This window comes from Nelumbo lutea, chromosome 2, assembly GCF_056320005.1.
Source record: "Nelumbo lutea isolate HS-2025 chromosome 2, American lotus-T2T, whole genome shotgun sequence".
Lineage (NCBI taxonomy): Eukaryota > Viridiplantae > Streptophyta > Magnoliopsida > Proteales > Nelumbonaceae > Nelumbo > Nelumbo lutea.
The window spans coordinates 20,047,037-20,190,356 of record NC_142685.1 but is presented as its reverse complement, the minus strand read 5'-3'; the positions used below and the strand labels follow the sequence as shown (position 1 = coordinate 20,190,356).

Below are 143,320 nucleotides of genomic sequence, written 5' to 3'. Positions count from 1 at the left end.
AGGGGGAGGTCGGTCGACACATTAGGCATGTCGCTAACCGAAGTCGGGTCAGAAGGGTGGAAGCAGGTTGCCTCTTATGCCAACTTGAGGCCTTGCCTGACTATTCACAGTTTAGCCTACCGCAGTGGTGCTGAGGTCATTAGGGTGGTTGTGAAGTGTCAAAAGTGCTCATGGGGTCTGCTTACGTGGTGCCGAGATGTCACTCTACTATTCTGCAATGTCACTTGTCGTGATATCATTGGAGGACCAAATTACCCATCTTCAATACCATTTGTTTTTAAAACAATCATAGGTGTCATGGATCCATTTGACTTTGATTCTTGAAGGACATAAACGTACTTTACAAATACATACAAAATAATATAAAATAAAAGATTTTGCGCTCTATATATTTACATCTGTACTTCTTTCAAATGGAGCATAAGGATTGGTTTGGAAGAAGTACAAAAACAAATATATCGAGTGCAAAACCTTATATTTTATATTGTTTTATATGTATTTACACTCTACATATTTATATTTGTACTCCTTCCAAACTAAGCATAAGGCTCAAAAGGGTAGAAATACAAATATGCGCAAATATTACACTCTATATGTTTGAAGTTATACTCCTTCCAGACTGCGCCTAAACCTTTCCAAATGGATCCCGAAACACTAAGTGTGTGACCACTAAAAAAATGGGACGTTTAAAAGTCCGAAACCCAGTCCAACATCCAATCTAATTATTTTCAGATTCAAGATGATATGCCTGCATAATTGAAGTGGATTCGGGTTTATAATATGCATCTGACTAATATTCGAGTTCAGTTGCAAATCTAATCCCAAATGTCATTCAATATTTATATAAATTTATTATACATGTCAAAAGTATTAATTTTTTATAACGATTTTTGTTATCTTAACGAAATATAGAGTGGACTTTGATTAAATTAAAATCTGATTCAAGATCCCTATATTCGATTGGATCCGAATTTCAATGTTCAATAATCAAACCAAATCATATTTGGATGTGGTTGGGTCCCATCATCCCATTTGAATTTCCAATTACAGCCCTACTTATGATATATTTATGCATGTATACAGGTAGGATTCGATTATGATGAGACTTGGAATCCAAATAATTTATAACAAATCAATTGGTATCACCAAAAGCAGTGACCAATTGTGTGGTATTCACGGAGGGGGTTGATTGGTTAAGGCACTTTTAGTATCATAGCTTTCTAACATCATAGATTTATGCATGTTAATACATCAAATCAAATTTATATGTGGCTACGTTCTCTTAGAATCCCAACCAAATTATTGACCTACTTACGATATTTTGATTTAAAGTTATTCTAGTGCCATGCTCTTTTGGTGTGATAGAAATTGCTATATATATATATATATATATGTAAGCATAAATAAATAAAGATATAAGGATTTATTTATGTATAAAAAGGTATAGTACTGAAGATTGGCTTCGGCTGGGGCAAGTCCATGCTCACACCATTCCAATGGTCTCTTGCAATCTTGCATTGGGAATATCTCCCCATGAAATAAAGCACATGAGTAGGGAGATATTCCTAATACAGGACTGTAAAGACTGCTCGAACAGGCATTGCCCTAACGAAAGCCAAACTCATAGTACAACAAGTGTCTCATAAAAATACTGATGGCCAATCAATTGGTATCATCCAATTGTAAGGCTCTAAGTGGTATCCGATTGTTCGAACTTAATTCCATTAAGGATGTTCTGAATGGGTCAAATGTGGATTCGCCACTATCTGATTTTAATTTAAATACACATGTTCATACATACAGAAGATTTATATTGTAATTTGTATCTATTAGTAAATTGATTTGAATGTTGTGTTTTTACTAAATTTTCATAGGTTCAAGTTTCATATGAATAATTTTTAATTAATTTTGTTGATAAAATATAATATTAAAGATATTCTTAATTTATTTTATTAATATTTTAATCAAATTTAATTCAAATTATTTATACTATTCAATACAAGCTCCTGCCCATAAAAATCCTACACACGTCTGCCCACGTAACACTATAATTGTACACTTAGAACATCTTCACTATTTACATTTTACTATTTATATACAACTGCAGTGTCAATACCCGAAGTCTTCAATACACGATTGCAATTCAAATTTAATTCGAATCCAGCATAAATCCAATGGCTAAAATTCGATTTGAATATAAACGAATCAAATTTGAATGTATTTATATAACCATCCGATTCGACTCGTTTGCAGCTCAAAATGCTAACCAATCAATTTTTATTCGGATTATGGGTATCTTGGTATGGGCATGGGTATGGGCTACTCCCGTTGTGTAGCCCATGAAGCTGAAAAAAAGTAAAAAATCATAATTGGTTTACCGATATGTTCAGAACTTCAAAATGTTAGAATCCACGTGTCGTGTTAATAAAAAGCAAGACTTAACGACGGCGGTAACCGTTAACAAGGAAAGGTAGGAAAAATATTAATTTAGGGCAATTTTTATGATGCCGGAACGGTATAATACCGGAAGAACTTTAGTGAAAAGCAGATGATTGGTTACCATATTATGGTACCGCTACCGGTTGATTAGTTATCAGTTTTCCAGGTATCGTGCATCATAGTTGGAATCTAGAGTTTCACCATATTCTCCATTGAATAACACCTTCAGGGATCTAGGGCCATCCACCTACGATCCAACGGCTCAGAATGCCTTTATTCGTGCTTATCGTCGACGCGTCGCAGTAGTTAGTTCTCTCCAACGCCATCGTTTCAGAAAATTCTCACGTCCTCCTCCCATCTCTTATTCCTCGTTCGGCCTTTTTTTTCTTTCTTTTTTTTTTTTTTTAATTTCAGCGGAATCTCGATCAACTCTTCTAAATTATCACTTGGTTTTGCCCTGTCCGGTAATTTACAGGCATTTAATGAATTAGATGTTGGATTTTTTTCTTTTTTAAATCGTAGCAGAGGCATGCTTTTTGAGGATTTGGATGTTTAAATAGCAACCAGCCGTCTCAATAACTGTTTAATTGTTATCAAATTTCAATCATTTGAGCCTTTTTTTTTTCAAAAATTATTTGAAATCTAAGAATTACAGGACTTTGATTCAATCTCGTGCTGGTTTGTTCTGTTTTTACTGATGTCGTGGTTGTTTTTGTTTTTTGAAGGATCGTTTGAGTAATCTGGATGTTGCCGTTAGAATTGATGTGAAAATTTACGTAAAGGTGTGGAATTTGGCCCTTTAGGTTCGTTTGCTATTTCTGATATTAGGGCTTCTTTATTTTATTATATCTGCTTATTTTCTTTTCTTTTTTCTCCCATCATATTGGCTTGTAATTGTGTGGATTTGTATTTGTATTTGGTAGATTAAGGTTTTGAAGATGGTCACAGAGAGTCCATTAAAGATGTTCTCGAATCTAGATGCGCGGCCAACACTTGGTGAAGGTCTTAGAGGATCAAATGGTAATCTAGAAGATAGTTTAGGGAAGGAGCTTGAGTTTTTGCTGCGAGAGCAACGCAATAGAGATGTCATTGATCGAGAGAGGGACCTCAATATTTACAGGAGCGGCAGCGCTCCTCCGACGGTTGAGGGATCTTTAAGCGCAATAGGCGGCCTTTTTACTGATTTCGGTGCTGACCTTTCTGGGATTAATCGGAACTCCAATACCAACGGAGTTTTGTCAGATGAAGAGCTTCGTTCACATCCGGCATATCTGTCTTACTACTATTCCCATGACAACATCAATCCTAGACTTCCTCCTCCTCTGTTGTCGAAGGAGGATTGGCGTGTTGCACAGAGGTTTCAAGCTGGCACATCGTCGTTTGGAGGAATTGGAGATCGAAGGAAGAAGGGTTTGGTTGATGAAGGCGAGAGCAAGTCATTATTCTCTTTGCAGCCAGGTCTTCCAGTACAGAAGGGTGAAGGGGATTTCATTGAGCCGAAGAAGGTCACTCCAAGGAACCTCACTAGACAACCTTCCGCGGAATGGCTTGAAAGAGGCGCCGATGGCCTTATTGGATTGGCGGGTGTGGGGTTGGGTGCGAGGAGGAAGAGCCTTGCTGACATGCTTCAGGTGCTTAATGTATTCTGAAACTTGTTGTTTTCATACTTAAGGCTCTGTATTTTGTGCGTTCAACACTTGTTCTTTTCCTCTTTGGTTCCGTTTTTTGTTGTTAAATTTACAAACACTTTAGCATTCATTATATATTTTTCCTTGGTAGGAGGGGAGATAGGCATTTTATTTTTTAATGTTGCCTGCTGTTGGTTTATAAGAATTTTTGATAATTCATTCCATAATATTGTTGGCAGCGCCTGATCGATATGGTCTTTTTTGTTTTGTATTACTAGTTGATTACAGAAATTAATTTAAAACATTATTTTTAGTGTTTATGGTAGAATGCAACTTTGGTCGTATATTATACATTTCTTTTGGTAAACGATATACTATACATTGTTGCATGATGCATGGTTCTCCAGAGGCATAGAAAAGTTTGCACAATGCTTGGTGCGCCAGAGGTGCAGGCACCTTGTAGACCTCCATAGTGTAGGTGTGTTTGCAAAGTAAACAATGGGAACTTAGTAGAAGGCTAATAGTGTTTTTTTGGTGGTGTGATATGAGAGCCTGAAAGTATTTTCAGATGTTGGAGGATAGGTAGGAGGATCAACAAAGGGTATCTGACCCTGTTGAGGAGGAAGGAGATATCTGCATTGAATCTCTTATTGGTGTAGATGAAAGTTTTAGTATTTCCGCGTATACTCATATTGGGAATGGGATACATTGTTGCATTTCCGCGTTTACCAAAAGAATGAAAGTAGGAAGGGAACATCCAGAGGAAGAGAGAGTGGCCAAAAGGGGTGAACATTTCCCCCAAGTGGAAATGCAGGAGGTGGTGGTGCGTGTGAGGGTAAAGGATTGGCTTTGCTTTTTTTCTTTTGCTTGTGGGATTTCACGTGTATTACCAGGGGAACTTGCTTGTGGCTGTTGAGCTCTTGGGTTATCTCTAGTAAGGGAGGTCTGGCTTTGGATGCCACCACAAATTCAGAGTGGGATGTTTTCAATTTTAGGCTTCTTTTGTATATTTGAATTGTTACTTATAGCAGCCTCTAGTCAGTTCAGCATTCAGGTTGGTGTTCCCCTCCCCCCCCCCCCCCTTCTTCGCTTCCCCTTTTGTGGAGGAGATATCCTGTATGCTTCTTACTTTTTTTTATTAATATATAATATAGTAAGTGTTACTAATCAAGAGGAAAAACCTCTACTGTTTCTATTTAATGCTGAGATGTGTGGTGGGGTTTTCTTTGGTTCATTCTTTTCTTATTTTCTAGTACTGTATCCCTCTGGTTAATTCTACAGTCCACATTAAATGTACTTCCACTATGTTGGTTGTTTGCACTTCCAAATTATTTGGTAGAACGAGATGTCTATATCGGTTTTGCCTCCTATCCTTTTAAGGGTCCGTCAGCCTGGATGATTGTTACAATGTCACAACATGCAACTGGTCAAAAAAAAAAAAACTGCTACATACATGCTAATCTTTGCAAATTCATTATTGTTTAGATTTTTTTTACTGTTAGTTAGTTTGAGTAGATGTTCAATTATGTTTTTTCCTAACCAAGGTTGTGTTTGGTACCATTGCCATTTGATGTCAAAACGCCAACTCAGGTGTTTTCACATAAAACTTATTTGTTGGTACTTATGCTGACTAGGCATTGAAAAAGCGTTTTGAGCAGTATTTTTATATCCAATGATCAAATTAAAGATAAATGTTTTTGGATTTTTTTTTTTATTGATTAACATCTAGAGGCAGATCTAATGGTTCTAGAAGCACAGAACCCCAAAAAAAAGAACCTTTGTTTTGGAGGTAGGGTTTATGAGCATTCGATGGTGTATATCCATAATCCATCTTTGCTAGTATGTGATGCACCATAATGTATCTCTACACAGTCACATAGGATGCCAACTAAGAGCCAGGTCATTGAACTGTTTCTTCAAATGGGCAACTGATAGAGGAAAAACACCAATTTGACGTTTCCCCAACACCTCTGGTTTACTTTTCTAGCAGAAATGTTTTAACTCAAACAGTCTCAATGAAACAGAAAATTGATGTTTGAACTCAAAATGCCTAGGTGATGCTGATGTGGCAGCATTTTAAGTAGAAACAGCCATGGCACTAAACATCACCCAGATGGTCAGAGTGCTAGCTTTTAATTTCATAAATGTCTTTCACTCAGTGGCACCAACATCCATTTTCTGGTTCCATGCATTTAGAAAATGTTTTTCTACCTTGGATAACTCACTAGCTGACAAAAATGCATTATTTCAAGGGTTGTAGAAGCAATTTGATTTATTTGTCCCTTCGAGTTTTTTTTTTTATTGGAAACGGTAACTTCATTAAAAATTTAAAACTATGACAAAGTACATCTGTCAACTCCTAAAATGAAGTTGACCCAAGTTACATATTCATTAGAGCACTGCCCAAAAACATGTTCACCCTTAAAGTCCCTTGTTTTGCTAAGGTATCCACTAGCCCTTAGCTGACCTTCTTGTTCACTTAAAGCACACACAAATCTCCCTCGTTATATTGATTATTTCCCTTATCATCTGTCTATATTTCCATGCTCCCAAACAACCTGACTGCATTCACCCCATTAACAGCTTAGGGTCCCCTTCAATCTCCATTTGATGTAGTCCCAAATGTTTGGTATATCTTACACCCTCAAGTAAAGCCATTGTCTCTGCTCTTAACGAATCTCCTTCTCCTATTGGCCCCAAAAAATGGCAATAATTCTGCCTTCCCCATCTCTAAATACTCCCCCTATACCCGACGGGCCCAGATTACCCATAGAGCTTCCATCAAAGTTCAACTATGTTTTTTTGGGAAGTTGGTGGGGCCCACATTTCCTGTACCACAGGCTTTAGGGATGTAGTACCTGCCACCACACTCCATCTTTTGTAAATGTCATCAGCTGAGAAGTCCTTAAACAGCTCACTTGTTTTCAACCAGTGAATAACCTTAATAGTTATTCCTTCTACAATCTCCTTCTTGGATCTTTTAGTATTCTTAAAGATCCTATTATTTCTTTCTTCCCAAATTGACAAAGAACAACTGCTCTTGTAGCTCTCCACATGCTTCTACCCCGCTTCTTCGGTTGCTTGTAAAAGTTTGGGTCAAAAAGGCTTACCACATCCGGGGGAGGGGTCCACTTGCAACCAAAGAGAGAAGAGAAGCAAGACCAAATAAAGGACACAAAGGACAAGATATTAAAAGGTGTGTGATTGTCTAACCAGAACCCAAGTAGAGGCTACAAACATGGGGTGAAAGGCAAAAGTTTGGCCTTTTCCTTTGCAACAACTCCAGAGTATTGATTTTTTTGAGTGCAACCTCCCAGCTAAAAGCCCGGATTTTTGGAGGCATGACTACACCAAACCTGCTTTGTTGGAAAATTCCCTGCAAGGTCAGAGGACTGAAGGACATTATAAAAAGAAGCAAAAGTGAAGATACCAGAGGGGGAGGGTTTCCAAATTCTGCTATCCAAACAAGACTGGTCCAAATAAACCAACCCTAAGAGAGCAACAAGTTCATCCACCATCTCCATTTCCGACTCCCTTAACCCTCTCCTCAATCCCAAATCCTACGAATTATTAATGAAAATGGAAGAAATTACTATTTCTTTGTTGCCTGAAAGGGAGTAAAGGGTAGGGAACTGAAGTGGCAGTATTTTGGTTCAAACTTTTACAGTATTTCTTTCTTTCTACCCCATTCTTTCTTTGCATGCATCAATACCCTGCTTCTGCTCTGTAACAGTATTCTTAAAGATCCTATTATTGAATGTATTGATGCATGTAAAGTTTTTCTGTGTTAATGTGGTTTAGAAAGCATGATGTGCAGCAAAACCACTTAAAGTAGTTTTGGAGTTTTAGATTTTTCATTTATCCTTAATGATTTTGTATGTGGTAATTTTAAATCAACTTCGTCGCCAGGAAGGACTAAGTAGACCTAATGTATTGATGCATGGAGGTTTTTCTATGTTATTGCTGTTCAGAAAGCATGATGTGCAGTACCTGCAAAACCACTTAGGGGGTGTTTGGTACAGTGGTGTTGTGTTTCTGTTGCATACTTGCATTTTGGGTTGATCAATACAAATTTGTGAGAAATATGTATGAGTGCCATTTTCAACCAGAAAAATGCATGTGTGAGAAACATCAAATTTGACATTTTAGATAGAAATAACAGTTTGTTTTGATCAACTCAAAATGTTCTCAAAATATTTCAAGAAGAAAAATCTCTATCTCACAAATTTGTATTGATCAACCCAAAATGCAACAGCAACACAATGCCACTGTACCAAACACCTTAAAGTAGATGTTTTGGAGGTTTAGATTTTGCATTTCTCTGTAATAACATTGCTTGTGCTAATGTTAAATCAATTTCATTGCAGGAAGGACTAAGAAGGCCTAATTCTGTGTCTAGTAATCTTTCACGCCTTGTGAGCCGTAATACTTTGGATGATACTGTGGATCCAATGGGCATGTCAAATCCCCAATTGGCACAGTTACGTAATGGAGTGGAATTTGTAGATGGCTTACACTCTGGAGCAACTTCCCCTGGTTTGGGTAGAGTTCAGAGCTTTGGTTCATCTCTTTCTCAGTCTTTTGCCTCTGCTCTGGGTTCTTCTCTGTCACGAAGTACAACCCCTGATGCTCAGCTGGTTGGGAGGTTGCCTGGTCCTGGTCTCCCCCCTGTAGGGGGTAAGAAAAATGTTGTTGGTTCAAATGCCTCAAATGGTCTTCTCTCTGCTGGTGGTGATCGTGCTGATATTGCAGCTGCATTTTCTGGCTTAAACCTATCAACGAATAGACTTCTAGATGAAGATAGTTGTGTACAGCCACAGCTACAACAAGAGTTTGATAGTAAGACTGGTTTCCGGTATGATTTGCCGAATGGTCTTAATCAAGGCCTAAAGCATCAATTCATGGACAAATCTGAGGCTGAAACACTAGCTCTTCCTACCATCTACAAAGATCTAGCAAAGAATGCAACTGTAACTGACCCTAATGTTTCTAAGATGGGTTTTAATGGACACGACAACTTGCCAAAAAGAACATCCTCTTCTGCTAGTTTGCACAAAAAATTGCATTCTTCAGGATCTGCAAGCATAGAAGGATCCAGTGTTCATTATCAGAATAAAGATTTGCCCAATAATGATTTTGTTGGATATATCCCTCATGGCTATTCCATCAGTCAAAGGATGAACTCAGTGACGTACGATCATTTTGATGCAGGTAATTTGTTTCTTTCTTGATAATTTCTTTTGCTTTCTTTCTTTCATCGATAGCTTTGTTCCATACAGGATCTTGGTTGAATAACATATTCCTGATATGTGTTTTGGATCCAGGTGCACCTTTAGCTGGAGATGTAGAAGGACCAAGTCTGAATAGAAGTAGGAATCAACTAGGATCTGGCAATCAGTTGCCAGCCATGGACCCACTCTACTTACAATACTTGCAAAGAACTACTGATCTTGCAGCACAAACTGCAAGTGCATTGAATGATGCTTCTTTGGGAAGGAATTTCTTGGGCACTTCTCAGGCAGACTTGCTTGGATTTCAGAAAGCATATCTTGAGGCACTGATTGCTCAACAGAAACAACAGTATGGCATTCCATTCTTGGGTAAATCTGGTGGTTTAAATCATGGGTACTATGGGAATCCTGGGTTTGGTCTTGGGTTGCCATATTCAGGAAATCCATTGGTTGGTGTTGGACTTAGTTCACTTGGAGCCGGAAGTCCTATCCGGCAGAATGAGCGTATGTCACATTTGCCCTCCATGACAAGAAGTTCAGTAGGGGGGTCTATAGGATCTTGGCATTCAGATGATGGTAGAAATGTGGAGGAAAGTTCTGCATCATCCCTCTTGGAAGAGTTTAAGAACAACAAGACCAGGTCTTTTGAACTTTCAGAAATTGTTGGTCATGTTGTTGAATTCAGGTATGAATTGATGATTTACTATTCTCATGTTTCTGTGAGCATAAGACTGATTCATCTCTTTCTTTCAATGTAGTGCTGATCAGTATGGTAGCCGCTTTATTCAGCAGAAACTAGAAACTGCTTCAGAGGAAGAAAAGAACAAGATATTTCCAGAGATCATTCCTCAAGCTCGCAACTTGATGACGGATGTCTTTGGAAATTATGTCATACAGAAGGTATATAATTTGTCATCTGTGAAATCAATCATATTTGCTACCAAACAATTTCAATTTGTCTCTTACGTTGTTTTGTTTGAAATTGCAGTTTTTTGAACATGGTACAGAGAGTCAGAGAAAAGAGTTAGCTAGTCAGCTTACTGGTCATGTTTTGCCTCTTAGTCTTCAAATGTATGGATGTAGGGTGATTCAGAAGGTACTTCTTTAAGCTTTGGCTTTCTTTATGTGCTTTCACATTTTACCTGAAGTCACTGTCTTTGCTCCATAATCTGCTTTCTTGAAGTTTACACAATCTTCATATCAAAACATTATCTTGTATTTTGGGAACTCTGTGCTACAGCATCTGTATTTGTAGCGATTTGTTGCCAATCTTTTAACTTTCTTCTACTGTTACAGTATTGTTTCTTTTGAAAATCAGTAATAATGTTGCACTGATTTTCCATGATCATCATCTATGCTGTGTCCCAAGTATATGAGGTTGGCTGCATGAATCCTGTTTGACCGTTCTGTTCTGTTCAATGGCATATCCATTGTTAAATTATTAGCCTTTCCTACTACAGGTCACTTCTTACTGTTTCTGTTAATGATGTTCTTTGCATGTGATCAAACCATCTTACTCTCCCTCATTTTATCACCTATGGAGCTATTTTTGGGTTTGTTTGAATAAGTTCATTTTTTAGTTTTCCTACTCATCCAGATCAATATTTGCATTTCTGCCACATCTACTTTTTGAACATATGTTACTTTTCTGATGCCTAACATATTTTTTTTGATCAGTAACGAAAGAGCCAGAATAAGACCCGATCAATAAAGAAGCCTAAAACAAATGCTCCTTCAAGACTCCTTGTTTGGCAAGTGAGTCAGCCATCCCATTTGCAGATCTGTTAATCCATCTAAAAGATGCCTTTACTCCCTTGCTAACACCCTAATCTCTCTCAAAATCTGCCTGTGTGTCCAGATCCCTTGGCTATTATTATTTGTCCATCCCACCACCAACATGGAATCTCCTTCAACCTCCACATGCCTTAAATTTAGTTGCTTGGAGGCTTGGCCAGTCTTAATTCTTGCAGTATAGCTGGGATTTCTGCTCGAAGAGAGTCTCCATATCCTATAAGGCTTGAGAAAAGAGCCACCACCGTCCCATGTTCATCCATAGAGACTCCCCTAATGCTTGAAGGCCCTGGATTGCCAAGTGAGCTGCCATCAAAACTCATCTTGATTCTGTTGCTTCTTGAGGGAACCCATGGCTCTTGAATCCTAGTCTTCAAAATGGAAGAGGCTGCCACGTGCCACCACTCCCCATCTCACCATGTCATCCACTGCCAACATTTTGCTCCATACAATATTGTTGGCTTTACAACTGTTTATAAAATTTTTCTTGATTCTGTTGCTTCTTGAGGGAATCCATGGCTCTTGAATCCTAGTCTTCAAAATGGAAGAGGCTGCCACGTGCCACCACTCCCCATCTCACCATGTCATCCACTGCCAACATTTTGCTCCATACAATATTGTTGGCTTTACAACTGTTTATAAAATTTTTCCTTTAGCTTAAGTAGTATATTCTCCTATCACATAAGACTACATATGTGCCATTCCATTTTTACCATCCTGCTCTAATTCTATAGGCAACACCTTCCTCAATCCCTTGTTATGGATTATAGAACCAAAGTAACACGGAGTTATATCGAGTTATCTATTGGTCTTCAATTGTAAGTATACCATAATTTCTTCTCCTATTATTATTATTATTATTATTAAATTTACAATGCATATATTCTATACTATTCCTACGTAATTTAAATTCTCTTGTTTTTGAGGTACTTCTCCATTAATGTAACTTTACATTTAACCATGTATGGTTCATTGCTTTAGGTCTCATTCTTTTAATTCTTTCTCATTCAGGTCAAGAATGAGCAAGAATGAATAACATTAGAGTGTTTGGTTACAAAATTCTTGCCATGGGCCACATTCTTTTTATAATGGAAAATCAGCCCATAGCACAAAAAATGAGGTAGCTTGTAGCATGAAAAATAACCATGCCCCATCTTGCTTATTTTCATTCTTTGAGGAAACTCTGCCTACAAAACTACTACCATAGATGTTTACTACTAGCGTACTACCGTGGAAACTCACCTTGACAGACATTGGCCGCTGGTAAGGGTGTCAATGGACCGGTTTTGGATTGGATCGAATCCGATCCAAACCTTATCAAGTTGGATTTGAACGGTCCGTTATAATTATTGGATTGGGCCAATCGAAAATAAATTGATCCATTCGAAAATAAATTGATCCATATTCTTATCGGTTTGAATCGGACCTAAACCAAATTCCCAATAATCCGATCATGAGGCCAAATCCTTGTCCAATTTGAAACCGGTCAAAATTGAAGCCGGCATAAAAGCACTTTTATGAAAGTACTTTAATGAAAGCACTTTTATGAAAGTACTTTTATGAAAGCACTTTTATAAAAGTAATTTTATGAAAAGTACTTTTACGAAAGTAATTTTTTGGAAAGTACTTTTATGAAAGCACTTCAATAAAAGTACTTTTACAAAAGTACTTTGTATAAAAGCACTTTTATTCATTCACTAGTTAGTTCACTAGTTACCAATTTACATTGATTCCATAATGTAAATTTAACATTATGATTCCCCGTACTTAGTATGGGGTCATTCACTAGTTAGTTCAGAAAATTGCATACTTGAATTTTAAAATAAATTAAATGTTTTAAAAAGTCTATTGGCTCACATTGAAATACATAAACATAACATATAAAACATATTCTGAGTGAAAATGTAGAAATGAAATCAAACATAACATGTATAAATATTCAAGCACTCAATGGTTGAATATGTGAAACCTTTAATCTGTTTATTTCTCTCCCAATTGCATTACTTTAGGTAGGTAATGTAATGTTAAACATCTTGCATTCTTAATTTTATGATTGTGGTTTTGGATAGGACCATAGATATGGGTATGGGCTTGGGCTTGGGCATGCATGTATGCCAGTTGGCCCTTTACTTCTTTTTAGACCTGCAGCCTTTTGACTCCATTGACTGCTAATTTCAGTGATGGTGGATAAAATCTTTGTCAGACATTACTGCCAATGGTTTCAAGTATTCTACAGAGTTGCATTTGATATTCTCTTTATGTGATTTACTAATAAAAATCCATTTCCTGCAAGTTCATAGTGTTCTTCTGTTTTTGCTTTGCATATGTTGTTTAAGTGCTGGTATAATTTTACAGGCATTAGAGGTCATTGATGTGGATCAACAGACTCAGATGGTGCAAGAACTTGATGGTTCAGTCATGAAATGTGTCCGTGATCAAAATGGTAACCATGTTATTCAGAAGTGTATTGAATGTGTCCCTCAAGATAGGATTCAGTTTATTATCTCAGCCTTCTATGGACAAGTTGTGGCTCTCTCTACCCATCCATATGGTTGTCGTGTCATTCAGGTATAATGTCGTATACATTTCCTATTCTTTTAAAGTAGATCTTTTTATTTCATTCTCTGAAGATATTCCCTTTGTGCTTGTAGAGGGTCCTTGAGCACTGTGATGATGCTGATACACAACGGATCATAATGGAAGAAATCCTGCAATCTGTTTGTACACTGGCACAAGATCAATATGGGAATTATGTTGTTCAGGTCTGTATATTTCTTACCAAACTTTATGCTTTTCATGGGTATACTAGAATAGCTTCGACCAATTGATGAATACCAGTTGATTAGTTACCATGACACCAGTCGGTTGAGTTAATAGTTTGTTTGGTATCATGTCCTGGTATCATGGTTGAACCTACTTTTTCATGTCCACTGGTCAATGAGACTTTAAGCAATGGAGAAGTTAAATTTGATGCTCTGGTTGTGACCTTTACATGTTTTTTAAAACTCTTTGTTCATAATTTGTCATGTTGGTGACTTGGTGTGTTAGCTCAATTTCTTTCCCTTGAATAATGTCAAATTATTAGGCTGTAAACTATATCTAAATGGGCAGCCCATGCAAGAGGCTCCAGCCAATGTGGGGTCTGGGGAGGAAAATGTACACAGCCTTACCCATGATGCGCAGAGAGGCTGTTTCCAAGATTTGAACCCTGGTCACATGGGTCTTAGTGGAGCAACCTAACCATTACACTGAGGCCCACTCTCATGCATGGTTCAAAGTATTGATACACCTCTTTGTATCAGCAGAGGTGTATCGGTACTTTAACTGATGGACCTTTTTTTTTCAATTTCATTTTTAAGTATAATTGTATATATTATTTAATAAAAAAAGGAGTTCCTGAAAACACATATAAACAGGTGTGTCGGCACCCAAAGATGCAACATCCTGTATCAGGCGTATTGTCACCACTTTTTGTAATTGGATCAATATGTAATATGGTTCAACCCCTATCTGACCGGATCTGGTCCGATTTAAATGCATATGCTTAAAATTTATTTGTATTTATCAGTGAAGTTGGTTTGAATATTGTCTTTTTCCTAAATTCACTTCTCAATAATTGTAAATGGAGTGGTTCATGATTTTCTTTGAAGCTTATATAGGTCTAGTGCCAAGGGGATCCATTGTTTCTGTTTCTCCAGAATGAATAGAATGCAAATGATCAAAGGTTGGAGAGTGGGAAGGAACATTGTCATGGTCACTCACAGTTTACGAATGGTATTATCATTTTTGGGGACAGTGATAATGATCTGGGGCTGAATAGCTTGAGAATGGTGGTTGAGCTTTTTGAAAAACTCTTAAATTTGAAGGTAAATTTGGAGGAAAAGTGTGGTAGTGAGAGTACTCATGGAGAAGGAAGAAATTGACTTAATTGATGAATTCTTGGGGTGTGTTCAACGTCTTGGCCAATGAATTGTTTAGCCTCCCTTTAGGTGCCAATCCTTGGTCTAATATGTTTTGGGAAGCGGTGTTGGAAAGGTTTGCTAAGAGGCTGGTGGTCTTAAGAGAAAGGGTTCGACTATGATACCGGAAAGACATGATACCTGAAAAACTTATAGCTAAACAACTGGTATCATAGAAGAGGTGATCAATGAGGTGGTATTCATTAAAATTCACGGGGGTGCTTTGGTTGGTCAAAGTTCTTCTGGTACCATGCCTTTCCAGTGTCAGAGATTTTCCCAAAGAGAAAGTACATCTCATTGGGTGGAAGGGTAACTCTTATAATGTGATGCTAGGTAATCTTCCAGTTTACTAAATGTCAGTGTTTAAAATGCCTCAATCGGTAGTGAAAAGAATAGAAAAGGTAACAGGGGGTTTTCTATGGACTCAAGGGAGAGTAAAAGAGATCACTTGATTAAGTGGGAAAAGGTGTGCAGTAGGAAGGAACGAGGTCGATTGGGGATCGAGAATGCGGACAATAAGAATGTGGATTTGCTAGGGAAATGACTATGGAAACTGCTAATTGAGAAAGCAAACTTGTGTCACAAAGTGGTGGTAAGCATTCATGAGATAAAGAAAATTGGATGGGATGCTGGACTCCCGCTCAAAACTACAAATCTATTCATGGTATCCTTATATTCTCTACTCTTTTAAGATATGATGTTTGTTCTAGGAATAAATTTAAAATTTGGGAGGATTTGTGGGCGGGGGAGTTACTAGGCTGAATGAAGGTTCAAAACTGTCATGTGTTGGCCAATATGTATTGTATCAATGGGTCACTGATACATAAAATAAGGGTTGTTTTGGGGTTTTGGCCTATTTCAAGGGGTAGACAGGCCTAAGACCTGCCCGCTGACATGTTTTTGAAAAAAAAACTAAAAAAGATAAGTGGCGCAAGGTTCAAACTGTCGATTCACCCCTTGCGCCATTGGGGTGTATTGATACTTTGAACCTTGGGCTGAATTGTAATATATGTATTAGGGGAGAGAGCTGGTGCTCTGCTCCATTGGATTATCTTCAAAGTTGTATATTCTTGTAAATCATAATCAATGAAATGTTTCTGTTACTGATAACAAAAAGGAGTCATAGAATCTAGTTTCAAACAAGTTATTTTCAAATCAATTTTTTCATGACATACAATATCAAAGTTATTTTTAGTCATAGGTTCCAGGTTTGATCATTTTGAGTTTAATTTATTAATACTATTCAATATCCAAGTGCAATCCAAATTTGACTAGAATCTGATGGATAAGATTTTATTTGAATCTGAATATAAATGAATCAAATTTGGATCTACTTGCCAAAAAAAAACATTTGGATCTACTTATATCCAATTCAATCCTATATGTTTGCAGCCCTAAATTATATATGAAAATGGGGAATGAAATAAAAGGGAAAGATATATTGTCAAGTGTATCTTACTCCATTTGGGTGTTCACCCACTGCAAAAATGATGTTTATGCAAAATTAGTCTTCATTATCAGGTGTATCTTATTCCTTAATTTCTAAAGACGTTGCTCATTTTGTCTCCATTGTCTTGATATGATAATCCTTCTCTTTGTTTTATTTCCCACCATACAATTCTCTTGTGTTCCCTGATGTTGCTATTGTTTGCTTTTTCAGCATGTGCTGCAACATGGTAAACCACATGAACGATCTGCTATAATTAGCAAGCTTGCAGGGCAGATAGTAAAGATGAGTCAGCAGAAATTTGCTTCCAATGTTGTGGAGAAGTGCTTGACTTTTGGTGGTCCTGAAGAACGTCAACTTCTAGTGAATGAGATGCTTGGTTCAACAGATGAGAATGAACCTTTGCAGGTTTGTATTACAAAACTTGTGCATTTTAGATTCCAAGTTTGTTGACAAGTTTGGTGATGAATCTACATACATTTTGATACCTAGAAGCCTATTACATTTTAACTTTTCAAAAAATAAAAAAGATATGTATTAACAAAGTCCCAAGTACTGGGATTTGCGAAAATACACATGTGACAGCGAAGAAACACTCAGGATGGTAAATAATGCTATCTGTGTGTGTGAATGCCTCTTCCATCCTCTCATCCCATATGTGAATGCCTCTTCCAATCCCCTACCCTAATTTCTTGAGCACCACACAACTCATCCATGAAATGAATTTGGGTTACTCTGCAATGCCCAAATATTAATTTGATCACATTTTATGTTCTTTTATCTGCCTCCTCAGACTTCAGGTCAGTCTAGCAGTTCTTAGTGATGGCTTTTATTACAGCATATGAAAATTTAACTAGTGAATTTGCATTTTTTCCATACGTCCACCTATTTTTCAATTCTGGATAATGGAGACTGAAAATGGAAACTGGCAGGCCATGATGAAAGATCCATTTGCAAACTACGTTGTCCAGAAGGTCCTTGAGACCTGTGATGACCAGAGCCGCGAGTTGATTCTCTCTCGTATTAAGGTCCATTTGAATGCCCTGAAGCGATACACATATGGTAAACATATCGTTGCCCGTGTTGAAAAGCTTATAACAGCTGGAGGTAAGAATCACGTTGTACCTTTGAATTGTTACTCAGTGATTATTTCATATACTGTTTATGCACCACACTGTTGCTTGCAGAAAGACGCATGGGGGTCTCAACTTCTTGATTCTCTATTGGAGAAGGAAAAAGAACACCTTTGTAGTTTGTACAGCTAACAAGGCCAATGGTCATGATGGGATTCATGAACCTGAGTTTTTTATCTTCTGCAGAGCGGAGTATCAGAGGCGTAGCACATTTAAATTACTAGGCTATAAATGTGTAAATAAAAATAATCTAGGGCTGCTGAAATAAGATTTTTTGCTTCTTGTTACCCTCTCTTCCCCCCAGTTGTATATTCCGCACACTGTAATTTGACAATGACGAAGAGAGGATTGTTAGGTTCCATGTTTTTAGGATATGGAGGTCAAAGGTGGGTGATCAATGGATGATCTGCCTTTGTAAGAAATGACTGTACAAAGAAAATCAGTGTAATGGTAAATGGAATTGTAAAGAAAGGGAGCAGAGTAGATGCAGTCAGTTATCAGGTCTGAGACTGCGACTCTGTCAAGTTTTTACTTCTATTAAATATAAATAAACATTTTCTTATCTTCCTGTAATGTTGAGAAATTATTTGTGCATAAAACATATTACATACCTCACTTTTCTGTCTTTCATCTTATTTGTTATTTCATCAGAAAACGCTGGTCTTCGTTAAATTCTGGTAACTGATCCACAGAAGCAACAACCTTTTAGCTTCCCGATAACTGGAAATTTCTTCAAAACCTAGGTCCCAGATTGGGTTGATTGCCCAGGATCTCATGAGAATCAGAAACTGAGCTGTCCCAATTTATAGCAGAACTAAATGATTCTGGAAAAGATTCTTCAAGGGATTCAGAGCTGCACCAAGGATCTTTCCAGAATAGAACCTTTTAGGGCTTTCCCAACCTCACCTTTAAAAACAATTTTTTGAATTTCATTACCCCATTCCACGCGCTAATGCCATACGATTTCGAACGGGTAGCTATTGCCCATTCAGAGTCATCATTGCCATATTTGTTCCACCACTTGCGTAGGAGTCTTACTCAAATCCATTAGGTTACTAGTTCTTGTACCACCATACTCCTTCGGGGAATAGACTTGATTGAGAGTAAAATTCTTGTAGATAAAGGCATCTAACTTCAGCCTATAGAAGTTGGGTTTCCATTAGGCTATAGAAGTTACGATTTCTACGTAGCCTCTTAAAGTGATAAATAGAAACCCTACTGATTACTTCTTCACCTTCCATTACTTGGGCTTAGTTTGGAAAGAGTGCAAAACCTTATATTTTATATTATTTTTATGTTTTTATACTGTACGTATTTGTATTTGGATTTTTTCTAAATTGAGCCTTATTCTCCACTGTTTTTAAAACCGGATCAGACCAGATGGTTGGACTGGAAAAACTGGGAACCGGTCACCTGATCGATTCTGTTTTCCTCCAAAACCGCTTTTTCCCCCAAAACCGTTGATTTTGGTCAGCAGACTGCTGAACCGGCTGGTTAACTGTTTAAACGATTTTGACCGTTTTTCAAATTTTAATTTTTTTTTATTTTTTCATCAGAACGGGCCTGCCATTCGGGTTGAAAGGTCGGACTGTTTGAACCGGTAACCAGACCCCTGACTGGTTTGGTCGCTGATTCGTTTTTAAAAACCATGTTATTCTCCCACTTGAATTTTAAAAATTTTGTTATATCTCCTTGCGTTGGCTATTTTGTGGGAAAAAGTTGTGTTTTTATCACCCTCTTTAGCCATTGCACCATTGATTTTTGCCACCAAGAATCTCTTCCATTCTAGTCAGCCTAGAGACCTCATATTTGGCCTTATCCCAACCCAGCCTCTCTTAATGAGTGAGAGTTGTTATTCCTCTTTGGCGCCCAGTTTTTTATGGCTCCAACATTTTGTCTTTTATGTGATAGATCCAACCCACCTCATTCTACTTTTGAAATACAAGTTTTCAACTGTTACAGCTTGTTTTCAAATCTCTCCATTCGTGCCCCCAAAGCTTCAGACTATTGCCACCATTCAGCTATCTTCTCCTTGAAGTTAGGTAACCCGAATTTCATTAGTTTCGATATGAAAGGAGCTGGTGTCCTGCTAAAGTTACCAACCTGAATGCAAATGGGATGATGATCCGAGACTGGTCATAACCTCCTGGATAACCTCAAGGATAGTTCTTCCTATCTGTTGTCGATTAAAAACTTGTTTTGCTTAGATAGTATTGGGTGCTTTCTGAAATCGTTCCATGTAAAATCAGCTCCTTGCTTCGGTAAAACATGATTTTGAGCTTCATCAAGAGCTACTAGAAAAAGTTCCTCATCCCCTTCTGGCTCCCCTAGTTCTACCTTGTTACATCATGTAATTTGTCCTCCACCCCCAACACCACCGTTGTTGCTCCCCTCTTGTAGGGTCCATCTCAGCCTTCTTTTTCTATGTTCAACTTTAGTGCTTTGTGCATAAGGCATTTAATGCTTCATCTCCTTCACCGTTGTTACGCTTTTCAATTGCCGAGAGTTGTGCCAGAACTTCCTCTTCGTGTCCGAAAGATACACCGAAGAAGTTGATCTAATATTTGCCACCACCCAATCTGAAATGATCCTTCCACACTGTTGAGATTCACTCTCCTCCTGCTCCACCTCGTCAAGCCCAAGAGATCTGTCTGGCTTGGGCATCTTCATTCTCTGTGGGCTTCCTGCCTTCTGGTGACTTGACTGAACTCCCGTTGCCACTATAAACATTATCACTAACGGACTTCATCGTCTTCCGATTCTGATAGCTCTTTGGTCACCATCAATTCCCCGTCATGTTTAGATGTCATCATGGAGGGCTGTGTCTACCAGATGTATGTTGGCTATTACTATGTAATAGTCTTAATTTTACCAGCTGATACCCAAATGAATTAAAAAAAAAAAAACTAATTACATGCTTCCCCAATCCCCACCACTAAAAGAGGCAAGGTTTAAATCAATACTATATACTTAATTCAATCGATCAATTATAATAGAGACAGGCACGTCACATAAGTGGAGTGGCTTTGGTGCCCAAATCGTTTGTATCACGTCTTATTCAACTTGTATTGGTCGAAACTCATGGGAGCCCGAAAGGAAAACAATAATACAATCATTTAAGCTTTTAAAATTCAATAATAAATTATAAATCTACATATTTTGATGCTTAAGACGCATAGATATATTGGTTTGTTGTTGGATATATGATGCTTTTTCTTTGTATTAATAGATCATGGATTTTCCTAAAAACTGGAAAAAAAATCCTGAAGTTTTTTGTGTTCGACTTCTGAATTGCAAGCATACTTTACCAGATATAAAAGCAAAATACTTTTACCAGCTGAATGTCAAGTGAATTGAAAACCCTACTTATATGCTCCCCTTGTACCCAAAGCATGATCTAAAATACCCTTAAAAAAAGAGTAAGATTCAAAGTATCAATACAATATGCTCACTATAAATCATCCATATAATCGTAGGGATATGGTTGTTGGTTGAAATCATTCATATCGCACTGTATTTTACTTGTTTTGGTTGATATGGGTCGATACAGATCACATGTTGGCGGAATGGTTTATATTTGTTTTATTTTCTTAAGGGTTACTTACTAAAACAGCTGTAATTTCATAGGTTTATTAAAGCCTACCCTTTAACTTGAATTTTACTAAAACACACCCTATGGTTTGCAATTAATTGACCTAATGGAAGTGGAAAATAACAGTTTTGACCTTAACATCCCTTTAAACAAATTGAATCTACAGAAAAGATAAATGGAAACATCCCTCTTGTCCCTAGTAAAATGCAGGCAACAACTCAAACACTGCCACATAGGTGCCACTTCAGCAGTTTTCCTCTCTTCTCTTCTATATGCATCGAGAATGGCAAAAGTGGACTTCAGTTTTTGTGCATGCCTACCGTTTGGGGAAGTTATTGTTTAAAGCTTCCACAAACAGTCAGATGTTTTTTCACTGTTATGCCGATGTGGAGCCTAGTGGCACCTATTTGTCATAAATGGTTGTAATTATTATCTTTCTTGATTTTGCAAGAAAATAAAGTATAAACGTTGAATGAAAAAAAACGTAAACAGAACCAAACACATACTCTATTTGGTAAAATTTGTTGTCTATTTGAAGAAAGAAGACAAATTGCTGACAAAGAAACCCTAGTTGCCATTGTTCTCTCTTTTTCATTCTGCTGAAGCCAAACATTCTTTGATAGATATGAAAATCAAACCTTGTTTCTTTCTATAAGCTTGATATGTAGTTTTAAGGACACTTTTGGAATAAAAAAGCATGGACCCATGCCCTTAAACATTTTCCACTCTATTTATATGGTCACTTTACCATTTTTAAACAAAAATACAAAGGATTCTTAACAGAAGGATTAAATAAATTGGTTTCAATAAAATATAAACTATGGGTGGGTTTTAGTAAATGTAGATGACTGTTTTTTCAACATATTTCCATTCCAAGCTTCTTCATCCTGGACACATGTTAGAGTTTCTGGAAAAACACTTGTAAAAAGGAAGTTTTTCTATGATACCAGTTGATTGGCTGTAAATTTTTCTTAGTATCATGTCTTTCCAATATGATAGTCAAACCTATATAATACATACATACATGTAATTTTAGAATGGGCTCATTAACCAATCTAAGCCCATACCGGCCTGAATCCAACCTCAATGCATCAAATTACAGTGCAGGCTAGGCTTGAATTGGGAAGATCAGGCTTGACCTCAGGCTCAATCTAGGCTTGGGCCTTAGGTCCAAATCTTAGGGTTGGGCCTGAGGTCCAAATCTTAGGGTTGGGCCTGAGACCATAAACCCAGCCCATGACCTTGGCTGACTTGCACACCTATCTAATATATATATATATATATCTTATTCATGGTCGTTTCAATCTTTAATATTTTGATAAATATCCAAATCTTTCCACTGTATTATGGGTGCAAGTTGGGTGAGATTTATGATCAACCCAAGCCCAATCCTAAAATTTAGGCTTAAGGCCAAGCCCAGATTGAGCCCTGTCTTCCCACCCCGCATTGTAATTTGATGCACTCAGGTTGGACTCAGGCCTGGGCCAGGCTTGTATTGGTCAATGAACCAGCTTTAAAATTATACATGTATGCATGCATTTACATATATCATATATGTATGAATGTGTATAATTGGATTGGACTTAGGCCAGATTTGCACTAGGACTAGGCCAGGGCCCAGTCCAAGGTCTAAAAATCTGAGCCCAGCCCATGTAAAATTGGGCTGGTCGGTTTCAGGCTTGGGCTGGGCCACCCAAGTTGCGCCCTACACCGTATACATGCTTAATCAAAACGTATAGCAATCCATTTCCAACCCTTGTTAATATAAATTAGTACTTTACCAATATTTTGAATCCTAAAATGACAAGACAAAAAAAAAAAAAAAAAAAAAAAAACAGAAACCAGTTGATTTATTGACTACTACTTGTATGATTGTATCTTATCAGTCCCCACTCACACTACTAGAAAGTAGAAAGCCCACATTGTTTCATCTAAAATGCTACCGGTACAACTACCCGCCACATTGTTTCATCTCAGATGTTATGCTGCATTTAGTATGCTTTAAGGGAATTAATTCTGATAAGTTGTGAATATAAGAATCATTTTCAGTTATAAATGTATGTCTTCGGAACTTTTTTCTTTTTTTTTTTCCGTCAAAACTCATTCTGAAAAGTGATTACTCTTTATTTGGAACTAAAACAATCAACTCCAAAGAAAAAAAATGCCAAAAATTTCCACGTGGTAACAAATCTCCGATACCTCGCTCCAAAGTCCAAACCAATAAGACCATGAATAGCGAACCCGGATCTCCTAGTACCCAGCCGCACATTGGGAATATCTCCCCATTTTTATGTCAAATTCGTGGGAAGAGATATTCCCAATGTGCGGCAGCACTCCCATGTTTTCAGTGTAGAGTTCTTGCTTGACTTGAAAAGAATCCCAACGCATGAATAGCAGTCCCAAATACATATTAATTCCGATAGAAATAGGCCAGTCCGAGATCGGGCTACAAAATGTGGTTTGGCTTATTCAGCGATCTTCCATAGTATTAGTTAACATCGTTCATGATAATTGCACACAATATCTCACCAGCACAATACCAGTCCAGCCCACTGGGTTATTAGAAAAAAAAAAAAAACAATAAAACGAGATAATAAACAGGGCGAAGTCCATACTTGGGACATCAGAACTATATTTACAAGTAGAGAAAGAAATAGAATAGAAAATAATAGAACTTACAACGTGAAAAAAGAAAACAATAAACCTAAGATGCCTCGATAACCCAGCTGGGAGCGCTCTACAAAAGCCTCAGAGATTAAAAAACAAAGACAAGAAAAAACAAAAGCATTTCGCTACATCTATCGTGCTCCAGAGAGGATGGGCCCATTGACATTGACCAACGATCCTTGTTTTCCAAAAGCTGGAATGCTGAGTGAGCGTTTTCTCATTTTGGCATTGCCAGCAGCCAGTGGGCTCTTCTGGTTTTTCTCCACGAGAATAGAGTAAGAGCATGGTGGCTCTGCCGTCGCCTCAATACTGGTTTTCATGAACATATCTAAATTCTTCTTGTACTTTTCTCTTAGACTTTCTCCCTCGTCAGTTGTTAGGTCCTTGTGGGGAGGCACAAGTTCCATATTGGAATCCTCATCATCCGACCAGTATCCATTCTCCAACCCATCTCGAATGGCAAGATCCTCATATTCTTCATCAGATTTTGTTGATTCCTCATCTACTGAACCCTCCATCTGAGAAAATAATTAATAGTTAATGCCATGGTTTTGGAAACCAGACCGGACTGGATGGTCAGACCGGTTGACCCAGAAACATTCAGGCAACCGGTTTCATTTCACCTTAAAATCGTTCTTGGGCAAAAAACCGTTGACTTGATCAGCAATCTGCTGACCCAGGTGGTCAAACCATCAACCCATTGACCCTGACAATGGTTTTGGCTGTTTTTCTATTTTATTATTTTTTTAATTTTTTAAATCAGAACAGGCTGTCCAGGAACCGGTGGCCAAAACGGTTCCATGTCCGGTCCAGTTTTTAAAACCTTGGTTAATGCAATAATAAATCAGATCCAAATATTCAGCCAACATCTAGGAGCAAATTCACTCAAGCGACAAGCCTCAATCTAGAAAACCAAATCATGCCACCAAAGAGACAGCAGTTTTCTACGAAAAAAAGAAAAAGGTCCCAACAGTAACAGAAGGAAGACGAATTAATATAGTTGTATAAACCAAGGCTGCTGATGCCGATGTGCATTTGAATCAGCTGCCTTCCGTTTAAGGTCATTCAAAGATATATATCAAAACCATAAAAAAAGCTTGAAAGAGATTTAAAATGGTCTGACCTCAAACTGTTGGGATGACCAGAAAAAGGATGGCGTGTGACCCACATACAAGTAAGCTAAATTGCCTCAAGCTGAATTTGTAGTTCCAGTACCCCTCGAAAGACCCCAAATAACTGGAACCAAGTTTGGGTAATGGCTTATAGTCTTATAGACTCAAACACCTAGTCACTTACAGTAACAGAATTCGACAAGAATTCCATTTATTTATTTATTTTTCCTTTGGAAAGAAGTAAAAATGTCTGAAAGTACGGGATTAAGAATTGCAGCAAAAAAATGAAAAAAGAATTGGTACTTACAGATCATCTCAAAGCGGAGATAAAACATTAGTTTTTGAGATGCTTCCATCTTCCAAGTGAAAGTAATTCAAATATAATCCAGCATAAAACAAATAGTGACCGAGTCAAGAGAGTAGGTGATACCTCTTTGGCAGGTCCATCAGATATCCGTGGAGAGCTGCAGCATGAAGAATGATATCTGCTCCCAGTCTCATCAGCCCTTGATTCATCAACACTTCCGGTGTGACTTGTACCACCTATATCACTGGGCCAAGCACTAATTCCAAAGCTACCAAATTGAAGGTTAACTGGTTCCGCCTTATCAATCTGTAAGGGTCCATACATAGGAGTTCCTATGCCTTTCTCAGGGGACGTGATCAATTTGCCACTATCAACAATTGAATCTACAGGCCAAGCCTTCGCCACAGAGCCATCAATATTGAGAAGAGCCATTAGATGCCTAGAAGACCCTATTCTCTGGATCAGTTGAAACATCCCCTTGGAACTTAATGAGTTGGCAGCACACTGATTTCTGTACTCCTCTTGAACCACAGCAACAGTGTTTGTAGCAGAGTCATACAACTGTTCCCCTGCTTCACGTCTGCGAAGACAGCTAAAGACTGTAGCATGGATGGCTGCAACACTCCTGTCAACATTGGTATTGTTTATTTTGGGAACCAGATGCTTATCGGCACGGTTGCAGAGATACTCTTGTATTGTTCTGATATTGCGGATATATTTCACATATTTATTTTTGGCTGGGTCTAGTGTCATGTACTTTGCACGGACTGCAAATCTCTCCAAGTGTTTATCCTCATTTGTGATGTAAATCATGAATGGAATTATTGAAGGATGCTTTTTCATAAGCCCCATCTGGCAAGTCAGAAAATTAATTGCAGTCAGAACATCCAAATTATGCTACACTACTGCAGAACTCTGGAAAACTGAAATGATCTCTTTTGCCCCCCACCCCCACCCCTCACCCCTTAATTGGCTTAGTTCGGCTGAAATCAAGTCTACCAGGAGATTAAGTTAAACCATATTTAACAACCATATAATGTTGGATATAAAGCCATGCACAGAATCCATCGTTTCACAGAGGGAAGTTAGGGGAAAGAAATAATAATAATAATAAGTAACCAGGAATTTAACAGATCTTTTTTCTATTGTTCATTGTCTCCTTTCCTTTGACAATCCAAAAGAATGAAATGGATTGGTTGTCTCAATAGCAGCTCATCCTTAACTTACCCAATTTTCTAGGTGTGATTCATTGAAAGGCAGGCCGTGGTATATATTTATACAAGTACTTGCCACCGAGTATTCAAAGAACAAAAGAAGCATAGTTTTATGTTACAAAAAACAATTGCACTAAATAATATTATGTAACAATCTCCCTTTTCACCAATTAATAGAAAATTAAAAGAAGAAATTCATAATTTAATTCCAACTAAATGATCAGTCAATCACTACCATTTGATAGAAAGTTTCATCAATATAATAATAAGATTAAAAGAACAATTGGATTTATCCTATTCATCCCTCAAGAACCATTTGTTTAGGCTATGTTTGGTTTGAAGGAAAATATAGGGAAAGGAAGGGAAAGCTAGGAAAATCTATACAAAGTTTGTAAAGGTTCCCCTACATTTCCCTTCCTTTCCCTACCTTTTTCCTTTAGGGACATAAAAAACAGTAAGAAAGAGAAGGGAGTACAAAGATTATTCATTTCCAACAGAATTTACTCACCACAAAGTTGAGGCTTAAGTGAACACCCTCAACAACTACTGATTCTTTTCTTTCTTCCCATGCAGTTATCAACCGATCAAGACTGTCAATTACCATCTCACTTTGTGCTTTAAATCCACCAATCACCATTTGTTTTGTTCCAATCAGTTCAGTAGTACTGGGACCTACATCCGGTGTCCTGGTATCAGGTCCAGTTCCATTAGAGACTTCATCCTTGGACTGTGAGTAAGAAACATGTGCTAATTTCCTTGCTTTCCGTTTGCTATTTGCTACTGCAACTGCCACTGGATCCAGGAACTCCCCAGCATGATATGTAGATGCCCAGAGTAATGGGTTTTGCTTTTCATCAACAAAGCTACGCATCATGTGCCTAATTGAATCTGTAGAAATTACAGTTGTGATGCCCAACCTGCTACCCTGTGAGAAAACATGCTTAAGGCTCAAATTTCTAACTAAAAATGCATAGAAATTACATATCTACAGGCTGAATGTGTGAATTAGATGTTAAATAAAGAATGGCATACACCAAATGTAAATTTGTACGAACAAGTTCTGGGAAGGACTATTTGTCATTTTGTTGTGTTGTAAGAGTAGACATGTAATGCGAAAGAAACTATTGGGTTTAGAAGAAATATCATAGATGTTACATTCATGTTAAACTTTTTATGTTTCCAATAGGGTTGACTGATCCCAAGTATTCCTGTTTACACCTTCAGCATATCATATCCTAATTCAAATTAATTTTTTTATCAAATAAATAATTGTTAGGTTTAGCAAAAAATGAGAAGAAATAAGAAATAATAATCAACTTTCTACATTCAAATTATAGAAAAAAATGCCTCTTCAGGGAAAGTGTAGAATACCAGCAAAGCAGACAAGGTAGATTTGCCACACCCACTTGTCCCACACAACAACACAGTCACAGATTCCTTTCTTTCTCGGATTCTACAAGAAGAAAAGAGAACATTAGATGAAGACAAAGAACATGAATAAATATGATAAAAGAATACTGAATTCATATCTGGACAAAATTTTAATTGCAGGGTTGGGGGATAGAAGTTTGGAGCCAAAAAAAGTGCAATGCCCATGGATGTAAGCCATAATTCATAGATTGAAAGCCATTGATTTTCTCATTCCACAATTTAAATTTATTTCCTGATTCCAGCAATTCAGTCCCATCACTTCTATTGTAGTTTTTTCAACCTTGTACAGTTGACATAGTTACAGGTAATAATCAAAACAAGTTCAATGATTAGATTCAAGTTGATTGATGATATACTCCCATTCCATAAATTCAGTTTATTTCCTGTTTTGAGAAATTCAGTTCTATGATAGTCTCTTAAAATGTGTACGGTTGACAGTTGACACAGTTACAAGCAACACAACTTGTGGATAGCTTACATTTTCTTTTAAGATTGAATGAATATAGTGTATTTTTTTTTCAGGGAGTTGGTTTTTTCCTTATTTTTCGCTTTTTCTCTTCTTCAGCAAAAGTAAATGATAGTTTGATGTCTTTCCTTAATCTCTCTTTCCTTGCTTTATGGAAGAGTTATAATCAACAAGGCATTTTCAGAGAGAATACATAATGGCAAGTTGCTTTATTTCTATGCTATCTAAGTACTCATGAATAGATATGTAATGTGCCATCAATGTATGTGTATACTTAGATTTTTAGGCAACTTATTATGACAATTGTACAATTTTAGGAACTAACAAGTATTAGTTGGAAATGAGAGAGTCACTAATCAATTCTAGTAACTGCTTGCTTTTCCTTTTCCTTTCATTAACAACAGTGTGTTAAAATTCTTAGGATGTTCTTAATAGAAATAAGCAACTTATGCCTCACAACTCCACAACCCCTGATTCCACTCTGTATCCATATCCATGTATTGGGTTTTGACTTTTGAGAAACAAAGAATTGCATCTTCATTTCTCCTATCCACATCCATAGTTCCAAATCCATATCTAAGCATTACAGTATCTTGGTCTCACTGGTCCAGGATCTAAAATGTGCACTTCAATTCAGCATGGGTTAAGATGCTTTTGTTGTACGAAATTGACAAAAAAAAAAGTAACTGCTGATGAACTGACACAGTGCTACTTTTGTTGTATGAAAAAGGTAAGTGGAAAAGTAATTATAAATAGGTATATTCTAGACATTTTATCAGCAATTAAAATTTTCAAAAGTTATAATATATGTTATTTTCAACTCTGTATGCATCCTTTTCTCTATTTTGATAGAAAATTTAGTGTTAGTCAGGTCGTTAGTGGCTGAAGACACATATAGAACACAATAATGTGGCATCACAACCGTGGACTATTACATTTAATGCCCAAGGAATTCACTGGCATATGTGCAACAGATGCATTTATATTTGTATTCTTAATAAATGCATACTGTAATTCCATTGTTCCTATTGACAACTGTGAAATGCTTCTCCCAGGTCCAGTATTATAGTTACTGGAAAAGCTAAACCCAGATCCATAATGCAAACCCATATCCATCATGCATCAACCCATATAGATGCCTCCTCCCCCAACCCAAAAGAAATAAATAAATAAATAAAGAGAAAAAAAAAATCATAATTTTGATGTAGCATAAAGAGCCAGCCATTGAAAACACTTTACAAGTTTAACTGCCACATACAGGACTTCAAAATTAGGAAAAAAGTGAATTTACAAAGACCAAGCAAAAAGAAACAGCAGGATACATTAAGATTATAAATACCTATAAATCCATTCTAAGTTGGAGAATAGAATGTTGTTTCAAATACCAGAAGAAAAAAGGATGTTGTACCTGCACGCCAAAAGCAAGTCAGCCCTCTGATTTGGACCTACATACTTGTATAGGGCGAGAGAATCACAAACAACATTCAAGAACGTCTCTCTTTTAACAAAAAGAGTTGTCTGTCTTTTGTAGAGCTCAAATGGTTTACTATTATATCCGTCATCTTTCTCAGAAACCAAATGGTTGTCAACCGTTCCTTTATCCAAGAAACCACCTGCTCGCTGGCCATTTTCCTTCTTAGAATAACCTTCCAAAACATCTAAGCCCGCAATTTCCATCCCCACTGAAGACAAAGCATCACCAGAACATTCGCTTCTCATTACTTCAAAAACCTTCCTACTAATCTGGCAGTATCAGAATGAGGAAAATCAGAAAGAACTAAAATATTTTTTACCCTATATTAAGAAAGAAACAATAAAGAATCAAAATAAATTAAACAATAAGTTAGGAAATGCTAAACTCTCCAAGGAAAGGATAATCTCAAAAACAATCATGTAGAAGGCCGGAAAATATAAATCATGAACGCTTATAATTTCAGAGTTCGCAAAAAAAAAAAAAAAAAGTTCAAATGTGGCGAACTGGCGATAAGGTATTATAAAATATCAGAGCCCGCAAAATATAAATCATGAACGCTTATAATTTTAGAGTTTGCAAAAAAAAAAAAAAAAAGTTCAAATGGTGGCGAACTGGCGATAAGGTATTATAAAATATCAGAGCCCGCAAAATAAGTTAGGTATATTGGAAGATAAGATTCATTGCAGACACTTCTTTCCTACTTGTAATGAAATATTAAGAGAACAAGGAAAAGGCCTTGACTCTCATGAAACCTTGACCACGGCGCTCATGTACAGGGAGCTAAGGGAGGGAAAAAGGAAGGAGAACCTTAGAAACCGATTGCCAAATGGAGACAGCTATCACAGATTAGAGCCTATTTTGTTCACATAAAATTTCTTTCGGATGTTTGTAGGTCCAAATGGTATACCAATATACCACCTTGCAACTTTATTCAGGAATTATCCACACAAACGGAAATTACAGGTATGAACAGAAAGAGATCCTGGACTCAAGAATTGAGCCCGTAGGTCCCGACTCTCCAGACCAAGACTTAGCATTTAAATCAAATCAAATTGAAATTAATTATAGAGACATAGAACAGAAGACATTGTAAACAAAAACAGCAAAATTTATCGTTATTACCTTAAAGGCATGTCGAGCTTTGCATCCCATGAGCTGCAGAGTGCTCTGTAGCACGGGTCTGGTGTATCGGAAGGAGTTGTTTCCTCTTCCTTCTTTCTTCTCTCCGTCGTCCAAGACGACTATATACAACAATTTAGTCGCTTCCGGCATTCTGACGAAAAGAAATAATCCCTATAAAAAAGAGCCTGAAAATAACAGTTAAAATTAAAGAAAGCAACAGCTACCGAACATCAGCTAACAGAAAACTTTCATGCAGAACCACAAATAACTACCCCAAAAAGAAAGGAAAACGGCAGCGTTTTTCATCAGAGGTTCAAACTAATAGAATGCTTGAAGCATTAAGCTCGCCAAATTTCAAAAAGAACTTCCGGAAGAAAAAAAAAAACTCCGTAAAATCAAAACTTGAGATTAAGACGACGAAAACAGAAAAAAAAAATCGTAAAATCTAACAATGCAGACCAAAACTCCATGCAATCACAAGGCGGACGAGAGACGCAAAAAGCGAAAAACCAGCCGTACCTAGAAATCTAAATTAATCGCATTCTTGAACGATGAAGGGCGAACACCGTACGACATGTAATGTAGTTAGGGTTTTCTAGAGCTTCGATCTGCCATTTGGAGAGCTCCGAACATGCTCTCGCCATTGCCTGTCACTGATTTCAGGCATCACAGAAAACGAGGCTCCACGAGTCTCTCTCTCTCTCTCTCGCACACACCTTCTCTCTCTCTCTTCTCCTTGTCTTCGTTTCTGTCTCTTCTTCTTCCTGCCTCAGCTTCTCTCTAAATATTGTTAATTGAATTCAACACCTTTAACAAAATTTTAATTTAAAAATCCACGGTCGCACCGCTTCCTCCTATTTAGAGGTGGAAGACCCGCGAAATCGACCACCCTTGCCGCCGATTTCGGGGAATGGCATGTTATGTAATTCTTTGAAACATTGAGGTCTGTTGTACAGAGAATCTTGAGCTTTTTGGATCTCGTTATAACCGTATAAGAAGAGACCTATCACCTAGACCAAACCTTCGTCGTTCGTTCATCAAATTCCGATATGAGAGGCAGCGTAATTCAGACAAAGTTGTAGACCCAGTCAGAAAACCCAATGGATTGGAATCTATAACCAGTGATGGATCAGGCTTTGCAACCACGGTACCAAGCGTGAATTGCCAGCACATGGAACCTGGTCTATCACGTACATTGTAAGCAAAGAGTAAAGACAACTACACAAGTGAAAGAAAAGGAAGAGGAGCAATTCCGTACCGGGTTTTAAGATGCTCGTTTCGTTTGTTGGCTTCGCCGTGCGGAAGAACGTAAATTACCAAAAGTGTTGCACGGAACGGAATTATGAAGGTTGCCGTCTGATTTGCGTTGAAAACATGGTGCAACGAGAAGATTTTTATATTTATGCAACGACAGATGCTGTACTCGGTTTTTCAGTACACGATCTTTGTTTCTCTCCAAGTTGTTGGTCCCTTGGTTGCAGTTAGACATTTAACGTGGCAATCGGGTCGGGCGGGTTAAGGCCCTCTAAATATTCAGGTCAATGTTGACCACGGGTCGGATGGGTGAATGGTTCAACCACCCGGGTCAATTGGTCTTTAATTAAGTCAATGGTTTTTCTTAAAAATACATGTTTAACTGTCTGATTTAAATGATTTGAATGGTTTAACCGTCTGAATCAATATTAATTTCAAAGTATTGGTTTGAAAATAAGTGGCCCCGTGATAACTTCAGGTCAGGCCGTGTCAGTCTGCCTTCTAAGTCGGGTCAGGGACCCTAACCCGCTTTTGTGGTCGGGCTCCTGACATAATAAAGGTATATAGAGTTATGGACTTTGGGTTGTGAGGATTAGCTCGGGTTGGGCTCTTTTAACAATTTTTCATATTGGGCCTAATTTAGTAATTTTAACCCAGATTGGAAGAACATGCAAGCTCATTAGTCAAAATACTCAAAGTCTGTGGCCCAAACTTAACAAAATAAAGTAAACAAGGTAATAAAAATATGTTAAAAGTCTAAAAGATCCAAAATCTATGGATGGCGATAATTGTTGTCGGATTCGGACCGGATAGAAGGAAACCATAAAGCTGAATGGGTCATGGTCTGACCGGTTAATTGGCCAATCAGCTTGTTCAGACCGGGCGAAATGTTAAGTAACTAAGAACCGAAGGTGCGGTCTATTTCTTCTAATCAGTGTTTATAAACCCGATTCAGAGGTTTGAACCGATTTTCCATCTCAATAGACAGGGCACTGGTTCATTCCTCTTAGCCAATTGGTCAATCTATGGTGTTAAAAAAAAAAAAAAAAAAAAAAAAAAAAAAAAAAAAAAAAAAAAAAAAAAAAACTACTGAAAACCCAATATTATCAGATGGAACAGGTTCTATTTTATCTTTTGAAAAGGGAAGGAATAGGTCATTGATCCAAACTAAAACTGTAGCCGGAACATCGGGTCACTGGTCCAACCGATCACGTCAAAGGACAGGTTAAAAACACTAATATTAACCCATCAGACTCAATCCACGAGCTTGAAAATTGATGAGAGAGAGAGAGATTCTCTTTGAAGGTCAAATATCCCTATCAAGTATATTCATTCATTGGTGATAAGATGATGAATTAATAATAAAATAATGAAAGGGTTTTAATAGTTCAGTCCACCCCTAGAAATCTAGAGCTCAACTCTAGGGGTGGACTGAATCCTGACTATGCATTAATGCTAAATCTATGAACAGAATACGATTTATAAAGAGGGGCTACTAATAGACTAGGAGGGGACTGTAATATTTCAGATTTCTGAGGGAGATTGCAGTCAAAAATCCCTAAAATGAATAGTTAAACTCACTGAATTTATGCATTAAATCCAGATCTCGTCCAATCATCTGAAAGATCGACTTACTTTTATTGATTCACCGTTCACATTTTATGAAACGGACTTTTATTTAACAAAATACGAATCAAATATATCATTGATCCGCATCTTTTAATGGACAATACATGATTCACCATAGATTTTCCCTATGTCTCGCATCAAATAGGAATTGACCAATCATTTAATATGATTGTTAGAAGGAGGCGTTATGCGGTGCCTATCCGCCTGGTCCAAGAAAATGGCAATATGTGAGGGCCCTGACTAAAACAAAATCTATCTAATTTTAGAATTTTAGGAACATGGGGGCTTCATTTAAGCCAAGCTCCTAAATACGACTGTTAAATGGGCTGGATATGGGTCCAATCCGATCTCGTTCAGTATGAATTCATTGTAGATGGATCAGGTGCAATTCAATTTGATGAATACTGACAGTTTTGGACTGTTCAAACTGTTTACATTGGTTTAATGATTTTAATTTAGATTGTGTCAATGGACTGGATATGTTCAGTCCAATATAAACCCATTACAAATGCTTCAGGTTCATTCCAATCCAATATATACTTTGGATCATACATTAAATTTGGACTGGTCCAATTCAATGTCTTATTGGTCCATCCAATTCATTCAAATTATTGATTTGAACGGGCCAACTCAAACCCAGTCCACTGACACTCCTACTCTTAAGCTCAGTACTCTGTGGGTAGCCTAGGCTATAAAGTGGGCAAAAACTTCATTAATTGGCATTTGGCAATCCTAACCAAAACCTATCAGTCAGATAAAAAAACAAAATAAAATCTTTATTCAGTATAAAAGATGAAATCAAGGTTCAAAGTATCGATACGTATTGGCCGATATGTATCATTCTGGGACCCTTCCGATACGCCCCTACAGTGGGTATATTGGAGGTCTGACCGGTTCAGGGGGTAGAGGAGACCTAAACCACCCCCTGAACCGGTTGCGAAAAAAAAATAAAAAAAAAAGCCTGAAAAACTATATCGATTTGCCCGATACACCCATGCACGCACCAAAAATGCATTATAGGTGTATCAGGCATATCAATATTTTGAACCGATGTATCGGGCATATCAGGCCTAAAAAATAAAAAAGTCGATGTATCGATATTTTGAACCTTGAATGAAATGGGAAAGCTATTATAGGTGTCATTCTATAATACACACACGCACCAAAAATGCATTTACATGAACTAAAAAATCGACTTTCTAGTAAATCTATTTTTAATAGTTTCTCCAAAATGAATCAATGAATGCAGCTTAATGAAACACTATGGTTTTGAAAACTGTACCGGACCGGGCAGTCAGACTAGTTGACCTGGGAACCAGTAAGGTGACGATTCTGTTTCACCCTAAAACCGCTATTGGCCGAAAATCATTTTCAAAACCATAGTGCTCCCGGGGAACTGGCCGAAAAGCATTTAATCCGTCGACCCGGAAAACACTTTTTGATGATTTTTTATTTCATTTATTTTTTAAATCAGAACATACCATCCATTCTAACTGGACAGTTAGACCACTTGACCCAAGAATCGGTCCCGAGAATGGTTCCCGTATCCGATCTGATTTTAAAAGCTTTGATGAACACTGAAACCCTTGAAGAGGACTTTGTTATGCACGAAAATTTGCTCTTTCGTAAAGCAATCAGAGTTGGAAAGAAAAAGAGGAAGAACCCGGAAGCAATAAACACAATCCCATTTGCCTGCTTTTGTAGAGTTTGAGGGGACACATTTTTGTCCAAGCAAAGTCAAACTCAGTTTATATCTCAATATCAATCGTGGCTTCGTGAGTTATGGTCGATCGATATCCCAAAAACCCAGAAAAAAAAAAAAAAAAGTCAATTATGAAAAGCAGTCATCATAATCAAACTAGCTGTCACATTGGTTTCCTTTCGTTCTTGTCACATTGATTCCCTTGTATTGGGCGCCGTGTTCCAACCTTCCAATCCACTTGTAATGTACTTGGCGGAAAGAAATACAAATTCAGCTTTTCTTGGGTTGTGTTCGGATAAACTTCAGGATTAGACGATTAGTACTTTCAAAGGCCAAAAGCACAGGGTTTTGTGCTTGAATGTCTAAAAGTGTTTTCATTTCAGATTATCTATTCTGTATCGGAAGAGTTTTGACCAATGAATTTTCTGATATTATGTCTTCCCCGTATCATATAATCGAATCCATTTTATATAATTATTAGAGGCAAAGAAAAATAATCTGGTTATAGCCGCAAACCAAGCCAAATTTACTCCCTTACTACTAACCAGATTTTAATTCTTTGATTAGGCAGGAGTTCAAAGTAGCAAACCAAACAATCTGGTTATAGAATGACTTGGCAGAAAACACCCTACATTTATTATATGTATAGAAAGTTATTCCTTTTTTAAAGACTAATTAATTCTTTACTTTACAAACACTAAAGGGGATTCGGATTTAATATTAATCAGATTGGGTTCAGATTTGATTGGATCTGGTTTAAATTTGACGTAGGTTTACCAGAAACATTGCCATCACTTCTTTAGATAACTTTATCTCCTTAATTGCATTTTAAATTTTTTTGATTTTTTAGAGAATTAAAATGTTTTATTCATGATATTCTTTTAATTTCTTTTCCCCAAATAATATGGGCATACTTCAAAGCAACAAAATAACTTCATAAAATTGTTTCGTACACATACCTTTTCTCAAATAGTTTTGTACTAATTATGTATGTGAGCTGATCAAAACACTTGCTAGCATATATGCCGAAAAATTGTATGCTCTAGATTTTTTCACCAACCATAAATTAAGACTTTCCCTTTCACTAAATAAATAAACTACATTTTTCATAAAAACAAGAACATGCATGACTAAATAAAAACAAAAACTTGCCAGGTAACGTAGGTAATGTATGAAGCCAAGGAGTTTGATTCGTCCCACCCTACCAATAGTCGTTGAACTATGCTCTATCACCAACCCCAAATCAATGCATTCCTTTCAATAAATAAATAATTAATATTTCATATTATAATTGTCCAATAATGAGGTTATTGGCTTACATTAAACTGGATTTTTTTTGTTAAAAAGAAATCGAGAACAGGCAAGACTAAACAAACACATGAACTTACCAAGTAATGCCTAAAGCCAATGGACTTGATTCGTCTTATCCAACCAATAGTCGTTGAAATGTATCCTAACACTGGTAATGGCGCTTGATTAGTGTTAAACAACCATCAATATAAAGTAGAATAGTAAAAAATAAATAAAATTTATTTGATCCCTGTGGGCATTGCCACTCCTCTCACTGCCATCAAATTCAAACCAGAGGAACACTTTGCAGTTCATCTCTGCCAAATGCCAAAAAAACAGCAAATAATTTTTTGCTGATCCCTTCAGACCTTCTGCAGTTCTGCTATACTCAAACGAATGTTTGGGGGAAATAAGAAAGGGCAAAGAGGGAATGTTCAAAAGGAACCACCCTGTAAGGGGCGTGTTAAAAAGGGACAATCCTATAAATATAAAATGAGGATGTCTTGACCATTTCAAGCATTTCATCCATTTTCATTTTTATAAATGGGTAAGAAAATGGAGTTATGGACATCAACTTATCCCCCCCCCCCTCTCTCTCCTCATATTATTTTCCTATCGTTTTAGAATTTTTTTCTTGATTTTTAACAAATTAAATAAAATTTAAACATGGGGCTGTTTAAACTAAGGGTGTCAATTGGACTGGACCGTGTGAGTCCATTACAAATATGTAATGGACCTAGTCCAATCCGGTCCAATGAATACTTTGGACTATTTTGGACTGGTCTAGAGACTATCCAATTCGTTCAAATTCCTGTTAATTTAGATTAGTTTCAAATCAAACCTGGTCCATGACACCTATGTCCTTATCTTCTTTCAATGGATCAGATATTGACTCAATCCAATATAAATTCATTATGGACAGACCAGGTCCAGTCCAATATGTCATATTGGTTCATCCGGTTCAACGAAATTCAATTCCAAAAAGCACCCATGCTTTAAGAGTTCCGATATACTACCCACAGCCACAAGAAACTGCCCATACCCTCCCTATCCACAAGACACAGGGAACATCTCCATCTTGTATGTTGACATTCGCAAATTAATTAAGGCTCCATTTTTCTAATGTTATTTTATTTAACAAAAAATTCTATTGTTATATTACTAAACAAAAGAATTGTTAGTATACTAATGACATTGTAGTGTCATCATCAACACTAATAGATTATAATTAAGAATAATATAAGTATTTGGTTGATAAGATATTAAGGAAATGAGCAAAAATATGAAAGCTGATAAAGATATAGTATATTTTATGGGTTCCTATATACTTTGACTTGGGTCAAGCCCTCTAGCTGTCTTCTCATCTATGGTCTTATTCTTTTGCTAATCGCTCCCTTGGGGATGTTATTAACTTTGGCATATTGTTTGCTAAGCTTGTTATTGACTTTGAATGTGTCAAAAGGACTTGGCCACTTGAGAGAACAGGTTAAATACTGTTTATTTAAACACACTTAAAGATGCACTAATTTATTTAATTTTATATAAATACTGTTTTAAATTATTTAGAAAAAAAAAAAAGGTTAAGATACTTTCTAATGAGAACAGGTGAGCATTTTTTATGGTCCATACTTCTTAATAGTTGTTCTATTTCATCCACCATTCTGGTGGGCTAATGGGTAATAGCGATCGCGCATGGAAAAGAGTAACCTAATGAAACTTTTTTTTTTTTTAATCTGAAATCAAGGTTCAAAATATTGCAATATATTATATTGGAGTCAAGATTTCTTATCAACAAATTGGATTCTAATACATACCCTTCTAATATGATTTAACACCATACATCTCACCATAAGACTGTAACTCATCACCATAAAAGTAGGACCTGCCATATATGAAATGTGCAATATTAAATCGGGTGTTAAAATGTATTTTGTTGGTAGGAGATTTAGACATTATATTGTATTGTATAATATGTATCGATTTTAAGGATTATCAAAATATTAAATACTGGGAGTGGGGGCTGCTTAATCGATTTAAACATTAATACCCATCCTAACATATGTATTTATTAATCTATCAAACTTAAAAAAACTCGGTATAAGCAATTTTTATATATTGAAAGTATTGATACACCATGATCTTTATACACCTCTAACATTAGAATTTGGAACAAAGGCAATTAATCTATTTTAGAGTAAATTTAAGACCAATGTAATGCTTTATTTGATCAATAAAAGAAGTTTTGATCCAATTAGTTTGCTACTGATCATGGATCTTGTCTTGAAATTTCTATTTTTATCTTGCTAAATCATAGTCTTTAATGCCTAATTTCTGAAGGATAATCAAGGTTATTAGCGGATCGGGTCTGGGTCGAGTTTATGTAGAATCAGTCCTGAACCAATTATTAATTGGGACAAAATCACAAATCCAAAACTATCTTGCTTAATAATCGGACCCGATAGATCCAAATATACTATAAATTATATTTGTTTATTTAAATAATAACTTAAAACTTAAATTTTGATAATATAATCTCAATAAAATTGAGAAAAATACTAAACTATTTTACTAATAAACCAGACATTTTTAAATAACACTATCTTATTTATTTAAAATATAAAATGATAAAAATTAGGGTTTCTAGCATATAAGGGCAACTTTTGGAGTTTAATATCAATAAAAGTAATATATTTAAAAAAAAATCAAAAAAAGATTAACTTTTTAAAAATAATATCAATAAAGGGCAAAACATTGTCATCTTCTTCTTCTTTCCATTTGTTCACTAGAGCTGCCGCCCTCCGCCGCCGCCCACCACTGTCGTCCATTGCCCCTGCCGCCCACCTCCGTCGCCGCCTCTGGCAACGTTGCCGGAGATGGCCGGAGGCAAAGGTGGCGGCGGCGGCGCTGGTGGTCATTCCTCTGCCCGCCGCCGTTGTCACCTCTGTATCCATCCATCTCTGGCAACGTTGTCGGAGGCGAAGGCAGAGGTGGGCGGAGGTGGTGGCGTTGGACAGAGAAACCACTAGCACCGCCGTCGCCACCTTTGTTTTCGGCCACCTTTGGCAATGTTGCCGGAGGCAGAGGCGGAGGTGGGCGGAAGCGGCGACAGGTCTAGTGAATAAATGGCAAAAAGAAGAAGATGAATAGTGTTTTTGCCCTTTATTGATATTATTTTTAAAAAGTTAACATATTTTTAAATTTTTTTTAAATATATTACTTTTATTGATATTAAGCCCCAAAAGTTGCCCTTATATGCTATTAACCCTAAAAATTATAAAAAAAATAAGAAAACATTATTTATATATATAACAAAATAATTGATTTTAAATTTAAATAGATTGAAGAGAAATAAGAAACAAAATCAATCTAATTGTTAATGGGGACAAAATCCTGAAACTGTTATAATGGATTGGGATCCATTGGATAGACACAAAGTGACAACCCAGGGTAACCAAAGCAAGAAATTAGGCTTCATTTGACATGTCTTTCCATGCGATCTTTCAGCTGTTTATAAGTTGGGCAGGCCACGCCACGGTCTTTTTCTTTTTATTCATAACAGATCTATATGCTAAAAATCGATGTGTCAAAAAAAAATGAAAAACTCATCTTGGACTAATGTTCAGAAATTCTAAATAAAAATTTTCACTCTTTCTCAAATTTATTCTTGTGCGGAAAGACACGAAAAGAGGTACGATAATCAAACTACTTAAATCTTCCTAATATATCTTTTAACAATCAGAAATTTGAAAAGATCTTTCCAAACATACTTGCGAAACGGTCTGTAACACTTGACCCTTGAGTACGTGGCTTGAGTAAGCAACAAATTAATCCAGATGATTAATTAATTAATAAGTAGATGATATTGATATACATAGGGATAACTTCTTTCAAAAAAAAATATATACATAGGCATAACATAGCTGCTGGGGAATTTTGGGGGTGGGGTGGGGTGGGGACCAATCGAATGTGGTGGGTCCCAATCCGCTTCCCTTTTAGACATTCCTCGAGCTTGTTGTTTGGCTCTTCTCCCTCCTAGTATTATTAAAACCGCAGGTTTCAACATTTTCTCCATGTGCTAGGCACTAGGCAGCCTAGGCTTACAAAAACGGCAAGTAAGCCACCCCCGAAGCATTCAATAGGAAATGACCCTTGTATATAACGAAATTACGAATGAACCATTGGACCGGTCACAGTCTCCGTCTACAGTGGGGTGTGAACCCACGTGTACCAGGGAGGCTGTCCTTTGACGACACGTGCACCGTCCGATCCCATCAAATCGTCGCGGCGTTTTGGCGAATCAGTCAATTCATTCTTACAATGAGTTCGGAGTTGGACACGGTGTGTGGGCCCATTGGGTCTCTGCCGTTAACTTTTGCTGTTCGGTTAATCCATTGCAGAAATAGTCAAAGGTTGCAAAATCAAATGAAGGCAAAATGACAGGATGGTGTTCGTGTCATCATATTAAGGTGCTCCTCAATGAGAAGTCACGATTGAATAATGGAATCGGCAATTTGTTCAGAATTACGAGCACTTAAATCATTTTTATTAGAATTGCATCCTTTTTTTTCCAATTTGCCCCTATTCACTCTTGAAATTGAGTTATATCTTACATATGCAAATATAACATGATAGTTACATGGTGTATCTCACACGGCACCAATATGGTTCGAGTCATACTATCTCTGTTTGATGAGAAATCCAATTTTCTCATCACAGAGCGCACCTCATACTAACCTCACATCCCGTCATAGCAGTGAATTGGGAACATCTTCCCATGAATGAGAACATACAGGGGAGATGTTCCTGATACATGGCTGAGAGCACTATGAGGTTAGTGTAAGGCATGCTATGTGAGAAGATTAATTGGTGATGATTTAACAATCAAAAGTGATAGTAAAATTACACATACATATGAATCATATAATCAATGCTTACATGTTATATATGGTTCAAAATTGAATCATGAATAGAACAATCTCTACTAGTTGGTACTGTTCTAGAACTAAAGCACCCTTTATTCACAACTATGAACCAAATACCACCAAAACATGTCTACTACAAATTAATAAACTAATGGTAGCTTTTACTTCCACATGTAAAAGATAGCATATAGACAAGTTATATGCAAGACTCGATGCATGATGATGGCAAAGACAAAGGTGACAATGAATCTATGATAATGGAGATAGTGATAAGAGTGAAGCTTCTAGCCTTAGTCTTGTATCTTCACAATCTCACAAAACAATTATCGCAAAAATTTTGTGATTTTTTATCTTTGGATGGCCCATTCAAGGAAAACAGCAGAAAAAAGATAATAGATATAAAGTAAAACAGTAGTAATAGCAAAATTTGATTCTACCAATGTGTCTGTCTAGTCTAGGTTCATCTGATACTTCTTTTTCTTTCCTTTGTTTAGTCAAGTAGGTGAGTCTGATACCAGTAAGGAAAGTATACATTCCCAACCCACCCCATAAATTTAAAGAGAAAGAAAGAATTCTTTTCCCAACTAGAAAGAAAAAATTATGAATTAATGACATTGGAATCTTGGAGATGGTGGCAATACATGTAATGGGTATTGCTGTGCTTTCCTGGAGACCATGAAGATTTAGAGAATTCATGAAAGAAAGAATCATATATACGTAGTCTGGCTATTACATGCTTTTTAAATTGTTAATAGAGAGAGAGAGAGAGAATTAAAGTTTGAGGTTATTACTCCACCAATCCCATAGTTTCATGGATTTCCTAAAATCTATCTTATAGTTTGAATTTTATTAAAATACCCCCTTTATAGTTAGCAATTGACTTGTTTAATTAATCTTTCATTAGATGACAGTGAACATGAAATTTTTGACTCTAATGTCCATTTGAATAGATTTAATAAAAAAAATATAAATAAAAATACCATTTTTTCTCTTAATAATATATAGTCAATCACTTTTTTTGGTCAATTTTGTTTTTGATACAAAAAAAGTGTTAACGGCAATTTTGTAATAAACAATAATGGGCCCATGTCCTTGAACGTTTCCCATTCAGATCAGGTGATCATATTACTGTTTTCAGATGACAAAATAAATACTTCTTATTGAAATAAGTTACAAAATATACAAATATTTTAATAAAATGAAAACCATATGATAGGTTTCAGTAAACCCAAGGGGTGTTCTACTAAAAGACCCTTTTTATTATATGGCTAAAAGATTGATTCCAATTGTAAAGATCGATTCCAATTTCCAATATCAACAATGATTTCCGTCTTGTTAATTCGAATCTCTTTGTGCCTCCCAATTTTCTTTTCTTTTTTAAATTTCTTCTGGAATTTCTGTATGGGTGTCGGTCTAACCCTTTCAAGTTTCATTCTTTTTAGAAAGTCAAATGAGGCCCGATTTGGAATAAATACGTTGTGTCCCGTGGTATACACTTCGTAGTTTTTTTCATTGAATTGAACGGCTGGCCTACCCACGAAGGTTCCAGTTTTGGGTTCAGACTTGCAAATAAAGTACCTTTTGGATGCATCAATATTCTGTAAAGAAACCCATCATCAACATCAAGAAGAGAGAGAACATTGGACTTCACAAAAAAGTTAGAGCAGCGAATTTGAGGAAAATGATGGATGAGAAAAGCAGCAGGTCTCCTATCCTATGAATGGATTGTAAACCGTCGAATTTGCGCTACAAAGGGAATTCAATCATTCTTGCTCAAGATCAAGAAAACTCTACGCTCAATTCAATGTAGTTGTTATTGGTTGTTGTTTTGTTTCTTTGGGAAGGATTAATTTTATGGGAATACGTGGATGTGTGGGAGAGTTAAATGGATTCGAATCTGATGCCTGGTTTTACAGCTAGATGACTCTTTTTCCCGTCTAGAGTCTAGACGTTCTTTTTGAATTTGTGCGTGGGGACTAAAGTCAGGGAGTGCGGACTGGACTTCATGTAGGTAAGACATGCGCTTGATATTTAAGCCATAGATATTAATTCCTCTATTCAGTATTCTTTCATTTATTCTATAAAAAAGAGCCCTTTAACATAATTAAAATATTGGTATCTTTTATATCTTTAAGTGGGTATTGGTGTATATTGATACGTTGTTATAGATATATATTAAGGAGTTTATTCATCATTTTAAAGTTTTACTTAAAAAAACCTGTATCAATGTATTCAGCATATCTAAGTACATCAATAACATTATGATACATCTAAAACGGGATGCATCATATTAATATTTTATTCCTTGTCCATAATCATTTCATAAGGTTGGAAGATATTATCAATGGGATAAACTTTTAGGCTGCATTTGGAAGTGCAAAAATCGATGTAAAATTTACATTAGTTCAGTTTTATAAGCATTTGGAAGGAGCGTATAATTTTGATTGACGTAAAATTTTATTCCGATTTTAGATTTATTGACATTTGGATGGAGTGAAAATTTATATCATAAATCGATGTAAAACCTTATCAAACATAAAGTTTTACATCCATAATTAATGTAGAAACTACATCAATACTATTGATGTAAAACTTTACACTTGTACATTTAATGTAACTGTGTAAAACATCATCTGTGTACTTATGCACTGATGACGTTTTACAATGGATCCAAACGAAGCCTTAAGAATGCATAGAGAGAATTCAAAGTAAATTACAAGGTTGGAAGACATCATAAATGCGAGAGGAAAGACTGAGTCCAATATATTCTTGGTTTATCTTGAGGATTTTTTTATTGTGTAAAACCAAGGGCTTTGGTGAAAAGTACTGCAGATTAGTTGCATTTGATGGCTGTTTTCTGGTGCGGTATAAGGAATAATAACACCCTACATCAGCCATAATGTATTATGCCCCACAATCATTCAGTCTCTCACTAGTGGCAGTGTTTTTGAATCATTGTTGATTTAGACGGCTGGACTGTTTGGTCCAATAATCGTTAAGGCAATTAGTTTCATTTCATCCTTTAATTTGGTCTTTGGCCAAAAACCGTTGATATAATCAGTAATCTGTTGACTCGGGTGATTGAACTGTCAACTCATTCAACAGTTTTGGTCATTTTTTATTTTAATTTTATTATTTTTAAGTTGATACAAAATATCCATTCAAACCGAGCGTCAAACCATCAACCTAAAAAGTTCAGCTAATGATCAGCTCTTTGTAGGAATGACAGTGAAGCAGGGTAGGGCTGATTTTTGCCTATCCTATCTCTGCATTATACCTCATCAAGTTTGGAAATCCCAGCCCCATTCCCATCCCTGCAAGGACTGGGGATCCCTGAATTTGCCCTAACCTACCCTGTCCATTCATACTTGAAAACCTGTTTTTTTTTTTTTTTTTGAGAAAATCATTTTATACACATATTATATAATGTGTATAAAATTTATACATTAGGTAATGTAATATAAGAAGTTATATATTATGTATTATTGATTTTATATATAAAATATAAAACAATTGAAATAACATATTATATATTAGGGTGGGTTCAGGGTAGGGTGGACAACTACCACCCCGTCCTGTCCCCGGTCATTAAAGTTCCGGGTTCCATCAACAGCCACCTCAACCTGGCCACCAGTCAAAAACCCTGCACCAATCCTAGCTCTTTGGTGCAATGGAAATATGTGTATTTGTCAAGTAATGAAGGAGAACTGGGTATGAAAAATGATGAAAATGTGGCAAAGTTAGAATGAAGAATCTTGATTAATCAACAAAAGTTATGGGTGGGTCTTATGGAAAAGAAAACCCACCAAAAATACTTCCTGACATGGAAAGGTATACTGCATTACTAGTTTTAAAAGGGTGCAATTTGGGCGAGATTGGGTTAGGATTTTGTTAAAATTTGAATGGGTCTTGCCCAAAGATGAGGCAGTATAAAATGTTAGCATGCGCCAACTCAAATTGCATTCCTGATCATGTGGAAACCTTAACCCAAGGAATCGCGTGGCAGGTGGTAATGGACAACAAATCATATGAAAGCATACTATGTGAAAAACAAATCAATGAAATAAATAGATTTTAATGTGATTGATTGAGATCTAGATTTAATATGTTGCAGTATTAAGGTCCGTTTTGTTCACAGTTAGAATTAGAATGGTCTATTTCCTCCACCTGTTTGGTTCAGACTGAAAATAGAATCGGAACCAGAGCTGATTGAAATGGTTTTTCATAGAGGATTGTCATTTCACCAGGAATAGGAATCGGATTCCAATTCCACCTAACCAAATGGTTGAAATAAAATGTCGATTTCCCACAAACCAAACAAACCCTGGTAAATGCAGCGTAGTTGAACTCCTAATAGTTTCCAATTTATTGTAATTTCTAAGATGTTTTGCTTGACGATGCAGCACTGTATTGTAATGTTGCACATTGTGTACTTGCAATATTCAATATTGTGCTGTAATGTGGTATCCACCTCAAGCTGCAGCAATGCATTGTTCACTGTACGATGATAGCTCAAGGGTGCATTTTTGCACTAGGGACACTCAAAATCTTTTTCTACACAAGCCTAGGGTTACCTGGGCCCCAATTTAAATATGCAACATTTTTTTTATACGAGAAAAATGTGTTACACAAGACGGGGGAAGCACGACCCAGAAGTCACTGAATAAAATAAAGGTCCCTTAAAAGAAAAAACAGATTGAGGAGAAGACATCACCCTGTGAGTGAGCTAATCCGCTGCCTGGTTCACCTATGAACATGTGCCTGAAACATATACCTCTCTCCAACGACTCCTTCAGCTTTAAAAGGGCAGAATATGCAACATTTCACATCTCATTTGTTTAGCTTTGAGCCGATATATAATCAATCCAACCGGATACTAAATTCTACCCTACCCCCTGTTTGTTTTCTTTTTTTATTTTCACTTAAAAATAGAATTTGGAGTAGGGATAGGTTTTGGGATTTTACAACTCATTCAAGTATGGATAGGGTGTGATATTAGGGTAAAGCCGTTCATCCTAACCTGCATATTGTTAGAAGGCATATGAACTTATGTCTTAGGTATTGAATTTAAAAATATTTTGAACTTTGTGTGAATGACAATTGATGATTTATGTGATTTTTACATGTTTTGATAAAATAATTGGAAATTTTGATGTTTGATCATGTTATATTTATTTATTGTTTATATATAACATGAAAAAAATTAGATGTATTTTTTACCCAAACCATCAACTCAACCTGCCCGACCCTCAAATGTGGTGAGGGTTTTGCATTTTCATGTACAAAACGAAAGAATTTAGGTTCTGAAAATCAGAACAATTATGAGTTTTGGAAAGGATACAGTCATAAAGATTGAAAGTCTAAGAAAGACAGGAAGGGTCTAGAGGTAAAATGCTCCATCAACCCACCCAATTGCCACCCCTACTTAATTTCCATTGATTCGATGAAAATAGAATGGCCAGAGATGCTAGTCAATACTTAGGGGTGAGAAAAAAAAATGAAAAATCGAACCGACCGAAAATGAGTCGAAAAATCAGTTAACCGAACCAGTCAATTTGGTTTCGCTTTGATATTCTTAAAAAACCAAAAATTTCGGTTTGGTTTCGGTTAACCTTGTACAAAATCTAGCGGTTAACCGAACTGACTGGTGTATATATACAATAATATATTTCATAATGTATATATTATATATTATATTTTTATTTTTATTTTTTAAAATCAAATAAACCTTACCTGGCGTGCATTTGTCACTCTGTCCGCTTGGCACCTTTTCAGTTTTCCCCCTTTCCCAGTTTCCCCTTCTTGAAAACCAAAACCAGTAAATGTAATAGGCAGTAGGCTAACCCTTGGCTTTCTCACTCTCCCAGTCTCTCTTGTCTCTTTACTCTCTTCGTCTTCCCTAATCCCCAATTTTTCCTTTGGCGCCAGTCGTCCTCCGACCGATGGCCTCTCAAGTCTCACCTAGTGGCCAGTTTTCCTCTTGCTTCGGTGTTTCCCTGTGCCTCTTTCTCTCCCTGTCGCCGGTCATCTCCGTCTCTGTTGCGCCAACCATCAAACAGACAAGCACGCAACCACACAACAACATCGGTTGCCACCTCGCCAACAAGCAGCAAGCCAACTTAGCCAGCCCTAGCTACAACAACCAACCAAGACATCGGTCGTTGCCTCAATTCCACCAGGACCGCCACCTCCTAGGCTCTGTCTCTGTTTCTCTCATCTCTCATCTCTGCGGCTCCGCCACCTCTTAGGCTTTCACTTCAGGCAACAACAACCACCAACCAATCCGACACGGGTAAATCATTGGCCACCACTTCGCCCTCACCGACTTGCCCCTCTACCATGTTTGTTTAGGTATTTTTCCCTTTTTTTTCTTAATTTTGAGTGCAAAAATAAACCAAAAACCAAACCACGGTTAACCGGTCTGATTACATCGATTCGGTTTCGGTTTAGATTTTTAAAAAACTGATCAAATCAGTTCGGTTAAAAAAAACCCACAGTCGTGAGCACCCCTATCAATACTCATTCCCATAATCTTTTGAACACTGAGGTCAAGACTAAGGGTGTCAATGGACCGGTTTTGGGTTGGACCCCATCCAGTCCAAAATCAATTTGGATGGATTAGGCGGACCAACAACACATTAGATTGGACCAATCTGGTTCAAAATATTTATTAGATCGGATTGGACCTGGCTTGTCCGTAAAAAAATTATATTAGATTGGGTTGGATTAAGCCAATATCTGGTCCATTGATATAAGATAAGAATATATGTGTCAATGAACCGGGTTTGGGTCAAAACCAATCTAAACCAAAATGAATTTGAACAAATTGGACGGCCCAGACACTGAATTGGACTGGTCCAAATTGGCCCAAAACATTCATTGGATGGACCTGACTTGAACCATTTATAATGGACTCACTTTGGACTGGATCGGATTAGACCAAATCCAGTCCAATTGACACCCCTAGTCAAGACCCCAACACTGCTTTCCTACTTCTAACCCACCCACACATAGCGGGTTCCATTTTTATCGTGAGTCCCAATCTCAGGATAAGATGTACGATGTTAGATCAAATTGGTAGAGAGTTGGAAACGCGTTTTGTTGACAGAGATCTCAACTCCCTTGATTTGTAATATGGCATGCCCAGGCTTGGGATTTTGAGCTTTACATTCCACAATCAAATAAAAATAAAAAGTTCAGAAAAGTAATTGCTGACAAAAGCCAACGATATTATGAAGCCACTGATCTGTCGTACACCAAGCGTGGGGTGCTGGGATCTTAAACAACAAGGGCTTGATGTCTAGACTGCAGAGATAAAAGAAAGAAAATCTCTCTCTCACTCTCTCTCCATCTGGACACTACACAGAGCCGTACTTGGTCTGGCCCCTGGGCCGACCCTTTAGGACCAGTCCCTGCTCCTAAACTTGGGCATATGCGAGTACATATAACTGTTTATGGGCCTGTCATGCTTAAGTTGGGCCCGGTCCCAACTGCAATACCCATGTTCTGTAGCAAAGACATGTACTGTACTTTGCCAGCAATTTGAATTTATTCCTGAGTTTGCTCAATACTGCATGGCCCGGCTCTATCAAGTGTCAACCTCAGCAAGGGGCAAAGACATTGGAAACTGAGTGATCCTGCCCCAGTCTCAGGTTGAATGCCAAATCAACTAAGGATGAATGGATGATCATTTCAATTTTCAAGCTTGACCTGTAAAGCCCACAACTTTCGTGTTCAGGCCCATTATGGACCTGAATAAAGCCCACAAATTTTCAGGCGAGCTTAGGCCCAATACTTCAGGCCTATCCCCAGCGCATATAAAAACACAGGACCAGGATCCAGGCCAGGCCTGGATTGGGCCCAAGCTATAGCACTTATCATAGGTGCTAAGCCGGGCCGGTCCATGATAATTCCTATTACTGACCAAGATGGCTAGCGGCAAGTATTGAATGTTGATCATGATATTTAATATTTAATATTAAAGAAAGAAAAGGGAATCAAGAGAGAATGTTGAGCAGAAAATAAGTAACAGGATTAAATAGAAGGAATGGTGGAATAGGATTCATGTTTCCCACCCCATCCCATATAGTTGGGATAAGGCTTTGATGATGAGTTTCAACACTTCTAGTAGTTATGGCTCAAACTTTGAGAGCTTTTTGGAAGTCTTTTTAGAACTTTCAGGATTTTTAAAGATTGTTAGACCAAAAAACAGTTTTTTTTTTTTTTTTCATTTGGCAATGACACATTGGAAGCCAGAAAAAACCGTGTCCCATAAAAGCTCAGGAAAGTCCAAAATGACCAAAATATAGGAAACTTCACCTTTTTTTTTCACCTAAAATCTTTCATTTAACAGACCAATAGACCATGGTAGACATATTTATCAAAAAGTTTTGAAATTTAAAGGCAAGACCTCAAAACCTCAATACATTTTTTTGTCAAAATATCTTCCTAAAAGACCAGCCAAAGGCACCTTAATAACTCAAGAATCTTCCGCAGTAACTTGTCTTCGGCCCAAAATAATTTAACGTGTTCCTCTCTCTCTCTCTCTCTCTCTCTCTCTCTCTCTTACAATTATCTTCATCGATTTTCATTGTTATCAGAAGGTTCTCAGAACCATGTTCTAGGCAAGATACTATGATTGTTAATTTTTTTATTTCTATAAATAAATAGAGTTATTTTTAAATATCTATAAATGAAAAAGCACATTGATTGTTTACCTCTGTAAAAGATATATGAAATTCTGCCAGATGCTTTTGTGTAAGTATTTATCTCCGTAAATGAAAAACAAATAGGTTGATTTTCGTTTTTTCTCTTTTTATCTCTGTAAAATAGATTGAGTTGGGTACTAAAAGCTACACTTATTTTTTTAATATTTGTAAAACAGATCAAACAGGTAATCGTTTGTTTTGTAAGTTCTTATAAAGGGCATACCCTCTTGTTATCTCATGGTAAATGAAAACAAAAAACATGGGTAATCATTTGTCTTGTTTGATCAGAACAGGGTATAACAAATCATGTCTGTACATCTGTAAAACAGATGGTTTTATTACCTTTAATTGTAAATCTGAGACCTTTAGATCAGAATCTTGTGCATGTGCATCATGTACATGCATGCAAATCAGGAACAAAAAACCTCTTCACCAAACACCTCTTTGACTGATCTCGAACAGATGGCCCATTCTGACAAATATTTAAAAAATAAAAAAAACTAAAAACCATTGAACGAATCAAACAGATGAATAGTTCAACCACCTAAGTCAATAGGTTATTGACCAATTCAACTTAACCAAGAATGGAACCAATTACCTGAACGATTCCCAAGCTAAACAGTCCAACCATTCAGGTCAACAGCAATTCAAAAACATTGGTTTGCAGTGTAAATTTTACACTGGTGTAAATGCACAAGTGGAAAGTGAATGCGAATTTTGGTTTACTTTTAACTCAGATTTGGAGAACACATTTTTTGGCAACCTGGTTTTCATACAAAAATTCCCGCACGAATATGAAATTCCATGCCACATTCAACCAGAAGTGGCTGCCCTCAATAACCCTCAGCCTAATAATGCATGCCGCCTCTGGCTCTGACGTTTAACCAAAAAAAAAAAAAAAAAAAAGAGTGGAATTATACAGCGAGACCTTGAGGAGGTGCAGCGACGGGAGCCTTAGGCTTGGGCTTCTCCACCACGATGGCCTGAGTGGTAAGTACCATTCCAGCCACGGACGCAGAATTCTGTAGTGCACACCTCGTAACCTTAGCCGGGTCAATAACCCCTGCCTCCATCAAGTTGTCGTATTTATCTGTCATGGCATTGTATCCCACCTCCCACTCCGCTTCCTTGATCTTCTCTACAACTACTTCACCCTCCACCCCTGCATTGTGGGCTATCAAGGAAGCAGGTGCTACCAAAGCCTGCAAAACACATTCACATCAGAACCCGCCAAGGAAAGATAATTAAATCAAGCAAATGCCCGTCTCACAAGGACAATGGCATGATGGAAGTTCTTGATTTCCTACCGTCTCCAATATGTATAGTATCTAGCTTTGGGTGCCTAATGGAAAGCTCACTTAAAAGGCTTCATTTGGGAAGAGTTCAAATACAAATATCCTCGGTGCAAAACCTTGTATTTGCATTCTTCCCTTGAGGTTCTATTCCAACCCTAACAAAGCAGTTCCTCGTTAAGCAATACAGTATAGAGATGAAATCTTCTGTTCTCTGTCATATATTTACCTTCTGGACAATGTCTGCACCTAGCCGTTCATCAGCGTCTTCAATTTTGCCCTTAATTGCAGGGACATGTGTTGAGAGGTGAACCAATGCTGCGCCTCCTCCTGGTACAATCCCTTCCTCTATGGCTGCAAAAGTGGCATTCTTGGCATCCTCAATTCGAAGCTTGCGGTCTTCAAGCTCGGTCTCAGTTGCAGCTCCAACCTTTATAACAGCAACTCCACCGGACAGCTTGGCAATTCTCTCAGCCAATTTCTCAGAGTCATAAACAGAGTCTGTCTCGGCCAATTCCTTTTTTAATTGTGCAACTCTAGCTTGAATCTCATCCTTGGTTGCAGCATCAGCAATAATGGTGGTTGAGTCCTTGGTGATGGTCACCTTTCTTGCCACACCAAGTTGCTCAACAGAGGTATTCTCAACAAGTAACCCCAGATCACTAGCTTGGTACTCACCTCCTTAAGGTGGGAAAAACAAGGATTGCTAAATCAGTATTGATTATATATAAATGCATCACATTTCAACAGCCATTTAAGAAAATACCAAACTTCACTTCGTAAGTATTCACACTGGAAGAGAAACAAGTACCTGTTACGATTGCAATATCTTGAAGGAGAGCCTTACGCCTCTCACCAAAACCAGGTGCTTTAATAGCAGCTACATTAAGAATACCACGTAGCTTATTTACAACAAGAGTAGCCAAGGCTTCCCCAGTGACATCTTCAGCTATAATGAGTAGAGGAGCTCTTAGCTGTGTAGTCTTCTCCAACAGAGGAATTATGTCCTTTATTGTTGAAATCTTCTGGTCAGTCACCAAGACCTTTGCATTCTCAAATTCAACAATCATTTTCTCAGGGTTTGTGACAAACTGTGGTGAAATGTAACCACGGTCAATCTGCAGACAAGTCCAAAAAGCAACATCAAGGGTAAACCCCACATGCATCATATAATTAACAGAGACAAATGGAGCTTGGAACACGCTAAAAGATACAGACCCCCATTCCTTCTTCCACCTCTACAGTTGTCTCAAAGGATGATGAAGATTCAATGGATAAAACACCATCAGGTCCAACCTTATCAATTGCATCAGCAATCATAGTCCCAATGGTATCATCATTGCCAGCAGAGATGGAAGCAACAGCTGAAGAAATAAAAATAAATATTTGGTATAAGAATGAATCAGACAACATTAGAAAATGCAAAATAACTTGAAGAAATAAAAAATAGCAATTACCTTTAATATCATCACGCCCCTTAACAGGCCTAGCTTTCTTCTCCAACTCATCCACCAGGCCTTGTACTGTCTTGTCAATCCCTCTCTTGATTGAGACAGGGTTTGCACCAGAAGTAACACTCAATAAGCCTAGTTTGATAATTTCACGTGCAAGAACTGATGCTGTTGTTGTCCCATCACCAGCAGAGTCATTAGTTTTACTTGCAACCTTCAACCCAGAATAAACAGTATCAATACAGAGATCATCCGTAGGCTCCAAATCTCCAATAGTTATAGCATCCAACAATTTAGTTATGCCATTCAAGTTTGTTTCAACCACTACTAAAAGAAGCTCAGGATGCATCTGGATATCACCTTTAATAAAACTTAAATAACATCAAGAAAAAGGAGCATTAATACAAATTTGCATAGATAAAAGTATGAAAACAGAATTAGACACGGACTCAATGACCAAAATTCTGTTGTGAAAAGCATTTGATGACTCTTATGCTTTCCTACTTCTAAATAAATACAACTTCAACCTTAATCTTTCCATTATGGGACTGCTCTCACTGTAATGCTTCTAGGATGCCCAGGAATGACTAATACAATGTTTGTGTGGTCAATGATATTGGTACTCTCCCACCTGTAAATCAAGAATAATCAGATTTTGTTCCATTCTTATACCAACCCCTTCATTGTCCAAGTTGTCAGACTAACCAAATATCTGTTAATGTTCTTGCTTTCCTTTTTAATCGGCTTGGACCCACATGAATAGCCTGGAGAAATGAGGTGGAAATAACGGCAGAAAAACAAGGTTGTCTAATCTTCAAAAAATCAGTTTCCAGTAAATTGGACAACCTTTTCTTTACCATAAATCAATTCTCCAGGAAGAGTTGCAGAGGTGAACCCTATATCTCTTTCTTGTCTTGATAAATCCCTTTTCACTCCCTACAAATAAAACAACCTTCTAAATGACTCATTCCTTGCTGCCCCACCCACCTGTTGTACAAGCAACAGATTACAATGAACAAGGTGGTATCACATCAAAGTTTACCTCAACCTCAAGTTATCTGGGCAATCCAGTAGTTTCGAATTAGGCCGTTGTCAGGTAATGCCAATACAAAACCAACCTGCCTTAAACCAAGAAATGCCACACATTCCCAGAACCACCAAGTTGTTCACTTGACATTCTGATCCATTAACAACAGAAATATTTTAAGTTTTTAACTCCATTCAGAAACTCGACAGAATGATACGGCAGAGTATCAGACATTATATGCCACTAAAAATACATTTAAAACTATAAAATATTACATTCAGTAAAAACACAACATAACATTTTAGAAAATAAAACAGTTTCCAACTAATACGCTTGAAAATTTCCTTTCAGTAATCATCAAGTGGTATAAAAAATCAATTTTTAACTTGTCCTATTTTGATGGCTGCCACCAATGAACTTAAAAGGCAAGGTAGTGTTTATATTGTGTCTGATGAATATGAAGGAAATACATTTAAATCCTGCACAGCCCATCAGTCAATATGCATGAGATATGGACAAAACAACAGGCACACTTGGGCCAACCCCTGCCAATATTGTCTTTACATTCATTATAATAAAAAAAGTCGCTTATTACAAGTCATTGCTCAATGCAACATCTGCAAAGAAAAATAAACTGAAGAGACCATACCTCCCTTATGAGAGCGGCACCAGCATTTTCCATGGCATCCGCAAGCTCAATAGCCCGAGCAATTGTTACCCCATCATTCACTACTTTAGGGCTCCCAAACTCATCCAAGACCACATTCCTTCCTTCAAAAGTCAAAACATAACAAAAATAACAGTAGTTTAATCCAACTGCAATATCACTGTCAAATACCATAAGGCTAAATAAGAAGGGCAAGCCACCCCACCATGAACAGACATAAGAAACTCAAACTACAGAGTTACAGAAATATCCATAGTTCCATACAAGATGCCGTATACATCAATCCGCTATTAATAATAAAGATGGAACCTTACTATTGATAGTTTTATTAACCAATGCATAAACGACGAAATGCATCATCTGGAGAAAGAAGCAAAATCATGGACCTAGAATGGCAAGAACTTTCATCCGAGATAATATCATGCTTGCACATCAAACTAGCCTATCCAAATAAAAGGGAGAAAGCATCAACCCCTCCAACGGGTAATCCACTCAAGTGCACCTAGCTCAATTAGCAATATATTTACAAAGTACTATGGTATGCTAACCACCCTCGTCCCACGCCCAAAATAAATAATTTTAGGGTAAATAAGACGATGAAACAGAGATTTGAGAATAAATAAAAACAGAATATAAAAAATACCTCTAGGACCAAGAGTAACTCCCACAGCATCAGTAAGCTTATCAATACCGGCTTGAAGTGCTGTCCTTGAACTTTGATCATAAGCAACTTCCTTTGCAGCACGCACAACAAATCTACGGTTACCCGGCTTGTAATTCGACTTTAGCCCCTGATTCACCCTCCTCCTCAAGCTCTCCTGCATCAACTTAACATAAGTAAACAAAGATACATTTTTGTAAACATCAAATGACACCATGAACAATTAAACAGCATTCAAAACTCCAAAGCGAAGCAAATAGAACCACAAAAGCTACTTAAGAAGGCCAAGCGACAGGACCCATATAAATGAGAATTGAATACATCCCCAACGTTCTTTCAAGACACTAAAAATAGCCCCGAACCAAAATATCTCGTAGCTTCAACGTTTAATCAAAACCAAACATCTTAGAGGGTTTTCCATGCCAAAACTAAACTAAAGAACGACAAAATTCCTAAAAAAATTTGCAAATGTTAAGTCAGAAAGCCACAACAATTATATCCACAACTAAGGTACAGAATTCGTGCTAAATCATTTGCAGAGGGAAAGAAAAGGAGATAAACGTATTAGAGATGGAATACCTGTTTAGGAGAACCAAGAACTGATGCAGTCGAGATGGCATTTGCTGACGCCATTATCACTGAATCAATATCTCAGAAACGGGAGGAAATTAGGAAGGAGAAGGCTTATGAAGGTTTCTTCAGCTCAGGAGCTGGTGAGTTGTGTATGCTTGATAGGGAGTGTGGATAAGAAATGCAGGCTTTCGTATTAGGGCTTTTATATCGCGACGACGGAGTTTCCAGAAGATTCCTCGCCATCGATACTTCGAGAACCGTTCACCAGTCACCACACCACTACACTACCAAATCTGTGCCCTTATGTTCTCTCTTTTGCTAAACTGCGCATATGTTGTGATCTCAACTTTCAGCGCACGCCATTTACCTTGCTTGTTTTTGGTTTTTAATTAGGCTTCGTTTGGATCCGGTGTACTGATCACGTTTTACATTCAATCGTATATATAGGTGCACATGGTTTTCAAAATCGAACCGGACCAGACAGTTGGATCGGAAAATTTGGGAATCGGTCAGGTCCGTTTTATCCTATAACCGTTATTTCCCTAAAAACCGTAGATTTGATCAGCAAACCATTGATTCGGGCGGTTCGAACTGTTCAACGATTTGGTCAGCTTTTATTTTTTTAATTTTTTTTTTGTTAGAATGGGACGTCCATTCGGTTCGAACATTTGGACCATCCGACCCAAGAACTAGACCCTTGACCAGTTTGTTGTCCGATTCGGTTTTAAAAACCTTGGGTGATCATTACATTTTAAAAGCTGTGATAAAGTGTAAAGTTTTACATCAATAAAATTGATGTAGTATTTCCATTGATTATCGATGTAAAACTTTATGCTTGATGAGGTTTTAAATTCCATTACATCCAAACGCACGCAAAACTGAACTAGAGTGGAGTTTTATGTCAATCATAATCACACTCTCCTTCCAAATGCCTACAAAACCAAACCGATGTAAATTTTACATTGGTTCTTGATTTACATCGCATCCAAATGTAGCCTTAGGGGTGCACCTCGAGCCTTTTTTTTTTTATTAAATTGAACTGGTAGTATCAATTTTTGGAAAACCGGTAACCAAAGTCGAACTACAGTTGATCGGTTTCGGTTAACCATCAATTTGATTCGTCAATTTTTCAAATTTTTTATTTTCATAAATAATATAATAAATATAAAATATTATATTATAAATCTATATATCATTTATAATATATAGATAATATAAAATATATATTATACATATATAATAGAAATATATGTATATTGGTCGTTCAATTAATTGTCGATTTTTTATATTGGTTAACTAAAAGCGGATCGGTATCTTCAATTTTCAAAAATACTAAACCGATTTGTTCGATTAACTGGAATTTTCAGTTTGATCTTGTCGGTTTGATTCAATTTTTCAGTTTTACATGATCACCCCTAGACTTACTAACCCACATTGTTTAGAAATTGCCTCAAAATACTCCAAGTTTTCTAATAATTGACTAAATTCGCCCCTACCACTAGCCTTTATTAATGAAAAGATGGAGAAGACTATTTTGTGTATCGTTGTTTTTATATTTTCAAAATGAAACTTTTGAATAAACTTGCAACATTTAAATAACACCTTGTTGGTCTTGATTTAATAATAACACTTTGCTAGTCTTCTCCTAATGGAAAACTTTCTCTATTGGCAATGATTTCCAATGGATAAAAATGTCCAATGAAACCATCTACAACCCAAAAATTAGATGGAATCATCTTTCTTTTTTGTTGTTGCAAAGACCTCTGAGTGAAAATGAGGGGTTATCTCCCACCTATAAACTGGATTTTGATAATGTCATCTTAGCTCTAATTACTAGCAAGATGTACATCTGCTTCAATATTACAGGAAACGGTGGAAAAATTCCCTTCAACCGAGTAAAGGTTTAATGTTGTGTTATTGTTTTAAAGGTGAATGTTGAGTTTTATTTTGAAATTTTGAAAAATAATGGAGAGAAAAATCGACCACCACAGAGGGTAATATTGGGTTTTAAAAATTTTTGAATGGATTGTGATGGAATATTAACAAACAATAATAGTAGGGGAGGATTTAATTAATTATCATAAAACTTAAGGATACTTTAAGACAATTTCTAAATAATAGGAGTAAAGTTAGTTAATTTCCTAAAACTTAATGGTGCTTTAAAAGATTTGCCCTTTTGTTTATTCATTTCTAACAATAGGGATCAAGTTGACCTCAACTCGAATCTGGTCCAAGGTTCGAAGTGTCAATATGATGTCGAACATATCATAGTGTATCTTTAAGTCTCAAAACAATTATTATAAAGGATTTTAATATTTTGGCTTTACAACATTTTAATGTGTGGTTTTACAAGTCTCTTATCAAATTATTAAAATAATTATAATTTTATTGAGCCAAAAGTTTCAAATTTTGCATACTTTGAACCATGATTTAACTCCCAATCCTAACCCTAATGTTCTCTTTGGATTGGATTTAGCACTTTTTTTTTGTTAAGATCTTATTTCCTGGATTGAAATTTTGTAATTTGAAATTAATGCTCACTTTGCCTCATCAGGCTTCAATAAAAGAAAGAAAAACAAAATAAAATATAACTCACTTCATCATCATTACATGTAAATGAATGGCACATATTAAAGGAGAAATAAAAGTAAATAGTAAAGATGGAAAAATCTATGATACCAGAAAGACATGATATTAAAAGAGCTTTGATCAATCAAAGCATCCCATAAATTATGATGAATACCACTTGATTGGTCATCTCTTTTATGATACTAGTTAATTTTTCCCGTATCATATCTTTTTGGTATTATAAGGGGATCCAAGTAAAGATATATAGATATATAAAGATATAGTTTCAGGTGTTATAAGAGTTTATACCATATACAAGATTGGGAAGAGTGGAAATACAAATATATACCATATACAAGGTTTTGCATTATAGATGTATTTGTATTTGCATTCTGCCCAAATTGAACTTTAAGTCAAAATTGTTAATATATAAGATACATGCATTCAATTGCATATGTACCTACATACATATACATAGATATATATATATATATATATATATATATATATATATATATATATATATATATATATATCTTTATGTAATATAAAAATCATATAATTGTGCATATCTATGGGCCCCATATATGGCCTACATATCAAGTGCCATATATATATATCTTTATGTAATATAAAAATCATATAATTATGCATATCTATGGGCCCCATATATGGCCTACATATCAAGTGCCACGTATGGGCCCCATATATGGCCTACTTATTGTCGGGGTATACAGACCAGGTAAACATGTGGAACATTCCTTCTTTCCGGGAGGCCAACCCATCCTATGTATTGACTTTTGAACCCATACAAAACTTTATGTCAATTGTCAAAAAATTCAACCATCAAATTCAGATCAGTTTCAATATCGCCTTACTTATGATCTAACACCGAAATGAATTCCAATCAGTTCAGCGTCCTGTGGAATCAAAGATGAAGTTCCACGCCGGTATTAAATTTATGAGCCCCACCGTAAAAGGACTCCCGAGAAATCTACCCATATTTATCGTAGTCATATATGGAGATTATCTTATCCTCTGCATAGTATTATGCGGGGAGATGTTCCTAATTCATAGGGGTAGTGTATTGTGGGTAGGTATGGGCAAAAGATCCAGAATCTTATAGGAGATGTGAATCCCAGGTATTTAATATTAGCTTGGAATCTCATCATTGGTTACACAACTCGCTGAATAGTTAAAGCTTTTAGCTAAACCTTGCTCTTTATAGGGGTGTAAATGATTAGATTCAAGATCCGATCCTATTTGATTGAATTTGGATTACCCCTGATTGGATCTTCGAATCAGATTGGATTCAAATCACCCCTATCCAATCCAAGAAGATCTGATATGATGTATCATATATTTATAAATATAAATATATATGTTGTTTATTTATTTATAAAATATTATTTATATTGTATTTTTATAAATTTGTTATATTATTTATTTAAAAAAAAACATGTTTATATAATGAAAATAATTAAAAAATACTTATATTTTTTGTTTTTTCTTTATTTAAGTTGGCATATTTTATTTTTTCTTTTAATAATTTATTAATTAAAAAAAAACAAGTCAGATCAAATAAAATCCGATATGATTCAAATTTAGATCAAGTCCTATCAGATCTGATTGAATCTTCAGATCGGATCAGATCCAACATGAACAATATCACATCGAATTTGAACATACCATTTTTTAAATCTGATCGAATCCGTTTACATCCCTAGTGATGAGGGCGGATTTGGCCCTCCAATGATATTGTGACACATGGCACATCGGAACAACTAGGTGACACCCGGAACCACTTAGGCAACAACTTGCCTTAGCCAAACACGAACTGGCCCAAGCACGAACTGGCGGCCTGCGAGACGTGCTCGCCGACAAATTCGGCATGCATATCCAAACACTCCCACGATCCTTGAAAATTGGCCCATGTGTAGAACGATCCGGAGGGTGCTCAACGTGCATGGCAGTTACCTCAGGGAATCTCGAACCACTTAGACGACTTCTCGGAATTCTCAGATGCGGTGCGTGAAGCTCACGCCAAACTATGCCTATATAAAGGCACCAACCCCAATGGCATAGGGGGCAAGTAAGCATATTCTAGCTCTCATACTTTGTGATTTTTAGCTCACAGTCTACTATGACAGTATTGACTTAAGCATCGGAGTGACCTCGCCAGGTTAGCCACCCCGAGTCCTTTGACATTGATTCCTTTCAAGTCTCTAAAGAACTACAAAGCTCAACAATCAATCTAGCTCGCCACCAGGCAGCTCGGCCCTTTGGTCAGCTCGGCAGCTAATAGGCAGCTAGGCCCTCTGGTCAGGTCGACAACTAATAGGCAGCTCGGCTCTCTGGTCAGTTCGGCAACTAATAGGCAGCTCAGCCCTCTAGTCAACTCAGCAACTAATAGGCAACTTGGCCCTCTGGTCAGCTCGGCACCTAATAGGCAGCTCGACACTCTGGTCAGCTTGTCACCTAACCTGCCTAGATCGACCTAGTCAGCTCGTCACCTAACCTGCCTAGCTCGGCCCAGTCAGTTCGACACCTAACCTGCCCAACTCGGCCCAGTTAACTCGGCACCTAATTTGCCCCTAGTTCGGCCTAGTCAGCTTGGCATCCAGGTCCTCATCCAGCAAGAGTTCACTTCGGCCTCTGAGTCATCGACCACTTGGAAGCAGACCAAATGACGAGGTACTTAGCACAAAAAATTGATACATCACCAAAAATTGATTCATCAATTGGCGCCGTCTGTGGGAAATGCTACAAAAAGCTAAGTTCTCATCCTCCAAAAGGCTAAGTCCTCTTCTTCTAGAAAGCTAAGTTCACACCTTTTAGAAACTAAAAGCTCTCACTTTCTAGTTTCCATTTTTTATAAACTCAAAGACTATGCAGAAAGTTCGTGGCCAACATACTAAGCAACTCTACTAACTTTATTTCAACTCGGATAAAGCCTCATCAGTCCTCTTCGTGAGGTACCTTCTACAAATATGAGCTCTTTGTGGCTTCCACGGGAGTAGGCGGCCAATAGACTGCATAGACGCTATTGCCGGTCAAGCCTTCCAAGGCTCCCGTGCGAGCTGGTAACCTAAAGTCAGTAGTGCTACCCCCGTAGGTCAAGCTCCTAGTAGCTTCTTGTAGGAGTGGGTAACCGATGTCACTAACGAGGCTGATGCAACACAGCCGTAGCTCTAAGGTGCCGAGCTGATAAAAGACTTCGGCACCAAATAAGACCTAGTCGCCTCTTCGGCATGGGCAAAATCAAAGATCAAGGAGAGTGGACTACGAATCGCTCCTCGAACCTAAGGGCTAAAGTGTCAAACTGGCAAAGACTTTGGCACCACATAAGACCCAGTCGCCTCTTCGGCATGGGCAAAATCAAGGGTAAGGAGAGTGGACTACGAGTTGCTCTCAGAGCCTAAGGAATTGAATCGACGCTTACAAGCTCATCGAATTAGTCATTTTAGGCCAAAAGGAGCAATCTACTCCCTTCGCCGAGTTACTTTCAGCTCGGGAGTGGGGGGCAAATAATGAGGGCAGATTTGGCCCTCCAATGATATTGTGACACATGGCACCTTAGAACAACTAGGTGACACCTGGAACCACTTAGGCAACAACTTGGCTTAGCCAAGTTGACGGTGTCCTACCTGGCGGCCTGGCCTAGGCACTAACCTGGCGACCTGCGAGACGTGCTCGCTGACAAATTTGGCATGCATATCAAAACACTCCCACGATCCTTGGAAGTTGGCCCATGTGCTGAACGATCCGGAGGGTGGTCAACGTGCATGGCGGTTACCTCAGGGAGTCTCGAACCACTTAGACGACTTCTCGGAATTCTAGGATGCGGTGCGTGAAGCCCACACCAAACTATGCCTATATAAAGACACCAACCCCAATGGCATAGAGGGGGCAAATAAGCATATTCTAGCTCTCATACTTTGTGATTTTTAGCTTGCAGTCTACTATGACAGTACTGACTTAAGCATCAGAGCGACCTCGCCGGGTTAGCCACCCCGGGTCCTCTGACATTGATTCCTTGCAGGTCTCTAAAGAACTACGAAGCTCAACAATCAATCCAGCTCGCCACCAGGCAGCTCGGCCCTCTGGTAAGCTCGGCAACTAATAGGCAGCTAGGCCCTCTCGTCAGCTCGGCAACTAATAGGCAATTCGATACTCTGGATAGCTTGGCAACTAATAGGCAACTCGGCCTTCTGGTCAACTCGGCAACTAATAGGCAGCTCAGCCTTCTGGTCAGCTCGACACCTAATAGGCAGCTCGACACTTTGGTAAGCTCGTCACCTAACCTGCCTAGCTCAGCCCAGTCAACTCGTCATCTAACCTGCCTAGCTCGGCCTAGTCAGTTCGACACCTAACCTGCCAAGCTCAGCCCAGTTAACTCGGCACCTAATCTGCCCCCAACTCGGCCTGGTCAGCTCGGCATCCAAGTCCTCATCCAGCAAAAGTTCGGCCTCTGAGTCATCGACCACTTGGAAGCAGATCAAATGACGAGGTACTTAGCACAAAAAATTGATACACCACCAAAAATTGATTCATCACCTAGCTCGCTCAGGATACTTATGAAGCTAAAGGGCATGCCTTGAGAGCAGACTAATAGAAAGCCAAGAGGAGGAAGATAAACAGTTTTGTATACGTTATTAGACGTGTGGAGAATGGTGCAACTTGTATACACTCGGGATTTCCTACCCACTCTCTACCCACTGTGAATTGAAGCCACACGTCTCTATTATGAATTGAGAGATGTATGATTCCAATTCACTACGGGTAGAAAGTGGGTAAGAAAAGTGAATAAGAATTCTGGGCTCGCTTGTATAAATAGGAAGAATACAACCTCTTAGTCAGAGAAGATAAAACTAGAGGAAGCTTAGAAAATATTTAAATTCTATCATAAATGTGATATAATGTAAAAAGGTTTATGAATGTTTTGGCACACCGTATAGCGTACTGCATATTCAGTATTTCATGAGGGAAACGTTGGGCAGTTTCAGCTCACTCACGAGGGTATGGATGTAAACTTGTTTCAGAATATAATTTTTCGTTTTTCGTTTGATCGTTTGAATCCAAATTTGAGAAAACGGTCATGCTTTACAACAATTCTCGGATCTAATGATGCCAGTGAGTAGTAAATTTGGAAGAATCCTCAACTCTATTTGTTCTGTTTTGTTTGTAGATTCTTATAAATTTTAACTCTCTTTTTTATTATTATTATTATTTTTTTTTAAATTGACGACAAGACGATGAAGCAATATCTCATTGAACAACGTTCCCTTCAGAACTGGCCTTTTAACACCTGACTAACAAGTAACAATCATACAACCTAGACTAAAATCCTTCTTTTATTTAAGAATATCATAGCCATGCTGTACAGCAATTTCTTCTTAAAACTTGGGTAATTCATCTTTAAAAAAAAAAGTTAGATTTATTCATTAATTCATATTTGGGATACTAACGACTAGAGAAATATAGCCATTACTGTAAATAACATTGATCTAATCATCCAATCGACTATAACATTTGATACAATTATATATGGCCGAATTATAGTAAGCTATTTTTTATGACTATTAGTGGAATGGCCCGTGCAATGCATGGGATATTTGATAGTGATGGTGATGTTTGATTATGCTTTTACATCTCGGCATAGATGAAAGTTCACATACCATTCAAGTCCTAAGACAATTATATAATACATAAAAAAGACTATCCTCACAAAATGACAAAATCTGAATTTTATAATTATAAAATGTTGGTTGCAAATGCATCAGATTGAAACATTAATGCACCAAATCAATTATAAAATTACATTCAACAACATAATTAATAGATAAAGTTCATCCAAATGAAACACATAATTTATGGAGAATAAGAGATGCCATTCTTAACCGATCTCCTGTTTTGTAATAACTTAAAACCTAAGAAAATAATTACTATTTATGGTTAGAAGTAAACTAAGCTACTATGTTAATTTATTCAGTTAACTATTAAATAGCAGAAGTCATTATCTAAGATTACTAATAGATAACTTATATTTAAGCCTAAAAACATTTTCTTCTTACATTTTAACTGAAAAAGAAATAAAGAAATTAGTTGGAAGCAAAATTTATCAACCAACCACTAGAATAACATGTATGCAAACACCTTCTAAGCACGCTGATCACCTCCGCACATTTGTCCAAGAATAAAACAATCGGACGATTCATAATGTGTCACAGTGTTACATACGACTGGGGAAATGAGTTGCAGGCCCTACTTAACAACCACACATGATAACATACAGTCCCAGTGGCCAAATGCCCTTATAAGACGTGGGTCCAACTGACAAACATGTTTAGGGCCCATGGAATGATTTTTTTTTTTTGTATTTTTGTGTAATTTCTGTTTTTTTTCATCAATTTTTATGATTTTCTAATTTTTTTGTGTATTTCTTTGTTTTTTGTAATTTATATTATTTTCCTCTTTTTCTATGTTTTTTATAATTATTTTGCATTTTTTAATTTTTCTTTAATTTATCTTATTTTCTACATTTTCTATCTTTATTTGTATATTATGTATTATTTATAGTTATACTTTTCTAGAATTTATGTATCATGCGAAAATTTAATGGGTTGGGCAGGTTGGGTTGGGTTGGGTTGAACCCAAAATGGGTCATTAACGTGTTGATGGGTCAGGTGCCCACCCAATGGCTTTTTATAAAGGACAATGCTTTTTTTTTGCCAACTACTATCATGCACCCCTCATATAAAATTGGGATATGTTGGAAAAACCAAAAAACTAAAGGATAGAATTGGTATAAAAAATCAAGGTCTTTGGACCACACTAATTGAATCATTCTCATTTTTTATATATGGTAGTAGATATAAACTCTTATTTTTATTCTACAATTTTGGTTCATATTTCTGTAATTTATGGTTTTTCTTTTTTCTTTTTGTAATTTATGTTTTGTTCTTCAATTTTTATGTAAATTTCTCTATGTTTCTTTGTTTTTATGTAATTTATATTACTTTCTTCATTTTTTTTTTTTGTGTTTTTTCACAATTATTTTGCAATGACAATATATACAATGAGAAAAAATAGAAAGTTGAGGGTAAAGTTGGAAAGTAAAAATCAGGGTTTTTGACCAAACCAATTGCAACATTCTCATTTTTCGGTATGGTATAGATTTATAGTTTATGTTATTTTTCTTCAATTTTTATGATTTTGTATATATATTTTTTTGTAAATTTTCTATGTATTTCCTTGTCTTTTGTAATTTATATTATTTTTCATTTTATGTGATTTTTCATAATTATTTTGCAATGACATATATATAATGGAAAAAAATAGAAAGTTGAGGATAAAGTTGAAAAGTAAAATCAGGGTGTTTTGACCAAACCAATTGCAACATTCTCAGTTTTTTAGTATGGTACAAAAATTTCTATGAATTTTTATATTTTTTTAGTAAATTTTTTATGCATTTCTTTGTCTTTTTGTAATTTATATTATTTTCTTCATTTTTTGTTTTTCATAATTATTTTGCAATGGCAATATATAAAATGGGAAAAAATAGAAAGTTGAGGGTAAAGTTCAAAAATAAAATCAGGGTTTTTTTTACCAAGGTTTTTAAAACCAAACCAGACAATGAACCAATCAGGGGTCTTGTTCCTGGACCGAACGGTCCGATCGTTCAGACCAAAAGAACAATCCATTCTGACAAAAAAAAAAAAACCGACCAAACCATTGAATAGTTCGAACCGGTCAATTGATTTGCAATTGACCAAACTAATTGCAACATTCTCATTTTTTAGTACTAAATTAATATTAATATTAATCTAATAAGAGGTGTCTTTTGTATCCTTTTCAAGTTTTAGTGTTTAGAGGGTTTCACATGCACTATGTTAATCCTAAGTGAGGTTCATGAATTTTTTATTTTTATTTTTATTCTAAATATCTGGGTGAATTTATAAAATAATTGACAGATATATGATTTCAATAAAAACATAAATAACAATAGATTATTGGTTATGGGATCTCCAATCACCATTTAGCATTCCTTATATTTCATGTGTGTAATTGATGATAATTTATGGATGATGGCAATGAGTTAATTGAAAATAGCATGTAGCAACAAGGTCAGCACCGGAGAGTGCACGTGGCCATTTATGATAAGATCAAATACTTGAATGATCAAAAAATAACATTGGAAAACAAAAATTATTGAGGGTAAAGATGAAAAGTAAAATCAAGAAACAACCATGTTACCAGTTTGCACTTTCATTTTTTATCATTGGAAAAAGTTTGATGGACAGTGTATGACCTCATGAATCATGTACTTAAATAAATTACTGGAAAAACAAAAAGTATAAAGGGTAAAAAAGGAAAATAAAATCAGGCCTTTTTACTAAAAATTAGCATACGGCCTCAGGAATCATGATAGTTAAATATATTACTAGAAAAACAAATATCATAAAGGGTAAAAGAGGGAAAGTAAAATCAGGCTTTTTGACTAAAAATTTTACCATCCTCATTTTTATAAATGGTATATAATAGATAGAAATTATACTAAGCAATTTTTGGCTTTCAATATTATCCCATCTAGATATTCCAATGATATAAACATTTCAAGGGTGCTAAATTCAGGTTTTACAAAAGTTTATCTGTTCAGCCTCAACCAAGAGGGCCACGATTTTATTTCTAGGAATTGGAAAGAAATAATCAGATACATATTAGAAATCGAAAAGAAATTGCAATGAGCCCAGCCAAAAACAAATCGTCAGTAACTAAGATGAAAAAATAAAAGCGTGCGTCAAGCAGGGAACAAAGAACAATAATAGGTGATGAGGTAACATTCTCACAAAGGACGGGAAAAAATTGATAATTGCACTAGAAACCAGATAGATAAGAGTTTTACATTAAAAAGAATATAGAAAAAATAAAGTATAGTAGTCTACAAGGAGGTGACATGTACAAAGCAAGACAGCCAAACCGCAGAATAGTGGTCAGCAAGCAAATTAATTGTGTGCCTGATCCGTCACATTACAGAACAGTCAGACTGCATCTGCTCCAGAAAATTCACCCTGAGATAAACCGCAAGTAGTTGAATGTCAACACAGAACTGAAGCTTCTACCACAGGCAACACATAAAAGTGGAACACAGAAGAGGAGAAATTGGTCTTATCCAGAACCATCATTCATTATTGCAACTCATCAATTCATCCTAATGTTTATTTCTAAAGATCCACCACCTTTTCTTCTTCTTAGTCTCGAATACAGGCACATCTGTAACCAAATCACAAGAAAAAAAGGTGAAATATTACGACTACGAATCAAAGTAAAATGGTCTCTAATTTGACAAGTAGTTCTTGCACTCTACAGGTTCAGTGAGAACCAAACAGCAGTGGATTACGCCAATATTTTAAAACCTAACCAAACTGAAAGAAAACGGGCAAGTGAACCAGGTTCTTTAGGTTTGACCTGTTTAACTAATATTTATATCAATTATGGTATATATACTTGCCCTGTTTCTGGTTTTTTATAGCATGTTATGGTGTGTCTAATTGCATACAACACAGCATGACTTAAATAGTCAAACGAATACTAGTCACTTGGAATGTGCTGCACATACAATCAGAGAGAGTGAGCGAGAGAGTTGATTAGACACAACTTAGATCATCATTTACATTTTCTCCAGAAACCATAACCCTCAAGAGTTTAAACAAAATCATTTTCATTTACACAAGGAAAAAAAGAAAATAATATTATCTTTTTTTTTTTGTATTTTTCCTCGTATCAATGAAACAGGCCACTTTTTTAATAAAAATATCCCATTCAAACAGTTATCTGAATGTCCAGCCCCAGTTTAACCAAGTCAGACCGTCTCCTGTCTGGTCTGGGTTCTAGCTCTGGATCATTTATCATAACATATCTAAACCAAGGCACAGAACTGACAAGGGAACCAGGCCAATTTAAACTTAGTTCAATTTTTGTGTTTTCCAGATATGACACAAGCCGTCTTAGTTTGAAAGGATGATCTTTTTCCATTTCAGGAATCAAGTGTGTCAACCTATTTCAAATCCAGATTTTGGCTGCCTATGTATATTGATACGTGAGATGAATAGATGGATGGACAGTTGGGTCTTTTGGGTTAAAGAATCTAAAAGGCCCAACAATACTTCTATGTAGTTCAAATGGGACTCAATGTTCCTATAGCCTCCCTATACGCACAGTAAATTTCAGATTGAAATCCCTTGCCATATGGCCAAGATAAGCCCTTGATTGTAGTTCTTTTTTCAATTATATGGGGAAATTTGTCATAAAACAAAAAGACTATCATGAGAGGTAGAGGCAACTTTTTTTTGAGGTACTACTTTCGAGTTTCGAGTATGTTAACAGGACAGTAAATGCAATGCCTGATCCCTTAGCAAAACAAGGGGTCGCTAGGGAGAAACTATTTTGGGCCAATTTGTACTCATAAGTCTTATGTGGGTTGTCTCAGTTCATGAGCCTTGTACTATTTAATTTTCTAAGTTAATACAAGTTACTAGTAACCAATCAATAAAAAATTGGTCATAAAACCAAGGAGTGTGCATATAAAGTCATGAAACCTAAATGCCCCAGAAAAGTTATGGCTTATCAGTCCAAAGAACAAAATCTGGGTGGATAGGTCAGTTGACAGAAAATAACCCAGTTCTCTCCCATCTCTACCTCCTACAATCTGCTGACCAATCTGAGTGGAGAACTACTGGAGAACCCGAAGCAGATCCATTATTTGGTCCACTACCTGGTCGTTTAAGTGCCTTCTCAAGGTCAGGTTCCAAGAAATCACACTTTAACGAAAGCCTCCCTATTTTATGCCACCAAGAAAAGGTCAGGTATGCAACCATTAGGGCTTGCTGTCCACACCACCTATCCACCCAGAATTTGGTTCTATTTCCCTAACCCACCTTGTAATAAATTCCTTGAGAAAGGTGGGAATACACCTTTTCAATACCTTTCCAAACTAATGTTCCAAACAATCGAAAGCTTCCCACTCCATCAAATACAAAATTTACACTAAAAATTGAGTATCAGAGACGACAGAGAACTCATGTACAGGTATCTGGATATCATAGTTCCTAGTTTAAAAACTATTAATACAACCATCAACTGCACCAGCAAAATAGTTCTTTCCTTCTATACTTCTTTAGCCAAAAAATATATGTAAACTCATATAGAATATGAAGAGTGCATGGACTTTTACCTCCTTCTGGATATATGGAGTTGTAGTGCACCTCTGCCCAAAAGCTCAAGAAAATAACTGCAACAAATGCACATTATCAATAAAGTCTGTCCTAGCATCTTCTGAATAAGAGTCAGCATAGCTGTAGAGTATAGAAAACAACATAAAAAAAATGTAGCCTCCAATATGACCACGATTTGACAGAATAAGTTTTTTTGTAAAAATTTCATAGTATAATAGGTATTAGGACTATTAAAGCCCAAATTAATGGACTCTTTAAAATCAAAGATAGATCACACATCAACATTATGTGCCGAAACATATCCTGATAGAACACTAGAAGGGGCCATTCAGCCAGCCAAATCTGTAATATGCAAATAGAATAGCTCAATTTTTCTAACTAAAATGTAAGCATATATAAATAATTTTCTAGTAGTCAATATACATATATATATATATATATATATATATATATATATCAGTATAAGAATATTTTAGGGTAGATTAAAGACTGCCACACTCTACTTTAGGGGTAGTGATACATAGCCCCCCGAAGTTTCATTTGGACACACACCATGAACATTCAGATTCCGGTACTTTGTCCCTGCTGTTAGCATTCCATCAGTTAACTTCAAAAATGATTCTCATGTGACTGTCATGTGCATATTATTTCTAAATCCCCAAATTGCTCTTTTATCATTTTATGAGATCATTTTGAAAAAAAAAAAGATAAAATGCCAAAATATATGAAGATTACAGTAAATCCAATTGAAGATTACAGCAGAAGAGGAAAGAGGAGAAGAGAAGGAAGAGAGGAGAAGGATTAGAGGCAATGGAACAGTGCTGGCGGCGCCAGCTTCATTCTAATATATAGGGCAAAAAAAATAAGAAGGGAAATGACCTTTGTGCCCTACTAAGTAAAGTTACAATAACAGATTAAAATAAAAAGGCTTTAATCAGCCAACAGACCCTAACAAAATAAAATCAATTATTTCAACAAAAAGCAAGGAAACTGAGAAAATATAACAAAAATACAGAAATTTGTAAAAAAATAAACAGAGGAAATACAGAAAAAACAAACAGAAGAATACCAAAAATAACTAAAAAACAAAAAAAAACTGAAAACTGAAAAATACCAAAAATGTCAAACAAGGACCAAAATAGAGTTCATTGATTAGACAAATTCAGAGGAAACGCAAATAATTCTAAGGTTACAGACATTTTCTTCTCTCAGCCCATTAAACTTCAAATGAGCATTTTAGTAATTTTACCTTTACCACCAATCTTGTTAACCAGGTGGGAAGGGGGGGGGGGGCTGTACTGATTTATGTTTATGCTAATTTGCCCTTATTTAAAGTAAAACAACAAAAATACCATCAACAACATCTAAGCCTTGTCCCAACTATATTGGGTCTGCTATATGAATCTTGTTTTACCATACCATTCTGTTTGGTGCCATATCCATTGTTAAAACAACAAAACTAAAGAGCCAGCCTAGTGCCAATATGTGCTGTGCAGCATCAACCACCAAACAAAATGATCTTCCTGGTATATAAGCTGTGAACCTGTATCTTCCTTTGATACTGTGGTTTTATGATCACCAATGTTTGGATTAAAATGGTTCCTTGAAGCTCAATAAAGATAAATAGATCAAACTGTTGAAAGTTCATCTTTTCATCCTAATTTTAGCCAAGCAATCTCTTAGTGGTATTGATCCAACAATAATACTAATGGAAAAAATAAAACCATCCTTAAAGCAACACTATTAACAATAACTTGCAACAGAAACCTGAGCATGACCATTTCAAGATATGTTACAATCAATCACAGCTTAAAAAAATTTAAAAAAGGTCAGCAACCAACAACACAATCTTTAAAAATGACACTTGGCAAACAATCAAATTTCAACCTATTTTCCCATGGAGAAGATCAAGGTGTACCTCTTTTTGACTTCAGAATGGTTGGAAGTATCTCAATATAACATGTGTCCCTGAAGGATGTTATGACAAATATTTTAACGCCATACTGCACTAAAGCAATAGCATCGGTTACAATGCAATACAAGCTCTAAACAAGATTACTAGTTGAGCTCATGTAACATTTAACTAAACTCACAATAAAAGAAATAAAGAAAATGTTGCAATTTTTAATAGGTATACTAAAAATGCATGAAATAGTGTTACTTGGTAAGAACTCTAGTAAAGAGTCTTTTCAGAAAATTCAAACATTGTTGGAGGACAGGTTGAAGCTTATCTTACAATTCAATATATGTTCATAGTTTGAGGTTCCAAATGTAACATGAGTTTTTTCAGTGAGTTTCTATAGACAGTCATAGTGTAAAGACATTAAAGGGGCTTAGGTTACTCCCCATGATTATATCAGCTAGCATGGTTAGATCATGGTTTAAAGACACCAAGGGAGTTTGCAATTGAGTGTCCAAATTTTATTAGGATAATTTCTGCATTTTGTAACTGAATTAGCATTAATCCATTAGGAGTTCTTATGATGTTGATGTCTAAGATTACTTGGTTTTGGATATTAAAGTGAAGGAGCTGGTCTGGGTCCAGGTGGTTTTGAATTACACCCGTGAGTGCATAGAGGTTGTTCAAGACACTTTAGTAAGTTTGCTCTCACTGTCTAGCGCTGTTCACAAATTATTGTTATTAATAAACTGACATGGCTTTTGGTAAACCAGAGATCTTATCTCTGAGAAGAAAAAAAGATCCAAAAGCAGTTACTGAACTGTTAAAAACAACTTTTCTTGAGTTTTGAATCTAGTGAAGTTTGGTATTTTGAGTGCTGGAACCTCAGAAAAACGTCTATTTTACAATTTTACCCCTTGAATATATAACATAATCATATTACACTTCTAGAATAACTGGCAAAGTTGTCAAAGGATAATATTATCCACATAACCTCCAAGTAGTGTTGAAAGTGCTTAGAGGGGAGAAAACCCTGAAAATTTAGGGAGGCTTTTTCAAAATTCAGGGGTGTATTCAGATGTTTAAACCAAATGTCCACTAACCTCTGAAAGCAAAACTTTCAGAGTTCAGAGAACCGCGTTATGTCAAAAAAGGCAAGGATTGAAGAACTGCCAACAAGTCCCTGTATATCTCTATTAAAAGGCCCCTAAACTACTTTTCAATTTTTCTTATCAGCGACAAGAAAGATAATTTCATTCATTAATTAAAACAAGTACAATAAGAGGTTGTGATTACAATCAAAGAGAAAGATGTTTATAGCCTCTGCTATTCCACCTGATCCCAGATATTTTTGCATCATAGCCCAAAATAATGGTTGCCTATTGAACCCCCTCTTTGGCCAGACCATCAGCCAAATTATTGGATAATCTTGTACCCATTGAATTTCAACTTGCATATCCCTTGAAGCCATTCAAAACATCCCCCCCCCCCCCGGCCGCCCATAGCTCCATACAGCCCTTGTATCCTCCCTTAGCCAGCTGTTAACTACCTTAGAGTCACCTTCAATAACCAACCTTTCAGCTCTCATTCCTTAGAGCTTTCTGCACCCCAAAGGTTGCTGCAATGATTTCTGCCATTATTGAATTTCCTTCTCCTATTCAGTGATTTAAAAGGTGCACCTAAGCGCACAGGAAAGGTGCATTTTAGGGTATGTGCCTCACCTAGGTCCTAAGCGCAGCCTTTTCAAAAGGAACACCAGCATCTCAGTCCAAGCGTGTGCCTTTTCAAAATTTTGCGCTTTTTTGCTTTTTTTTTTTTGAACCTAGCAGCTGGACCGGGGGCTCCACTCTGATTCGCTCGCTTTGCTCACTTACCGAAGCTCCGAGAACCCCCTATTTGCTAATGTTGTTCATTCATTCATCCTAATAAAATATCTTCTTGAAATGCAATTAAAGTTATAAAATCATTATTTTTTATGTGAGAATTAAGAATTTACGACCCTAACATGGACTTGTTTGGGCTTGCCTCGAGGGGCGTGGTACAAAGGAGACTCGTAGAATCAAGAATGCAATATGTTTTACATCACATTAGCTACTTGAAGTAATGCAATTGAGGAAAAAAAAAGAGATTGTGGGTTTTAGTGTTTTACATGCTTGAAAATGCTTTATATGTTTTGATTTTATTTTTAAATTTTAATTTGAATATGCTTTACATGTTATGTTTATGTATTTTAATTTTAGATAATAGGCTTTCTAAAACATTTATTTTAAGATTTAAATTTATATTTTTCATTAATATTATGTTTAATATTTTTTTTTCATTTTTTGGCATCTTTTAAAATTTTTTTACTCTTTATGTTTAGCGTTTTTTCATAGTTTTGCATCTTGCTTCAAAAATAGGTGTGTGCCTCGCCTTGCGCCACAAGTGCAAATTGGCCCTTGTGCTTATTTTTTGCGCCTTGTGTTTTTAAGATACTGGATATTGAAGTTTCAGAAGAAACTTTATCATCATCTAATAAATGGATATATTAAAGTTTCAGAAGAAATGGCTGCAATATTTAGTTCTGTTTGCAAGACACATTAGAAAATGGTTAAATCTTGAGGCATTACTTGTTATAAGGGTAAAACCTCAGACCGGTGAGGATGAGAAGAGGGGTCCAAGTCTGGGGGCGGCTACTTTGTGCAATAAAACACCAAAGGTTAGGACCATACCCAGATCCCAAATAGTGGGAACCAACATTGCATGATGCTCCTTTTTCTGCAAGACACATAAGGCAGTGTAAAATGTTCATGGGCCAAGCCCAAAGCCCGACCTATGAATGGGTCTAGTTGCTACCTAAATAAAAAAGAAACTCACCATTCACCAGCAAAAAAGGAGATAAAAGCACTTAAATCCCTGGGCTGGAAGGCAGTAGAATGTTCAAGCCCCATCGGTTGCTTTTTCATTTTCTTTTTTTTGAGAAAGATAAAGTATATTCCATATAATCAAAAAATGTATAGCCCTTGAAAAAAGGTTGTGTATTACGGTGTTTACAAGCATCTAAAATGTCCTATGTATACTGTTCTTTGAACATATCTTCAAAAACCAAAAGAGAACCATCATCATCATAATCATCCAAGCCTTATCACAACTATATGGGATTGGCCACATATAATGTCCCAAAAGAAATTGTGTCAATGCCCAGGAGATAATTGTACATTCTGTCTTTGCGACTAATTCCTCTTCATTATATTCCTTGTTCTTGAATATGAGTGAGTTTTGTTCACTCCAAACATAACATAGAATTGCTTCGGAATGCAACTGCAGACTACCTTCCCTTTCTTGGACAATCCCTTTAAATTCCAGCACTGCAACACGGATTTCAGTTAGATAGGTAGCAATCATTCACCCTAAAGAAACAGGTGATACAACAATTCCCCTGTAATCCCACACATCACACACTGCTCAATGTCTATCCGTAAGGTTATCCCTGGTTAGGCACTTTTCTAGAATCAATGTTTCAAAAGGCATGGGAGACGTGTACCAGGCGTGGATCCCTCAAAACACCCCAAGGCATTTGCTGGACAGCTGGAGGAGCTGATACCTCTGAGGCGTAAAGCCTCATACAAAAAGAAAGAAATAAAAGAAAAGAAAGAAGAAAACAAGAACTCCTTCCCCTTCCTCTACTTATTCCTTCTCTTGTGGAGGCTTACGCCTTGTGCATTTTGATCTACACCTCCAGATAACAGAATGGCTCGTATCAGGCTTCGGCATTTTAAAATGTTGCCTAGAATACTAGTCCATACTAGGAAAGAAATCTTTGAAGTAGGGGTGATCATTCTTGGCCCAGCCTGGCCTAACCTGAAAATTTCCAGGCCCAAGCCTATGTTATTGTGTGCAGGCCCAGCCCAACCAGGCCCATACCAAGCCCGCAATATAATATAATATATTATTAAACATATAATATATAATATGCATAATATTTTTATATACACTTAACATTATATTATATTATTTTGTATTCAATATTTGATGTAATATACAAAATTTTAACATATACATATTCATGAGTTGACACATGCCAACACATGAGTCAAGTCATCAACTCAAGTATGAGAGTTGTCCTCCTAGGCAAGGCCTTCATTCCCTTTCCTGAGCAATATGGGACTTGGGACAACAATCAATAGTACGGGAATGAAGGCCTTCCATAAGTGCAAAGCCCAGCCCATGATCACCCCTACTCTGATGGGATGCGAGGAAGGCATACACTGTTACTGGGAAGTCAATAGTTGTTTGATCTGTATGGTCCATCATTTCAGTCCAATATCTATTTCCATTTAAGTTTCTTCTTAGACCCGGGTTCCACATCACTTTCTATTGCATAATTCAAAGCAATCAGCAATCATGGCATTCCTGTTTCTGACTAACAGAGTAACAGATACCCAGCAGGGAACTCTTTCATCAATAGGGAGTTGCAGCCATAAGGGCGATTTGCTTATCCAGGGTCCCAATCCACATTTCTCAGTCCATACTTGTTCACAATCACCTTCCTCCAGAAGCAGTCAGGTTGGGTATTGAATTTCCAATACCACTTACCAAGGAAGGCTATATTTACAGCTTTTAACCTTTTAATCCCCAGGCCACCCCTTTTTTGGTAAACATACTCTATAGTCCACCACATGAATTTTGATTTTTAACCTTAAAATGTCCAACCACAAGCATTGAATCATCATTCAAGGTTAACATATCTTTACATTGTCAATGTTTTAAAACGCCGAGGCGTGACACGAGGCACTCCACTACCTAGAGGCGTGAGGCGTAGTTCAGAACACAAGAGGCGTAAGCCTCCCGAACACAAGGAGGCGTAAGCCTCCTCAAGAGGAGGGGTTTAGGAGGATGATGAAGAGGAAGGGGGGATCTCATTTTTTCTTTATTTTTAATAAAAATCTTTTATGTTAAGAAGCACAAAGATGCATAACATTAGCTGAGGAGTGCGGAGTGAGGTGCCACCTTTCACATATTCAAAGTGATTACACTACAAAAGTACAAATCTATTGCAACTTAGCCCAATACAAATTATCCCTATTTTATGAGCCTAAGAAAAAGAGGGAAGAAGAATTAAAAGGAAAAAGAAGACAAAAAAAGAGAAATATGAATATATTCAGACCTTTTTTTGTAGTAGAATCCCAAATTGTTGTTTCTGGGTAGCTTTGTTAGTAGTTGTCTGCACATCTGTTGGATGTTGGTCTCTTAGGTCTTTTTGTAACAAATATTATCTTTTGGGTGTTTGTTTGAAGTTAGTTTCATTCTTAAAGAGTTGTTTGTGAAGGGGAAACATTATAGAGTCTTGTGTATAAATATTTTAATTGGCTTCTCTACCAAGCCATTGAGTCTTATAAAAGAGAAAGGGGTTTCTGTAGGGGTCTTTTTGGTTCTCTCTCTTGTTTGAGCTGTTGCTCAGCTCCAACTAGGGTTTTCAAGTATTCAGAGCTTGGGTTTTGAGGAGTTGACCTATTTTGGCACCTTCCAATGCCTCTATCACTGCATGTCCACGTGAGAGGCCAACTTGACTCCATTGTTACTGTAACGGAACTGTTACAAGAGGAGTTCTACTTCAACTTCAGGTCTGAAATCCCTAAGAATCCAACTCAATTTGTTGTATTCAGCTTGGTATTTTTATCCTTATTGTTGTACATTTAAAGTGTTGCATATATCTTGCTTTTCTGTCCACATCATCCTTGCTTAGCTAGAGTGTCTGCCATCCCATTAGCTAATCTTCTAACCCATGTCTTTACATTGAATCATTATGGACAATACAAGAATGTATATCCACAAGAGGACAAGAACAATCTCAGAGCTACCAGTTCTCAGAGCAATGAAAAACTACAGGTTGTTTTTTAAAGATAAATAACAGTTCAAACAAAGGCCCAGGCCCCTTGACAATTTAAGGCCCAAGAAAACATTAATAGACAGTTTACAAAGGAGGAAGCTTGTCATTATAAAGATGCTCTAAGAACACTCCACATTTAGCTAAGCCATCTGCTGTATGATTGTATTCCCTTGGAATCCAAACTAACTTTACATTTAGGAAGTCCAAATAGTACCTGGCCTCATGAAGATGGTGACTTAATCTCCAAGGTCCTCCCTCTGTCTCTTAACCATTTTATAGTATTGGCTGAATCACCTGCAATGGTTACAATTTGAATTCCCAAATTTTTTATTATTCTGATTCCTGTGAGGGCAGCCATAACTTCAGCCATCGTGGAATCTGCCACACCAATTGGGTCGCTGAAAGTCCAACAGATGTTTCCCCTTTCATCCCTTAAAGTTCCTCAAATACCAGCTAATCCGGGATTACCTAGAGCATTGCCATCAAAGTTTAAGACCATCACCCCTTCATTGATGGGTTCAGGAATTCTCAAGGGTTGTTGATGGAGGTAGGGAGAAATAGAAAGGGGAAAACATCTCTATTGAGGTCATTGACTGAGACTCCTTTGAACAGATCTGATTTCACCGCCCAAAGGTTACAAAGGTAAGAAATGTCTGAAATTAACTCCTCCAGGGACCCTAGTTTGTTGTCAAAAAGCCTTTTGTTTCATTCCTCCCAAGCACCCCACAGCACTACGTGTAATGCTGATTGCCAGTAAGTTTTACCCCTCTTACTTAACCCTGTTCCTTGCCACTGATGTAAAGGTCCTTGACATCCTTCGGTATAGTCCAACTGTAGCCTGCCATTTTCAGAAAATGGAACCAAATCTTTTGGGTGAAATTGCAATGAAGGAAGATGTGATCTGCTGATTCTCCTTCACTGAGGCATAAAATACAAACATGAGGGGAAATAGACAGTCTTCCCAAAAACTTTTTTTGCAAGAGATCACAAGTGTTAACTTTCTGGAGGCAAGCTTCCCAGACAAAGAAGCAAACTCGTGAGGGAATGTGGCTGCACCAGATCTTTTTAAAAGGAAAGGGAGGATGCTGATTATCAGTAATCAAAGCCTTGAACATAGACTTAGAAGAGAAATTGCCAGTGGAGTGCAGGGTCCAGATTCGGGTGTCAGACTTGGAGGGGGAGATGTAAGCTTCTTTAAGGGTCTGAATTAAAGATATTAATTCAGAAATTTCAGAATCCCTTGGGGGTCTTCTGAGTTGAAGGTTTAGGGTGTTCTCAACAGTTTGGTCTGGAAGGCAGGCAGAAATGGTGACTTCTTGGTCAAGGGTAAGGGTAAAGAATCTAGGGAAGGAGGCAGCAAGGGTAGAATCCCCCCACCAAAGGTCTTTCCAGAATTTTATTTTTGAGCAATTTCCTACTTTATATCTTATGAAAGGAAAGAAAGAAGAATAGGTGGAGATGATACCTTTCCATGGATTTGTGGATTTTGTCCTGTTCAAATGAAGATTGCTATCCCACCCGTTTGCATTTAATCCTTATTTACTTGATATGACAGCAGTCCAAAGAGCATTGGGTTCTTTAGGGAACCTCCACAACCATTTACCTAAAAGAGAAGAACTTTTCTCTTTTAAGTGTCCAATTCCCAGGCCTCCTTCCTCTTTAGGCGTACAAACTTGTTTCCAACTGACTAGATGACTCCTCTTTTCCCCACATCCTTCCCAATGAAAATTCCTTTGAATCTTCTCAATCTGATTCCTGATTTGCTAAGGAGGCCTTCAAGAGTGTAACTCTTCCCCCTTTTGAGAGATAGCATTTCTTCCAAGCTGAAAGTTTCTTCTCACATTTTTCCACCACTAGTTTCCAGAAATTGAGACTTTAGATTCCTTCCAAGATGCATCCCAAGGTATGAGATAGGAAGACTCTCCTCTTTACACCCCAATAAAGATTTGAAGCTCTCCAAGAGTTCCACTTCCACTGAATTCAGAGGAACCATAGAACTTTTGCAGAAGTTGACCCTCAAACCTGTGACCATTTAAAAGCATTCAATTATCCTTTTAGTGTTTGTGATGTTATTCAAGGAGGCATTCAAGAACAAGATTATGTCATCAGCAAACTGTAAATGCGAGATATGAACCTTGTTCCTTCCCACTTCGAAACCTTTCACCAAGTTGAGGAGTGTTGCTTTATTGAAAAGGTAGTTAAAGATATCCATTACTAAAGTGAACAGAAAGGGAGAGAGTGGGCAACATTGTCTGAGACCCCTACTAGCCTTAAAGTAGCCTTTAGCTTCCCCATTTATCAACACCGAAAACCAAGAGGAAGCAATGCAACCCTTAATCCACTTGATCCATCTGTTACCAAAACCTCTCATCTTCAGGCAATCAAGGATACAGTCCCAATCCACTTTATCATAAGCCTTTTCTGTCTTCCACACACTCGTTTGCAATTAGAATGCTGTCCACGATCTGTCTCCCTTTCACAAAGGCAATTTGATTTGGGGTAATAAGATCTTCAAGGACTTCTTTAAGTCTATTGGCCAAGACTTTTGCCAAAATTTTATAAATGCTCCCTATCAAACTTATTGGCCTAAAGTCTTTTGCTTCCAAGACTTCCCCTTTCTTTGGGATGAGACAGAGAAAGGTTGAGTTAAGGCATTTGTTAACAATGGCAGAAGAGTGGAATTCCCTGAAAAAATCCATAATATCTGACTTTACTGTTTCCCAACACTACTGGAAGAAAGAGATGGGAAAGCCATCCGGACCTGGAGCCCTATCTCCATCCATGCTGAAGACAGAATTCTTAACTTCTTCCTCTTCAAAGCTTCCTTCCAACCAATCCCTTTTTACAGCTGATAAAGCTGTGCCTTCCCATCTACTAAATGTGAATTGATTACTGCTATCCTTGGAGTAGGGGTTGTTGAAAAAGGAGAGGAAGGCTCCTTAATTTTCTCAGGATTTTCCTCTTCCCTCTGGTTCACTTTCAGCTTGGAGATGAAGTTTTTCCTGCTCCTTCCCAAGGCATAAGTGTGAAAAAATCTGGAGTTATTGTCTCCTTCTTTCAGCCATTTCACTCTTGATCTTTGTCTCCAGTAAATTTCTTCTCTTCTGATTAGTTGTTCCCATTCCTTTTTCAAATATGCTCTTCTGCTTCTGTTTAGAGCATCAAGGGTCCCGTTTTGTTCTCTTTTCTTCTCTTCTTCAACAGTTTTGAATACCTCTCTCCCCCAAACTTTCAGGTTTTTCTTTAGAGTTCATAATTTTTGAAGGAGCCTAAAGCCAGCCCAACCCTCTACTTTGCAATCTCCCCACCATTCTGCAACCTTTTTATTGAAATCTTTGTGAGATAACCAGAATTTTTACAGTCTAAAAGGTGCCTTCCTTCTAATGATTCTTTCTGTGTTTAGCAAAATAGGCCAGTGGTCTGAAGCACATCTGGGACAAAGTTCTTGGCAAAGGTTGGGGAATCTTTCCAGCCACTCCTGAGAAAGCAGAAATCTGTCAAGTCTGCAACTTATGGCAATTTCTTGCATATTTGACCAGGTGAAGAGTCCATTACTAAGGGGGAGGTCACACAAGTTATGCCTGGAGATGAATTTTGAGAAGTTCCTCATCTTGTTGGGGCTCTACCATTAGAATGTTCCAAACTGAATCTTGTGACATTGAAGTTTCCAGCTAAGCACCATGGGATATCCTCCTCCGCATGCGAGGAATCCAGTTCTTCCCAAAATCTTTCTCTATTGGAGGGAGAGTTGGGGCCATATACTCCGATAAGAATCCAGCTGAAATCATCTTTTAAGTTTGTGAACAAAAGACTGAGACTGAGAACTCACCTTTGTCTCTCTCTAAACTTGAGATTTCATCTTCCTTCCAAGCTAGGATGGTGCCCCCACTGGAACCCACTGCTGGAACAACAGTCCATTTTCTACCCCTTATTCCCCAAATTGATTTCATAAGTCTCCTATCAATGATTTCCTTTTTAGATTCCTGGAGGATAATTATATCTGAGTTTTCTCTTTTCAAAGTTTCTTTCACTTAACTTCTTTTGATCTGCCCACCCAAACCCCTGACATTCCAACTTAATATCTTCATTTGCTCACTCTACCAGAATTCCCCTTCAGCTCTTCTTTTAATTCCCAACACTTCAGCTATGTTGCCATTTCTCAAATTCACCTCAGTTTTCCTTCCACTGCTTGACGAAGCAATTGTCTGAGGATCTTTCTGCTTTGGGTGGGATGACAATACATTTGAACCTGAGAATGAAGAAGATAAAAAAAAAAAAGATGAGAATTAGCAGAAGTGACGGGGGGTTGAAATTTAGACACAGAAGAAAGAGGGGAGGAATATCTCCCTGAATGCTGATTAGGAATTTGACTGGATATGGGAGAAGGGATTGGCGATTCTCTTCCTTGCCTATGATCAGGGGAGTCTGATTCTGAGATTGTTCCATAGTTTGCATCAACCAAGTGAGTCTGTTCAAGTATCTCCACACTTTTTTTTTTGATAATTGAAATGATTTTATAAAACAGCAATAGACAATAGTACAAAGTCCTCAAGGAAAGGTACAAGTTGCAACCTCTCCGGGTTAGTTAAGTACAGAGTTCCAAATTAATAACTTACATAGAAGCACAAAAAGATCTTCCCTAGAAACCCCCTGTTTGGCTAAAGCATCAGCCAAAGAATTAGTAGACCTACTAACCCATTTTACCTCAACCCTCATATTACTGGTTAACCACTTTACTTTTTTGATGAGATCTTTGTAGCCCCAAATGGTGGTATCCAAGTTTTGAAGCCACCTGGTTACCACCTGAGAGTCCCCTTCAACTAGGAGATGCTCCACCCCAAGCTGGTTGGCGATCTGAATTCCTTGTACTGCAGCAAGGAATCTGCCTTTGTGGAATCCCCCACTCCCACCGGTCCTGAGAATAGGGAAATAATGTTGCTGTCCTTATTTCTCAGGATCCCCCCTATACATGAAGGCACGGGGTTGCCTTGGCTACTTCCATCAAAGTTCAGCTTGATGACACCTTCCAAAGGCGGAGACCCTCTCAAAAGTACTTATTAAAATATTACTCCAGCCACACAACTTTAATCAAAATTTTATCTTCAAGTTGGAGACCCTCTCAAAAGTACTTATTTAAATCTTAAGGTTCTCCACTTTGCTCAACTCAATCCCTTCACAGAAAATAACAATATCATCAGCAAACTGAAGGTGAGTTACTGGAATGCCTCTGCTCCCTATTCTCCAACCCTTTATTTGGTCCTCATCATCTACTTTGGAGATTACTAAAGGCATCAGCAACAAGTGTAAAGAGGAAAGGGGAGAGTGGATCCCCTTGTCTTAAGCCTCTATTGGCTGGAAAAAAAGTCCTTAACCACCCCATTCACCAACACTGAATAACGACGAGAGTTTAAGCATCCTCTTATCCAATTACACCATTTATCCCCAAATCCACGTCTTCTCGACATCTCCAGCAGGAAACTCTAATCCACTAAGTCATAGGCTTTCTCCAAGTCCAGTTTGCAAACAAATCCTTTCCTGCCCAATCTCCTTAACTCTTCCACACTCTCGTTTGCAATAAGGATCTAATCTGTAATTTGTCTATCCTGTATAAAGGCTCCTTGTGCTTGGCTAACGAGAGAGGGGAGAACTACTTTGATCCTCATAGATAGCACTTTTGCCAAAATCTTATAGATGCCTGTCACTAGGCTAATTGGCCAAAAATCTTTGGAGTGTCTGGCATCATTCTTTTTGGGAATTAAGGCTATAAAGGAGGCATTGATTCCAGGACTCACGAAATTTTTATCCTCAAATTCTCTAAATACTCCAATTAAGTCTTCTTTGACTATGTTCCAACAGTCTTGATAAAATGCCATTGTAAATCCGTCAAGACCCGGTGCCTTAGCCCTATCCATAGAAAAAACAGTTTGTTTAATTTCCTCTTCCTCCTCATTCATTCTTTCCATCCATCCCTTATCTGTTTGGTTCAAAGTTGGCCAATTCTCCTCCCTTACTATTAACCGATTCTCTAAGGGTCTTTGAAATATGGATTTGAAGTGATCTACAATCCTACTGGAAATCTCCTCTTGAGAGGTTATCTCCACACCATCAACCTCAAGCTTTAGAATCAAAATTTTCTTCCTTCTCCCATTAGCCAAATCATGAAAAAAATTGGTATTCCCAACCCCTTCCTTGATCCACTTATGTCTGGATTTTTGTCTCCAAGAGATCTCCTCCCTCAACAAGTCTCTTCTAACTCCTTTTTCAGTTTTCTCCTCATTTCTCTGTCTTGCTCATCCATCATTCCTTGGGATTCTTTTGCATCTAACTCCTCAATCTGAACCAATAATCTAGCTTTTACCTCCTCCACTCTTCCAAATTGAACCTTATTCCATTCATTTATTTTGCCTCTCAACCTTTTTAATTTTTTGTGGAATCTAACCCCATCCCATTTCACTTCTCTCAACTCTTCACTCCACCATTCCTCTCCAGTGGCTCTCCCAACCCTCATTAAATAGGAATTTGTCAAGCTTTGAGCAGATTGGGTTTTCTTGGAAGTTGGACCAAGTGTAGGTAGCCTGTAGTAGAGGAAGCTCCCGTAACTCACAGGAATTTATGAAGTCATTGAACTTCCTCATACTAGTTGTAATGGCCTGCCTAGGATTATTTGACTCATTTGTGAATCTTATTGCATTAAAATCACCCCCCAAACACCAAGGAACTTCCCTCAAACCTTGAATCCCATGAAGCTCCTCCAAGAACTCATTCCTCTCTCTATGATTATTTGGACCATACACATTTGTTAGCACCCAAGTAAATCCATCTTCCACCATTCTGAATTTTAGGGATACAGTGAAGTTTCCTATTAGCTCCTCTACTGGTTCTCTGAAGTCCTCCCTCCACAAAGTTACTATTCCCCCCCGAGACTCCCCACGACGCAGCTGAGCACCATCTTACCCCTCTTATTTTCTAGATCTCCCTGACCCACCTTCTATCCAGTTCAACTAATTTTGTCTCCTGCACCATCACAACATCAAGTCTTTCTCTTCTAAGTAGCTCCTTAATCGATCTCCTTTTTCTGGCACTACCCAAACCCCTTACATTCCAGCTTATAATCTTCATTACCTCTCAAAAATTTAGCCCTCCAGTAAAGTGTTCCTTCATTTAGAACCCTTCTTTCTTTCCCCTCTATCACTGAACTCGGATCTCCATTATTAGTCTCTCTACTTCAGACTGTTTCTTCTTTTTCCTACCCTTGTTTCCCACTGACTTCCAATTCTGCCCTTTATTTCCTAATTCCTGCACCAATCTATTGGTTCTTGCCTCTGATTCAGGGTTTTTTGGAGCCACCTCTATCATTCTAACTCCTCTTGTTTCCTTTCTAACAACCCAACTCTCTTCTCTGATCGAACTCCATCATTATCAATGACCACTTCCCTACTACCAGTTGGTTGGTCTAGTCGGGATTCAAGGACATCTATTACAGGCAGAGAACCCAAGTTAGTATCTAAAACCAAATGGACAGGCTTACCTGGAATTAGCATAGATGGTTGCATGTGGACTGGCTGTTGGGTATCAATTCTTGGAGTCAGGACTAGGCCCTTCAGACTCAGCTGTGGAAGCGGACTAGGTACAACCAATACTTCTTCACCCTCTACAGTCGAAGAAGCTTCACTTCTCTTTCCCTCTGCGTGAATCCTTAGGTAAGGCTCCAAGTTTGTTTCCTGTCTCTCTGGCCTGATGTCCTGACTAGGCTGCACATATGGGATGGACTCATTTATTGGCTGGGATGCACTCTGCCTTACCTCTTTCAGTGTTCCCAACTCCACCTGTCTTTTGTATAGCATACCCAATTTGGGAAAGATCTGTTCTCCGCTGCCAAGGCTCAATCTTCTTTGTGTTTTGATAGTACCAGAATCTTGCGGATCCGTCTCCTCCTCTAGGAATAATAGCTCAGTGTTTAGACTACCCTCTTCCAATATATCTCTTAACTTTTGAAGGTCGATACTTCCCAAGCTAGCGGTTTCTTCAAAATCTGAAACAGAATCAACAAGTTCTTCATTGTCAGTCAATCTTTCCGAATCAGAGTCGAAGACCTCACTGCTCTTCACACTCCTGGGGTTACGGCGATCTTGTTCCTTATGCGGCAACTTCTTCGAGGGTCTCCATTGTAACGAGCTGGAGACCTTCGCTGAACTATCTTCTTCATCTAAGTAATCATTGTCTTCAACAAGGTCTAGATCCCGTCGTTTTAAGCTTTTGGGGTTCCGCCTATCCAGGGATAAATGGTTTACCTTCTTGGTCGGAATCCATTGTAGTGACGAAGTGGTCGAATCTGCAACTGGCGCGCGGATATGAGAGGAGGAGCTAAAAGGAGAAGAAAATAGATGGTTTTTACCATCTATTTGAGGCCCCCCCTTCCCAAACACATGTAACTTAAGTGAGTCAAGTGCCCTCTTTAAGTGAGACTTGATTTGGGCCGACTTAAGTTGAGGACACGGCCCACCCTTGGTTTCTTTAACAGGCCCAACAATTTTTTAGGCCCACGCATGCTTACTTGCATTGGCACGTGAGGCTTTACCACTTCACACTCAGTGTCTAGGACACCCGGCTCAAGTTCACCCTTTTTTGGTTCGAACTGGTCTGAAACCTTTAATCTTCCTTCATAACTTGAATTTAAAACCTCCTTGCCGCCTTTAACCATCTGAGCATAAGATTTACTGCACTCCCTTCTGGTAGCTTGCACTCCACGTAGTTGGCCACCCATCTGCCCCTTCTCTTTTAAAGTCTCCAGTTTTTGCTTACCCAAATCAGTGAAAGACTGATCAACCTTTGAGATTACCAATCTCCTTGTTCCACGTAGGGCCTCTTCTTCTACCTTCTCATCCCCTTCCTTGCGAGCCTCCCTCCACAGTGTAGCTTCTATGGAGGAGGCCAGCCAAACTGAGTAGAAGCAACCTTCCACGTTTATCTCCATTTTTCTGGGTATGTCTTCTGGTTTCACTCTGTTCAATAGAAGAGCTGCTGACCGAAGGTTCCCTCAGAAGGCTCTGGCAAGATTACCACCACATAACAGTGCAACGGATGCGGCCGCTTCCTGTTTCCACAAATGAAAGGGCAGACCAAGAACTCGTACCACCACCCCGTCCTCGGTGAAGAAGTCTTTAGAGTTAGATGAAAAGTTCCAGTTAGAAATTGTAACCACACCATATTCAGATTGAAAACTGATAGCTGAGAGCTCTAAATTATCTTCAGTCAGATCAAGCACCGCTTTACTGTTCTCAAAAGGTGTTAGAATAAACATCCCTTTTAACTTCAGCTGTAATATGAGCAGGTCTGCAACTCTCCTCCAGTTGCTAACCGGATTTTTAACTTGACCCACATATTTATCTTCACACTCTTCTCTCCTGGAATAGCCAACCAGCCTGTTCTGTCCAAAGGCTAGTAGCTCTTGGACCTGGTCTTCATCTTCAGTTGAAAGTTTGATGGTTTTACCATTCTCCTTCAGTAGATCCAAATGCAAGGTTTCCAGGTGGTGGTTAAACTCTTCCAGTATTCCATTGATTTTCTTCCATCCAAGTCCCTGTCTACCTCAGGAAAGCAGACTAGTTGCCTCCTTCCTTTCCCGAAATATTCAGAAAGAGCTAAGTAACCCCATTTACTGTTTCTTCTGCATTCTACAACATACCTCTTCCCTTCTTGAGTTCTCCATTCCTTCCATTTTCTTTGTTTACCTTTGAGGCATGCTTCATTCACATAATCCCTGAACCATCTAATCACTTCCATACCTTGCAATAGCACTGTGGCCTGCTTCCCTTCCCTAATCTTCAAGCTTGCCCCTCCTTTGTTTTTCAGCTCTTCAAGCAGAAATTCCTTGGCTTCAAACTTCAGCATTCTCCTCCATTGTCCTGCAGCCACAAACCCATCCATAGTCGAAGACTCGAGGGTCTGGTTCTGCTTCTGTTGTATAAGGACTAAAATCTTCCTCTGTGTCTTCTTCTTCTTCTTTTTCTTCATTGGCAGGAGGGGAATCCCACCTTACAAAAGGAGTAGGAGCCTTGAAGACATTTCTTGAGTGTCAGCCCGAGTTGGGCTTTAGGGATGGGCTGACCAGAGGAGGGGGTTGCTGGAGGGCTTGGAGAGTTTGGGCTTAAACCTGGGCCCTGGGTTTGAGGGTAACGACCCAAGATTGTGGTTGCTGGAGGGCTTGAATAGTTTGGGTCTAAAACTGGGCCCTGGGTTGGGCCCAAGATTTCAAACCTGTTAGAAGGTTGTTTAGGTTTAGAGTGTCGGCTTTTTTTTTTTTTTTGGGGGGGGGGGGGGGTAATTTGAAAAGTTTCTTTAAAAGGGGGTGTGACTATTCATCTTCCTTGTTGCTTTTGTCTACCTCGAGAGCTATAGGTTTTATGGGGAAAGAACTCTCCTGCACTGCTGCATGGGCTCCCGCCGCGACTTTTCATTTCCCCAACTGTATCCTCTAGTCCGATCAGGTTTCTGAGCAGCAAAGTTGCCACGTGGATAGGTGCTGTTAGGACAAGTCAACTCGGAGTAAGAGAGAGGTGACCCGTTCATCTTCTCAATGTCCACTGAGAGGTAGAACCACACTTTCCCATCCAGTACTGGGATTGCTCTGGGAATGGCATGAACACCACGATTCTTTACCTTGTGTCTGGTGAAGTCTAACTCAGAGAGGTTTAGGGATCTGGTGTCTATTTCTTCAAGGCCTCCACAAAGATCTCCTATCAGCGAAAGAGTTTCCTTCGTCCAGAGGTGGAAGGGTAAACCCCACAGCCTTAGCCAGCCTCTGAAGCTCAACTGTTCTGGGACTGCATTGATCTTTGGCCACCAGCACACGATTTGAACCCAGTCACCGAAGACAAAGAAAGTTTTTATCTTGGTCCAGGCTAAAATCAGTTCTTCCGAAGGAGCAAAGCCCACTGCTTTATTTTCTTCGAAGGGCGCAATTTCAGTAGGGATTCTGAGTGAAGATTTGCAGACAGTCCTAACTCAACTTCTTCCCAATTCAACGAAGATGGTTTCGAGCAGACAAAGGCCATCTTCCAGTTATCGAATGGTTTGTCTTGGTGGGCAATAGACAGGAACGCAGAGCCACCAGTCTTAATAATCCTACTTTTGGCTTCCAACGAGAAGTGATCTTGCTTGAAGTTTTCAGGACAGGGATTCACTCTGGGATTACGGGTATAATCCAAAAACTTGATGAAAGAGTTCCAGCCTCCAGTAGCTGGTTCTTCTGGGACACAAATAGATCCAGCGTTGTCTGATTTTTCCCATCTATTGAGGCGAATGAATCTCCCCCAGGTGTTTTCTTTGAGCTGCAGGCATAGTATTCTTCCTTATTAATTCTTTTACGGTCTGGCTAAATATTTTTGTTTGTTTTCTAACGCTTCCTGAATATAAGTTCTGATCCAGAGGATGTCCTCTTGAGCAAGGGCTATTCGTGTCCAAACTCCCTTGCCCCTTTCGGTTAGTGCATAGTCGTCTCCATGGTCAAAACTTCGTCTGAATTCAAAGGACTTTGAACCAAATGTCATAAATCTCCTTTCCATCTTCCAGCTTTCCTTTTCAACTCAAACTGATTCATGTCTATTCCTGGTGTTGCTTTGTTCCGGTGACTGCTGACCGCCGGTGTGAGCTTCTCGTCAACGTATTCATTTTTTTCAGTTCGTCAAGTTATTTCTTTTCTGCAATCAATTTGTTAGCCAACTAATCTACAAGCAAAGACCTTCCTCCATCAAGGGTCCTGTTTTGTTCTCTGCTAACCATTGTGCATAGCAGTAGAAGCTACATGGTGTCGATAAATATTTGTTTCTTGAGAAGTATGTATAAGATGGTCAGACATATATAGCTCCAGTTCACTCTTCAGAAGGTCCAAATCATTACCTGCTCTTAACTATTCTTTTTGTATGCAACTGTAGTTAAAATTTATAATAGATAACAAACTATTTGATGGAAAAAAAAAACAGTAGTAACTAAATGGCTTTATTACTCCATTCAATGTTTTTGAAATATTCCTATTTGTTTTCATAATGCTGTTAAGCATTATTTCTAGTGGTCTTACAATATGAATAGAAAAAATGGTGACCAGACGTTTACATATATTCCTGGGAACTAAATCTAATAACTGGACCAATGAAACCATGACCATAAGCTCATGACTCAGGGTAATATCATTTAAATATTAAAGCACAAAATGACCAAAAGGCTTACTCAAAATCATGTCACAGAATCAATCACAACCATTAAATGGGGGCAAAAGAACAAAGTGGCAAGAGGGAGAAGAGAGACGGGTGCAAAATTGTGAGTCCATACCGAATCTGCAGCAGCCTGTAGTGTGAGATGATCACCCCATTCACCAGTCCTAATTTCATCAACATAAGTATGCAAAAACGTGTTTGAATCTTAGATTGAAGATCAATAGTTTTTTTTTTCATTTTATTTAAGTGAACCAAATGAGAAGTAGAATCCTTACTGGGACATCTTCTTCAAATAGTCACCATAGGCCATGGGAACATATCCTTCATACATCTCCCAGTGAGACTTGAGCTAGTGATATTAGTAATTGCGATACAAACAACAAAACCCAAGTTCATGAGAAATCATAGCTAATAACATGTACATCAATGACATTATTCAAACTCACTGAGAAGGAACACCAATACACCAAATGACGACAAACCTGATGAACAACTTCTTGTCTAACAAACTGGTGGTGCTCAGGAGTGCGATAGAATTGATCTGATAAGGCACGAAACTGGGAAAATATAGAAGTTAATAATAGGGAGAGACATAATGGAATTCTAAGTAACTTTCCATCTCTGCATTAAGCAACCTAAGTTGCAAATATGGATTAAACCAAGACATGAAAATCTTGAGGTAAGTTACAGAAGTTTGAGATGTCAAGTGATTGAACAAATACAGTGCAGTATAATCAACAAGGTGGGAACAATGGTATTAAAATACAAGCATCACAGAAATAAATAACAAAATAAGAGCATTAATGAGTTTAAACGGAATATAAAATATCACCAGACAAGCTACAGTTAAAAATGGCTAATAATCAAATTTTAATTGAATCAATCCCCAAGGAACCAATAGTATCCAGCCCTGTATTTATATAGTAGAGCCCTGTATTTAATTATTTATATAGTAGAGTTTTGCATTGTATTTACATTTGTGTACCTTAGTACTTTATTTATTAAAACGTCATACCTAAATAAACCATATAACTACCTACTTCATATTGGAGCTATTACTTGGTGTAATGGTAAAACCTCAGGCTGGCAAGCATGAGAACACAAGTTCAAATCTAAGAGAAGCCACTTTGTGCCAAAAACAAAATGCCAAAGGTTAGGACCATAGCCAGTCTAACCTACCAAGAACCAGAGGGATGAGACCAATATTGAGTGATGGCCTTTTTAGGTGCCTACTTCATGTATAAACTAAATGTGCCCCAACAAAGTAAAGGCTAATCTTCTTGCAGATTGATAGCATGCACATGTAGCAGTGGAAACACAAATTTTTTTAGTTTATTTTATTAATCCAAATCTGATTTGAATCCTATGGATAGGATTTGGTTCGATTCCAAATATCATTAAAACCAAATTCAGATGTTGCTATGCTGAATGGCAGCCTTAATTTTTTTGATAAATGAATAAGATTTTATGAATGAAAAGAACAAAGGGTTAAATCATTACAGGCAGCCCATGGAGAGGCACAAGCTGTTACCTCTCCTAAAAACAAAAAGAAAAGATTACAGAGCTGCCCAAAAAAAAGGACCAAAAAAATAGAGTGGCTTTCCCATGTTGAGTGCCTCTATGCTTTCTAGGGCTTTGAAGCAAGGGGAAATATGGTTTCTCAGGCTAGAACAGCCACATGATATTAGAATTCGAAACAGAAAGCTTATTTCATTTTATTCACAAAATAGCCCCACTTCCCAAAAATAAGACTCAATGAACAGTAACCAAAGCCAGAGCTGACATGACACGATAACAAATACAAATTAGATAGCAAGCTACAATTCACCTAATGAATCTTATGGCACTGCTTTAGATCCCCATCAAATAGTAGCACTCGAACAAAGGTATGGTTTTTCTTCTTTTATTGGTTACTTCCAAATTTCATAAACAATAAAACAGTGAAAAGTAAACATACACAATGAAAATTACCCCCCTGAACTTTCACTTGCAACAAAGACCCCCAGAAAGTTCAGGGGGGTAATTGTCACTAACCCCATAGTACAAGGGCGGTCTTTGTATCTTACCCTTCTTTTATATATTCTGCTTGCTAATGCTACTGACACCCCACTTCAACAATATGGATAGAGATAGAACAAAATTAAAAACAATCCCAAGTTCAGCTGAAAACCTAGTTAGAGATACAAGTGTATGGAGGTTCATTTAGTTTCAACTTCAGATCAGAAAGGCCTCTCACTGCATAAACTCGAGAAAATGAAATCAGATTGATAGTTGACAGTCTATGTTACAAAATATTTGATAACATGGTTCAAAATATCAATAGACTTGATACTAAAAAATCAAGTATCAAGCCATATAAAGCATCAATATTTTCTGTTTTATAAACATTACTTGAACGCCCATCATTCCACCATAACTTAACACCTAATACCATTATTTAAGCTTGTCAGATGTCCCTAATTCCTTTTATTGTCTCAGCAACCTCAAAAACTGACATCATATGATACAGTACGATACATATTGATACTTTGAACCATAGTTGATAGGAAGAACACACCAGTAAGATTCGGTAACATTGAGTTCAATTCACCTAACTGCAATTGGTTGGGAACAGTTCACTCACAGAATACTCAAAAACTCTCTAAAGATCTGAATTTTAAGGTTTTATTGCAAAAGGTGAAACTTCTAGTGTCACACAAAAATAAACATTGCTAATACACGATTTCCATGGGAGCAAAAAAGCCAAACTATCTAACCTGGCAGTTGCCATCGCCTTGAACCTTGAGCTCAACCAAATCATATAACTGCAATCTAAACAAGACGAAACAGTCTGAACATAAATATAGTACATATGGAATAATGTTAAACAGGATATAGACATGTAAAGCCTGAATAGAACACTTAATCCCAGAAAGAATAGCTAACCTCTCATAAGTCAATCACTTGGTAAAACTAAAGCATATTTTCAACACAGTTGAGGAGAAAAGCTATTGGTAATACCTGTCAAGCAGCCTTTGATGATCTGAAGTTGCTTTATCAACAGAAGGTATTTCTCCATTAATTCTAGGAACATGCTGTAAAAACAAAGTGAAAAAAATTAAGGCTGTTAAATTGCAATTCATTGAAGGCCTAGGACCAGTGGATAGCATGAAACAGAAAATGCCATCCTAGCATAAAACTACACTTCAAATGGCATTCTACCACCTTGAAGCAACGATGCAGGTTTAGTGTCCAAATAATTTTCTGATTAATCATTTGTTCAAATTCAAGATAAAGTCCGATAGTAAGGTAGTAATATAATATTATTATAGCCAACCAGAAGTACTCAAGAAACAGAATCTGAACATACAGATGGCCCTTTTCATTTTTACATGTTAAAATATTATGAGTTTACCCTTGTTCCACAACCAGTGATGCAGGTTAATATCAATACAGCACACAGTTGACTTGTCTAATTATTGATGTTTTTCTTCAATTGATGAATTTGTCATCAGCAACAATATATTCAGCGATCAAAACATAAAATGGATGCACCAAAATGTGGTAGCACAAAAAACAAAAATGACAATCACTCCACAGAATGTCTACAAGTCATAACAAAAATAACAGGATACTACAGAGGTACTTCCAGAATACTTTTTTTTCTGATAAATTACTTCTAGAATACATTTCTATCATTTAGACAACCCATTCCCCCCTTTTCTCTTATCTCATAAAAAATCATTTATTTCTTTTATCAGAAACAGTATGTCACTCAAGAAAATCTTCATAAACACTAGAACTTTCATTTTGCACAGGATACAAGTAGAGAAATAAGCAATTTAAAGACTAGAAGTGAAAGTAATATATTCTAGAAGAATTGTATCCCAATCTCCCCATATTAGACCTGTGCACGGGTCCATATCTTAGGTAACTTACCCTAAGAAATTAGAGATGGTGATTCAGTTACTTCCTTAAACATTTGTCCGATCAAATTAACCAGATGCTAAAACAAGAGACATCAAAAAGAGAACAATACATGTAAACCATGTAGAAAAAAGGGTAACAAATAAACATTCAAATATTGATGGAAGGAACTTCATATTGATTTTGTAAAAGGTATAAAATGGAACTAAAAATAATCTACACTTACAGGAATAGAAACCATCTGGTTTAACCTCTTCCCCAGTTCTCCATCAAGTGCATACTCATCTGTTAACTCTAGTGAATATGGGCACTCCTCATTATATGCTCTTTCATCAGGGCTAGAACATGAACTAGAGGCCCCAACACCATCTGTATCTTCATGGCCATTTTCATGCCCTACACATTGGAGATTATATGATCATTATAGATAAAGGTGACTCAAAACTAGTAAATAAATTAAGTTCCCAAATTTCAAATACAACTATACCAGAATTGTAATTTCTCACGGATGGTCCAAGCCAATCTTGTGCAAGAATTGATGCTTGCAAATGTTCTTCTTCCGCATTTGTAGATCCAGATGCTTCTGCAATGGCAAGTTGTGACAATTCTTCTTGAAGAGCATGTGCAATAACCTCATCATTCTCTACATTGCTACACTCTATTTCTATGTCATAATGACTTTCTCTGCCATACTGCCCATCATAGTAATCCGAATCATGTTGAGTGACAGTTCCAAAATACACAGAGTTGGGAAATAAATCACCAAGATGGTGGAGACCCCATCGAAGAACATCAGGATCTGGCTCGTGTGAAATCATTAGATTTTTACAAAATTTTCAATGCAATAGTTGTTTTCTCCAACAGACAATTTGATAAATTCCTAAATTGCAACTTCAATGGCTTCACTTTGAAAATGTAGTCAAGGAACACAAGCATCCACTAGAAGATCCAAGAATGATCAAGCAACTTCTTCTATGGTACCTGAAAATTTAAACACCAGTATTTGACCTGGAAAGACAAACAAATATGTCAATCATTTCTTACAAAATTTAGAGAAACTGTTGCAGAAAATATGAACATGGTTCAAATGAGAAGCTGCTAATGTGATATTCATATAGTAATGACAACTCTCAAAGAACCATTCAACCTAAAAACTTAATCTGCTAGGTGAGGTCCCTGAATAGGGTTTTCTTCTCCAACATGCCCCCTCACGCAAAAGCCCATCAAGCTTGAAGTGTGGAAAAGCATAGGCCCACCCATACCTTGTGCTGAAATTTAATTAATTATCATGGGGTAATAAGGATTGAACATTAGACCACTTTGTCAGACAGGCTCTGATACCATCTCAAAGAACCATTCAACCTAAAAGTTTAAGCTGTTAGGTGAGGTTCCTGAATAGGTTTTTCTTCCCCAATAATAACAACAAAGGATTGTCCGAGAAAAAACAGCATATTTGCTCTACAATGCATTGATAGGACTGTAAATAAGAAAAGTATAAGAAATTTTAATCTAGGAATTAACACCTAGGCTCCTCTAGCAGTCAACACTTAGAGAAACTATTAGGAATCAACACCTAATAGCTTCTTGAAGGAATTAAGACCATTAAGAAAATTAAATAACTCCAATGTTGCATGGAAAATCCACGCTTACATATATTTATAGGCAAAGATTGGAAAACCAAGCTAATCCTTTCTCCCCTTGTTTCACACTTTAGCACCACTAAGAGATACTAGTAAAGCATTAAGGATCAGTGATTTAAAAAGGTACACCTTAGGCATGCCTAGTGTACCTTGTGCCTCAGCTCAATCATCCAAGAAGGCAAGAACCCCTCCCCCCCCCCCTTTTGTTATGTTGTTCATTCATTTTTCTTTATATAAGACTTTTTAGAAGACAAGGAAATATATTTAAATTTTTTTGAGCAAAGGTAACTTTTATTGAAAAAAGAGATTGAAAAAAGGCAACTCATAGAATTAGAAATTAAAGATTTTTAACATCACATTAACTATATGAAATCATGCAATTCGGAAAGAAATAGAGAGATTGAAAGTTAGACATGCTTGAATTGTTGAGTGCTTCATTATGTTTTATATGTTATGTTTGATATTATTTTTGTATTTTCACTTTGAATATATTTTATATGTTATGTTCATATATTTTACTTTGTTTTAATAGGCTTTTTAAAACATTTAGTTTACAAATTAAAGTTTGCATTATTTAATTAATATTATTTCTAATATTTTCTTCATTTATTTTGAATTTTTACACATTTTGCATTTTTCTTGCATTTTTTTTTAAGTTTATGCCTTGCTTCAAAAAAACATGTGCCTCACCTTGTTCCTCAGGTGCAAAAAGCTCTTCACACTTTTTTGCACCCTACACTTTTAAAACACAGCTAAGGATAGGACAAATCATAGTTGACTTAGAACTAATAATTTGACTTGAGAATAAGATAAGACAAATATTAATTACTTAAGACTATGGATTTGACCTACTAAATGACGTTTGACTTGCTAAGATAACTTTTTCACTCAATTAGGAAAAGCAAAGAGTGTAATTAGGAAACCAGCACCTGATGCAATAAGGTAAACCACTAAGGACTGAAATAATGAAATATCAAACTACTAGAATACTTTAAGAATGGAATACCCTTCCCATCCAAAAGTACAAACGAAACTAAAAATTCAAAATATTCTAGATGTGGCTTATTAGCTCTTTCATCATTCTCTCCCGTTCAAAAACTTGAAGATGGAAATTACCTTGATTCTCTTAGAAGAATCTTTTTTAAGAATCAAGATAAAAGATTTCATTAGAAGATAAAGAAGCATTAGAACCCAGGTGGGTGTCAGGGTCACATGCCACTAATACTCTAATAAACAAGATAACTTTCAGCATTACAGGCTTGAATTTCAACCACATACCAAAAACTTTCCCCAAATCTGCTCTTCTTTCAATATGAGCAAAACTGGAAGGACCCAAACCCAGTCTGTCACTAGTTTTTCAACTGAAGCAATGGGACACCTCAATACTGTTGGACTTATTCTCAAATATCCATCTGTTTCTTCCATTCCAGATAGTCCAACAAACTGCAAAAGAGGTGCAGCTCCAGACTATCCTAGCGTTTTCACTCCCTCTGACCCCGAGGAGTGTAGAATAAAACTTCCGGATGAAATAGTCAACCTTGCATTAAAAAAAAAAAAAAAAAAAGATGGCACAATGTCTCCTCTTCCATCTTGCACATATAACAGAAGCTTGCCATGTTGAAGCCTCTATTCTTCAAGTGGTGTGCTGTTAAAATGCTGTCTAGGAAAACCAGCCATACAAAAGCTTCCACCCTCTTTTTCTGATAAATGAATATGATTTTATTAATGAAAAGATCAAGAGGTTAAATCCAGGCTACCCATAGAGAGGTACGAGCTGTTACCGCTGCCACCCTTGGTGTCTTGATTCCCCCATACACCCTCTGCCTGTACTGTGGTCATACAGTCTTTGATAAGGGTCAAGTAGAAGGATTTCACTGAAAATTTTCCATTCCTGCTTTCCAGCAACAAAGTACATTCTTGCAATTCATGATCCCTAGGGGTGCTCACAGTTTGGTTAACCAAACCGTGGGCTTATTTTTGAAACCGAACCGGGGTTACCGGTTTTCTAATCGAAGCTGATCGGTTAACCGGTTGACCGGTTCAGTTCGTCAGCTTTCTATTATTTGCAATATATATTATAAAAAATAAATATAAATATGTCATAAAACACTAGAAATATATATAATATTATATTTTAAATCATAAATAATATATTATATATTATAAATATATAATGCATATTTATCAATTTATAATGTATAGAAAATATAAAATATATATAATATACATAAAAATACATAAGATATATATAAATATATGCATACCGGTCAGTTTGGTTGACTGCTGGTTTTCTATTTTGTTTAACTGAAACCGAACCAGTATCTTCAGTTTTTTAAAATACCAACCGAACCGATCGGTTCGGCTAACCAAATTTTGGGTTCAGTTTTGGTTGGTTCGGTTTTTCGTTTTTTCTTGCTCACCCCTAATGATCCCTCAATGGTCTTCTAAACCTTGGACACCGTACCACCTGATCACCTGACTTCATAGCACTGATCAATCCTTAATTGATGTTCAGCCAACCTATACTAATTGGGCTCACCTAATACAGCTTCCCCACTCCACTGCACTAATCCTCCCAAAACCTTATTACTCTAGGACCATCTCCCACCTTGAATCTGACCAAACTCCTAAAATCCTGTTTAAAACTTATTATACCATCCCATACTCACCCCATAATAATTAGACACCTCCCTTGATTCCCACCCAAACCTTACCACCTCATACTTCCCTACCACCACCACCCTCTAAAGAATAATGTGGAGATGTGTTAGTAAGTGATAGCAACTCTCATTATTGGATTTACACAAGATACACCAGTTGGGAGAGAGACAAGAATTAGGTTTTCTCTTTTGTAACATATCTAGAGTATTAATCTTCCCATGCACTACTTCCCAACAAAAGGCTCTTACTTTGGGTGGAATAGGTCTTCATTAGAACTCTTTACAGGGAAAGGAAGGAGAACCTGACTGAATACACAGTCTTGAACAAGGAGGCAAAAGAGAACAAACCCTTAGGACGATGGGGGGCCCAAATACACTTATCAGACTTATCAGAGTCTAAACTAACATTTTGAAGGATTTGTAAAATATTCGACCAAGCTGATACTTCACTGTCACTTAGACCTCTACGGAATCTGAAGTCCCAATTGAGACCCACAGGGAGTAAGGGAGGAACAATAAAATTTGACACACAGTCACACACTCATTTTTATACAGGGAAACCGAATATAAAGCAGGAAAAAGATCCTTTAGCAAACAAGAGCCAACCCATGTATCCTCCCAAAATTTGACAAAAACTGCAGAGCAAACACCATACCTGAAAAATACGAAGTAAGAAAGGCAAAGTGCGGTGGATGGATTTCCACTAAGAGGCCACAGTAGCCCTATTACATATTCCTGCGCCCCAATCGTTTCCTAACCTCCCATGTATGCTTGCTATTACTTCATGCCACAATCTATCCCTTTCCTCCAACCACCTCCATATCCATTTCCCTAATAGAGCTGAATTCTTTCTATCTATATTTCCAATACCCAAACCACCCTCTTGGAGGCTTCTACACACCACCTCCCATTTAACCAAATGGTCTTCCTATCCATCACTTGACTCCCAAAGGAAATCTCTGATCACCTTTTCAATTGTTAGACTCCTTTTGGGGGATCCTAAAGACTAATAAAATATAAATTGGTAGATTGGCAAGAGTAGATTTAATCAAAGTAATTCTTCCTCCCAAGGACACATAATTTATCATCCAAGTTGCCAACTTCTTTGCACACCTCTCAACAACTAGATTCCAGAACCTGCTTTCTCTAGGGTTTACTCCTAATGGAAGGCCAAGGTAGGTCAGGGGCCAACTAGCCGTGGAACACTCGTGTAGGCCACAGAGTTTAGTTCCCCATCCTCCATGTTGATCCCCACTAAACAACTCTTCTCAAGGTTCATTTTTATATTAGAGACCAGCTCAAACTTCCTCACCACCTCCTTCAAGTTCCTCACCACACCTTGCTCTCCTCCTTCACAGAAGATTATGATATCATCCACAAAATGCAAATGCGTGACTGAAACCATATTCCTTAGGATTTCCCACCCTTCTATTTTATTCTCCCTATCATCCTTTGAGATCATTCTACTAAACACATCAGCTACTAGGGTGAACAAAAAAGGTGAAAGAGCATCACCTTTTTGTTCCATTCTCTTGTGAGAATTGTTAAATCAAGCACTATTGATTGTCAATCAATATATATTTTAAGATGAATTACTAGACTTTCTTTCTCATAATTAACACATCTATTTGGAATTTCTAGAGCTAGAGCCAACCCAACTGTATCTTAATCATTGGATTGCATCAACATTCAACTATGCTTTGTGATCTTGACTCTACATTTTCAACCTTTTCTTGAACCCCCCTCCACCTTGCTGATTTCAGATTGTTTTTTATCAGATTCCTCAACCTTGACCTATAATGGTTGTTGTTGTAAACTTCAAGCTTTTCGATCTCAATTTTTTTTATCTCCTTGCAAAATTCCATCTTTCTTCTGCCTCATAAATCATAACTCACCATTCGAAAGTATTATCAATTAGATATCATTTTCTTGTTAACTTAACTATCTACACACATAAGAAGTCTCCTTGGAATTTTTTATCAAGTCTTCTTATGAAGATAAGCATCTTGTTATCTCATTTTTCATTCATAAAATGTGCAAATAAAGACTGCATCCTTTTTTAGCAACTAATCTAGGCTTATAAGATTGATTGTCCCAACTATATGGGGTCAGCTACATTAATTCTGTTCTGCCATACCACTTATTTTTTATGATGAATGTTCTGCCATTCCACTTTGTTAAGTTCCATATCCATTTTAAAACTATGAGCCCTAAGATCATTTCTCACTACTTTAGCTCGTCCATTTTGTCATGTTCCTAGCTCTTCTAAAGCCTCCAACTTGCAACAGATAACTTCTTTTCATTGGTGCTGTAGGTGGTCTTCTCCATGCCTAACTAAATTATCTTAGTCCATTTTCCTTCATTCTATAACCCGTTGGAGCTAATCCTAGGTTCCTACAAGTATGTTCATTTTTTATCCTATCCCTTTTAGTTTTCCCACTCACATTTCTGCTACAATTATTTGATGCCAAAAGGAGTAGGTCTTACATGTATAGGCAAAGGCACCACAGAAATAATATTTGGTAGCAATCTCCCTACTCCACTCCTTACAATACTTTGACAAGATCTGTTAAAAATCTAAAAGCTAATTAAGACCTAAAGAATCAATCCCAACCATTGATTTAAAATAAATTGGGTAAAAAACTGTAAAATCCTATGAACAACTGACCTGAAATACCCCTAAGATAAAGAATCCCAATATAGACCTGTAATCTGTCCATAAATTGGCCATAATTTTCTCTCTTGCTCAGATCATACCAAAATCAGTGTTTTGAAACTAAAGAGCCTAACTCACAAGAAGCAAGGCAAGGTGCTAGATAGATAGATAGATAGATATTCAGAGAGCACCATTTTACTAACATGAAGGTTGTAGCATTATAGGATCAAGTCCAATATACCAGACATTTTAAGTATACCACCTAAGTGCTCATAATTTGACAATCGGTATTGCAGTAAACACAACCAACTGGCAAAACAGGATTCATGTAGTCAACCCCATATAGTTGGGGTAGGGCTTAGATGATGATGATGGTGACCTAATTCAAATATTGGTCATTGGCAGATAGGTTGGCTTCAAAAGGAAGAAAATGGGTTCTGGAAGTTTTCAAATGAGAAAAACGATGTATAAATGGCTGACCCTGGATATGGAAATTAAGCTTCAGTGGATTAAGAGAAGTGCCAAACTGCCAACACCTTTGCATATGCACTTGTGAAACAAGGGGTGGGAAGAGTTATTCTTTCTTGGGCAATTTTGTAATTGAAGTTTTATTCTTGGGGATGGTTAAGAGATTTTACCCCTCCCCTCGCTCTATTATATTTGCTCCCCTCCATTTCTAATTTTAATAAAATTTCAGTTATTAACCCAAAAAATTAAATATTTTATCGTAGGGATGATCATTGGTCGGGCTAGCCCATATGAAATATATATATATAAATATATAAGATATTACACCATATATATACAACTTCCGAGCCAGGCTGGGCTGGCTGGACCTTGGAATTGTTTGGCTGAAGCTAGGCCTGGTAGAAATATGATTACCAATGCTCAGAAATTTCTAGACCAGGGGTTATGTAGGTCTGGGCTGAAATGATCAAAGCTAGAAGAAGAAATTTCTTCTTTCTCTCCCTTTTTTTTTTTGAGAAAGGTAAAGTATAATATGCTGTATTAATATCAAAACAAGGTCCTCTGTACATAACAATCCACTAGGAACCTCCAAAAAAAGTCCACCCTTAAAAAAGAAGAAGAAAAGTTTTCATTTCTGAATACATTATGGACAGGCAACCAGCTCTTTAAGAAACCTACAGCTGCATTGATTATACTGCTTCTGAATACAGTTTCTATTCAAAAATTCTGCAATTTCTTTCCAGCCAGCTGGCCTACAATACTGCAGCTAGAATTGAGGACCTCTCTCTCTCTCTCTCTCTTGATCAATAACAAAAACAATATCATTAATAAAGAACAATTAAGTACAACGAATAAGGGGAGAGATAAACTCTCTTAGCTCTCCCCAAGGAAATATCAAGTTACAACATAGCCCAAAACAAATTGTTCCTTCCCACCCCTTGTTTAGCCAGTGTGTCAGCAAATGCATTGGCTTCTCTTCTCACCCAATTGAATGTCACCTCTACCCCTAATAATAACCTCATGACCTTCCTTTCTTCATAGATGTCGCACCACCATCCATCCTCCTCATCCTTTTGGAGCCAATTAATCACCAGTTTAGAATCTCCTTAAATTGACAACTTTTGGATGTTCACCTCCCGGAATCTCTCTTTTTTTTATGCGCAACATGGAAAAGATTTCATTAATTAGAAAAATCAGGTTACAATAAGAAGTTGTGAAAAGAAAAAACCAGCTTTAGAAGCTGACCCAATCCAAGATTACATTTGAGCCCAAAACATGTGTTCTATATACCCCTTGCTTGGGTAAGCTATCTACCAAACTGTTGGCAGTTCTTCTCACCCATCTCACTCGGATTCACATCTCCTGGAATATCTTTAAAGAGGTCTAGTGTCTTCACCCATTGAATCACTCTAATGTAATGGCTTCAACAACCACATCCCTACTTCTTTCTTTATCCAAAAAGATTCTCTAGCTCCTCTCCACCCAATCATCTGGAAAATTGGAACCCTTGTACACCTCCACAATATTCTTCCCCTCTTATTTTGCTAGCTTACAAAAGTAGGAGCAAACACTTTGTAAATTAGATGGAGGGTTCCACCTGTACCCAAACAAACAGAGAAACCAATCCCAAATTGAAGAAGAAAAGGGCAAGAAATTAAGAAGTCATAGCAACTCTCACCATTAATCTTTTAAAGAGAGCACCAATGTGGGGAAAGGCACCATCTAGGTCTTGTTCTCTGAAGTAAGACAAGTATTAATTATTTCTAGATACACTTCCCAACAAAAACCACCCACTATAGGCAGCATAGGAATACTCCAAAATTCTTTTATTGAAAAATATAACCCAAGACTATCACTCGGCTGAATTCAAGGATGAGAAACATGAAGCAGTAGTAAAGATACCAAAGGGAGAGGGGGTCCAAACCCTCCTATCGCCTATTGGAGTTCCTCCTAGGTTCCTATGAATGATTTCATTTTTTATTCTATCCTCTATAGTTTCTCCAGTCATCCAACTCAACATACGCATTTTTGCCACACTCATTTTTTGGACAATTTTTTCTTGAATCATCATAATAATAACAAGAAGAAAGATAATTTTTTTATACAAATGGAGTGTAACAGTGTATTGTACTAACCATATCATAAAAGAGAAATCCCAAAGATACAAAAAAAGGCCATGGTTCATCATCATCTAATCTAAGCCTTGTCCCAACCATATGGTTAGCTACATGAATCTTGTTTTGTCATTCCATTCTGTTCAGTGCCATATCCATCATTAAATTATGGGTGCTTAAATCATTTCTTATTACTTCCACCCAAGTCCTTTTCGATCTGCCCATAGCTCTTCTAGCCCTCTCAACTTGCAACAAATCACTTTTCCCAATAGGTGTTGTATATGGCCTTCTATGCATGTGAGATATCCATCTCAATCTACTTCCTCTCATTTTATCACCTATTAAAGTTACTCCTAGGTTCCTTCTTATGACTTCATTTCTAACTCTTTCGGTCTATCCTTTCTAGTTTTACTTTTACCACTCATCCATCTAGGCAATTGCATTTCTGCCACACTAAAAAAAGAGCACTATTGGTGTCTTGGTGAGAGTAAGCTATGTACAGCCAAATACAGGAAGATTTATATATTTTGCTGCACTTCCTATACATTAAAAGAAAAGCATTAGGTGACAACAATAGCAAAAATAATGATTCCTCCCACACTTAAGCCACTCATATGGTCCTCATTTTATAATTTCTACAGAAATGCCCATTCACCTTTCCTTCACCTGCTCTTCCTTCATAAAGGCCCAGTGGTTGTCTCTCTTAATGCATCTAACATTATCCATCTTCATATTTTATCTACCCCGTTTTTAAGAAAAACATTTCTCGCCTTCTTAAGCCTCTTGATAACAGTACAGTTCATTAGTGGCCATAAATTTTCACCTCACTAGCTCCCTATTTTGTTTTCCTCATCATGCTTCCATATTAGGGGAAAAAAGGTGACCCCAAACCCTTTCCAAGCGTATTATTACTAATGAGCTTTTGACCTCACTAATAACCCACAAGAGTCTAATCTTACTTTTATGAGTTACTTTTCCTTGTAGATTTTCCAAAATTCATTTCTACAGTGTTAAAGCATTCAACCATATATTCCATATAGATAGAGCCTACATTGAGTTAGAACTAAAAATAACTCTCGATTGTTTGGTCAATACCTTCCCATTTAATGTTTCATGTAACTGGCTCAAAATGCCACAAATTCCTTCCCAAGATATTTCAACCAATTTACTTGGGTAATACTAGTATTCCATATCAAACCCCAAGGAAAACAAAAAAAAAGGCGAAAATTCTGGTGAAATAAATAAAATGTTGTACTGAACTATTTATTATATGCTCTTTCGTATGTTTTTTATTTTTCGCTACTGTGCTCTTTCGTACAATTAAATGCTCTTTCTGATCCTATAAATAGAGAAACATCTCAATATCACGATATCTCCCAAATGAAATAGCTTTTCCTAATGGCAACCAACCGCACTCAAAATTCAAATGGAATTCAGAAAGCCAACGAATTTACAAAGCCTGAAGTGGACAATATAGGGCTTTAAACCCTTCAAATCATCGAAACACCACGATAATAAAATCGAATTACAAGCTTAAGGGAAAAAGAAAAAAAAAAAAAACAGCAAGTGTAATATAAAGAAGAACGAAAATGAATGAAATCCTAATGCATCAGAAACTGGGAACGAAGATGAAGAATTTCCGTATTTCATCATTAAGAAATCCCATACCCACTCGCCCATAAACTCCACCAACCGCAAAAACCTAAAATTTCAAAACGAAGAAAAAAAAAAGGAAAAAGGAAAAAAAAAAAAAACGAACTACTGAACCTAATTTGAAGCTTAAAAAACATCTTAAACAGAGAACGACCAACCTCTGGATCAAATCAAATATATTTCAATTTTCTTCTCCAAATTGCAGGACCGAAATCCTTCGAAACGGATCGCAGGGCTTCAAATCCGAATAACGAAACCAAGAGAAGTGAATTCTTCAAAGGTTGCGCTCGAGACGCCACATAGGAAGATAACGATGTACACAAGATTCCGTGAAAGCGAGAAAATCGATAATCGCGGACGTTTGGAAGGTAATTCTTATATACGCTTCCTCAGGGGGTTAAATGTCGAGCAACTTGCAGAGACATAACCAAAGATGAAACATATATTGGTGCATTTTGTTTGGATGGATGCGGGTCATAGTTGCCGTCCATTTAAGCATTTATTTTTGTTTTTTATTTTGATAAGATTAAGCGGTTGCCCTTTGAAATTCTACTTTCTCCGTTTTTCGCGTTATAGAATTCAGAGAATCCGCTGGCCAGGATAGCCGAATTCGCATCAGCGCCCCACTCGCGCCTCACAGATCATCCCATTACCAGTCAGCCGTGTGTTGGGAGCATCTCCTGATAATTAAAGATGTTCTGAATGCACGCTGAGATGTGCATGTGGGGCGCGAATCTGATCTCAGGATAGCCGACCTGCTGGGTATGATCTGGGATCTGCTCCCAAAGTAACCTGTTCCAAGACGCTTCTAGTACCCCATCTCCCATGGAACGGGATCTGCTCCTCACAGGGGCGCTTCACATGCACATCCACCATGTATTGAGAACATCTCATGTGAATAATAATCAATAAGTACGGGAGATGTTCCTAATGCATGATATGATGTGTGTGTGTGAGGTGCCAGCTGTGAGGAGCAGATCCAGTCTCATCTCCCATGTTATTGGGATACCCATATGGTTGGGGCCCACCATAAGAGTCCTGCCATGTATGAGATGTTGGCAGGTGATTGGGACTCCTCCCCATGATCCACCATAAATTCGAGACCAACATGTACTATATAAATATGGGAGATGTTCTAAATGTGTGGCTATAACAGATTTATTCCTCACATCACATCCTAACTATGTATTGAGAATATTTCCTCATGAATGATTATGAAGTATGGGAGATGTTCTCAATTAATGGCTCCAATGTGTGTGAAGTTGATGTAGTGTGATGAGCAACAAACCTAATCCGGATGCGGCATCTGTGCGAGTTCAAATCAGCCCCCCACAATATCCCACAGCACATTCCTCATTTGTATTGAAAACATCTCCCCATGATATCATTTCTAAGAGTATCGGGGGGAGATGTTTCCAATACACAGGGGTATGTGGCAATCTTGTGGGAGGCTGATTTGGTCTTGCATCGTCCTATCAAGTAGATAGGACTTGCAAGGGGTCGGATCACTTGCCAATAAAATACCTTCCAATATCCAATCAACAATATCTGACATCTTACATCTTATAAATGGTGAATTCTGCCCAAATTTTATAACGAGATATACGATGTGATATCAAGTTGTAGGATGTTGAAACTTGTTTTGTTGCAGGTAATCCCAACCCAGGAGACGAACACCGTGTGATGCGGCCGTGATCTCACCGGATTGACAATGATGTAAACCTTCCCTTGGTTTGACCGTGACAATTCTTTTTTTAAGCCAACCGTCACAAAAATTACTCCCTCATAATTATCAAAAAAAAAATGTTGTGATGTTATGTACTTTTTTAATGTCAAATTCACCCTTAACCAACTTATTTTATACATATATTTATTAAGGTTATATTTGGTACCTTAACATTTCTACCTCAATCATTTAGATTGATCAATATAAATTAGGGTAAATCTCTTAAACTATAATTACAGTTTACAACAAATTGTACGTTAGGTTATCTTTGGTTTGAAGGAAAAAGTAGGGAAACCTTTATAAAACTTGTATGGGTTTCTCTATCTTTTCCTTCATTTTCCTACTTTTTTTCACTCAAACAAAACATAATCTTAGTGTTTAGATATTGTCTTGTGGTATTCTTAATTGTCTGAAACTTCCCTTATCCTTAATTTTTCATCACACTCCATTCACATGTGACGAGGTGAATGATAATCATTTTAAAATTCCTAAACTATATTATTCACCGCCACTATTAAAAGTTGTAGTAGTGGCAGTGATTTCTGTATCATTGTCGCAGGTGATAGCAGCCATGCATCTTCTCAACGACATAAGTTTGGTGGGAGGCTGAGCCTCCCAAGAAAAATAAAGCTCCTGTTCTGTTCCAAGTCCACGACGAATTCAACACCAGAATTCGCGAATGCATGAAGCACTCGAGGATCAATATTGTAAAGCTTCACTCTATTGACCCGATCAATCAGAGCATTGGAAGAACATTTGTGATTTGAATATATACGTTTTTTCCTTTTCTAATGAGAATATGAAGCCAGGGCCGACATCAGAGAGAAACTATGACGAAATAGGGGAGAGACAACGGAAGGGATGAAGAACTTACTTTCAGTTCCTTTCCTGATTCTGTGTCCCAACATCAGAGAGAAACTATGGAGCCATGGCCGACATCAGAGAGAAACTATATACAAGACGACGTTTGATAGGTGACGGAGACGTCGCTGCTAAATCAACATTTTGGTGAAGCCTGGCATCTTTCCTCTTCGTCAAGAGGTTGTGGGTGGAGTAGGTGTAAATGAATTGAATTAGGTCCAACTAGTCTCGTCGACTTCCCTTCTTCAACAAAATCTCAAACCCTGTAATATCTACTTTCAGACGTAACGTAGAATCAAAAGCAGCTGTACTTGGTTAGAAGAGTGGGAGAAAAGATATTGGGTTGCAATTAATGTGGTTCAAGCTAAGAGAAACTTGTCAAATAACATAAAGAGAAAGCTGACATATCGGGAACTTGGCTAAAGACATCTTCTCTATGGCTTCTCTCTGATGGTGGGGTTGTTGCAGAAGAAAACCAGCAAAACGGGAGATAGAGATAGAGATAGAGAGAGAGAGAGAGAGAGAGAGAGAGAGAGGCGCCAGTTGGTTGCAAGGACGACTTGGGCGTAGCTCATTTTGGAAGACGACAACGCAGGCTAATGCTGGTAGAGGTTGACAGTGACCGGTGGGGAGAGCAGAGGGTAAAGGAAGGGGAATAGAAGAGGTGAAGAGTTGTTAGGGAAGAAACTGGCGGGGAGAGCAGACGGGACTATAGCACAATACCATAATCAAGCCGCACAAGGACCTCCTCACAAGCCTGGTTTGGGCCCGACTTTCATTCAAATTTTTCCAAAAGCCAAGTTCGAGCCTGGTCTATGAACGAGGTGGGATCTGCTCCTCACACAGAGCGTGTGAGCTTTGGAGCGGATTGGTAAGAGATCTCTGGAGCAGATTGCTTCTTGAGTTAGTTAAAGAAGTAGAAGAAAATATGAAGATGGATAATGGTTGATAAAAAAGCTTTTCAAACAATATAAGAGTAGAAGCTTTCCAGAGAGAGAGAGCACGAATGTGAAAGCTGCTATTTGTCATGGCTGAGGCGATGAATGTGAAAGCTGGTGGTGATGGGAGAGGATGGGTACTTTGCACAAAGCTGAGAGCCGAGGTCTGAACAAATTTTTGTAAAGAACCTACGGTGTGGAAGAACAGCAACTTGTGGCATCTAGACGGGATTTAACACCGGAAATGGCAAATGAATGGTCTATTGAGTTTTATTTTGAAATTTTGATGAATAGTGAAAGGTAAATTCAACATTATTGTCAAAAAACTTAAGGGTATAATTTATCGATTTCATGAATAGTAGGGGTAGTTTAAGAGATTTACCCCATAAATTAACATAGAATTATCATTCAAATATGATGTGATAATATATGAGGGTATTTGGTTCCGTTTATTGAATAAATGCTTTGTACTTATGTGACTGTAAAATCGAGAAAAACAATTAATGAGGGTGTTTATGACAAATAGGCACTATTAAGTACTACATTAGCAAAGTGCCAATAAACGCCTACCCGTTTCAGGAAGTTATAAAATGAAGCTTTTGCAAACATCGATGTATATAGATGCAATTAATGAGGCCTTTGCTAATGTACACCTATGTGAGAGCGTTTATTCAATAAACAAAAACGGAATCAAACACATATTATATCTCTCAATCTCTCATCAATTTGGATTGATGAACTCAAAACTTTTCAAAAAAAAAAAATTGACACAGCGCACACGCTGTTCACCGTATTTGTTAACATTGAGAATAATTAGGAGATATAGATAAAACTTCCACACGTTGAGAAATGACTCAGTGAAATGGACGTCGGTTTGATGGACTGTCTCTAAGATCAAGTTTGGATGCACAAGAAACAGAGAGATTGTGATGCCTTGAGAGAGCTTTGCAATTGGATTGTGATGTGTCTTCATGACGTCGATAAGGTTGGATTCGTAATCCCTACACCAGCAGCCCCACTAGAAATCAGCCTTTCGATCGTTAGAACAAAGCATTGCTCCAAATGAAACAATTAATCCCACTAGATTCATTTGCAACAAAGACTGATCCTGAGCCTTTAAGATTCCAGCTAATCGCTTACCCATTTCAGCTGCTACGCTGTTAGACTATCAAATATTTCTTCTGGAATTAATGGTTATGCTGTATTTTGGGTTGGCCTTCTAATGGACATTGAAGAGGGCCTGTGACAGAGTTCTACAACCGGTTTCATCCATAGCAAGTGAGTTATAATCTTTATGTTAAAAAAAATTAAAAAGAAAAGAAAAGAAGGACGAGTGTTGAACTCATTGGTTTGGCAACCGAAGAGAGGAAGAAAAAAAAATGAGAGATATATTTTATGGTCCATTTGATTAATAGTCGGAGCTGGAATTAGAATCAGAATTAAAATTCTTTTGAATCGGGATTGGAATGGTCTATTCCATGGCTTTCAAAATCGGACCGGACTGGAAATACCGGGAACCAGTCACCTGACCGGTTCCGTTTGTCCCCAAAATCAAAACGGATTGGATTAGATTCAAAAATTCAACTTCCTCATCAGATTTTAATTCAAATCCAATCGGATAGGATCTGCAATTAACATTGTCAGATTGGATTCAGATATACCTTGATTCGAATTCAATCCATTTGCATTCCTACCATCAAGAATGGAATTCCAATTCCACCCAACCAAACTGTTGGAATTGGAATGGGCCCGATTCCAGCCCCCAATTCCCACAAAACAAATGCAGGCCTTTAGTAACTTCAACTTCTTTGTTACCGGAAAAAAAAAATCAAAATGAGGTATTTGCACCATTTTTCAAAATGTTAGGGGAAGTTTTTGTTAGCGTCAAAACATATGGGGTTTTTTGCACAAGTGTGATAGGATTTGTTCTCAATCCCAATTCAAATAAAAGCCCGATTATCAAATGAATGGGACCAGCAGTAGCCACAATATAGTATGCACGTTCATTGAGCACTTGATAAATATTTTGACAACTGTCAAAAATAATTTTTAATCTTTTTCAATGGTAGGCTATGGGGATTTTAAGGGACAGATGTCAAAAAAAATTCTAGGTACTCATTGAATGTGCTTAAAAGTGCATACCTGATTGGGACCGCAAAGGAACAAAATGAAGAAAAACAAAACAAAAGCCTCTATACATATGATACTAATTTGATTACACTTGTAAAAGTTGGGGTAGGTATTTGCAACTTCTGGGGCATTGCTCATTCATTGAGAAGTCATTTATCTAAGTCCCCATTTGGTTCACGGGAATAGGGGTCTGGAATCGGAACAAATCATTCACATCATGAAAATGACAATCAATCAGCTTATATTTATCAAAATTTATGCAAGGGAGGGATGATTTAATGCAAATGAATGATCCAACAGTAATCTATCATTTTTTTTTGCTCAGTTTGGAAAAAGTACAAATGCAAATATGTATGACGTAAATACATACAAAATAATACAAAATATAAAATTTTGCACTCTACATATTTGAATTTATACTCCTTCCAAACTCCGCCTCTATGAAAAATCAGATACATCCATGGGCGTAGGTGTAGCTTTGGGCTAAACCTAAAATTGTAAATCACGGCCTAGCGGGTTTCTGTCCCTTTTCTTTTCCTTGGAGGTTTTTAGGAATCATTAATACAAGCTATAAGATTTGATAGACAAAGAAAGAAGACAATGTCGTCGTACCTAATTGCCCTTATATTCTTAATTATTAAGAAAAACCAATGCAAACTTCATTGGACTTGAAACCAAAGAAAATGCTAAGAATAAAGACGATCAATGCAAACTTCAAACCAAAGAAAATGCTAAGAATGGACTTGAAATATTATATGGTACCATTGGTGTTTCAACCTGTAATGTAATGCTTTGAGTTGAATCTTGTTGAAAAAAAAAAGTGTTTTTTTCCTTTCATGTCGGCACCACGAGATCGCTATATAAGTTAAGGAGTTGAGATGTTACATTTTCCATGCAAATTGTTCTATGATTATTTTAACTCTAAACATCAAAACACATTTTTGAGTGAAATTTAATCAAACCTGGTTAAGGAGGTGACTAATGAGGAGATATTTAACACTCTCCAATCAATCCAAGACCTCAAAACCCCCGGGCCACATGGATTAAATGCAATTTTCTTTAAAAAGATTTGGTGATTGATTGGGGACTTTGTATGTAAAGCTATTAAGTTTTTCCCATTTAGGGGAAACGAATAAATCCGTCAACAGAACATTCATTAGAGTGTATAAAATAATTTCTAAAATCTTAGTCAATCATATAAAGTCTTATTTGGATGGCATTATATTTCCTTGTCAAAGTGTTTTTTGTTCTTAATCGTCAAATTAATGATAATATTATGGTTGCTTATGGAATATTTCACTCTATGGCACTGTTCGCTTTTCGGTAAGTTACTTATCTGGGTAAAGGCAACTTGGGTAAGTTTTTCCTAGGAAATACTTTATCCAAATAAATGCATTTATCCATGTTCTTTTATTTCTCATGTAAATAAGGCAATGACCATTTTATCCATAAAAACCATTATTAAAAGGGGCATTTTTGGCCCATTCAAGTGTTGGAAACTTTCCCCCTAGGTGGGAAAGTTACTTACCCACCTAGGAGATGGGTATCACTTACCCGAGTAAGTAGTACCCAGGAAAATAAACTTTCCCTAATCCCCACATAAATTTGAAAAAAGAACACGTGATTCTTGGTCAATGGGAACCAAAATCCTATTGACTAATTTTTATCCCTCTCAAAATCAAAAAAAAGAACACCCCCTATGAAGAAAAAGAAAGGTAAGTGGGGAATCATGGCCTATAAAATTGACTTGGAAAAAGTAGGATTGGCAACGGGGCAGGTTTGGGATAAGGCACCCCTTCCCTGTTCTCGCCCTGAAGTCATGATACCTTGCCTCGTACCCACCCTGTCCCTAGTGGCAGGGCGGGGCATCCATTCCTCATCAGGGACGGGGAATCCTTGAATTTTCCCCACTCTAAGGCAATTACTTAAAAATTATCTATTTTATGGACAACTTATACATAGGATATAGGAATTTGGGGGCATTTTAGAATTGAATTATAATACTCTAGGGGTAATTCAAAATTAAAATTATGGGATCTTAGGATTTTAAAAATTTAGAGAAAACTTAGAGATATTTTAAATATCAATATTAAACCTAGTGATAATTTACTAATTTACCTTCGAGTTTGGGGAATTATATACAAAACTTGTCTCCGCCTCGTACCGATTTCGGGGAAATTTATTTTCTCCATCCCCACCCTGCCCTTGTTTAGGGTCAAGGAAAACCTGCCCCGTTCGGGGCAGGGCTCCAATTTTACGGGGGAATTTGCCATCCCTAGGAAAAAGCTTATTTACCGACCAAAATGGGATTTTATAGAGAAAGTGATTAATAAATTTGGCTTCCATCTTCAGTGGGTTGACTGGGTTATGGAATGCATCAAGTATGCTTCAATTCATATTCTCATAAATAAATAGCACTTTTACAAGAGAAATTTTGCCTTCCAGGGGAATTAGACAAGGGCCTCCCATTTCCCCCTACATTTTTGTGTTTTGTGTTGAATCCCTTACGTCAAGACTTGAAAGAGAATATATTATGGGGGAAAGCTAATTGGTTGTAAAATCTTGAGAGGTGGGGCAATTTGCTAATGATTGTCTCATATTTGTTAAAACCTCCATTAATGTTTGTCTCAAGATTAGAGAGATTCTGGATAATTTTGTTATGCCATGATACTAGTTTCCAAACTTTCCAAAATCTGAATTGACTTTCTCTAAGAATATACCCAATATTCTTAGAGAAAGTCATCTTCGTATTCGGGTGTTCCTTTTCCGGAGGACAGAGTCACAAAAGAGATGTTTAAAGATTTTACAGAAAAAAAAAAAAGGACCAACAAGCTTACAGGGTGGAAAAGAAATTCTCTTTCACTTGTGAGTAAGCTAACCCTTGTTAATGCCGCAACGAGTATGACATCATTCAAAATTCCAAACACAGTGAATGACGACTTTGATAGAATGCAAAGAGACTTTATTTGGACTAAATCAAATAAATAAAACATCCCAAAAACTGGGGTGGTCTAACGGTTAAAAATCTTAGGTGTGTGAATAATGCGTGTCTTGATAAACTGTGATGGCGCATTTTAATTAATCCAAAGAATTTGTGGATTAAAATTGTGACAAATAAATATTTAAATAGTAACAATTTCTGAGATGCTAAAGCAAAGAAGGAGATTTCTGGGCTTGTAGGGGTATCCTAGCTTTACGTGAGGTGATCAAAGGGGAGTGGGTTGGAAAGTAGAGGATGGTAAAAATATTAATTTTTGGTAAGATATTTGGGATGACAACTCCAATTAGATCAAATTGAAAATAGAAGCCTCAAGGTGTGTGAGGTTATTGATCATGAGAGAATACTTGGGAAGTTAACCACATCAGGGCACTTGTGCCTACGGGTGTCAATTGGACTGGATTTGGTCCAATCCGATTCAGTCCAATGTGAGTTTGTTATAAATGGATCATGTCCCATCCAATTCAATGAATATTTTTGACTAATTTAGACCGGTCCAATTCAGTGTCTGGACCATTTAGATTGGTTTCAATCCAAACCCAGTCCATTGACACATATATTCTTATTTTTTATATCAATGGATCAGATATTGGCTTAATTCAACCCAATCCAATATAAATTTGTTATGAACGGATCAGGTCCAATCTAATATAATAAATATTTTGGACCAGATTGATCTAATCCAATATATCTTATTGGTCCGTCCAAATTAATTATGGACTGGACAGGATCCAATCTAAAACCGGTCCATTAACACTCTTACTTGTACCTCCGTTGTTGTGGCAAAAAATCCAGTCCATTCTCATCCCTTCATTTTTTAGAAAGGACATTATGGTGTAGGGACAATTTCCTAATGGAAATTTTACGGTCAAAACAGCCTATATGGCAGAATGTATGGCCAATAGAAATTCAATTTTACCAAGCTGGGGTTTTAATGGAATTTGGAAAACCCGATGTCCTCCTAAATTGAGGGTTTTCCTCTTTTTGGTCTTAACCCACAAGTCACCCTTAAAAAAAAAAAGATTAATAGAGGTTATGATATTGACGATGCCTATAAAATTTGTGGGGAAGAGGAAGACTTTGATCACATCTTTATAAATTAAGTATGGCTAGCGGTTGAGTGGTGGGCAAGAATTTCAAGTCCAAAATCGCATAATGTTGAGAATGTGGACCATTGGATGAAAGAGAAATGTACTATTATTTTATGGTTTATATGGAAAAATAGAAATGATAATCTCTTTTGTAATACTTGTCTCACCCTCAGGTTGTGATTGAAAGAGCTACTAATCTCTGGTTCGATCACAAGGCCAGCATTAGTCATAAAAGTATCTTGGAAGGTAATATATCCTAGAGGCCTATTGTATGGCTAGGGGTGGCAATTGGGTGGGTTGAATTTCAATCCAATTCATCTAATCCGCCAATCTATTAATGACCCAGTTATATAAAATTAAATGGGTTGGGTTCAACCCAAACTCGCTTTAATCCAATCTAATCCGCCTAAACCCATTAATCTTATATTTATGGACTTGAAAAACAAATTCTCTATCTCTTAATAAATAAGTTGGTTGTAGCTTGGTGGTTATTGTAGTTATTATTTACATAAGTGGTAAAGGTTCAAATCACATTACATGCATATTATTTTTACACAAGTGACGAGGCCATTTGACTATGTTCGGATTCCGGGTTTGAGTGAACCACTTGGGTTCAAATCGGTCAGACCAACTTAAACCACTTAGGTTCAAGGGTGGTTGAACCATTTAGATTTGGATCAAATTGGTCGGATCGGACCAGTTCAGTCAATGGTGGATTGACTTGGACCAGGCCATATTAGGTTTGTGCATGGGTTCGGGACCGAACCGGGCCAATGTATCTAAATCGGGTTGGTCCATATTCGAGTCGGGTCATGTGGATATTGGTCGGATGGACGGTCCAAATCGGGCAAAGCACATAGAGGCCGAATCATCCCACCCAAAACCGTATTGGATTCGAGTCAACTAGAATCGACTTGTACCGGGTCGGGTCGGAGTGTGTGAATATTGGTTGGACCGGATGACCGAAATCGGACAGAGCAAGTGGCACCGAACCATCCCGCTCGGGGTCTATTTCGGATTCGGATCGACCCAGATCAGTTTATGCTGGATCAGGTCAGACCGCGTTGAACTAGTCCGAACTTGGGTCAAATTGATTTGGATTTATGTTGGGTGAAATGTATTGGTTCAAGACAAAACTAAATTTAGTGAATTATTAATAGAAAATTAATGCATTAATTATAAATTATTTAATTCAAATGAAGAAAATTAAAAAAAATGCTAAAGAATTAATACTTGTGTCTATAATGATTAACCCAATGGTTATCCACAACCCAACCCATTGGGTGATGAATTGATCACACAACCTGCCAAGTAAATGGGCAAGTTGGGTGGGTTAGATACTAAGTGGGTTGGGTGGGTTCAGCGGGTTGGGTTAAAAATTGCCACCCTTATGTATGGTATTGCCCTCTTGAGGGTTCGGTGAAGATTAATTTTGATGCGTCTTGCAATCCGGACGTATTGTGTTCCATTGCTTGTATTGCAAGAGACCACCTTGGTAGAGTGCTAGATGTGAAATGTGAATGTATTAGTAAAGACTTCAATTAACATGGCTGAAGCTAGGGGATGGCTTCGAAAGCTCACAATGTAATGTTGAATTGGAAGGACTTCGTGGTGGTCATTGAAGGTGATTCCAAACTTATTATTGACTGTCTTAACAATAGAGTGGATACGCTGCGGAGCCTAAAGACAATTATCGAAGAGTGTCATGAGCTAAACCTGGTTTTAGAGTGTCGTCTTTGCTACCATCATGTCTATTGCGAAGCAAACCAGACAACGAATTAGTTGACTCATGCAGCTTTTAGTAACATTGTTCTAAACATTTTCAAACTTCCGTGGTATCGTTTGGGTTGGGGGCTTGCTAGCCCCGCTCTTGTATAGTTGTATAGCACCTTTCAAACTTCAGTGTTTATACTTGAAACGTCAAAGTACCATACAGCCCCGAAAATCATTGCACTTTCCCATAATGGATTTCACATTTCACTAAAACAATTGAAGTCATGAAATTCTAAAATAGCTGCCAATAAGTTAATATCATTCAACTCATAGCAACTTGCAAGTCCTCTGCTAACAATTTCTCAAAAACAGGAGGGCAAGTTACAATTCCAAACAGAAGAAAAAGCAATAGAAGATTGACCAACAGAAGGCAATTTGGCCAAGGGATGGGCAACTTCTATTGGCACCTCCGAGTAAACAAAAAAGCAACAGAAGAAAAATATCTAGCCAAATCTCTGCACTGAACAACAGTATGAAGAATGCGCTATGGAGGAGCCATACTATCTACCAACAGAAGATTGACCATAACTGAGGAACCACCTTCAACACAGATATCCTGATACTCAAAATCCACAGCAACCTGCAAGCCACTAAGAAATGAAGCAGCCTCAGCTTCAATAGGTAAAACAAGGATGAAGCGGAACACATTTGCTTACTAGAAAATGAATATTTGTTACTTCTAAAATAACAATTAATTAGTTGCAGATATACGCTACTTCTTATGAATTAATCATTGGGGGCGTTCGTGTTCATGCTAATGTAGAAGTTCTTTTCATTATGAAAATAAACCATACACATTCAGCACCCCCTATATTTTTCCAATGAAAATATTTTCTAGAGGAAAATTCCATGGGCTGCGTTTGATTTCAAAGGAAAAATCATCAATGTAAAACTCAATCAATAGGTTTAAAATTTTAATAGACCATTGAAGTTTTTTGATGTGATAATCGATGGAAAAGTGGGCCGATTAGATGGTTTACATTGACTTATGATGTAAACTTTATATTGGAAACAAAGTGAAAATACAAACTTGGTGCGGAGTTTTACACAATTGAAAACAAACGCGTGTAAATGCAAATCAATTGTGGAGTTTTATGTCAATTCACATTTATACCGAAATCAAACACAGCCATAAGAAAAAATATTTGCAAGAAAACATGAAAATTGTGAATGTTACTTCACAAAAATGTCTTCTCCCCCTCTCACTACACTAACTCATTTTCCAATTTTTGTTTATTTCACTTTCCATTTCAAGCAAAATTCCAAGTTTCCAACCTAGAAAGTGTCATGGGTGACAATGGGTTTGGATTCAAAATACAGAAGTCAACGCAAAACCGGAGAGCCTAGATTATCAGTGGTAGATTCAAATAATTGGATGAAGTCCAGATTAGCTGCACTTGTGGTTGTGTTAGGGGGCTGTCTAACCAATAATAATGCCTCAAATCAGCCATCAAGTGTATATTAGAAAATAAACCCATGCAATGTATAGGGTTGACTAGAAATTTGGTAAGGTTTGGGTTGGTAAATTTGGCTTTTAACATCAGTTTGGATCCAAGCCAAGGTCCATGTTTATGGTTGGTCTTGGGTTGGCCTTTAATCAGGCCCAATCTATCTACTCTATATCCTGCTGTTTTTGGATGAGTCCAAAAGGGTTTGGCAAATTTGTGTTTTTTTTTAATTACTAAATATTAGTTTGAATTTGATAAATTATTTTATATAAAAAATTGAGCTCAAAAATATCAAATAGCTTATTCTAGGGGTAAAATAGTAAAATCAGGGAATTTCAGATATTAAAGATTTGGTCCAACAATAACAAGTTTATCTATTGAGAGTCTCTAAAAAGTAAAAAACCCTTTATGCATCTTTTCAGATTTTAAAGACTTTTAATATATTTTTAACTTTTCAGACTTCACATTTCATATTTATCAAGCACTACAGGACAGATGTTACAAAAATTGGCTATTGAACAGAGTGACTGTTTTAAGAATGATTTTACTAGAGAGAATTATGACAGATTTTATTAGGGAAAATTAAGCTTTGAGAGGGTTTTAATTGTAACTTCCAATACTTTTAATAACTTTATTATTTAAAACTCCCATTCACTTTTCTACAATTCTCTTAAAACTTAGCCTGATTTTTAAGTAAAATCCCTCTATCTTTATAAAACCTCCCTTCTACCTCCAGAAAGGACTGAGAGTTACCTGTCGGAGTTATATCTAACGGAATCTTCAAAGTGTCTTTCACCCTTGCTAATTCTTTAAATTGTCAAAATAATGTAATTTCACCCATCAGAAAGGTGACCCACAAATACTGATTGATGTTTGGTTAGGCTTTCAGATAGCAGGCAACAGACATAGAATAGCTGTGTTTTAATAGATGATCCATGATCGATCTGTTAAACCCTTTGCAACTATAACCAATAACAGGTCCTAGTTAAGAACAGATTAACAGAGAGTAAAACAGCAGCTTAGTGGTGATAGTGGTTGCAATAAGACAGACCCCATCGTTGACTATTTTGAAAGAACATTTTTATCCTTGAAACCTCCTTAGCAGTCTCTTTCTTATCTTCAACTTCCGTTCTCAGTGCCTCCGCTTCATTGTAGCTGGTCCCTTTTTTTTTTTTTTTTAAGTAAAGCATTGTAGCCGTAATTGTCATCATTGGAGCTGCTATTAACCTTTCTTTATTTACCACTATTTCCCTCAAAAAATCAAAATCGACATCATTCTTATAACCTCCATCCCACTTCCCGTGCTGGTACTTGCAATCCTGGAAATACTTCCTCCCGTAATCAAGGCTAACCAATTTTGCATCCACCACGAAACTCGGCGCTGGGATCCAGATTCCAATGATACAGAATTATATATGAACCAGCAAATTTGAGCTTCTGCAAGGTTTTAAAAACCAATCCGGAAACAGAACTGCTCTCGCCACCGGTTTCCAAGTCAGCTGTTTGACCATCCGCATTGAACGGCTCAAACGGTCTGATTAGGTTAGAAAATCAAGGTTTTATATCCTTAGTCTTTTATAAGAAAAAACTCAAAATGAGATGTGGTTGTTGATGAATCAATTTTTTTGTGCTAAGTACCTCGTTATTTGGTTTGCTTCCAAGTGGCCGATGACTCAGAGGCCGAAGTGAAATTTTGCTGGATGAGGACTTGGATGCCGAGTTGACCAGGCCGAGCTGAGGGCAGATTAGGTGCCGAGTTAACTGGGTCAAGCTGGGCAGGTTAGGTGTTGAACTGCTTAGGCCGAGCTAGGCAGGTTATGTGACGAGCTGACTGGGCCGAGCTAGGCAGGTTAGGTGACGAGCTGACCAGAGTGTCGAGCTGCCTATTAGTTGCCGAGTTGTCTGGCGACGATCTGGATTGATTGTTGAGCATCGTAGTTCATTAGACTTACAAGGAATCAATGTCAGAGGACCCGGGGTGGCTAACCCGGCGAGGTCGCTCCGATGCTTAAGTCAATACTCTCATAGTAGACTGCGAGCTAAAAATCACAAAGTATGAGAGCTAGAATATGCTTACTTGCCCCCCATGCCATTGGGATTGGTGCCTTTATATAGGTATTGTTTGGCATGGACTTCACGCACCGCATTCGAGATTTCCGAGAAGTCGTCTAAGTGGTCTGAGATTCATTGAGGCAACCGCCACGCACGTTGACCACCCTCTGGATTGTTTGGCACGTGAGCCAACTTCCAAGGATCATGGGAGTGTTAGGATATGCATGCCAAATTTGTCGGTGAGCATGTCTCGCAAACCGCCAGGTCGGCGCTGGTAACAGGCCACCAGGTCGCACCTGGGCCAGGCCGCCAGTCCGCGCTTGTGCCATGTGTCACCATGTCATTGGAGAACCAAATCCGCCCTCATCATTTGCCCCCCACTCCCGAGCTGACAGTAACTCGGCGAAGGGAGTATATTGCTCCTTTTGGCCTGGAATGAATAATTCGATGAGCTCGTAAGCGTCGATTCAATTCCTTAGGCTCTAGGAGCGACTCGTAGTCCACTCTCCTTACCCTTGATTTTGCCCATGCCGAAGAGGCGACTGGGTCTTATGTGGTGCCGAAGTCTTTGCCAGTTTGACACTTTAGCCCTTAGGCTCTAGGAGCGACTCTTAGTCCACTCTCCTTGATCTTTGATTTTGCCCATGCCGAAAAGGCAACTGGGTCTTATGTGGTGTCGAGGTCTTTTATCAACTCGGCACCTTAGAGCTATGGCTGCGCTGCATCAGCCTCGTTAGTGACGTCGGTTACCCACTCCTACAAGAAGCTACTAGGAGCTCGACCTACGGGGGCAACACTAATGACTTTTGGTCACCAGCTCACACGGGAGCCTTGGAAGGCTCGACCAGCAGGGGCGTCCATGCAATCTGTTGGCCGCCTACTCCCGCAGAAGCCACGAAGAGCTCATCTTTGTAAAGGGTACCTCGCGAAGAGGACTGATGAGGCTTTATCCGAGTTGAAATAAAGTTGGTAGAGCTGCTTAGTCTGTTGGCCATCAACTTCCTACATAGTCTTTGAGTTCATAAAAAATGGAAACTATAAAGTGAGAGCTTTTAGTTTCTAAAAGGTGAGAACTTAGCTTTCTAAAAGAAGAGGACTTAGCCTTTTGGAGGATGAGAACTTAGCTTTTTGTAGTGTTTCCCACAAATGACGCCAATTGATGAATCGATTTTTTGGTGATGTATCAATTTTTTGTGCTAAGTACCTCGTTATTTGGTCCGCTTCCAAGTGGCTGATGACTCAGAGGCCGAAGTGAACTTTTGTTGGATGAGGACCTGGATGTCGAGCTGACCAGGCCGAACTGGGGGCAGATTAGGTGTCGAGTTAACTGGGCCAAGCTGGGTAGGTTCGGTGCCGAACTGACTGGGCCGAGCTAGGTAGGTTATGTGACGAGCTGACTAGGTCGAGCTAGGTAGGTTATGTGACGAGCTGACTGGGTCGAGCTAGGAAGGTTAGGTGACAAGCTGACCAGAGTGCCGAGCTGACCAGAGGGCCGAGCTGGATTGATTGTTGAGCTTCGTAGTTCTTTAGTCCTACAAGGAATCAATGTTAGAGGACCTGGGGTGGCTAACCTAGTAAGGTCGCTCCGATGCTTAAGTCAGTACTCTCATAGTAGACTACGAGCTAAAAATCACAAAGTATGAGAGCTAGAATATGCTTACTTGCCCCCTGCCATTAGGATTGGTGTCTTTATATAAGCATTGTTTGGCGTGGGCTTCATGCACCGCATCCAAGATTTCCGAGAAGTCGTCTAAACGGTTTGAGATTCCCTGAGGCAACTACCATGCACGTTGACCACCCTCCGGATTGTTCCGCACGTGGGCCAACTTTCAAGGATCGTGGGAGCGTTAGGATATGCATGCCAAATTTGTCAGCAAACACGTCTCGTAGGTCGTTAGGTCGGCGCCTAGGCCAGGCCACCAGTTCGCGCCCGTGCCATGTGTTACCATGTCATTGGAGGGCCAAATCCGCCCTCATCATTTGTCAACTGAGAAAGAAGAAAGAAAGGAAAATAAAAAGAACAAAAGAAAAGAAGGAAAATGAAGGAGGAAATGGAGGAAGAGCATCCAATGGTCACCGGTGATGATGGTAGTGGCGACAATAGAAAATGCAATGGTGCTAACAACTTCGGATCTTTATGAGATCTCAGATTTGTAAAATCTCTCTCTCTCTCTCTCTCTCTCTCTAGGATCTAATCTCAGATCTAAGACTCATTTTCTCTTCATCTCTCGATGCAACCGCTGCCTAAGTCAAATGGGTCAGTAGTTCAACCGCCTAGATCAATGGTTCTCTAACCAAATCAACGTTTTCTGACCCAAGAATGGAATAAGGGTGAAATAAAACCGATTGCCTGGGCAGTTTTCGGGCCAAACAGTCCAACCATCCGAGTCAACGATCAACGATGGTTCAAAACTATTGGCTTTTGACCTTTTTATAAAACGTTACTTATAGGCTGCCAAGGTGGAACCCACCTCACAAAATAAAAAGCCACCACGGGAAAGCCCTCCTAAATGGGAACTAATCCATCTAATTGGAAAAATTCGAAGGAGAGGAAAAAACTAGTGATACCCAAATTATGGAAAGAATATTGCAAGGTCACAGTAGTAGGAAGATATTGGTATGATTAGTATAGTTTCTCTTCAGAAAACAATAAGCTCTCCTTTCACACAGACACATGCAAGAGGGTGCAACTTGAGTGGGTCCAATTCGAGTTTTTGTACGGATTGAACCTGAGTTTTGGGCTTCAGATTGGGCTGGGCCAAAAAAACTTGAGCCCCACCTAAACTTGAGTTGATGTTTTGCATAGCCCAAGCCCAGCCCAACCCAACCCAGGCTGAATTCATTCCAAGCCCATCCAATAAAATGCATGCATATGTGTGCTATATTTATATAAAAATATCTATTTTCTAAATATGTATACATGTGCATATGTATAAAATATGTATATATGCATTTGTAAATGAAATTTGCACATATTTTCAATCAATAATCTGGCTTGGCCCAACACAAATTGTGTTAGGTTAAGCTCAGCTTGGGCTTAAGTTGACCTTCAACCCGACCCAACCACACCACCCGAGTTGCACCCATGCAAGTTTCAGTTTCCCTCGGGTTAATAACACATTAACACTTTTTTTTTTCTTGAATGTCTCTACAAATATGCCGCAAATAACAAATATTTGTGCGGAATCCACCTGTAGTGACAGCTACGGGTTTTCTTAAACACAATGTTCCACATGCGTGGTGTTCAGTGCATTTGTAACACAAACAACACCACAATTTTATATGGGCATTGCCATCCTCTGCTGTGAAACCCAATTTCTTTATGCTACGGCTGTCTGTAATACTCGGATTACCAGCCTGACCTCAGAATTGTTTTTTCATTTTTACATTATTTTGATAGATACACCAACTAAAAAACTTAAGACAAAAAACAGTCGTCCAACTATGATACATCAGCAAGTCCCTGTGGAGGAACAGAAAACCAGACCATAGAACCCCTAACAGATTCCCATTTTCCTAAAAAAATTAAACCTAACTTCATATAAACCATAAACAAAACGAAAAATTTCGTTCGCTAGGTGCCAACAGTTCCAATTAATAGAACCCCAATCCCCATTGAGAGCTTTTGTAGCAAGAGAACAATCAGATCCAATCACCACTCTGACAATTCTGATGAACCACAAACTGAACAGCCATCAAAGTTGTTCTCAACTCGACTTCCACCAGAGCATGCTTGCTTGCGAAAACACCACCTGCAACCTCAAGAAAAACATGCAAGTGGTTTCTGACTACCAAACCAAAAGATCAACATGAACTAGACTTTCAAGAGCAGCAGAATTGGCAAATTTTAAGGGAAATTATTAAAACTTGAAGGGCTCAAGATGTTTAGTTCTTAAAGCTTACACCCATAAAGAACGGTCATTATGCAAGAACCTCAAGAAAGCTTTGATTAAAAAGCAGTGTGCACATGAACAGCCTTCCTCCCCTCATACCACCAGAATCCCGTTTATCAATTTCCTTTGAAATCAATTTAAGAAACTGAAAAATCAGAGTTATAAGTATTGGTACTCTTTATACACAAACTTTGAATATAGAGAGTTTATTTTGATCGAGACTCTTTTTTCACTTGTTTGGTTTGGTAATTTGACAGGGGACATAAAACTTGACCAAAACAAAAACCAAGGAACTCATATTTTTCTTCCAAACAAGAGGAACCTCAAGATAATTCAAGGAACATTATCATTTGTTTCCTCGATAAGTTAAAATATTTTTTTGATTGTTAAAATTTAACACATTTATGAGGGACAGTCTTGCTACACAAGAAACCAGACTTTGTTAAAATCAATAGCTTGATCAGACAAATTCTTAAAAGAATTAAATAATGCCCAACAACTCAGCAGCTTCATTCCTAGAAGTCCTACCAAACAAGATGATATCATCAACAAAAAATAGATGTGTAATACACAGGGAGTCCCTAGAAAATTTAAAACCATTAATTTTACTTCTCTTTCAGCTATTGGAAAAGGCCTTCCATATACAAAATAAACATAAACAAACAAGGGGAAATTGGATCCCATTGTCTCAATCCTCTAAAGGGTTGGAAAAAATAAAAAATAAATAAATAAATAAAAACTTTAGACGCCATATTGACAATAATGGAGAAACTAACAGAGGAGATTCACTCATGTATCATCGATATCACTCCCTACAAAAGCCCAAAGCTATCATAACAGCCACCAAATAACTCCACTCTAGCCTATCATATGCTTTAGAAAGATCAAACTTAAAAACCTTCACCTACTACCTCTCCTTTTCTTTCTCACATTAGGCAGTACTTCTTTTAGAATGACAACATAATCCAAAGGTTTTATTTACAATTGGAACAACTTTTGCTAACGAAGGTGTGGCAATTTTTGTTTTTTTTTTTATCAATAACGGCAGTGTGGTAAAAATTATTTAACAACAATCAAGTGTTCCAAAACATGAACAGCAGTCTTCAACAAAATTACTAAACCCCTTCAGCCACCAATTCCTGAGAAAATTAATTACAGATTCTGGATTACAGTTGCTCACACCAAACATTTTCACCCAAGCCCATAGCACCTCTGGAGTCTTATAAATGAACAAAAAAATGATTAGTTGTCTCTTGGGCACTATCACACATAATGCAAGCTTCATCTGTCAGCTGCACTCCCCTTCTAAACTATTATAGGCAACAATCTTTATGGATTGTTATAGAATTAACAACAATTAGAATAACTATTCTCAAATGTTGACAAAAGAACAATTCATTGTGTTTAGCAACAACTACAGACTGTTGTAAATAATCATTTCACTATTGATACTAATATACTAAATTGCTGCAAATAATATATTACTTGTTAAAAGACCATTAGACAAGAGCTAAAGTAAATTTAAGTGTTGCTTAATCATAGGTAATTGTCAGCCAATTTTTGCTAAAACCTTGGTTATTGTTACTAATAGCTTGTTGACTTTTGCTAATTATAGATTCAATTTTTTTTATCAATAACACTTTCATTAACTCATCAATAGAATATTTACAATAGGAAGACAAACACGCTTATCTTCCAAGAGCAACAAAGAACCTCAAGAAAAGGAAAAAAAAGAAAGAAAGAAAACACACTATAGTTACAGCTTAGCCCAAAACAGTGAGTCCCTTTCTGCCCCTTGTTTAGCTAAACCATCAACTAGGGAGTTAGCCGATCTTTTAACCCAACGTACCTTAAGTTCCATCTCCCGCACCAGCCACTTGAATTTCCTCCTCTCATTATTGTACTTCCATAAGCCATTGTGATCTTTAATCAGCCACCCTATCACCACCTCTGAATCCCCTTCAATTAAGAGTTTCCTGATGTTCAACTCCTTAGCTTTCTGGACTCCTTCTATAACTGCAAAGATCTCAGCTCTAAGGGAGTCACCCACTCCACATGGCCTTGAGAACATAGAAAATTATCCCATTTTCATCCCTAAAAACACCCCCAATCCCCGATTGTCCCGGATTTCCCCTGCTACACCCATCAAAGTTTAGTTTCACGAATCCACCAAGTGGAGGGGTCCAAGCCACACTCATAACTGACTTGGTTTGTGTGCAACTTGCAATTTCACCCCATTTTCTCAACATGTCATCCACAGTGTAATCTGTGAAAAGCTCCAAAGATTTCAGCCACCGTACCGCTCTCAAATCTGCTGCTCCTCTCTGAGCTTCTGAGAATATCATGGAGTTTCTTTCTTCCCAAAGTGTCCAACATACTGCAGCCCTTTGTCCTCTCCACATTGCCCTTCCCTTTTTATCTGCCACCTGAAAAAAGAAGGGGAAAAAAGGCCCTGCAAGTTTGATGGGGGATTCCAGCTACATCCAAATAGGGACAAAGCCCATTCCCAAAGTGACCTCGCAAAATGGCAAGATACCAGTAGGTGAAAACCAGTCTCCCCATCCACTTTACAAAGAACACACCATTGAAGTGACAAACAAGTATTGAGTCTCTTTTTTTGGAGTAGATCACCAGTGTTGATTCTTTCCAGATAGGCTTCCCAACAAAAACTACCAACCCTAGGAGGTATTGCTCTGCACCAAACCTCATCAATAGGAAAAGGGGGGAAGGTAGGACTGGTAGAAGCACAAGAAAAGATGCCATTGGGGGTAGGTGTCCAAATTCTAGAATCCACGCCCTAGTGGGGTATAAGACAACGTTATCAAGAAGTGCTAAAAGGCTCAAAATATTGTCGAAGTCTGAGTCCCTCAAATCCCTTCTTAGACCCAAGTTCCACCCAATCCCATAAGTGGAAGAGGACGGGGTGGTGAAAGATGAGATTGGCTCATTTTTCAAATCAGAAAGAGCATACAAAGAAGGAAAATGATCCTTTAGAGGGGCACTCCCCACCTAGGTTTGTTCCAAAAAATTTATGGAGTTACCGGAATTCAAATCATACCTGATATTAGGGGAGAAAACTGGTAGCAGGTCATGAATGGCTTTCCAAGGAGAATTGCTTGTGGTCCACGTCCCATCCATTATGCTCCAACCCATGTATACTTGCCACTATTCTAGCCCATAGCTTCTCCTTCTCCAAAGAGAATCTCCACAACCACTTTCCCAACAGAGTCATATTCCTTTTAATATTCCCAAGCCCCAAACCACCACAAGTCTTACTCCTACAAACTATCTCCCAGCTAACTCTATGATCCCTCTTTTCCTCTCCCGGTTCCCACAGGAAATCTCTCATTATCTTCTCCAATCTATTAGCAACCTTCACTGGGATTTTAAACACCGAAAGGAAAAAGATAGGTAAATTAGCAAGCGTGGCCTTAATAAGTGTAATTCTCCCACCAAGAGAGATGTAGTTCGTTTTCCATGAAACCAGTCTTTTTTCAAACCTTTTCACCACCGAGTTCCAAAAGCTCTCTCATGGGATTATCACCTAAAGGCAACCCTAAGTAGTTCAAAGGCCACCCCGAGACTTCACACCCCAGAACTTCAGCACTCTCCCTGATCTCTCCCTCCAAATTTACCCCCACAACATAGCTTTTCCCAAGGTTAACCTTCAAGTTGGACATTTACTCAAACAGTTGTATCACCGACTTCAAATTCCTTATAAAACTCACATTACCGCCTTCACAAAACAGAATTGTGTCGTCAGCAAACTGCAAGTGAGTAAGGGGGTTTCCACCATCCAACTCTCTAGCCTCGAATGAGCCCCCTAGAATCTGCTCTGTGAATCAGTTTCCCCAAAACCTTCGCAATTAGAATGAACAAGAAAGGAGAAAGGGGGTCTCCTTGTCTCATACCCCTACTGGTTGGAAAGAAATGTACCATTGTCCCATTTACTAGCACTGAGTAATGACAATTCTGGACACAACCCATGATCCACTTACACCATCTAGCCCCAAACCCAAATTTAGTCAAAACTTTCCTCAAGAAGTCCCAGTCCACCAAGTCATAAGCCTTTTCCAACTCCAACTTACATACCACTCCCTTCTTCTTATCCCTCTTAAAGTTCTCCACACTCTCATTAGCAATTAAAATTTGATCAGTAATTTGTCTTCCATTCACAAAAGCTCCTTGATAGTGTGCAATGATATCTGGCAAAACCTTCTTCAGCCTCAAAGACAACACTTTTGCAATGATCTTATAAGCTATTAACCAAGCTAACTGGCCTAAAATCCTTCGGGTGTGAAGCATCTTTCTTTTGTGGAATTAAGGCTATAAATGTAGAATTCACACCCGGATTGACAATTTCTCTCTTGAAAAACTCCTCAAACACCCTCAAAAGATCATCTTTCAAAATATCCCAACAGTCCTGATAAAAAGCCATTGTGAACCCATCCAGCCCTGGTGCTTTTGTTCTATCCATAGAAAATATAGCCTCCTTGATCTCTTCTAAACAAAAGCTTCTTTCCAACCTTCTCTTGTTCTCCACCCCTACATCTGGCCAATCCAATCCTTCTACCCACACCCTTCTATACATAGGCCTTCTTAGAATAGATTTGAAGTGCTCCACACAAGCCCCAAAAATCTCCTCTTGATGTACTAACTCAACTCCATCTACTACCAACTTGGAGATTAGGTTCTTCCTTCTCCTGCCATCTGCTAGAGAGTGGAAAACCTAGTGTTTCTGTCCCCCTCTTGCACCCATTTACACTGAGATTTTTGCCTCCAGCTAATTTCCTCCTTGTGTAGGCAGTCCTCTAACTGTCTTCTCAAATCTCTCCTGAGCTCCTTGTCTTCCTCTCCAAATTCTCCTCTTTCTTCTTTAGAGTCAAGGCTTTCAATCTTATCCAACAAATCTCCTTTTCTTTCTTCTATCCTCCCAAACTCCACCAAATTCCACTTCTTGATTTTTGCTTTCAAAAATTGAAGTTTCTTATGGAATTTCATCCCCTCCCATTCCACCAATGGGTTACACTCATACCACCACTCCCTCACTTTGTTAGTAAACCCCGGATGGAGTAACCACATATTTTCAAATCTAAAGGGGGTAGGACCTCCACGCCTTCTTTCCTCCTTAAATAACACTATGGGCCAATGATCAGAGGTCACCCTTGGAAGAGCTCTAGAAGCCAAGGTTCCCCACTAATCTTCCCAATCCAAAGAGAACAGGAATCTATCCAATTTAGAGCAAATGGGTCTAGATTGGAGATTTGACCAAGTAAATGTCATATGGACCAGGGGGATCCCTTTAAGCTCAAAGTCATCCACAAAGCTGTTAAACTTCCTCATGCTTTTTGTCACCCTCTGGTTAGCCTTATTGGATTCCTCCGAGAATCTAATCACATTGATATCCCCACCCAAGCACCAGGGCCCATCCCACAACCCTCTAACATCAGCCAATTCCTCCCATAACTCCTTTCTCTTTCTGTAGTCAATCGGTATGTAAACATTTGTGAGCACCCACGTAAAATCACCCTCATGCTGCTTAAACTTCACGGAAACCGAGTACTTTCCAATCAACTCCTCCAGGCCTTCAACCACATCCCTCTTCCGCATTGTTACAATCCCCCCAGACGCACCCCAAGAGGGAGTAGCCACCTAGCTAATCCCCCTGACTTTCCAAACACTCCGTGCCCAATTGTTATTAAACTCCATTCTCTTAGACTCTTGCAACAACACAATGTCTGGGTCAAACCGTTTTATTACCTCTTTTATCGTCGCTCTCTTCCTTGCGCTCCCAATTCCCCTCACATTCCATCTAAGAATCTTCATTCCACTTCTTTTTAAACCCCTTGCCACCTTCCACTACTTTCCCCCTTTCCTTCTATCTCCTTTTACCCCAAGCTTCTTGTCTCCTTCTACATCTCTCTTCAATCTCTCTACTTCACTCAATCTCCTCTTCTTGTTATGATCTCCTTCATTCCACTTCTGTCTTTCAACACATTCAAATCTTCCAACCTACAGCCCAACTTCTCTACAAATTCTGCTATCATGTCTTCTCTCACCGAGTCCTCCACCCCTACCCTTCCTACAGAATTCCCTCCAACTCTGCCCATCTGCCCATTCTTCCTCTCCCCTGGTCCCACCTCTGATCTTTCCTCTCCATCCATCCTCCCTCTCCTGATATCTCCCTCCTTCCCTGTTCCTTTCCCTCCATCTCTACTCTCAATCACTTCCCTCCTCTCCACTAACCCCTCCCCTCTTCCTTCCTCCCCTTCCCTCCTCCAAATCAACTTTCCTTCCACTTCCTTAAACACTCTTTCAATGATTTCCCACACTTTTTCACTCCTAAACCTTCCTTCCCGCACCTTCCCACTTTCCTTCCTTCCCCTCTCCCCCTACTCGGAGAGACCACCTTCTAGCACGGATGCATATTCATGGGCTACAGGACATGGAACAGGAACGAAATCTGGAACCAAAGACACAGGAGACACATTAGTAGCAGAAACCGAATTCACTTGGTTACCTGGAATTGATGGACAAGCTAGAAAAAGACTGCTCTCGACCTCCCTCTCTTGTTCCAGAGGTTGGTAAACATCTGTCTCCCTTAGTTGGTTGGGAAGTACTTCTATCCTTTGGTCAACCTGGTGATCTTTCCACTCTACCCCTGGTTCACCCCTAGATGGTGTGTTCCTACTCTACTTCCTATTCTCCCGATTTACCCCTTCTGATAATCCTTGCACACTTTGTAACCTTGGGAATGAGTTGACTCGATTGCAATCTACACCCTGAAATAAGCTTGCAATATTCCAGCCATCCAAGTCACCTCCGTCACAACTACCTTCGTCGTTTACACTACCCATGCTAGTACCATCAGTAGAAGGGTCCTTCGCTTCTTCATCTCCTTCACTACACCGAGCCCAGCCTTCATCCTTATCTTCCCTCTAATCAGTTCTTTCCCTAGCGAATCTTGGATTCAGCCTTTTTGAGGAGCGTCGTAGTGGGCTATGCTCCTCCAAACTTCACCGGGAAACCCACTGCAACTTTGGTTTTTTCTCCAACTTCCGCCGCTGTGCACAAGCCCCCCCTTTCTTGCGACTTGGGACGATGATAGACCATTAACATTGTCTATCAACGCCCCAAGAGAAACCCCTTTGCCCCGACCCACGTGATATTTTAAGTTATCACGTGAGTCCTTCAAATGGATCCCCCTTTCGGTGTTATAGCCACCCGACCTGCCTGCGTGGCCTTTTAAGTTGTCACGTGGGCCCTTCCAATATTGTCCCGGCTAAACCTTCACCCCGCCCGACCCACCCGCCACCTTCAACGGCTCGAACCAAACCTTTCGGCTCCCCAACCCATCCTGCCTTTTCGCCACGTCAGCAAAGGAAGAGTAGCTTGCCATTAAGTTGTTTAATTCAAACCTATTTGAAATATTTTCCTTAAAAAGGCTTCTTGTCGTTTGGTTTTCCCCAACTGGCTCAGTAACCCCAAAAAAACCTTTCATCTGTTCCACCTTTTCAACTCCCAACCTATGCCCTCCACATGTCCACCACCCAGCCATCACTACCGTTCAACCTCAGAGGCCACCGACACCTTGTACCATGCTTCATCCGAGCAGATTTCAATGACCCTCGGCAGGTTCTCGTGCCTTACACCAGCAACCTGTAACTCCACGACACCCAGATTTCATTTATCAGATTTCACCAAGATGCCTCCCAGACATTGCACGATGTGCTCAAGAACAGAGTTCCGCCAAAGGAAACAACATAGCTTCACTCCCAAATCCTAACACCCCTGCCACTGTACACAGAACCCTTCTCCAATCTATCACTCCTCTATCAGCCACTAGCACCCTTCTTTTCTTCCACTCATCCTTTCCTGCTCCTATCGATAACCTTTGAAGACTAAAAGCGCAAGCAACCACCACTTCAATCGGAATGCCTTGCACTTTTACACTCCCAGAGGAACAAATCGAAATTGCCCCCTTCTGAGCTTTTTTACCCTGGCCTTTGGATTTTTTACCAGTTCTCTTCACCTCCTCTGCTCTCTTCACTTCCAAGGCTACAAGAAAAGATTGTAGCACCTTCACAAAATCCATCCACCCTTTCCGAAGCCTCCCTTCCGGCACACAAAGCAATTGCTTTCCATTTGTTCCAAAAAAACTCCACCACTGAAACAAACCATTCATTTCTGTTTCTTTTCAATTCGGTTACATAATTCTTACCTGGAACTGCCATTGAGTTTGTCCAACCAATCACCTTACCGGAGTTGATAGCCCCATCTATGAAACCTTTCATCCAGACGATGACCTCCTTGGACACCAACATAGTCACCCTGTTATTCTCTCTGATTTTCATTACGTCCTAACCTTTGATCCTTTCCTCTTCGAACTTGAAAGTCTTGGCTTCGATCGACACCTCAGACCTCCACCTTCCTACTACTCTGAACCTTCCCTCATCCTCCATAGCTTCGATAGCTTTGCAACCTCAGGGCTCTACCATCAAATTCATTTAGCATCCACTCCCCAATCCCAAATCAGTAGTAACAATCCCACGTCCTAATTATAGATTCAATTATAAATACAAGTTGAATATTTATTGTGATTATTTACTGAATTGTAGCCAATTCGTACCAAATTGTTGCCAATGATCTAACTTACTATTGGGGTTATTACCAATAGCTAATTAATTAGCATAATGCAACCATTCATTCATTCATTCCTTCAAACAATACACAACTTAGAGTCATCCATCACATTAATATGTAATCATTAGTTTTTTTTTATCAATATATGTAATCATTAGTTTTGAAACACTATATGCTCATATCATTTTTTTGATAAATACTATATGCTCATATCATTAAATCTAAGAAACAAGAAGTTCAAGTGAAAAAAAGGGGGAAAACCTCACTGAAACCCATCTCAGAAATTTTAACTCCCCCATACACCCACAACTAAAAACTTCCAACACACCCACATAAACACCAATACCCCCCCCCCCAATAGTGAGGATAAGTGAAGCTCCACCAAAAAGATAACATTAGTTAAATAAAGGAAGGTTGAAATCTTAAAGGAAAGTTATTGTTTTACCAATCATGTCTATTGTTGAGATGCTTGCTTATGAGAAGCACCAGCACCCTCATTATTATTACCCTGCAAGAAATAATGTATGTACCATTTTATCAAATATGGTCTTAAGAAAAGCTACTTAATTCAAATATTAAATAAATTTATGCATGAAAAAATTACCTGTGATGTAATTGGAGCTGATCCATGTAAAATAGATGACAAGTTGATGAAGCCATTTTGAGACAGTGTAACCATCATTGAAGTCATGAGCGACTCCATTTGATCCTGATGTGCCTTCATTTGCTCCTGTTGTGCCTTAAGCTGCTCTTGTTGTGATTTAAGTTGCTCCTTTTCTGCTCTTTCCTCCTCCAATTGTCTCAGTAACTTGTCATTCTCCATTTTCAATCTGTCAACTTTTTTACCCCAAATTTTTGATGGAGTGGGTCCAAATCCAAACATCCGTGCATATCCACTATGCTCTGCACCAAGTACTTGGGAGAGAGCATCTTGATGCCCATTACTACTTTGCGAGTTATCTGCATCTATCATCTCTATTTCATCTAAACTTCTCTGCAATTTATATTAAAATGTATGGGATGTCTATAACTTTTCATACATCAAACTATCAGTAAATGATGGTGATAACAAGACTTACAATAGCACGGCCAACATCTTCATTCGGAATATCCCCATTCTTCTTCTGACGAGTGGCTCTGAAAACCTCTATTCGAGTAGGTTCTCTTTTATCAGGATGTGAATGTTTCTTAATTTTGTAACATACAAATAAAAATAACTTAGTTTACAATCCATAGAAATAGCTTTAATATATTATTCAAATTAATTATAAAGAGAAAATTACTAGTTCTTCTCGAATTTGTGCAAATGACTTTGAACCACAAACATGAACCATTGTATGCTTTGCCCGGTTGGATTTGCCTCTTCCACTTCGAGCCTACATCATTGATATAAATAAGTTATTGAAGACAAAAATTAGCATTAGAGAGTAGATATTTAAAGTATATTTGAGATTATAAGATAAATACCTGAAATAAATCACTTGAAAAATACTTAACTAGCTGCTTCCATTGATCCAAATGAACATCAGGAGGACAATTTCTAATTCGCTCCTTATTAGTGTCAAATTGATCATAGTAATCAACCTTTAACTTATTCCTATATGCTCTCCACCTATCCCCAAGCTTTCGCATAACCCAATTCTTATGTTGTTCTGTAACTACAAATTTTTTCTGCAATAATTTAATGAACTGTAAAATTAATATAAATTAACTATAGATTGATGAGACAAATAGTGCATAAACAATTATCTTATATGCTAATGTTATTACCTTCACTAAATTCCATGCTTCATCCTTATGTCTCTGAGGAACTTCATGCCAATCCATATAATGAATAGGCACAAGTGCCCCATTCCTTGCTTGTATTCCTATATAGTTTACAAAATTTTCTCTGTTCTCTCCAATAGGTTGTAATCTATCATTCCACTCTAAGGCTATTCTTTGATCATCAGGTAGTGTGGTTATGTTGCGAAGGATTGTACGACCTCGTCTTCGTTTTTTGGTATTACTAGAAGCTGCATCCACATAAATAATACATGTTCTTATATCATACATGGAAAAAAATCTAACAAAATTGTGAAACGTTATTCATGCATAAAATTTATTTACCTAATCTAGGCATTGGACCAGTAGAACTATGCGAGCTTGAAGAGATATGACCTTGAGAGTTGGAAGCTTCATTTCCAGAGGTGCCAGGTACATCAACTCTCAAATCTACTTGAGAGGACTGTACATGCTCCCTTTGTACTGATGTAGGAGGTGGCATCTCACAATTTGGTGTCCCACTCACAACTCTATCTAGGGATCTAGAGGTCGGCATTTTACTCTCTCTTGATGCATTATCTTGAGATCCTTGTAAAAATAACTTGCGTCTTGATAGTCTCCTCATTTTCAGTGCAATTCAACAAAATAATAGTAACCTATAAGCAATCATACACTATTAAAAGAAGAATAAGAAGCATGAGTGCCACCACATATCAAGAAGAAGCACGAATAATATATGTAAGTTATCTTTTTTTTTCATTCAAACTCCTCATTGTAACAATTTCATGCTACCAACAAAACATAAGGAAGAAATATGTATTCTCTATATGTAATCTAGGGAACAAGTTATGGGAAAGTTTTCTTTTTCCTAAGCTTCTTCATTTTGGAAACCCTACTGAAAGGAATAAGAAATTCCTCAACAGACAATTTATAAGATATGGACTTGTTATATGGGCATGTTTCTATGGAATACATGTCAATGATCACAAACGAAGCATTTGGACAAACCCAACAACTTAAGAAAAGGGAAACAAAGGTATTTATGCAACCAGTTGCCCCACTATCACTTAGAATGACCTATACCACTTTACAATTCTGTATTAAATTCATATACAAGCAAATAAAGTAAGAGACTTACGAAAAATAAAAGAAAAAAGAACCAACAATGTAGTCACCAACAAATAGAAATGTTAAGGAAAACAGTAATATATTACTATAATATGATAATTTCAATGCCTTGTAACTATTTGATATTTGATTTATCTTATAATAGATCTATGTGGGCTTATCTGTGTAATAGTATTTGACAGATTCATTGCATTTAATGCAGTAACTGAACAGAGTGGAATGGCAGAACAGGGTTCATGTGGTCAACCCCATATAGTCCTCCAAGGTGATATTGGTTTTAAATTCAGGAGAGTTTTACATAAGCTATATAAGCTCAGGAATCACTTTCCTCCATAGCCTGAAAGCTAATGGTGTTTAGATCTGAAGTTGCAAAATTCAACAAGATTATTACTAGGTTTGGACAATAATCATAAAACAATGTATCAGCGTGGAAACTAGTAGGCCAAGGTGATACTACTTCCAAATTCAAGTTTATATAATTATATAAACTAGGGGCTATTACTTGGTGTAATGGTAAAATATAGGGATATCAAGCGTGAGAACATGGGCTTGAGTCTCAGAGTGGCCACTTTGTACAAAAAAGCCAAGACCACCTTCATAGCCTAAAGGCTGATGGTGTTCAAATATTAAGTACCAAAATTCACCATGAGATCACTATGTCTGGACAAAAATCAGCACAAAAGGTTCAAGCATTTAAAAACCGTTTTCATCATTCCAATATGACAACTATATGTTTCTGCTCAAAAGAAAATAAAAGAAATATAAGATTGCCCTTTATGCTATGGATGTAAATGCATCATACACCACACATTTGGAACATTGTAATATCCCAAGTCCCCCATAACACATTCCAGATGTTGATTTATCTCATGCACTTGTTCACACAAAAAACGGCTTGTATCATTTAATTCCTCGAGAAATTAATAACTTAGCCTGTAGGAGCAACACCAAAAGACAACAACAATGATGTAAAAAACTGAGGTAACACAGAGGCCCCCTTCCAGGAGTTGGTCACAGCATCATTAAGGACATTATGGGAGTTAAATGAAATATACACTTTGCTGATAATAAGATGAAAGACATAGCTTTACTTCAGTAGAGTAGGGGAAATATGAAACCTCAAAAGGAATGAAGAGAAAACTAAAGCCTTTGGTTCGGTATCCAGTTCCAAAATAAACAAATTGCAACAAGGATCAATCATCATGATATCATATAGGACACAGCCGCCTTATACAAGCAAAAAAGGAATCAAGAAAACTTTACATTTTTCACTTGATTTGAAGACAAACCGAGTGAAAAAGGAAAGTTAGAACCTGCAAACTTTAAGTATGTGTGCTGATTTTTTTTTAAATTCTCGGATATTAAACAAACTGTTCTATGGCTTCGAAATTTGGATAATTTGTTAGTTCATTAATTACGCGACGGTACCTAACAGTAGACTAAAAGAAGGGAAACTTGGCAATGCCATATAAGCCAAGAGGGGAGGTTTCAGTAAATATACTGTAGGGCTTATTTTTTTTAATTCTCGGATAGCTCAGCGATAAGTTATTCCAAATAACCCCTGCCTTTTTTTGACAATCCCTGTTCCTTTTAGGGTTTAGCGATAATTTATCTCTCATTCTGATTTTATACAACTTCAATTTTATACATGTGTTCTGTCACGTTTTTTTGTCTATCTCACAGGGCTTGCTCAGTGAATGCCAATATCTGCTGCAGTGAGCAAGAGTGAGATGAAAGTCTCAAAGAACCGAATATTGAAGTTTATCAAAAAAAAAAAGATTGATTCTATGCATTGGTGTTAAATCGACATGCAGAGAGAGACTCACTGGAGATCGAACCCCTCTTTGGCAATGCTATATATGCACTGCTGCCCTCCGAAGCTTAGAAGCAGAAGAAAAGCCAAACTCGATCCTTCACCCTGTCTTCCTGAAACAAACACAAACGATGAGAGATGGAGCGAGAGAGAGAGAGAGAGAGAGAGAGAGAGGGAGGGAGAGGGGGACGCATAAGGACATGCGTTTACCTTCCGCTCTGTCTTGCTCGACCACTAAGAACCTGTGAATCTAACATTCCGAGAATGATACAGAGAGAGAATATGAGAGCAATATTAGCAAGCGATAGAGAGAGACGCGTACCCTCTACGAATCTTCGAAACACCTTTCTATGAGAGCTGCTTCCGGTTGTTGTCGAAGACGAAGAAGTCGGAAAGGGAAAAAAATAGAGAGAATACGAGGGCAATTAATCACCGTTTTCTGAGGTCGAAAGTCGAAGAAGTGGAGGCAAAATTGGGAGAGGCGCGCGATTCCCAGTGGAGCAGCGGAGGGAGTAGAATATGACGAGGCGAGGGGCGATTTCTAATTTGTGTAATTATTAATTAATTACTAATTCTATTAATTTGACTAAATTTGTGTAATTAGCAACAATTATTTTAAGTTTTTCATCTAAAATAATTAATGGCTACGCTTGCAGAACATTTGTTGCCCATTCATCGTCCCATTGAGCCCAACAACCGTTGTCGAAAGTCTTGAGAAATTAGACCTTTGAATCCTCTCTATAAAATAAAGCCATCGGAACACCAAGTCCTATTCTCAGAAAGCTGCTCGCACTTTCTACTAATGTATTATATTTCCATGCATTTATATGAGATACTTTCTGCTTTATAGGCTGAGTAAGCCAATCATGTTCAACATCCATATAAATGTTGTTAATTAAGCTTTCTAGTCAGAAAAGATGGCTAGAAATTTTAACTTCAGCCTGTGAGTATATTGTAAGCCATGTAGGAGGGCCCACCATTCATCTTGGAGTGGGTTTGATGCAGCAACTCTTTTGCTTCCTCAGAAAATTGCAATATCATCTGCCGAGAGTATTTGAGCTCTTGTCCGTGTCATACAAGATGATGAAATGAAAAAGCCATCAACAAACATTCTATATTTTGTAGATAATATTATGTGTGAATGCACAAATGATGGATGAGAACTCTGTATGTATGGGCTTGGTTGTAGGAACCAATGCATGTGATGTAGCAGTTTTGCTGGACTCATAACATGATTTTTATGTAAAGCTGCATTCCTCATGTCCCATACCGTCCTAGCATAGGAACAATCAAAAAAGAGATGCTGCCAAGTCTCTGTGGTTGTTTGGCACAAAGGACATTCTTCTCCTCTTCATTTAAAAAGTGCCATTTATCATTTGTTTTCATTCCATTCAACCATGCCTTCCACATAAAGATTTGGAATCACATAGGAATTTTCCATTTCCATATGAGGTCCCAATTCCAATGCTGTCCAGAAGAGGATGCTTGAGTTGACATGAGAAATCCGTAGCCAGCTTTTTACATCATACTCTCCAGATTTGGATTTTTTTCAGATGAGCCTATCTGTTGAGAGATGATGCGAGATCACAGTTTGTATGATAGGCCAGCAATTCTCTTGCTTGAACAAGAGTTCACTTTTTTGTTGATCCCATGCACCGGAGGTGTATGTGTTTGAGCTTCAGATTTAATTCCTGGAACTCCATTTGGTAATACTGGCACCCATGGGTCAAAAATATGAACCGAAGTACCATCCTTAATTTGCCAAATGGAATTCGGTTTTAATTTATCCCATATCCCATAGGGTAATAACTTGTTTCCACCACCCAGAATCAGACTGTTTATTTTCTAGAGAGTAAATAGATTTATTTTGAAAACAATCTCCAGATTTGTTTTGAAAACAGGGCTTGATTAATTTCTTTCATCCTCTTGAATCCTAAACCACCCATCTTTTTTGGTTTACAGAGGATTTTCCAGCCCATCTTTTTTGGTTTACAGAGGATTTTCCAGGCTATGGTATGAAATTATTTTTTTTCTAGTGAACCATCCCACCAGAAATTCCTCTGGGTTTGTTCTAACTTTTCTAAAGTAGAGCTTGGAAGAACAGAGGAACCCATTATGTAATTTGGTACAGCTTGGAGTGTTGATTTTACCATGGTTGTTCTTCCTGCTTGTGACATCAGTCTTGCTTTCCATAATCCAAGCCTTGTGTTTATTTTGTCTAGCAGTTCCAATTGATTTATTCTACTTGTACCGCATAGAGCAAGTTGGATTCCCAAATATTTTCTCCACTCGATTGAGCTTTTTCATGTGGAGGGTTGACAGGAGTATTTTCACTTTTCTTCGATGCACCCCTGGACTAAAATAAACTCCCGATTTCGCTTTATTAATTCATTGGTAGGAAAGAAAGTTGGTATGGTGGGACGTGAGAAGTGAAGGTGTTCTCTGTTGGGAGCCAATTAAGGTGTTTATCAATTCAAAATGTTTTTCAAATATTTAAAATGAAGAAAAACTCTTTTGTATTGATCAACCTAAAAATTAAGGCTTAGTTTGGAAAGAGTACAAATACAAATATGTAAAGTATAAATACATACAAAATAATACTAAATTCAAGGTTTTTGCACTCTACATATTTGTATTTGTACTCCTTCCAAACTGAGCCTAAAATACAATGGCAACGCAACACTGCCAAACACCCCCTCGATAGAATGATCAATGATGATTCAATGAAAGCATTTTTAGCCAAGGCTATAATTAGATCAGATTTAGAGCTGTAAAACAGGTTGTGCTGTCGTGCCATGCTAGCTTGTGGGTTGTCTCAAACCGTACCTCCCTCTTCTAGGATATTTTAGGGGGTCGACCTGAGCCCGTGTGGTCTCGTGTCATGTCGTGTCCTGCCATGGGCCAGGTTGGTCCATAGGCAAAGCCTTAGTCTAGGTTGGGTTGTAGACCGGGCCAAAGCTATTTATTTAAAAATAATTGAAAAAATATCTTAAATTTTTTATTTTATATGAATTTTGATGTATACAACTGTTTATATACACAATAATTAAATAAAATTGTATAATAAAATTGAAAATAAATGTTTATTTTATTAATCTATTATTATATAATTATAATTTATATCATATTATATATATAAACATATAATATATTTATTTGATTATAATATATATATAAGTCGTGTTCGGCTGTGTTGGGTCGAGCTGCGCGCTGGGCCATGCTGGCACAGCCTGCTCGATCGTGTTGTGCTGGTCCGACCCAATTAATTGTATGGACCTGAAACCCCAAGCTGGTTATGGCGCATACAATTGTGTCGAGCCATGAACCATCATGCTGGACCGCGAGTGGCATGGCCCGATTTACACCTTCAAGATGTATCCATCACCTCCTTTTAAACGATTTAAACATCAGATCCTCTACATTTACCAAAAAAATCAGATCCTCTTTGAGGATCACATACACAACCACTAGGGTGTTCACGGTTTGGTTAATCAAACCATGGGTCTTTTTTATAAGTCGAACCAATCTATCAAATTTTTTGAAATCAAAATCAATCAATTAACCAGCTGACCAGTTTATTTTGGTTTTTCTATTTTTCATTTTTTTTTAAATTTACGATATATATTATCAATAAATACTATAAATATATCAATTAAATAAATCAAGATTTGATCATGCGGGCCCATTAACATTGAATTTGGATTAGCTGAACGCTTTGACCATTGAGCGGGTTGTGGAACCAATAATCATCAGGTTCCATGTCAGTAATAAAATCATGGGCCCCATGTATTTTATTACTGGTGTGGAACCTTATCATTTGGTTCCACAGCCTGCATCGCTAAACAGTCAAAGCGTTCAGTTAAACCTTGCTCCAATCTTGTCAAACATTTGTAGAAGAAAGCAATAAATCATATTAATGTTTTAAAAATGCCATTGACCCAAGTGGTCAAACTCTTTGACCCAAGTAGCGGTTCTATGAAGCAGTTTGTATTTCATAGATCAACAATATCATTCTTTTCTAGGCAAGGGTGGATTCAAGCCGAGCCGAGTCAAATGGTACAAGGCTTGAGCTCGGCTCGCCAAGGTAGTACAAGTTCGAGTTCGGCTCGAGTAAAAAACTTGTAAGCTCAAGCTTGGCTCGGCTCGAGCTCAACTTGAGAAAAAAACATTTTATAAAAATAAAAAATATATATATATTGGATAATTAAAATTTAAGAATTATAATAATTAACTATTATTATATAAAAAATAAAAACATTATATATAATATTTTGTTATATATATATTTTTCTAAAATTTTATTTATTTATTTATTTATTTATTATTATTATTATTATTATTATTATTATTATTATTATTATTATTATTATTATTATTATTATTATTATTAACCCCCTAACTATGGACTTAGTGACAATTACTCCTAACTAAACCTGTTCACAGGTCGGGCTTTAGGCCTAACTTTACACAATGTTGGGCTCGGGCTTCGAGTTGGGCCCATTCAAATTTTGGCAAAAGCTAGGCCGGAGCCTGGCCCATGAATAGGTCTAGTCTTAACCTTTCATTTGCCACAAAGACCCCCCTACATAGTGACAGTTTCCCTTAAATTTTCATTTGCGATAAAGGGCCTTTTAAACATTCACTTCATGATAAATACCCCTTTGCCCACTGATGAAATGCATTAAATTACTAAAATACTCACCTTAAATTTCCTTGTTTTCTTTTCTCCACCTTTTTTTTTCTTAAGCTCTATTTGACCCAAAAGTACCTCCATTTTCTCCAAATGAAATCAACTAAAATAATAATAATGATAAGAATCATTTCACCAACATAGAAAAACAAGTTTCTTTAAAATTTTGTTCCATTTCAATGACATGAATATCTCTCTTCATCTAATATATAAAAATTATCCACTCATTTTCTCTAATAAATTAAGAAAAAACAAATGCAACTTTAGATTTATATCTATCAAAAAGAGAAATCTCTACCATTTCATTTGAATATTGAATCAAGCTAGAAATCTACAATTATCTATTAGAGCAATTGAGAGGACTTCAATATTATATTTAGAAAGCTAATAAAAAACATAAGCCATTCAAATAAATAGAAAAAAAAAGGTAGTTTGAAGATTTTTAAAAATTTTTAATAGCTAAATAAGAACCCTTGTTCAAAGACAATTGATTGAACTCTGACGGACAAAGGTATTTGTCATAAAGTGAAAGTTTATGAGGTAAGTTTTCATTAAAAAAAAGTTTAAGGGGTAATAATCGTAGAGGGGATCCTTGTTGCAAATGAAAGTACAAAGGGGTTATATTTCTAATATTTTTTTTGGTAAATACAACATCTGAAAACAAAACATTGAAATTGTGACACTTTTGAACGCATCAGTCTACTGTCCCTTGGACGTCCCCCTCTCTCTCTCTCGGCTTCCGTCAGGGCAACACCCGTTCGAGCAGTCTTTACAGCGTTGCATTGGGAATATCTCCCTACTCATGATTTATTTCATGGGAAGATATTCCTGATGCAAATTTGCAAGAGGTTGTTTGGATGGTGTGAGCACAGGTTTGCCCTGTCCAAAGCCGATCTCCGATCTCTCTCTCAATCCTATCCCTTTATATATTTGAGTCATATTAGCTTTATTTTAGGACATACAAGTGATACAAGACTTGAGAAAAACTCTGCATTTGCATATATTCAAATTCACCTTGGTTTCCACTTGATAATATTTCTAATATATTTCTAAGTATTTTATGTTTTTATTGTTTTACTCATGATATCACGGGCCGACCCATTCAACCTCTACGGTTAAATTGCTGACCCGGAAAATGGTGGCAAAAAGGAGTCCATTTCATGATCTGTTAACATTGACAAATGTGAGAAATGTGACAACACAACGAATCTGAGAGCAGTCGATTTGTTGGGAAAAAAGGCCAATGGTCGGGTCTATATTCAGGAGTCCAGAACTAGTAGTTAGCACACTAAACAAACAATCA

The 143,320-nt window shown here is 37.6% G+C and overlaps 5 protein-coding genes and 1 pseudogene across 20 annotated transcripts; 1 reads left to right on the top strand and 5 right to left on the bottom strand.

Moving 5' to 3' along the window:
- The first annotated feature begins 2,751 nt into the window (after positions 1-2,751).
- LOC148869024 (pumilio homolog 4-like) lies at positions 2,752-18,190 on the top strand. 3 transcript variants are annotated; one of them, XM_088971547.1, is made up of 12 exons: positions 2,752-2,903; positions 3,165-3,242; positions 3,363-4,070; positions 8,435-9,278; positions 9,392-9,983; positions 10,057-10,198; positions 10,287-10,394; positions 13,445-13,657; positions 13,741-13,851; positions 16,709-16,903; positions 17,428-17,602; positions 17,683-18,190. In XM_088971547.1, the coding sequence occupies exons 3-12, from the start codon at positions 3,378-3,380 to the stop codon at positions 17,709-17,711; spliced, it is 3,102 nt and encodes a 1,033-aa protein (XP_088827673.1). In that variant the 5' UTR covers positions 2,752-2,903; positions 3,165-3,242; positions 3,363-3,377; the 3' UTR covers positions 17,712-18,190. The 3 variants fall into 3 exon arrangements, with proteins under 3 accessions (XP_088827673.1, XP_088827674.1, XP_088827675.1); XM_088971548.1 differs by having other exon boundaries at positions 2,756-2,903; positions 3,165-3,221; XM_088971549.1 differs by lacking the exon at positions 2,752-2,903 and having other exon boundaries at positions 3,165-3,221.
- A 5,621-nt stretch (positions 18,191-23,811) lies between these two features.
- LOC148869023 (P-loop NTPase domain-containing protein LPA1 homolog 1-like) lies at positions 23,812-25,210 on the bottom strand (annotated as a pseudogene). The gene is made up of 2 exons (XR_016107255.1): positions 25,184-25,210; positions 23,812-24,555 (listed from the first exon to the last, which is right to left on the bottom strand). The product of XR_016107255.1 is annotated as a P-loop NTPase domain-containing protein LPA1 homolog 1-like (transcript).
- Positions 23,812-31,974, bottom strand: LOC148869022 (P-loop NTPase domain-containing protein LPA1 homolog 2-like). Of its 3 annotated transcripts, none has more exons than XM_088967226.1 (6): positions 31,533-31,974; positions 31,014-31,184; positions 29,826-30,160; positions 27,892-27,973; positions 27,029-27,445; positions 23,812-26,158 (listed from the first exon to the last, which is right to left on the bottom strand). In XM_088967226.1, exons 2-6 carry the CDS (start codon positions 31,161-31,163, stop codon positions 25,334-25,336), a joined length of 1,809 nt encoding a protein of 602 aa, XP_088823352.1. In that variant the 5' UTR covers positions 31,164-31,184; positions 31,533-31,974; the 3' UTR covers positions 23,812-25,333. The 3 variants fall into 3 exon arrangements, with proteins under 3 accessions (XP_088823352.1, XP_088823351.1, XP_088823353.1); XM_088967225.1 differs by having other exon boundaries at positions 31,014-31,198; positions 31,533-31,840; XM_088967227.1 differs by having other exon boundaries at positions 31,014-31,164; positions 31,533-31,840.
- Positions 31,975-51,223: 19,249 nt separating this feature from the next.
- On the bottom strand, positions 51,224-56,602 carry LOC148869021 (ruBisCO large subunit-binding protein subunit alpha). The gene is made up of 8 exons (XM_088969650.1): positions 56,196-56,602; positions 55,599-55,773; positions 54,938-55,059; positions 53,268-53,475; positions 53,029-53,174; positions 52,622-52,928; positions 52,040-52,491; positions 51,224-51,720 (listed from the first exon to the last, which is right to left on the bottom strand). The coding sequence occupies exons 1-8, from the start codon at positions 56,247-56,249 to the stop codon at positions 51,433-51,435; spliced, it is 1,752 nt and encodes a 583-aa protein (XP_088825776.1). The 5' UTR covers positions 56,250-56,602; the 3' UTR covers positions 51,224-51,432.
- Positions 56,603-67,610: 11,008 nt separating this feature from the next.
- LOC148869020 (OVARIAN TUMOR DOMAIN-containing deubiquitinating enzyme 12-like) lies at positions 67,611-105,514 on the bottom strand. Of its 5 annotated transcripts, none has more exons than XR_016107470.1 (12): positions 105,228-105,514; positions 94,366-94,886; positions 94,105-94,274; positions 92,973-93,046; positions 92,729-92,783; positions 90,455-90,529; positions 90,248-90,321; positions 90,088-90,136; positions 71,910-71,959; positions 69,991-70,047; positions 67,997-68,030; positions 67,611-67,828 (listed from the first exon to the last, which is right to left on the bottom strand). XR_016107470.1 is itself a non-coding variant. In XM_088971043.1 (12 exons), the coding sequence occupies exons 2-12, from the start codon at positions 94,694-94,696 to the stop codon at positions 67,783-67,785; spliced, it is 1,050 nt and encodes a 349-aa protein (XP_088827169.1). In that variant the 5' UTR covers positions 94,697-94,886; positions 105,228-105,514; the 3' UTR covers positions 67,611-67,782. The 5 variants fall into 5 exon arrangements, 3 of the variants coding, with proteins under 3 accessions (XP_088827169.1, XP_088827170.1, XP_088827171.1); XM_088971043.1 differs by having other exon boundaries at positions 71,910-71,994; XR_016107471.1 differs by lacking the exon at positions 67,997-68,030.
- Positions 105,515-123,386: 17,872 nt separating this feature from the next.
- Positions 123,387-138,125, bottom strand: LOC148869019 (uncharacterized). Of its 7 annotated transcripts, none has more exons than XR_016107955.1 (11): positions 137,650-138,125; positions 137,341-137,440; positions 134,732-135,042; positions 134,393-134,637; positions 134,090-134,293; positions 133,906-133,998; positions 133,702-133,809; positions 133,227-133,616; positions 133,068-133,130; positions 123,990-124,124; positions 123,387-123,838 (listed from the first exon to the last, which is right to left on the bottom strand). XR_016107955.1 is itself a non-coding variant. In XM_088972960.1 (11 exons), the coding sequence occupies exons 4-10, from the start codon at positions 135,009-135,011 to the stop codon at positions 133,077-133,079; spliced, it is 1,374 nt and encodes a 457-aa protein (XP_088829086.1). In that variant the 5' UTR covers positions 135,012-135,042; positions 137,341-137,440; positions 137,538-137,569; positions 137,650-138,048; the 3' UTR covers positions 123,387-123,838; positions 133,068-133,076. The 7 variants fall into 7 exon arrangements, 5 of the variants coding, with proteins under 5 accessions (XP_088829086.1, XP_088829083.1, XP_088829082.1 ...); XR_016107956.1 differs by having other exon boundaries at positions 137,538-137,821; XM_088972960.1 differs by lacking the exon at positions 123,990-124,124 and adding an exon at positions 137,538-137,569 and having other exon boundaries at positions 137,650-138,048.
- Positions 138,126-143,320: the final 5,195 nt, after the last annotated feature.

Bases quoted from the DNA above. Each gene is read 5' to 3' on its own strand.
- LOC148869022 (XM_088967226.1), bottom strand. From the start codon at position 31,163: ATGCCGGAAGCGACTAAATTGTTGTATATAGTCGTCTTGGACGACGGA. The intron at 27,974-29,825 runs GTACAACATCCT...TTCTTCTTGTAG, and splicing joins GACTTGCTTTTGGCGTGCAG to AATCCGAGAAAGAAAGGAAT. The intron at 26,159-27,028 runs GTGAGTAAATTC...CTGACTTGCCAG, and splicing joins ACTTAAGCCTCAACTTTGTG to ATGGGGCTTATGAAAAAGCA.
- LOC148869019 (XM_088972957.1), bottom strand. From the start codon at position 135,011: ATGAGGAGACTATCAAGACGCAAGTTATTTTTACAAGGATCTCAAGAT. The intron at 134,638-134,731 runs GTAAATAAATTT...ATGTGGATGCAG, and splicing joins TGGTCCAATGCCTAGATTAG to CTTCTAGTAATACCAAAAAA. The intron at 133,617-133,701 runs GTAAGTCTTGTT...TATAAATTGCAG, and splicing joins AAGATGTTGGCCGTGCTATT to AGAAGTTTAGATGAAATAGA.
- LOC148869020 (XM_088971043.1), bottom strand. From the start codon at position 94,696: ATGATTTCACACGAGCCAGATCCTGATGTTCTTCGATGGGGTCTCCAC. The intron at 94,275-94,365 runs GTATAGTTGTAT...TCCAATGTGTAG, and splicing joins CGTGAGAAATTACAATTCTG to GGCATGAAAATGGCCATGAA. The intron at 90,530-92,728 runs GTTAGATAGTTT...ATATTTTCCCAG, and splicing joins AAGGCGATGGCAACTGCCAG to TTTCGTGCCTTATCAGATCA.
- LOC148869024 (XM_088971547.1), top strand. From the start codon at position 3,378: ATGGTCACAGAGAGTCCATTAAAGATGTTCTCGAATCTAGATGCGCGG. The intron at 10,395-13,444 runs GTACTTCTTTAA...ATAATTTTACAG, and splicing joins GATGTAGGGTGATTCAGAAG to GCATTAGAGGTCATTGATGT. The intron at 13,852-16,708 runs GTCTGTATATTT...TTGCTTTTTCAG, and splicing joins ATGGGAATTATGTTGTTCAG to CATGTGCTGCAACATGGTAA.
- LOC148869021 (XM_088969650.1), bottom strand. From the start codon at position 56,249: ATGGCGTCAGCAAATGCCATCTCGACTGCATCAGTTCTTGGTTCTCCT. The intron at 53,476-54,937 runs GTATGGTCTCTT...TCTGGGTTGAAG, and splicing joins GTGCCGCTCTCATAAGGGAG to GTTGCAAGTAAAACTAATGA. The intron at 52,929-53,028 runs GTCTGTATCTTT...ACTTGTCTGCAG, and splicing joins AGGTGGAAGAAGGAATGGGG to ATTGACCGTGGTTACATTTC.